Genomic DNA, 144179 nt, shown 5'->3' on the forward strand with positions numbered 1-144179 from the left:
CGCGCGGCTAGGTGACCACGGGGTCACTGATCGTGGCTGAACTCAGTTCGTATTGTCCTCCCCGCCCCCACCCCTCTCGACTTGTTCAGTGGAACCTCAGTCGTCGCGGGTGGTGGCGCCGGGTCTCCGCTCCTTCCCGCGCACTGTGTTTGCAGGAGGCCCAAAGCGAGAGGCAGCCCATCTTCTAATTGCACTTGAACAGCTGTTAACGACTGTTGGGAGTGACCTAGAGGGTGCCGCGAGGCGAGAGGCGACTCCTGGGCCGGATTTTTTTTTTTTTTTTTTTTTTTAATTTCTCCTAATCCGCCCTCCCTGGTCACACCACTAGGCCAGTATTTAACTAGTGAGGCAGAATGATTCGATAATGCAGTTTCTAAGCAGAGCGGATGAATTCCATTTCTGCCAGCCCGTCTGATTTCAGGAAGCTCAGCGGGTTAGTGGAGGGCCCTCCGCTGTTGACTTTATCACAGGGTTTGCTGGTACCTTCGATTTGAAAATGGACGTGGCTTTCGCGGGAGAGGCTAATTTGGTGTTTGTTTTGTTATCTGACTCTCATGCTCACGTCCTAATTGAGGTTCCCCTCCCCCCAGCTGTTCATAATAGCTTGCCTTTCAGGCACTAACAATTATTACAGATGTCTTTTTAAATAGATATATCAAGACCTCGATTTACAAAATCAAGTGAGATGCGGAAAACAGATGCTAATCCACCATGACATATCTTGAATTAGTGTCCTTGTGCTAAATTACCAGGAGAAAGAGGAAGGCGAGAGCACTACTGAATAGTCTCCTGTCTCCTAATTGTAATCAGTCTAGCTGGTGCCAGGAAAAAAAAAAATAACAGAAAAGGAATAAATCTGTCTGCTTTCTCAAATCTACGTAAACAGCTTTCAACTTCCTCTTTTGGCTTCCTAGCAAAGGCTTTTTTCCCAGCTAATTGTTACAAACGGGCTTCTACCTTCCTCCCCCCTGCCTGGGACTTTGCCTGGAGTCGTGCCATTTAATTTTAGTTTTTTATTTTTTTTTTTGGCTGTTCTCAGCGTGTCTGTTTATGCCAAGAGTTCCGTAGGTTGATAGGTCTTTCAGAATCCCACAAAATCAACTCTGAAGAACTATGATTTGCCTTTCTGTTTTTTACAAGGCTGTTCACTTTTCATTACTGATCAAATTTGGAGGATTGGCAGTTTCCCTATGGAAGAGGAAATTTGGCAAGCTAACGTTTAAAGAAGAGGTAATAGTACAGCTTTGCCAGTGGATTTCAAACCAGTGACCTCTCTACTAATTCACAAGATCTCAAAGAGTGTTTTTCCCAAGTCTCCATCTTATTGTATAGTTACTTGCCTGTTAACCTTTCCTTTCCTTTTAATCTACCCTATTAAGATGAACAAAAGTGCCATGTTATAATCTTACATGCATCCCCCCACACACCCCCTTTATTGATGAATATCAGTAGACTATTAAGAATAAACAGGTGGAAGCACCTAGAAACAGCTGACTGCATAAATAATTTTATGGTTTATTAGATTATTTGAGTTTTTTTTCGGGGTCAAAAAATGTCCCTTCTATCATAATGCCTCATAGATAACCTCTTCACCCTGTTAGGAATTTTGCTGTAGCGTCAATTTAGATATTTAGCATGTGTAGATCCTTTACTTATGTGAAGCATCAGAATGGTTTCTCAGGAAATCTTGGCTCCCTTGGCATTTTCATAAAGGAGATGAACTTTGGAGTCAGAATGCTTGAGTCCACATCCTGCCACTGTTGATTACTCACTGTGTGACCTTGGGCAAGCTATTTAACCTTTCTGTGTCTTATTTTCCTCACTTACAAATAAGGATAATAATAACACCTATCTCACAGAGAGGACTGGGTGATAATTATGTAAGTTATGTGTGTGAAATGCTCAACAAAGTTTAGATAATATTTTTATCATCGTACACACCGGAATTCCTTAGAGAGGAAATCATCCACTGCTTGTCATTTGATCTCGCTTTTCCTCATTTATTTAACACTTGTTTATTTAACAGCAAAAATGGCTGATGCGGTGGGGCATGCAAAAATAAAGGAGACCTTATTCCTGTCTTCAGGAGGCTTATATATCAGCAGATATTGCTGTAGAAGACATTTCTAAACTCAACTCTGAAGATTTTCCCCATATTGGATAACACACATAATTCAGAGAATCACTGAGCTGTGGGTACCTTAAGAGTCACTGAAAATGACTCTTCATTGGAAGAAAACTATAATGTAAATGCAAGATGATGATATTCCTACTCTTACTGATTCTGGAAGGAAACATTAAAAAAAATTTTTTTTAATGTTTTATTTATTTCTGAGAGAGAAAGAGACAGTGTGAGCAGGGGAGGGGCAGAGAGAGAGGGAGACACAGAATCCGAAGTAGGCGCCAGGCTCTGGGCTGTCAGCACAGAGAACCTGATGCGGGGCTTGAACCCACGGACTGTGAGATCATGACCTGAGCCAAAGTGGGACTCCTAAGGGACTGAGCCACCAAGGTGCCCCTGGAGGGAAACATTTTAAACATTCAAAGAAAGGCTCTTTGTTCCATGGAATGAATCTAGGGATGAAGAGCCCTCTGGTCTCCTCTTGTAGCTTGTTTCCATATTTAATTGTCCTTAGAACACAAGTAGTAACATTTAACCTAAATGTGCTCTTACTTTTCCTTATGTGCCACCATATTTGAACTCAAGATAAGAGAAATGGCCTTTGTTCTCTTCTTTATAGTAACCCCTTATGCTTGTTTTAGTGCTATTTATATTAATGTTTATAAAGATTGTTCACATTTGTTTCTCAGAATAATCTTCTATGCTAAGCATAATTTGAGACTTGGAGCACTATCTTGCCCAAGATCACAAAGATAGTTGGTTGATCCAAAAGGAGTTCTTTTAAAGGTCTAATGCATGATCAGGTCTAGTGCATTTTCCACAATGTGGTCAAATATGATTGCTGTTAAAGTTAAGACCACTTTGTACTGCTGTTAATCAGACCCTGAAAGTTCTTTGTCTTTGACCTCTGGAATTTTTTTTTTTTTTTTTTAAGCTTTTGAATACCTCTTTTGTTCTCTTCTGATCCTTGCTAGTTTCTCCCAATCCCTTTAAAAGTGCATAGCTCCAGGGCCCCTGAGTGGCTCAGTCGGTTAAGCATCCGGCTTTGGCTCAGGTCACAATCTCATGGTTCATGGGTTCAAGCCCCGCATCAGGCTCTGTGCTGATAGCTCAGAGCCCAGAGCCTGCTTCGGATTCTGTGTCTCCCCCTTTCTCTGCCCCTCCCCTGCTCATGCTCTGTCTCTGTCTCAAAAAGAAATAAACATTAAAAAAAAATTTTTTTTAAATGAATAGATCCAAATCCCACCCAGGATCTGTAATGCGGGCCTAGCCAGTGCCGAGTTGTGTGGAAACTTGCCTGATTGGCAGGTCACACTCTAGTAACTAGTGATAATATCAGGTGTGACAAATGAAACTCCCAAATTGTAATGATTGTTTACATAAAGATTGTTAATAGTTCCGATTCCCAAGTCTTTTTTCATTTGTGGAAAAACAGCTAATGGGAATATTAATTTTATGAATGTAGATTCTAATCCTTAATTTATCTGTGTAAAGGAAATGTATCTTCTATCATATCTGAAAAACTACTGAGTTTCTAAAATGAAATATTATACTTAATAGTCAAGCTATTGGAAGACTGTATATTTAAAACCAAACCAGTGTTGCTGTATTTATCTACATTAGAAAATGTAATTACATTATTTACTTTTAACTGATCATTTACAAAGGCGAGTGCTTTTAGAGACATTTGTTATCAAGGGCCATCTGGGTGGCTCAGTTGGTTAAGCGTCCCACCTTTGATTTCGGTCCTGTACATGATCTCATGGTTTTTAAGTTCGAGCCCCATGTCAGGCTCCATGTGGCAGGGTGGGGCCTGCTTGGGATTCTCTGTCTCCCTCTCTCTCTGCCCCTGCCCAGCTCATGCTATTTCTGTCTCTCTCAAAATAAATGAATACACTTTAAAGGAAAACAAAACAAAAACATTTGTTATCAAGGGTGCCTGGGTGGCTCAGTTGGTTGAGTGTCCAACATCAGCTCAGGTCATGATCTCAAGGTTTGTAAATTTGAGCCCTGTATTGGGCTCACTGCTGTCAGCATGGAGGCTACTTCAGATCCTCTGCCCCCTTCTGTCTCTGCTCACACACACATTCTCAAAAATGAATAAATATTTATTAAAAAAATTGTTATCAGCTGTTAGATTTATCATTGATGTAACAGATTCAAAAGGACTCTTTCCTTGTAAGCTTCCCATCTGAGCACTTTAAATATACAAAATATACATGCCAGTTTTCAGGCAATGAAAGGCGAATTTGCAACTTGAGCTACATGTGACAAGAGTCTTTCCTTGCTTACGCATTGCAAGTAGCATCAAAGATAAAACTTACCTTACAGGAATTGTCTCACAGCCAGGGCAGGAAATGTTTGAGTGATTTATTTGATCAGAATATGTCAGCTGCACACATACATTTAATCATGGGTGAGAAGCCAGAATTACTTGGTTTCAATGGATGTTCTAGGTATTCATCCTGTGATTAGTAAGTGTTACATTGGAATCTGTATTCTTCTCAGGGTATTTATTTTCTCATTCTTCTTTTTCTTTGATAGACACGAATGAACTAAAGACAATCCTTCAAGAGCTAAAGTATAGAATCAGCGTACAATCCGCGAAGTTACTTCGGCAGCTGAAGCAAAAAGATAGGCTTCTGCATAAAGTACAGAGAAACTGTGATATTGTGACTGCGTGCCTTCAGGCCGTGTCCCAGAAGCGGAGTAAGTGCTAGAGTGGGGGTTATGCCTTGGGCTCCATGCGTCTGGAACGTTAGTGGAGCTGAGCCAGTAGTCGTTGTGTTTTTGAGTACATTGCAAAGTTTTAAATGGAAGCTTAGACCATCAGAACTTAGAACTATGAACCTCTCAGTTTCCTGGGGGTTTTTTTGTTTGTTTTGTGTTTTGGGTAAAAATGTGTAGTCCATGTCTGACGTTACAAATTTTGTTTTATTATTCTAGATTTGAAATAGTGCTTCATTTTGACAATGGTTATTTTTACCTGATGCTAAATAATGACTAAAATATTTTTAGAACTGCATCCAATAGACACAGCCTACAAGGCCTTTGTTCTCTTCTCTGTGTTGCTGTAATAAGTGAATTAAACATTGACTTTCAAAAAGGACACTTATAGCAGGAACTTACACTTGCTTTGGAATTTAAAAAGGACGAAGTATTTTAACAAATTAAATCTGTCTCATAGGTCATCCATCCATAGCTAAGAGCTGTGTGGTTTGTTAACTGAGTTAATGTTCAATCACTGATCCATGTTAGATATGGGAGGTAAAACCTTGTCAATTAGTCTTTTAGTTTTCCATGCAATAGTTTTATGTTTTATTCTGCTAACATTTCCCTGTTTTTGTTTTGTATTCTTTATTAACATGCAGCACGGCAGAACAGTATTCAGGTATGGCAAATTTAGGCACCAGTGATGTTTTGATCAAATGCCTGTGACAGGTTTTTGGGTGCATGTGAACGTTGCTTTATTTTGTTCCTTTATCCCATCACATTTTATATATGAAGTGATACCTTTTAGTGTTTTTTTTTTTTTTTTTTTTGTTTAATTCCAAATTAAGATGTGTTTGTTTTCATAAGATAATTTTCAGGGCTTGATTAGTTTCAGATAATAAAATTAATGGCTTAAATTTCATTCTTATGTTTATCGTGAAAAGTAAATACCATGTTTTCCTCCTCCTGTTTTATTATATCACCGTATGTTTCCCCCGTGTTATCACTTTGCTGTTTACTAAAGAAGGTTTCAACCAAATGTAAATTAAACAGAATGTTGCTTCATTGTCATACTCATAGGATGGTCTATCCAAGGAGCAGGATGTAAGGGAATTACCTGGTTTTGAATAGGGTTTTCTCCAGAGCTGGGCACTCATCTGAAATAGCTAGAGAGAGAGGATACAGATATAGATACACATACACATACATGTATATTTTATATGTGTATCTATCTACAAAGAGTTGGCCTGTGTTATAAGTTATTTGATATTTTTCCATGGATTCTGATTGATTCACATGTGTGTCTAGTAAAAATTCTATTACTTTCCCTTTATTTTGAAATACCTCGAGTTTTCTCTTTTCAACTGTGTTTTCATCTCCCATTATTATGGTTCGGTACCAGAAGTGAAAAGCACAGAGTGGTAAATGCAGGGAGTCTGGATGTGTGGGAAAAAGTACAAGGGGGGAGGGCACTAGTGTTAGGAGACAGGGAGAATGTCTGGCTGACACAGGATTACGGGGTGGTAATTCCCAGGGACTGATAATCACTTAGAGTTTGAATTTACTTAACTGATAAAGGGAAGGGCATTTGTGTTTTTTAGAAAAATGTGTCCACAAGCACATTTGTGCTCACAGTTGTGAATTTGTGAACGCAGCCTTCCTATGTATTTTATAGTTTGTCTCTTCAAGACTTTTGTATTTCTTTTTCCTTTTTTTTTTTTTTTTAATGTTTTACTTATTTTCTTGAGAGAGAGAGAGATACAGCGTGAGCAGGGAAGGGTCAGAGAGAGAGATACAGAATCTGAAACAGTCTCCAGGCTCTGAGCTAGCCGTCAGCACAGAGCCCGACGCGGGGTTTGAACCCACAAACCATGAGATCATGACCTGAGCTGAAGTCGGATGCTTAACCGACTGAGCCACCCAGGTGCCCCCACCGTTTTGTATTTCATAGAGTACGGCATTAATGCCTCTTAACCTTGGGAGTTAAATTATCATCTTTGTAATAAGATTCTACTAACTGGAACAGAATGTTTTTTGTTGAATTAAGAAATGACAATGGATCAGGGGCGCCTACGTGTTGCAGTCGGTTAAGTGACTGGCTCTTAATTTCAGATCAGGTCATAGTCTTGAGTTTCGTGAGTTCAAGCCCTGTGCCAGGCTCTACGCTAAGAATGCAGAGCCTGCTTGTGATTCTCTCTCTGCCCCTCCCCTACTCACTCACTCTCTCTCTCTCACACACACACACACACACACATACACACACACACGCACACACACACGCACACACACACACTCTAAATAAACTTTTAAAAAATCCTTAAGAAATGACAGCAGATCGGAATTATTGTTCTCATCATATATTGTATTATGGTGTACATATTGTTCAAAATATCTACTGGTTATTTCTTCAGAGGTTAGATGTTTTGTGACTAGATGTCTGATTCCTGTAGTTGCACATTTTGCCTCTTTCCTCAAAGTCAACTAATAAGTACATTTGATTAGAGTTCTAAAGAATTCGGACTTTACTGTTTTGTAATGAATAACTGAGCTTTCATTTCAGCAGTGATTGGCAGTGATGCATTCAAATACAACACGTATGTTGACTTCTTTGTATTTAATATATGGAAGCCCAGATAACCCTCATTTTCCCTCTATATATGGATTCAGTGCTTTTAATTCTTTCCATAAGTGATGTTTCCCCTTCCATAACATGTTATAATATAAAACAATATAAAACTTTTAATCTTTTGTTAAATTGGGTTGTTTCCTATTGATACACTAAAGGGGATATGATTTTATAAGCAAGTATGGATTATGAACCAAAATGACTAGATTGTTTTTATTTCAAACACATATAACTGCTTGGATTTTATGGTTTCTTACACCAAGCCTTATGGTAGAATCCCTTTATTATTTACTTAGTTTGTTTCAAGTTTTTATTTAAATTCCAGTTAACTTATAGTATAATATTAGTTTCAGAAATAGAATTTAGCAATTCATCACTTATATATAACACCCAGTACTCTTCATAACAAGTGCCCTCCTTAGTGCCCATCACCCATTTAGCCCATCCCCCCGCCCACCTCCCTTCCAGCAACCCTCAGTTTAGTCTCTGTGGTTAAGAGTCTGGGTGATCGCCTGCCTTTCTCTTTTTTATCCCCCTAAGTTTATTTGTTTTGTTTCTTAAATTCCACATATGAGTGAAATCATATGGTCTTTGTCTTTCTCTGATTTATTTCCCTTAGCATAGTACACTCTAATTCCATCCACACTGATGCAAATGTCAAGATTTCATTCTTTTTGATGGCTGAGTTATATTCCATTGTATATTTTTACAATGTCTTTATTCATCAGTCGATGGACATTTGGGCTCTTTACATAGTTAGGCTGTTGTTGATAATGTTGCTATAAACATTGGGGACCATGTGTCCCTTCAACTCAGTATTTTTATATCCTTTGGATAAATACCTAGTAGTGCAGTTGCTAGATCGTAGGGCAGCTCTGTTTTTAACCTTTTGAGGAACCTCCATACTGTTTTATAGAGTGACTGCATGAGTCTGCATTCCCACCAACATTGTGAGAGGGTTCCCATTTCTCCACATCCTTGCCAACTTCTGTTGTTTTTTTGTGTTGTTAATTTTAGCCATTCTGACTGGTGTGAGGTGGTATTTCATTGTGGTTTTGATTTGTATTTCTCTGATGATAAATGATGTTGAGCATCTTTTCAGGTGTCTGTTAGCCATCTGGATGTCTTACTGTTGTTGACTATTTCTTGCTGTGCAGAAACTTTTTATCCTGATGAAGTCCCAGTAGTTCATTTCTTGCTTTTGGTTCTCTTTTCTCTGGAGACATATTTAGTAAGAGGTTACTATGGCTGATGTCAAAGAGATTGCTTTGTTTTATATTTTTTAATTTTTATTAAAAAATTTTAATGTTTATTTTTTAAAATTTGTTTTAACATATGTTTATTTTTGAGAGACAGCATTAGCAGGGGAGGGGCAGGGAGAGAGAGGGAGATAGAGTATCTGAAACAGGCTCCAGGCTCTGAGCTGTTTGTCAGCACAGACCTGACATGGGGCTCGAACTTACAAACCATGAGATCATGGCCTGAGCTGAAGTTGGACACTCAACCAACTGAGCCACCCAGGCAGCCCAATGTTTATTTTTGAGAGAAAGAAACAGAGCAGGAATGGGAAAGGCGCAGAGAGAGCCGGAGACCCAGAATGGGCCCCAGGCTCTGAGCAGTCAGCACAGAGCCCAATGTGGGGCTCAAACTCACAAACAGTGAGATCATGACCTGAACCGGAGTTGAACACTCACTGACTGAGCCACCCAGGCGCCCTGAGGTTGCTTTACTTAAAAAAAAATTTAATGTTTATTTATTTTTGAGAGACAGAGAGACAGAGAGAGACAGAGTGCAAGCGGGGAATGGGCAGAGAGAGAGGGAGACACAGAATCCAAAGCAGGCTCCAGGCTCCGAGCTGTCGTTACAGAGTCCGACACTGGGCTTGAACCCACGAGCTGTGAGAGCATGACCTGAGCCAAAATCAGAGACTTAACTGACTGAGCCGCTCAGGTGCCTGAGGTTGCTTTATTTTAAAATAGGATGGGATTATGAAGAGCAGGATCAATAGTTGCCTTGTAGAAGATCATGTGCCCCCCATATTTAGCCATTTATCTAAGGATAAGCATGGTGTAACCACTTTAATATTAATAGTAAAATTAATAATAAGAATGGTAGTACTTTTACTAGTCATTATGTGCACACAGGTGTGCAGGAAAATTGACTTCAAGGTTTCAAGACAATGGGAAAATTAGATGAATATTTGGCCAGGAGTTTTTTGTTTTTCTTTCTGATGTTAAGGTTTTTAAGTGGTTTGCTTATTATGTGACTTAATTATTTTTCCTGAAGGCAGAAGGGAGGCCATCTTAATTATCAGCATTTTCTAATTTTATAATTTTCTGCATTGGTAGTATATATATTTAAGTTATGCTAGCTGAGTTTGTGAAATCGTAGTATAAGTAATAAAATCGAGCTGTCATTGGAAAACTGGTAAGAAAGAAGGGTGGAAAAAATGTGAACATTCATGAAAGTATTGTCTTTATATTTTAGCCTTGTCAATAAGTACAGGAATTTTAAACAGCTTACTGCCTCATTGGATTAATGTGTCTACCCTGGCATCTTGATAACACTGTGATTAAATCTTGCTGTCTATCATAAACACCTGGCAAACACTGACACCTGTCAAATAATGAGTGGTCCTTATTCTTCTTTCCCTATGGCTGTCTTCTCTAAAATAGTCTTCTCTGTGGCAGGAGAAGGAGTCTGTCTGGCTCCAGGTTGGTGGCACTGACAGTCAACATTTCCTGCTAAGAAACAATTCTTTTGTGTTTTCAGAACAAATTATAAAAGTAAACGCACTCAACCAGCCATTCCACTCCTAGGTGTTTCCCTGAGAGAATTGTAGACATAGGTCCCTGCAAACACTTGGATGTTAATGTCGGTAGCAGCACTATTCTTGATTGCCAAAGAGTGGAAACAACTCAAATGTCTATTAGTGGGTGAATGGATTAACAGAAGTGGTATATCCACACTATAGAATAGTATTCAGCCATAAACAGGAATGAGGCACTGATTCATGTTACAACTGGGATGGCCCTTGAAAACATTATGTGGAGAGAAAGAAGCAAGACACCAAATTCCATATACTGTATGCTTCTATTTGAAATGTCTGGAAGAGGTAAATCCATAGAAATGGAAAGTCAATTCGTGGTTGCCAGGGGCCAGGGTAGGGAGAATGAAGAATGACTGCTCATGGTATGGGTTTCTTATTCGGGTGATGAAAACGTTCTGCAATTAGATAGTGGTGATGGTTACACAGTTTTGTAAATTTACTAAGAATTACTAAATTGTAGAGTTTAAAAGCGTGAATTTTATGGTGTGTGAATTATATCTCAATACGGTTAAACCTTGGTTTGTGAGCATAATTCATTCTAGAAACATGCTTGTAATCCAAAAGCACTTTTATGTCAAAGTGAATTTCCCCATAAGAAATAATGGAAACTCAGATAATTTGTTCCATGACCCCAAAATATTCATATAAAATAATTACTGTAATATGATACAAAATAATAAAATACAAAATACAGCGGCTCCTGGGTGGCTCAGTCAGTTAAGCATATGACTTTGGCTCAGGTCATGATCTCATGGCTCATGGGTTCGAGCCCTGCGTTGGGCTCTATGCAGCTCTGGGCTTGCTCTGAGAGCTCAGAGCCTGGAACCTGCTTCAGATAATTGTCTCTGTCTCTATCTCTGTCTCTCTCTAAGATGAATAAACACTAAAAAACTTTAAAAAAAAAAAAGACAAAAACACCAAGAAAAATAAACAAATTAACCTGCACTGGCCTTTGAAAACCTTCATGGCTGATAAGAAGGAAACAAGAGAGGAGGGTTATTGTGTAGGATGACTTTCACTATCACTAACGGAATCACTGCTGTCTGTTGGTTCAATGGAATCTTTTTTTGTGTGTGTGGAACTTTAACAAGGAACCTATCCAATGACCCTTCCTTTTGCCTCCTTTTGAGGATTTTGCAGAAATGTGCCATTGCATTGACAATCACCCACAATCCTGCAGAAAGAGAGAGAGAGCCATTGGTTCAGTTGTGATCATGTGACATTAGGTGTCACAAACTACATGTATTGAAAGACCTGGCTCGTTTATCAAGTAAAAATTTATTAGAAATGTTTGTTCATCTTGCAGAACACTCGCAGAACAAGTTACTCACAATCCAATGTTTTATGGTATAATGTGTTATTGATATAATAAATACAATAAAATATGTTAAAAATATAGCCTATTCCTTATGGAAACTTTGGAAAATACAAAAGTGTGAAAAGGAGAGGAAAAAGCACTTTCTAAAGACATTTTTTTCATAGTTTTGAATATTTATTCAAGTGTTTTATGTTTTTTTGAAAAGGTGTTTCCAAAGTCAATGTACCACATAACACTTTTGTTTCCTGCCTTTTTCATATAACATCATAAGTTGGCATAAATTATCCATAAATATAATTTTGAATGTTTAATGCACTGTTTTTCAGTTCATCATTTTGTTTTGTTACGACACTGTAATAGTGAAAAACCTCCTTCCAGTCATGAGTACGGAAACACAACTTAAGCTGATTTAAGTGAAAAGGGAAATTGATTGGCTTACATAATTAAAATTCCAAGGATGTGGCTTCAGCTGTAACTAAATCAGATACAGTGGCCCATATACAGTATCTTTGAGAATATGATTTCATCTCTTAGCAGTGCTTTTCTCCGCAGCAGAAAACACCAAAATGGCCACGGTAGCATCTCCGATTATTCAACCTTACCTGAAAGAATAGACCTCTGTCCACAGTTCCAGAAAGTTCCATAATTCTCTTTCCTTGACCTAGCTGGGTCATCTGCTCACTAAGAATCAATAAATACTTATTTATGTATGCAAGAAGGTGATAAAGTGATAAGTACTATGGGAAATAAAAAAGCAGGTTAGGGCAGATTTGAAGTGGCCAACAATTGGTAGTTGAGGTTTCTTGATGCTATTTTAAATTGGTATCTTTTTAAAAAATTCATTTTCTATTTGTTTCTAGTACATAGAAATATGGTTGTTTTCTCCATATTGACTTTATATCTAGTAATCTTAACTTTTTTTGTTGTTGCTTCTAATTATCTGTACATTATTCTTAAATTTTTTATTTATATATTTTTAAAGATTTTATTTATTTTTTTAAGTAATCTTTGCACCCAATGTGGGGCTTGAACTTATATCCCTAAGATCAAGAGTTGCAAGCTCTACTGAGTGAGCTAGCCAGGCACTCTGGTAAATTCTTTTGTATTAAAAATTTTTTTTTGTAATGTTTGTTTATTTTTGATAGAGAGAGACAGATCCAGAGCTCAAGTGGAGGAGGGGCAGAGAGAGAGGGAGACACAGAATCCGAAGCAGGCTCCAGGCTTCAAGCTGTCAGCATAGAGCCCGACACGGGGCTGGAACGAACTGTGAGATCATGACCTGAGCCAAAGTCAGACGCTTAACTGACTGAGCCACCCAGCCGCCCCTCTTTTGTATTTTTTTAAGGAACATAATCTTTCTCATCTGTGAATATGGTCAGTTTTATGTCAATTTTCTTTATTCTTTCATTTCTTACACTTGTCTTGTGCACTGGTTAGTACTTCCATGATAATGTCCAATAGAAGTAGTGATAATGGGTGAAATTTTTATCTCAGGTACAATTTCAGAGGGAAAGTCCCCCCCCCCCCCCATCATTTTCCCATTAAGTACAATGCTTGCTGAACGTTTCCTGTAGAAATCCTTTATCAAATTAAGGAAATTCTCTTGTCCAATTTGCTAAGATGTTGAACTTTATCCTATGACTTTATTGCTGTATTGAGATAATATGTTGAATGTTAAAACAGCTTTGCATTCTTGGAAATATCCTAACTAGGTCATGAGATGTATGTTATATACATATATATATATAACATACATATAACATATATATATTGCTGGATTTGTTTTTCATAAAATTTTGTTGATGATTTTTATGGCTATGTTCATGACTGCAAGCCTATAATTTTCCTTTCTTATAATGCTCTTGTCAGGTTTTGGGAGCCTCATAAAATAAGCTACAGAGTGTGCTCATTTCTCCATTGTTTGGAAGAGATTGTGTGAGACTGCAATTATTTCTTTCATGTTTTATAGAATCCACTGGTAAAATATTTGGGCCTGAAGCTTTCTTAGTAGGAAGGTTTTTTTTTTTTTTAATTTCTTAAAATTTATTTTAGAGAGAGACAGCATGAGCAGGGGAGGGTCAGAGAGAGAGGGAGACATAGACTCTGAAACAGGCTCCAGTCTCTGAGCTGGCCGTCAGCACAGAGCCTGATGCGGGGCTCGAACCCATGAACGGTCAGATCATGACCTGAGCTGAAGTCGGATGCTTAACCAACTGAGCCACTCAGGCATCCCTAGGAAGGTTTTAAATTATGGGTTCACCTTAAAAATGATAGGATTATTTCTATTTTTTTTTTAATATTTTTATTTATTTCTAGGAGAGAGAGAGAGCGACAGCGTGAGCAGGGGAGGGTCAGAGAGAGAGGGAATCACAGACTGAAACAGGCTCCAGGCTCCGAGCTGGCAGTCAGCACAGAGCCCGACGCGGGGCTCGAACCCATGAACGGCGAGATCATGACCTGAGGGAAAGTCAGACGCTTAACCGACTAAGCTACCCAGGCGCCCCGGATTATTTCTATTTTCTATTTCTTCTTGTATCAGCTTTGGTAAAGTAGATAGGATTTGCCCATTTCCCATAACTTTTCACATTTATAGACAAAAATTTTAGACTATTTTTAGGGTTCTTTTGATGTTTCAAGGTATTAAAACAATTTCAGTGATTTAAAGAGGAATTCACAGGGCGCCTGGGTGGCTTAGTCGGTTAAGCGTCCGACTTTCGCTTAGATCATGATCTCGCGGTTCGTGGGTTCGAGCCCCGCGTCGGGCTCTGTGCTGACTGCCAGCTCAGAGCCTGGAGCCTGTTTCAGTCTGTGACTCCCTCTCTTTCTGACCCTCCCCTGCTCATGCTGTCTCTCTCTCTCTCTCCTAGAAATAAATAAAACATTTAAAAAAAGAGGAATTCACTTACCACTTAAAATGTTTTATTATAGAATGTATCATTATAAAGAACAGTATTTTAACACACACATGTATGTTAGAAATATATTTAAAAAATAAAGTTCTACGTATGTGGATATCTACTAACCAAAATTGACTAACAGTTACTAGAACATTAGAAACCCCTGAGTGCCCCTCTCTGGTTGAAATTTCCTCTCTTCCTCACATTCTTCTACTTTTCTTAATAGTTTTTCCACCTGCTGTATAAATTCCTAAATAATGTATAGTTTTGTGAAACTAAGAAGCAAGCCCAAGCCTAGTTACACAGAAAGGGTAATTAATGTTGCTTCTGTTAGATAAAAGCTCCCAAAAGATAAACCAGTCTCTGGGGCACAGTCTGGTGTTGGGTTCCCCTGAGAATGCACACATCCCCCTCTTCAGAGGGAGTCAGGGAGCAAGGTTATAAATGGGTCTTGTGGCATCTGCCAGGGCTGAGGTTTAGGCTATTTGCTGCGTGATCACCTAAGTTGGGGGAGTGGCCTGCTTTTTATTTTTGATTCAAAGCTTTCCATGACTTGCTCTTGCTCTCAGAAGTGGGTCAAAACAAAGCACTTTTGTGGACATGGAGGGGAGGAGTGGGTGAGCACTTCCTTAGCACAATGTGAGATAAAGAAGTCCAGATAAGAATGTGGACCTGCCCTCCTCGGCATTCTGTCCTTGAATTAGAAAGATGGTCCAGTAGCAGGAAGCATCATGCGTTGACTGCCATCAATACAACTGTCCCTTGAGCCACACTGCTACAATCTGGACTGACTGTGCTCAATCTGGCGCACAGCTGTCCCCTTGGGATTTCCCTTCCCTCTCTTTGCCTCCCCCCGCCCCACCCCGTGTTGGATCTTTTGTTCCCTATATCCCATGTTTTCTTCTTTCCCAATTATTCTTTATATTATTGCCCGTATCCCCTTGAGCAAGGGTGCGTGAGGTAGAATTTTGGAAATTGTGCAGGAATGAAAATGTCTTTATTAGATCCTTCCTTTGACAATTCTATACATGCTCCGTTGACTTCTGCTTCCATTCTTGCTCTTCAGTCTGAAGCCTTTCTGATTCCTCCTCCGTTGTACTAGATGTTCCCCGCGCCCCCACCTCTCTGAAAGCTTGTGGAATTTTCTCTTTGTTCTTGGTGTTCTGAACTTATCACGTTCCTTCTTATTTTGCTTGGTGTGGGTCTGTTTTCAGCCATTGTGCCAGGCCTCTATAGACTCTTTCAGTCACACAACTTATACCCTTCAGTTCTGGAATGTTTATGTAAATTATTCCTTTGATGCTTTTCCTTCCTCCTCTTCTTTTTCCTCATTCTGGAATCCTATCTTTTGGCTTTTGGAACTTCTGGGTTAGTTCTCTAATATTCTTTGTTTTCTTATTTTCCATCTCTTTTATTTTTTGGTGTCTTTTTGTTTTTTATTTTTTTTTGCATTACTTTCTTGGAGACTATCACAACTTTATTTTCCAATCCTGTTCCTGAGACCTCTTTTTCTGGGATTGTTATTTGACTGTTTGTTTTATATATAGTATCCTAGTCTTCTTTTACAGATTCATGTATTTTCTTATTGCTTCAGGGATATTAATAATAGAGACTAAACGGACAAACAGAAAACAATTTGGAGGAAAGATTATACAAGGAGGAAAGAAACTTTCAAAACTGTTATTATATTTAGAGTCTTTTCTCAGATATCTAGTAGTCCTTGGCTGTCTGCTTATAACTAAGTGTGGGGGTCTAAAACAGCGACTTGAACTCCTGAGCTGTCCAGTAAGGCTTCTTGATGTTGAGCTCTGCTAAAGAGTCACCCGGATGGGCCCCCAGGTAAGTATCTTCAGGTCTTTCCTTTGGGGCTGCTCAGATTCCTCAGGGAAGAGCCTGCTGACCTCCTGCTTGGATTGTGAGGGTCTATGGGGGTAAGGGCTGGGGTCTCTGCCTTCAGCAGTCAGCATGTAGGTGGTCACTGAGTCCGTTTGTGTTAAGGAAGGTCCTAACTGTCAGCTGGCTACTCAGCAACTTTTTGTTTTAACCCTCTTCAGAAATGAAACCTCCAAACTTTGTAGGGATGAGAGAGGAGTAATTGCCCAGCCTCATGAAGTAGAGGGGGCGGATCTACCGATGCAACCGTTTCTCAGCAGCGTCCTCCAAGTTCTCCTTATTAAGCCTCCTCAAGGAGGAGGCTCAGTCCATTAAGCGACCAACTTCAGCTCAGGTCATGATCTTGCAGTCTGTGAGCTTTGAGCCCCGCGTTGGGCTCTGTGCTGACAGCTCAGAGCCTGGAGCCTGCTTAGGATTCTGTGTCTCCCTCTTTCTCTGCCCTTCCCCTTCTCATGCTCTGTCTCTCTCTCTCCTTCAAGAAAAAAAAAAAAAAAAGCCTCCTCAAGAGCAGGCTGCCCGCCTCTGAGTGTTTTGTGGGATATGTGATGTAATGAAGCTTTGCCCTGTCAACCTGGGATCTGGCTTTGTAGGCTCTGCTGCGTCAGTTTTTACTTGTCTGTATGCCTTTTGAGCTTCAACATTTTGTTGTTGTCTCTGCTTCTTTTTTTCCTGGTCCTTAGAGGTTATGATAAGAATTCCTGTACTCTAATTTTAGTGTGGTTTTTGTGGGGACCAAACTTACATGCAATTTTTTCTTTTTCTTTTAAAAAATTATATATATATATTTTTAAATTTATTTCTGAGAGAGAGAGACAGCATGAGCAGGGGAGTGTCAGAGAGAGAGGGAGACACAGATCCAAAACAGGCTCCAGGCTCTCAGCTAGCTGTCAGCACAGAGCCTGACGTGGGGCTCGAACCCATGAACCATGAGATCATGACCTGAGCCAAAGCTGGATGCTTAACTGACTGAGCCACCCAGGCGCCCCTACATGCAATTTCTTCATTCATATGTGCATATTCCTTTTCCATAAGCTCACAAGGTAAAAAGAATTTAGGTTTTTTTTTCTGGTTTTACTGAGATTCATTTGACATATAAGGAAGTTAGCATTTAAATTCAGGTAGATTTGGTGGCTCCTGACTGGCTCAATTGGCAGAGGGAGAGACTCTTGGTCTCAGGATTGTAAATTTGAGCCCCAGATTGGGTATAGACATTACTTAAAAATAAAATCTTAAAAAAAAAATTAAGGCCGATTTGACTTGAATTTGGAACTTGGTGGCAGAACTGTGAGTTTTGACACAATTCTGTCAATATGGCTAACAGATTTAGGTGTATTTTAATATATAATTAGCAGTTTGATCTGCCCTGAAGTAACTAAGAACAGGACTAGATGAAAGCAACAGGATTGTAATTGCTTACAATATTTTTAGCCACCGTTTCCTCTCATTAAAAAAAAAAAAAACCTCTTTAGTGTCTTGCAGCTTAGGGTTTTTTTTTTTTTCTGTTTTGTCCTAATTTGCTCATTCCTATGCATACTGCAAATTTGTGGAATATTTGAAACAGTAACAGCTTTTGAACCTCCAACTTCCGAGAGACTGTTGGGCCTTTGAAAAAAGCAGAAGATGTTTCTTGTGGCTTTTAGAAAAAAAATGTGGGGCGCCTGGGTGGTTCAGTTGGTTAAGTGTCAACTTCAGCTCAGGTTACTATCTCACGGTTTGTGAGTTTGAGCCCCGTGTCAGGCTCTGTGCAGGCAACTCAGAGCCTGGAGCCTGCTTCAGATTCTGTGTTTCCTACTCTCTCTGCCTCTCCTGCTCGTGCTCTGTCTCAGTCTCTGTCTTTCTCTCAATAATAAATAAACATTAAAAAATTTATTAAAAAAAGAAAAAAGCAAATCTGAATTTCAAAGTTACCATCATTTAGAGCCAGAAAAGAACTTAAATCTGATTTCTACTTACTCCCAACCTAATGGTAGAGCAAAGCAAAGGGCAGGAAAGTTGAGATTTTTGCTAATACTCGCTCAGCTCTTTGGTGACTCAGGACTTCCTTGGTTGGTGTCCTTGCTATCAGTTATGATAAGAGAAAAATATATACACAGTCAGTAAGGGGAGTTCTCATTCTCTTTTAAGCTTTCTTAAACAGTATTAAATTTATGTTCTCTGTATAGTAGTCTTCCCTTAACTACGAGAGCTAGGTTCCACCTCCAGTGGATGCCTGAAACCATGAATGGTAATGAACCCTGTATATACTATGTATTTTTTCCTATACATGCACAACTGTGATGAAGTTCAATTTACAAATTAGACACTGTAAGAGATTAATGAGTAATAATAAAATAGACTATAATAACTGTAACCGTATACTGTAATAAGGGTTATGTGAATGTGATCTCTCTCTCTTTCACATTATCTCACTGTACTGTACTTCCCCTTCTTGTGAGAACGTGAGAAGATATAATGCCTATATTGATGAGATAAGGTCAGGATATCATACATTAGGGGCATCATTTGCTTCTGAACTGCAGTTGACTGTGGGTGACTGAAACCACAGAAAGTGAAACCACAGACCCGTGGCGGGGGGACTTCTGTGTTGTCTGGACTTGAATCCCAGTTCTGCCACTCACCAGGTGTGTAATCTCGTGCAAGTTCATTAACACTCCCATGCTTCAGTTTTCTCATCAGTAAACAGGGGATGATGATAATCCCTACTTCTCGTTATGAGAATTAAGTGAGTTAAAGTATGTGACATGGTTAGAATAGTGTTGGCTCTATCATTTACTCTTACTGCCTTTATTCCTCCAGTGGGAAGGGTTAGAGGCTGCCTTTTCCATTAGCATTTGGATACTTGCCTTTTTAAGGCAACTGTGAAAGTTGTTGAGGCTCCTCATGTTTTAAAAAAATTGATGGGTGGGGTTGTTGGAGGAAGAGATACTGAATAATCGTAAGTAGGTATTTTTACATTTTTAGCTTTTTGGGAAAGCTAGCTTACTCTTCTCCAGAGCATGCAAGGAGATCGCTCATCTTGTATATGTCTCAGTTGGGAAGAGGATATGTATACATGTTTTGGGGACACACCTTATATCTGAAAGTAGGCACCTGCCTGTCTGCTCAAAAGGAGATAGGAGCAAAGATGAGAATCCCCTTTGATTCTCCTTGAGTCATCTCAGGGAACTGGGATAGAGGAATGATAGACAGGTGTCATGTGGGTGAGGCTGGGAGGGCTGGGGAGACATTTCAGGCAGAGATAATGGTGCAGAGGCTGTGAGAGCATCAGATACTCATGATACTTTCACTAATCTCGTGTTACCAAATTATATAACATGGAGGCTGGAGGGAAGGAGCAGAGCTTGAGGTGGGAGTTTACACTGTGTCCTATAGCACCACTTGCTGAGCACTGGAGTGATGTGCTTGGATTTTTGTGTTTCAAGGGTCACTTTGGCACCATGGGGAGGACAGGCTGCAGAGGGAGGGTGGACGTGGGGAGTATCTGGAGGAAGCCGATGCTATAAATCAGTTGAATTGATGGGCTCTGGGAGAAGGAGCCCTGGGAATGGAGAAGAGGCAGTGAGACATTTAGGAAGGAGGGTAGGGCTGGGAGGGTGGCGTGGGAGGAGGAGGAATCTGGGGGCTCTGGGGTTTGGGCAAGGTTTGGGAGGCATTGGTAAGTTCTTGCAGCTGGGAGCCCATAGGGGCACCTTGTGGGGCTGTTAGGGAGGAAGCTGTTGGAGGACAGATGTCTCAAAGAGATGCAGTTTTAGCTTCTGTAGAACAGTTCTCAGGAACCTTTGTAAAGTTCATGTGACTGTACATATAATTACTATAGAGGAGTCAAATAGGAAAATGAAAAGTGTATCGGAGTTTTGCCTTTTTATAAAGTCTATTTATTTATTTTGAGAGAGCTAGAGAGTGGGAGAGGGGCACAGAGAGAGCCCGAGGCAGGCTCTGCACTGTCAGCACAGAGCCCGATCGATGCGGGCCTTGAACTCATGAACCGTGAGATCATGACCTGAGCTGAAGTTCAGACACTTAACCGACTGAGCCACCCAGGCACCCTGGTATTTTTGCCTTTTTGAAATGATGGGGGTACCTGGGTGGCTTAGTCAGTTGAGTGTCCTACTGTTGATTTTGGCGGAGATCATGATATCATGGTTCATGAGACTGAGCCCCATGTCCAGCTCCAAGTTGAGCTTGGAGCCTGCTTAGGATTCTCTCTCTTCCTCTCTCTCTCCTCTTCCCTTGCTCGTGTGCTCCCTCCCCCTCTCTCTCTCTCTTAAATAAATAGTAAAAAAATAAAGTGATGGAGGGGAGTTTCTATTTCAGTAGGATGCTGGGGACAGACATCACATTATTGCTTTACAGCAAGGGTGTTATACTCTTTCCAAAGTCTTTTGGTGACGCAATGAAATGGGTTGAGAACTACGCTTGTCCCAACTTCCTTGTATAGAGCCTTTTCTGTGTCCCCATTTGTTATTATTGATTAACCATTTCCTCCTCTTAATCCTGTCCTTCCTTATCCTTAGTTCTTTTAAAGCACCAATAACATTTTATTGTATATATAATATATATATATATATAATGGTGGTAATTTGTTTCTTTATACATCTGTTTATTTCCTCCCCCCCAACCCCACCATTTGACATAGATCTCCTGAGGGAGAGGCTATATCATTCACCTTTTTGTCCTCAGCATCTGTTACGACAATGCTTGGCATTGCAACGGAGCTCATGGAAGATCTGTTGGATGGATAGCTGGGTGGGTGGGTTGGTGGATAAATCAAGAGGTTGGATCAAAGTCACCGTGCATGTGTGAGGCAGGTGACTTGATGATGGAGGTGAGGGGGACAGACAGACAGTAGGCGTGGAGCTTGTGAACAACAGTGCAGGTTTGGATTCATCACTGACATACAGGAAAGGGACAGATTAGGAGGGAGCAGTAAGTATCAGGGTGGTCGAGACTGGAACTTTATCATTAGTAAATGTGCAGGAATTTTGTGAAATCATAACATGTTAGAACTTTGGAACTAGAGGGTACCTAAGAATTAATCTAGAATAACTGTTAACAGAACACAGCACACTAGTATATATGACTGCCTTTCTAGCTAGATTGAAAGCTACTTGAGAGTTTGGCCATTTGGCAAGGACATACTTATTACTTGATGATATTAATACACTCTTATCTCTATGTGAGGATGGAGTGAGTAGGGGAAAATTAGGTTCTAGCATTCTAATTAGAAAGAAAGTCTGAAAAATTGTTTGAAAATTTATTTATCAGGTCACAGGACAATAGCAAATACAGACAATTCAGCTGTATTGTCTTTATGTCCTCAACAGTATTGTAAAAGTTTACTTACCCAATTCTAAATATGTATCTGACCCTGCCTCCCTCCTCAGGATGTCGGAAGTTTTTTCCTACCTGCTGCTTGGTGTTTTTGTCATGATATTTACTTCTGGTGGTTTATATATCACTGAACAGTAATGTAACATCATTTTTTTTTCTGGTAAAAGGATGAACAGGTAGGTGTTAGTAACAGACTCGAGAGAAATAATATTTTGACGGGCACCAGGTGGCTCAGTTAAGCGACCAATTCTTGGTATCCCTGAGATTGAGCCTCATGTTGGGCACTAAGCTGGGGGTGGAGCCTACCTAAGATTCTCTTGCTCTTCCTCTACCCCTCCCTGGTGTGTGCTCTCTCTCTGTCTTAAAAAAAAAATCTACCTACCTACCCACCTAATGTTGGGAAAGAATAGCTTCTAATGAATGCAGATCACAGCATGCCTAACCTTTTAGATAGGGCTCTTTTTTGGTCTTATGCAGCAGTTCCTTCCGAACACAGTTTGCAAAAAGGGGTTCCACTAAGGCAATGTCAGAGTTTACCATTTGGCCTGTGATCTTTCCCATAAGGTTTCTGATATGCATGAAACTTGTAGATGGTGCCTTGGGTTTTTGCGAGTCTGGATCCTCCAGGTAAAGGTGCAGACAGAAAGGGTCTCATTCTCGGGGCGCCTGGGTGGCTCAGTCCCATAAGTACGTTGGATTCTTGTTCTTGGCTTAGGCCTTCGTCTCAGGGTTGTGAGTTCAAGCCCTGCCCCCCTTTGAAGCCTGCTTTAAAAAAAAAAGGTCTTGTTGCCACTACTCAGGATGTCCACCAGAGGGCAGGCTTGCTCCTTTTCCTTATCTGGGGCTTGGACCCCTTCCTACTCAGTCTTTCTCATATCCAGCAGTTTTCTGCTTTGTCAGATCACACAGTTTCCAGAATCAGTATGTAATATAATTAAAAATGAATGGAAAAGAAGGCACAAAAGTCATTTCCTTGTTTTCACCATACATTGTGACTCTTTTGGGGGCAGATCTCTTTCAGCCCTTGTTGGTAGCCTTCTCTGAGATTTTTCTGCCTTAATTCTCCCAAGATCAACCACAGAAAGTATGAAATACACCATCTTTAACCCTTGTGGTTTTCAAGTGTTGGATGATGACTCTTAATAGAACGTTCAAGAGGCTTCTCATGTTTGGTTCCCACACCAGGCTCTTCAGTACTCCTACAAAAAGACCTGAATGCTGTTGGAGCTAAATAGTATATATACATCCATCTTAATAGATTTTTAATTTTTGTTGCTGTTCTTGGAAAGATGTAATAATAATAATCCTCCCTGTTACAGGAGGAGCTCCATTTGTAAAGCGTATTGGGCTGTGAGTTCAGGAGTCCTGGGCTCTGTTTTTGTTTTTTCTGTTTTTTCTGCAGACCATCCTGCTTGTCTCTGTTTACCTGTTTGAAAGCACAGGATTCTTCCCCAGGGACTTACTGATGACTCTTCTTCGTGCTGGCCCGTTGAGAAAATATGTTTCCTCGTTTGAAGTTTTATTTGCTGTATTTGGGAAGGCTATAACCCCACACCAGGAAGCATAACAGATTTCTTGGGATAATGACCTCTTCTGTTGGCCGTCTCAGCCTGGCCATTTTTTAATTTAGTTGCAATTCAATCCCTTTATGTAAGTGAATGTTGAACAATGAGTTAGAAGGTATCTTTAGTATAGTCACTGTGAACAATCCCCCACACCTGCATGTGGGGGTGAACTGTGAAGTGTGCTCCAGGGATTGGGGTGAGGGAGGAGGAGGGAGTTATTGTTTAATGGCTACAGGGTTTTAGTTTGGGGAAAAGAGTTCTGGAGATGGTTGTACAGCAGTGTGAATATGTGGACCGTTCAACTTCAGTATCCAGTGGCATCCTTGGCGTCCTCATGGATGGCTGGGACCAGGCTGTCTTAAATTTTCCCATTAAGTTGATGATCCTTGAATTTGAATTTCAGTGTGTGTCAGTGCTGTGAATATAGTTAGGGATTGTGAGTCTCAGAGTGATTAAATGATCTCACCAAATTTTCCCAGGAAAACAACCTAATTCTCCCCTCACTTCATAGAATGAAATTTGAGATCTTTGGGAATCGTTTAATCCAATGTGCTCATTTTACAGATAATGAAATTGAAGGCTCAAGCAAGATGTTGATAACCACCTTCCACCTATTAGGAAGGCTCCTATAAAAAAAGAAAAACCTAGAAAATAATAGATGTTCATAAGAATGTGCAAAACATTGAAGCCCTTGTACATTGATGGTGGAAAGTAAAATAGTGTTGCTGCTGTGGAAAACAGTATGATAGTTCCTTAAAAAATTAAAAATAGAACTATCATATTATCCAGCAATTATATTCCTGGGTATATGCCCAAAAGAATTGAAAGTAGGGTCTTGAAGAGATATTTGTATACCCATGTTCATAGCAAAATTATTTATCATAGCCAAAAGGTGGAAGCAAGTCAAGTATCCATCAATGGAAGAACAGATAAACAAAATGTGGTATATACATACATTAAAACATAATTCAGCCTTAAAAAGGAAGGAAATTCTGTTTTAAAATGTATTTATTTTTGAGAGAGAGAGAGAGAGAGAGACAGACATACAAGACATGAGTGGGGAAGGGGCAGAGAGAGAGAGGGGCACAGAATCCAAAGCAGGCTCCAAGCTCTGAGCTGTCAGCACAGAGCCTGATGTGGGGCTCCAGCTTCCAGACTGTGAGATCATGACCTGAGCCAAAGTCAGACACTCAACCGACTGAGCCACTCAGACACCCCAAAAGGAAGGAAATCCTGACATATGGTACAAGATGGATGAACCTTGAGGACACTATGCTAAATGAGATAATGCAATTACAAACAGCCAAATGCTGTATGATTCCATTTACCTGAGGCACTAGAGTATCCAGAATTGTAGAGATATAAAGTAGAATTGTGATTGCCAGGGACTGGGGAGAGGGAGGAGGAGGGAGTTATCGTATAGAGTTTAGTTTGGGAAAAAGAGTTCTGGAGATGGTTGTACAACAGTGTGAATGTACTTAACACTACTGAACTGTAGACTTAAAATGACTAACATGGTAAATTTATGTTATGTGTATTTTAATGAGTGCACATACACACGCACGCGCACACACACACACACACACAGATGCTTATGGCCACATGGATAATTGGTGCTGCATCTCTCTCAGCTCCTATTCTGGTTTTGTCCTATATGCCCTTCATGGCATTCCCCTTCCCCCCACAAAATTACTCATGGATCAAAAGCTCAAGCACCCTTCCATCAGCTGGTTTATCACGGTCCAGAAAAATCATTTTCATTGTTGATGTGTGAGCGCCGTTTGACTATCTATCTTCCTCTCCTTCAAATCACTTTCTGTTCTGTGCTCCAGGCAGGATGAGTTACATGTGGTGCTTTTTTTTTTTAATTTTTAATATTTTATTTATATCTGAGAGAGAGACAGCATGAGCAGGGGAGGGTCAGAGAGAGAGGGAGACACAGAATCTGAAACAGGCTCCAGCCTCTGAGCTAGCTGTCAGCACAGAACCCGACACAGGGCTTGAACTCACGAGCTGCAAGATCATGACCTGAGCCAAAGTTGGATGCTTAACCGACTGAGCCACCCAGGCACCCCTAAAATTTTTTTTAATGTTTATTATTTATTTATTAATGTTTTATTTATTTCTAGGAGACAGAGAGAGAGAGAGTGTGAGCAGGGGAGGGTCAGAGAGAGAGGGAGTCACAGACTCTGAAACAGGCTCCAGGCTCTGAGCTGTCAGCACAGAGTCCAACGCAGGGCTCAAACGTGTGAACTTCAAGATCTTGACCTGAGCTGATGTCGGACTCTTAGTCAATTGGGCCACCCAGGCACCCCTCATTTTTTTTTATTGTGGTAAAATACATACAACATAAACTTTACCATCTTAATAATTTTAAGGGTATATTTCAGTGGTATTAAGTACCTTCATATTGTTGTATAATCATCACCACTACCTATCTCCAGATCTCTTTTCATCTTGCGAAACCATACCCACTAAACAATAACTTCCCATTTCTCCCTCTCCTCAGCCCCTGTAAACCACCATTCATTATATGTCTTAAAATTTTTTTTAATGTTTATTTACCTTTGAGAGAGAGAGAGAGAGAGAGAGTGGGAGTGAGCAGGGAGGGGCAGAGAGAAAGGGAGACAGAGAATCTGAAACAGGCGCCAGGCTCCACACTGTCAGCACAGAGCCTGATGGAGGGCTTGAGCTCATGAATCACAAGATCACGACCTGAGCTGAAGTTGGACCCTTAACTGACTGAGCCACCCAGGTGTCCCTGTCTTTTTTCATTTATTGAAAAAAATTTTTTTCAAGTTTATTTATTTTGAGAGAGAGAGAGAAAGTGAAAGCAGGACAGGGGCAGAGAGAGGGAGAGAGAATCTTAAGCAGGCTCCTCGCTGTCCATGTAGAACCCAATGTGGGGTTTGATCTCACGATCTCTGGTTGTGAGATCATGACCTGAGCCAAATACAAGAGGAGGATGCTTAATTGACTGAGCCACTCAGGTGCCCCAGGAGTTCCTTCCTTTGAAAGGCGGAATAATGTTCCTCTGTATGTATAGGCCGCATTTTGTTTATTCATTCATCTGTGGATGGACACTTGGATTGCTCTTGCCCCTTGACTATTGCGAATAGTGCTGCTGCAACTATCAAGTAGCTCTGACTTTTTTTTTTTTAATTTTTTTTAATGTTTTATTTATTTCTAGGAGAGAAAGAGAGAGACAGCGTGAGCAAGGGAGGGTCAGAGAGAGAGGGAGTGACAGACTCTGAAACAGGCTCCAGGCCCTGAGCTGGCAGTCAGCACAGAGCCCGACGCGGGGCTTGAACCCATGAACCGCGAGATCATGACCTGAGCGAAAGTCGGGCGCTTAACCGACTAAGCCACCCAGGCACCCCAAGTAGCTCTGACTTCTTAAACACGGCAAGTCTTGGGGCCTCTGGGCGGCTCAGTCAGTTGAAGGTCCGACTCTTGATTTTGGCTCAGGCCATGATCTCACAATCATGAGATCGAGCCGCGTCTTGGATTCTGAGCTGACAGCATGGAGCCTGCTTGGGACTCTGTCCCCCCCCCCCCCCGCCCCCCCGCCGTCCCTCTCCTATTCCCTAGCTCTCAAAAACAAATATATAAACTGTGAACAGTGCAGGCCTGTCCTTGTCCTATTCATACAGCACTACATCAAAAATACACCTTTAATGCCCTGAATTCTTTATAGTCTTCATCCTGAACCATTTTTCTCTCTCCATCTGCTTCATGTCCTGTTCCAGTCTCCCCAGCTTTGATCTTGTGCCTTGTTTTTCCTCACTTAGAACTGCTTCTGTGGCTTCCCTCTGCCTCTGTGATTCATGCCCACTCACTTGTTTGTGGTTTCCAGTCTGAAGGCTTGCTACTGTACCTCATGGAGTATGGGACCTCCTGATGGCATGTTGTTCCCTCTGTCTCCCTCCTGTACTTTCTCCTTCCCTCCAGGTCTTTATTCTCCACGTTCTCAGCTGTTCTGGTCAGAGAAACGAAGATTCTCTGGCTGTAGCCCTCCTACGCTCTGTTTAGCGTGAAGCGCCCGTCTTTACTGCTCATTCCTGCTGCTCTCCTCCGCACACCTCCCGTGGACAAATGAAAAGTGACCCCTGGTACTAGAGTCATCTAATAGCAAAATGTAGCCCCTGCCCCCAACAGCCCTTGTTGGTGGCTCTGCGTGGGGGCAGCGGCGTGTTTCACATCTATTCCGATTCAGCCGTCTGACTTCTCCATTGCTATGTGCTCTGCGCCCGCACGGTGCATCTTTCCTCCTCGCTCCTCCCCTCCACTCTCCACCTGTCCTCCTTTGCCATTCCCCAAAGTACCACTGGCATGTGCTACTGGTTGTCAGGGACACACTCACCTGAAGGTTTCAGGGTGACGAAGAAAGCTACAGCAGGGAAGGACACAAGAAATGGCTGGCTATTGAATTAAGTCTTAGAAAACATTGTTCTCAAATGTTCTTTGGACTTCTACCCTTGCAAATTTCTCTCTGACAGTCATTTCTGTTAGACCCTGGTAGTCTGTTTTAGAGCCAAATGACCTTCCTAGTAGGAAGCCATAAAGCTTAAGAGGCGGAAGGTAAACTCACATGACCGGCCTAATCTTGATGAATTGGCTGCCCATAGCATCCCTCTGTGTGGTTCCAACCACCCTAGATGAGGATGGCTGGGTTGGTGGAGCGTCCTAACATTCCTCTTTAACCAAAGTTCATTTCATCAAATTGTACATGAGATTTTGTAACACAAATGTTGGACATACGGCAAGGGAGCATCTGAAGGGTTGACTCACTGCATCAAAGCTTCAACATCAGTAAGTGGTTAATGAGATTTTGCTACAGTGTGTGATATTGTGCAAGAGTTTTCAAACACGTTTTTCAAAGTCTGGGCAATTTGGTTTGAATCATCTCAACTGTTATCCTGACTCTGAGATGTAGTAATTACAACAGCTGCTCCTTGCACATGAGGGAATGGAACAATGGCATGAACATCACTGAAGACTGATTATACCCCGAGTCTGCATCATTTACCATTTTCTCTCTATGGAGAGGGTCTTTGGTTTGTTGCTTTCTCAGCTAATTAACCAGCTTCCTGTTTCCTGTTTCATATTTGGCCAATTATTTTTAGAGATAAATCGTAATGCAGTTTCTCGGGGAACTTTAAGGTGGCCCAGATTTTCCCTGGGTGAGTTATGGGGTGAGCTGATGCAGAAGGGCATGCCTCATGGTGTCTCCACCAAGCCCGTCTCTCTGTGGGCACTAATTAACTCCTGCATGCCCCATCGTGTGTCCTAAAAGATACAGCTGGTTTTCTGTAAGCCGAGCCTAAGAACTTCATTCGCTTACTCTGGCATCGTGGGATTTTTTTTTTTATTCACGGCTGTTCTGAACTAACCTTGATGAGGCAGTTTCTTTATTACCTCTACCAGTACTTTGTTTTAGTAGATTAACAGAAGAGGGGGAGTTTGAGGAAATGATGGGCATTTTATTCACTTTTTGGTAACATAAGCAGGGCTGTAAACAAGTCTTTCAGAACCTCCAAAAGGTTTTTGACCCTGCTTAGATAAAAGTATCTGGTTATATTTTATTGGCTTAGTGGATAGAATGTGGTTTTAGAGTGAGACAGACCTGGCTTCAAAGCCCAGATGCACCACCTATTATTTGTATGACCTTTGGAAAGTTATTTCACCTTTTGGTTTGTTTGCTTGTTCATTCCTTCTTTGCTTCCTTCCTTGGTTCCTTCTTTAGGGAATAAAAGTCAGAAAAGTACAGGGAAAAATCTCCTATCTTCTCACCACCCAGAATTAATTGTACTTTTTTTTAAGTTTATTTTTTTATTTTGGGAGAGAGAAAGAGTTGGGGGGGAGGAGAGAGAGAGAGAGAGAGAGAGAGAGAGAGAGAGAGAGGAAGAGAGGATGCCAAGCAGGCTCTGCACTTTTAGCACAGAGCCTGAGGCAGGGCTCAAACCCACAGACTGTGAGATTGTGACCTGAGCTGAAACCAAGAGTTGGACACTTAACCGACTGAGCTACTCAGGCACCCCTGATTGCATTTTCTTTTAGTCATTTGTTTCTTACGCTTTGTAAAAACTTACCCTGATAATATATGTATACACTCTTCTTTTGCTCCCCATTTCTTGGAAGATAATCTACTGTTTTCATAGAATGAGATAATTAGAGCACCTAGTTTAGTGTTGATTCATAGTAGACAATTGGTACATGGTAGTTGTTATAAGTTGTCCTTTTATTCTTTCTTTGTGCATTTGCTTTAGAAAATATGGTCCTGGTAAATTGACAGGCTTATAAAAATGATTCTTGGGGGGCAAGTTATTTCTTCTTCTTGGATGTTTTTGTCACCCCTAACTCGAGGAATTAGTGTTAATACAAGTAAGAATGTGAAGCACACCACAAAACTTACTTAAATTGCAAATCAAAATTTATTGAAAGACCAGAACTTTCTAATAAATGATGGGCTACATTTGGGAAACTCTTTAAAATAAAACAATTGAGCCAAATTTTAGAAACTTGCATGCATTATTTAAAAAGTTATAATATTGGAGGAATGGAAAGATTAAGAAGAAAATTGCTTACTTAAACTGTGCTGTGAAAGATTGATTTCCTGCTTGTGGTGATCTTGCAGAGCAAGTGGCTGTTGGGTAATTAATGCTGGGGCTTTATTAATTTGTGAAGAGCAAGGAAGGATTAACTTGTCTGCACTGAAGAGAATTCTCCTCAAGTAACATGCTAAAAAAATCAAGATGATGAAAAATGTGAGCAATTTGCCAATTTAAATTAATGTTCCCTTTCATGGGCTTTCTAGACTAGTTTTACACTAAAATCCATTCCAAAATGGGTGGTAGCATAATTAAAGAGCAAAGAAGCTAGAGTGAGCTGGTGGCATCATTTGTAATCTCTAGCAATATTGATGTATTAGTTTAAAATGTCGTTCTTTTAGGAAGGGGAAAAATAGTTTCAAAGAGACAAGGAGGCAAACCCATAAGAGACTCTTAAAAACAGAGAACAAACTGAGGATTAATGGGGGAATCAGAGGGAGGGGAAAATGGGGGAGGGGCATTGAGGAGGGCACTTGCTGGGATGAGCACGGAGTGTTGTATGTAAGTGATGAACCATGGGAATCTACCCCCAGAAACCAAGAGCACGCTGTATATACACTGTATATTGGCTAACTTGACAATAAATCATATTAAAAAATAAAATAAATAAAAGGCTTTTTTTGCTAATAAAATGAAGTCTTTAAGAGAGAGTTTTGTACCGTATATTAATGATATAGTAGGTCATATTTATATAGAGCTTACTGTGGCCAGTAAGATAGTATAGTAAGTACTTTACCTGTATCATTGGATTGTTGGGAGAGCTCCTATGAGGTAGGTACTTTAATTGTCCCATTTTATGGATGAGGAAACTGAGACAATTAACTTGCCCAAGTTTCATTTCTACTGTGCGGTAGAGCCAGGTTTCAAGTCCAGGCAGGTGCTTCTAGAGTATGTGCTTTTTGGCTACACACCTATGCTGACTGCCATGAGAGCTAGTGTTTTAAGAGCTTCGTCCACCTGATAAGCATTACATATTTTGGAAACTTTTCAGGGAGACTAAGAATAGTGTTTTTGGATTTTTTTTTTTTTGGTGCATTGTACAAATGTCGGTCAAAATAACTGTTTATAAACACATCTGCTTGTTTCTCTTGTAGTTGAATAAAAAGCTCTTTTTCAATGAGTGGGAAGGTATGGCCCTCTTCTTGACGTGATGGATTTATGATGTCATTTATTTTTAACATTCATGTACCGAGTACCAAATGTGTACAGAGTCCCATGGCTAGCTGCAGGCAGGGATGGGGACACACAACAATGAATCAGACTTAGGCCTGTGCTCAAAGGAGTTTATGATCCATTGAGAGGAAAAGACCTGCCTATAAATAATTCAAAGACATAGATGAATCAGCTGTGGGGGTGGGGGAAGTGTGACATATGGAATACAGGTGTCAAGGCAGGTACCATTTGTAAAAAATTATTTTTAGAGAAATAATTGACATACAGCATTGTACTAGTTTTAGGTATATGACCTAATAATTTGACATATGTATATATTGTGAAGTGATTACCACAATGTGCAGGCACCATTTTTAGTTTTTATTTTATTGTTTAAAAATGTTTTTTATTGGGGCACCTGGGTGGCTTAGTTGGTTAAGTGTCCGACTTTGGCTTAGGTCATGATCTCACGGTTTGTGGGTTTGAGCCCCGCGTCGGGCTCTGTGCTGACTGCCAGCTCAGAGCCTGGAGCCTATTTCAGAGTCTGTGTCTCCCTCTCTCTCTGACCCTCCCCTGCTCACGCTGTCTCTCTCTCTCTCCTAGAAATAAATAAAAATATTTAAAAAAATGTTTTTTATTTGAGTATAGTTGGCACACAATGGTACAGTTTCAGGTGTACAACATAGTGATTCCACTTCTCTATATGACATGCTGCACTCACCACAAGTATAGCTACCGTCTGTCATCAGACAATGCTATTACAGTATCATTGACTATATGCCCTATGCTGTGCCTTTCATTCCCAGAACTTACTCGTTCCATTACTGGAAGCCTGCATCTTTCACTCTCCTTTATCCATTCTGCCCATGTCCCCACCCCTTTCCCTTTGGTAACCCTCAGTTCTCCATAGTTTTGCTTTTGCTTTTTGTTTGTTTATTCATTTATTTTGTTTTTAAGATATCACATATGAGTGAAATCATACAGTATTTGTCTTTCTCTGTCTGACTTATTTCATTTAGTATAATACCCTCTAGGTGCATCCATGTTGTCACAAAATGGCCTTTCTATGGCTGTGTAATATTCCATTGTATATTTATAATACACCAATCTTATTTATTTGTCAGTGGGTACTTACGTTGCTTCTATGTCTTGGCTGTTGTAAATAATGGTTCAATAAACGTAGGGGTGCCTATCTTTAAAAAAATTTTTTTTTAACTTTATTTATTTTTGAGAGGCAGAGAGAGTGTGAGCGGAGGAGGGGCAGAGAGAAAGGGAGACACAGAACCTGAAGCAGGCTCCAGGCTTTGAGCTGTTACCAGAGAGCCCGATGTGAGGCTCAAAGTCACCAACCACGAGATCATGACCTGAGCCGAAGTTGACTACTAACCTGACTGAGCCACTCAGGCACCCCTGCCTAAATCTTTTTGAATTCATGTTTTGTTTTCTTTAGGTAAATACCCAGTAGTGGAATTATTGGATTGTATGATATTTCTATTTTTGATTAAAAAAATTTTTTTTTTTTTTATTTCTAGGAAAGAGAGAGAGACAGCGTGAGCAGGGGAGGGTCAGAGAGAGAGAGGGAGTCACAGACTGAAACAGGCTCCAGGCTCTGAGCCGGCAGTCAGCACAGAGCCCGACGCGGGGCTCGAACCCACAACCACGAGATCATGACCTAAGCGAAAGTCGGACGCTTAACCGACTGAGCCACCCAGGCACCCCTGCCTAAATCTTTTTGAATTCGTGTTTTTGTTTTCTTTAGGTAAATACCCAGTAGTGGAATTATTGGATTGTATGATATTTCTATTTTTGATTAAAAAATTTTTTAAGTGTTTGTTTATTTTTGAGAAACAGAGACAGAGTGCTAGTGGGGGAGGAGCAGAGAGAGAGGGAGACACAGAATCTGAAATAGGCTCCAGGCTACTAGCTGTCAGCACAGAGAGCCCAACATGGGGCTCAAACTCATGAACTGTGAGATCATGACCTGAGCTGAAGTCAGATGGTCAACTGACCGAGCCACCCAGGCGCCCCTATTTTTGATTTTTAAAGGAACCTCCATATTGTTTTCTACAGTGGCTGTACCAATTTACATTCCTATCAACAGTGCATGAGGGCTCCTTTTTCTTCACATCTCCACTAACGTTTGTTACTTCTTGTCTTTTTGAGTTTAGCCATTCAGATAGGTGTAATGTGATATCTCATTGTGGTTTTGATTTGCATTTCCCTAATGAGTGGTGATGTTGAACATCTTTTCATGTGTTTGTGGACCATGTATATGCCTTTGGAAAATTTTTCCTTGGAAAAATTTCTGTTCAGTTCCTCACGCAGGTACCATTTCTAAATGTTCAATTCAGGATTGCAATCTGATATCTTTTGTGTGTCATAGAGACAATTTAAAAAAATCAAACATTTACTGAGTGCCTAGGGTATGTCAGGCCCTATGCTAGAAAATCATTTAGAATTTTTCCAAAATACTTTGTGGTACTTTGTTTTCAAGTATCAGGAAGGTTTAAAATTTAGAGAAACCAGAGGTTTTTTTTTTTTTTTTTTTTTAAAGACATAATGTATTCCCTCCCTAGGAGCTGGCATATCTGATTGATTCTGGCCTTAGGCCAGACAGACATACTGCCAAGTGACACTCTGTGATAAGCTAGGACTAAAGACAATGATAATTAAAGGTGTCAGCACTGCTCTATGAAGCACATGAGTATAATAGGTCATATTTGTATTGCTTCTAGAAGAGAAGGAACACATAGAAAATGTACTTATTAAGCTGTCTGCTTCTTTAAGAGTTTTTCTCTATTACCAAAACTTTAGGTTGACATTAAAACACTAGAAAACATGCATAACCATTTCCAGGAATATACTGGTGTATTCCTTTAAAAAATGTTATTTATATTAGAGAGAAAGAGAGAAAGAGCGACAGTGTGCAAGTGGGGGAGGGGCAGAGAGAGAGAGGGAGACAGAATCCGAAACAGTCTCCAGGCTCTGAGCTGTTAGCACAGAGCCTGACAAGGGGCTCGAACTCACAAGCTGTGAGATCATGACCTGAGCTAAAGTCAGATGCTTAACCAACTGAGCCACCCAGGCGGCCCACACTGGTGCATTCCTAAATCTTTATGAAGGTAAAGGTAAAAGTGAATGTAAATCACCAGACATGCTACCCTTTAAAACACTGAGGACTGTGTTGATTGATATACCATAAACCTCCTCTTACACCCAAGTATCTTTCATCCACATAATTCAGGAGATATGCATTTTCCTTTTAGAGTGGTTCCTAAAATGATTTGGAATTCCTTTCCAGTAGCGTCCTGGTTTCTCATATAATAAGAATAATAATCTAAAGATAATGTAATATTTTTAATAAATACATAAAAATTCAGCTTGTTCAGAAGAGTCTTTTTAAGTTCAAGAAAGTATAATAATACATTTAAAAAGTATTCTTAATGAGGACTGAAGCCAAAAGGACTTTTTTTGCTTAAATTTCAGTTTGCTTGAAAATATAACAACTCTAACTGTATTCTCTGTGCATTAACAGTTGGTAAACATTTATTTGCGTTGGATTGAGAGATTCTTACAGAGTAATAGAATTTGAATATCAGTTAAATTGAAGCTATTTCAGTGTTACTGGTTGTTGAACATACCTCATTTTACATGTCCTTTGAGGGTGTTCCTGTCTGCTGGGTGTGCCGAGAACTCCAAAAGACAGGGTCTTTAAGCCCTCCTGAGGCTCCGTGTTTTATTATAGGTAGAACATTCTTAAATTTTGCTGATATCTGCCTCTCTGTAACTCCCATTTAGCAGTTCTGATTCAGTCCTTTGGAGGAAACATGAAGCTAATCTTAATACTCTTTTTTTATGTTTGTTTATTTTTTTGAGAAAGAGAGAGCGAGCAAGAAGGGGAGGAGCAGAGAGAAAGGAGGAGAGAGAATCCCAAGCAGGCTCTGTACTGTCAGCACAGAACCCGATGCGGGGCTTGATCTCAGGAACTGTGATATCCTGACCTGTGAGATCAAAATCAAGAGTTGGATGCTTAAATGACTGAGGCACACAGGTGCTCTGCTTATCTTAACACTCTTATCAAGTGCGTGAAGGCAGAGGAGGAATGTCTGGTGAGGACCTTGGGGAGGCATTCTAGCTAGTCAGTCTCTCTGTGGGTCTGATCCTGGATTCTCTGCTGGGCAGACATTTGGGTAGACTGCCCACTGGGCCATTTTAACCTTATCCTGTACTGTAACAACATCTACTAAGGAAAAAAGCATGCCCAGATGTAAATGCTTTGAGTGCCTGCTTTGTACCACTACATGCTAGACTCTAGACTTTTGCTATTATTTTGCTGTTTAATTCTATACAGGAATTCAAGTAAATATCATTGATTTTAAAAATGAGGAAACCTAGGAATTCAGTAACTTGTCCACACTGAGCTAGTGAGTAGAATTCTAACCTTGGTCTGCCTGCCTTTAGAGACAGCACTCTCATGACACATCACATTGCCCCCTGGAGAGCCGTACTAGGCGGGGTGATGGCTCTCACACGCTTCCTCATTAGCCTGCATATTCTGCATCTTCTCCCTGAGTGATCTGAGGCTCCCAGGCCAGCCAAGTCAACATTAATGTCTACTCTGATCTCTCTTTCCGATACTTCTTTCTTCTCACCATCAAAATTAAGCACATTCTTCTTAAAGACATGACCCTTCTTTTCTCTATGAACATGTATTTCCAAGCCATGGTAATTTACATCAATAGGTATCAGAAGCCCTCTCTTTTCATATCCCTTGACTGGGTCAAAGGAATCTTAGAATGGTTTGGTGTAAAAGGTTGGGAAGGCTAAGCTAAGTAGTTCATCATGACTAGGGTGAACAATGATATCATCTTCTAAAGTAATGGTCTGAGTCTTCCAGCTCTACCCCTGATATGGAAGCAAAGAGCCAAATCACCCTAATTGTAATAGCAGAGATCAGCTTTATCCTTGGCTTGTTTTCAGTCGAAATTTAATAGTTTAATGAAATATAGCCCTGGGAAAACATTGGAATATACATTCCTTAGAGGGAGGTAAAGATACTGCTATCCCTCCAAGTACTCACATAATATTTTAAATACATAGTATTTTAAGCCTTTCACACTGTCCTGTCACCACCCATTTTATCCCTCCCTCAGTAAGCTGTAAATTCCTTGAGGGTAGGAGAATATACTTGAATTCATACTTATATTTCCCACAGACCATAGCATAAAGCCTTTCCAACTGTGGTTAATGAATAAATGTTTATTTCATGAATGTATAAATGAATGAAAGAAATATACAGATGTCTTTCTCTAGTCAACATAAACCTACCTCACGCAGTATTAAATCACTTATTTTGGGGCAAGAAAATACTTCATAGAAAATAGGAGGCCAAGAGGAATAATATGACGACTTCCAAAATTTTGGGTTAACTGTGTATCTGAGGTTATGTGGACCTAGCCACAGGGTTTTAAGTACATTTCCATATGGTACCCAGAAATGAGACTTCCATCCCCCATGTGAATGAAATTCTTATATCAGTTTTTAACTTAAAAATTTCTGATCTGTAGATAAAACTGATGATTATTAAAATACTTCCTCCAAAATATTTGAATGTGTGTGTGGGGAGCTGTTAGGAGTGGTTTTGTTCCTGAACATATCTGATGAAGGGGAATAGTCCTGAGAAGGCATCAACAGTGACCCTCAGGAAGTAGAGGGCGTGCCGAGTGGATTTGGTATTGGAATTTAAAAGCTTCTCTGTTCCATGCTTGATAGAATCCTTTCTCTCAAGTAAACAAGATACAAAGCCACACCTGAGTGTCTTCAAGGATGCCTGTATTTAAATAGAGAAATCAATTTTCATGACTGAGGGGAGAAAATCACACAAAAGGAAAATAAAATGTCCCGTGTACATAATGTGATGTGTCAGATAATTGTAAGATGCTTCTTCCCCCTCAGTTTCTTCCTGCTGCCGTGCCTCTGTGTCTCTTTCATGAAGGGAGAATGGTGATGGTGCTCATCACCATGAGCTCATAGTGCGTGGGTTTTGTCTTAGATAATGGGTTGAGGGAACTACCTATTAAGGCCTTACTTTCAGGTTGGTCTGAGGAGAGTGTTAGCCTCTGACGGTACTGGTCATAGTTGCTCTCCCTGTAGGGGAGATGTTATTTTTACTGTTCAGGAGTTGCTCACAGACCTTCTCAAGTTGTGGGGAGAGCTGAGAGGAGACTAGTGGCTTTATGCCACCAGACCCCCAGTCTTTGAATTAGCAGGGGTGCAACGATGTACCCATGTTCTGCCCAGTGGGAGACCCATAGACTTGCCATCTGGTGAGATCTCATCTGACGCTCAGAGACTTGCATACTCACGAATGACTGCCAGAAAACTCTGCAGCTGTCAGGATGAGTTCCTGGGCTGTTTTTCCCAAGCAAAGACCACTCCTTGTGTGCTTTGGTTTTTTCCTCTCTCTCCTCAAAGCAGGCTTCCATGGCTTTTTCTCTTGGTAATTGTCACTACTAGTTCTGTTCAGTCCCTGAAGATAAGCACGTAGGCCCTTTTTATTTTAAGATTTTACTGTTAAACAAAAATAGTAGTATTAGGAAATCATGAAAAGTCCCAGACCTGATTTCCGTCTGGAAGCCCCTTGGGACAGAACTTTTATTCCTTAAGTTGGGCTCTCTGTGCTTCCTATTAAAGGAATAGTTTGCTCTCAAGGGAGCCTCACTCCCAGCTCAAAGGCCTGAAGGTGCAGAGGTAGCCGAAAGATCCCTGCTTCTTGTAGCAGCCTGGGAAAGTCCATCTCTGGGGGTGTCCCATGGGGATTGGACTCTGTGAGCCATTCAGGATGCTTCCTCAAAACATGCCTTTTCTTCAGCAATCCAAGTAATTTTCAAATCCAAATCAGTTTTTCACTGAGCCTTCTTTTTGCCAACTTCAGCTTAAATTGTAATTGTTCTAGGCTATGCCAAGATATGATTTGCCCAAATGTGAATTCACTGATGTTATTTGACTAGGAAAGATCACTCAGTTAGTAAAGAGGGATGTTAAGTTGGCCTTGGCTGGAAATCTTGCCACCTGAGATCTTCAAGCAGAGTCCATGCTGGTGTTATTTCCTCTGCAAGTTGACTTCAGGTGACCTCTGTTGCTTCTAGAAAACAATATTGCAGACATGAATAAGAAACCACGAGTCATACAATAAGTATAATGCTAGGCTTGCGCCACGGCTGTTTTTAGACCATTATATTTTACTGCTTGTTTAATTATCTGTTTGCTATAAAAGTTAGCAATCCTGGCTTTGCTCTTCAATGTAAACAAATAATAATATTTAATTCCCTTGCTACTTATTGCTATAATAGTAGAAACTCTTATTAAAAATTCTTTTTGCCATTTTCAGTTTCTATATAGTTTAGAATGGGAAGTTTTCAAGGAAACTTTTTTAAAGAGTTTTTCCTTGTAATACATCAGAGATGAAACAGAATTTTTATCTTGAAAGTAAACAAACCCCTGTTACTACTGGCAAAAAAAAAAAAAAAAGTATTGTCTGGAGAACAGTTTTGGAAAGAGGGCTTTTTGTCAGCCATGACACATCGAGGTGGCTTGGCAATCTAGGGTCTAGATTCTCCTTTGGCAGTCAGTCCAGAAATTTGATTTCCTCAGCTCACTGGGAGTTGAGCAAATTCAGCGGTATTGACGGCTATTAACTGGCCCGCGCATTTTCTTCTTTGCAGCAAAATCAATGGGAAGTCAGATGACACCCAGCATTTGCTTGGTGAGCATGGAGTCTGACCCAAGGGAAGGGGGTTGGTCTGAGTGGCACATGTCAGCCAGCTGTGGGAGCTGGATGTCCCTTCCACTCCAGAGACAAAGTTGTAGAGCAGAGCCCATTGCTCCTCTTCTTGGGTGCTGAGGCTGTGTTTCCTGCTGGCCCAGTGTTGGCAACTGAGTGTGAGTAGCCTCTCTTGTTAAAAGAGAACACAGAACCCTCTAAGGTTTGAGCAGATGAGAGCTCTCTGGAAGATGAGACTGTGCATGCAGATACTGGCTTGTTTTCTTGGATTTTCCCTCTCCTTCCAGTTTTCTTCCTTTGATTCTGGCCATTCATCACCATCTTCACACCCAGAGGCCTGTGGTGCCCTCTAAAAAATTGGCTAAGGCCAAACATCAGTTCTCTTTCTATTATTCTCAGCACAGCTGAGATAGGCTGGAGCAGTCAGTGGACATCTTTTTAAAATTAATAGAAAGCTAAAGGAAAATGAACATGAGCTGAGACTATGAACACGTCAGGCTGATGAAGGATAGATTTTGAGCTTGGTATAAGATGTTGGGAAATGTAAGCCAAACAGTTAACTATGACCAGGTTAAACAATGAATTCATCTTCTCAAGTGGTGAGGAAGAGTACTGACTTTTTCAAAGCATTTTTCCCCCAGTGGGGCAGGCATAGCTGAGTAGCTTATCTATCCCAAATGAGGCAGGTTTTACTTTTGCACATTAGGAATCTCATTTTAACAGATTCTTATATATGAAATGTATATTTCATGATTAGAGTTGTGTCATTTCTGACATTGTCCTCAGATTCTGGGGGTATTTCATAAAGCCCAGAATGTACTGATTCCCAAATAAGTGTGCCAGAGACCTAAGAATGACTTCTTTTCCAGCTCTTTCAGAATATCATTAGGACTGCACTTAAAAAAATATTCAATACTTTTCAATCAATAGCAGCCATTGTTTTTGATGCTCGAAATTTTCCATTTTTGGCCAGTAGTAACCTATTCATGTGACTCTTAGGTCCTTTCGACATGGCCTTATTAGTCTTGGAGCACTTCCTTGCTTCCTTAGCTCATCAAAATGGTTCAGGCTCATCCTGTACTTTTTTTCTGTCTCAGACTTAGAATCAGTCACACTTCAAAGGAGCCCTGGTTCTTTTCAGTGGGGAATGGTTTTTAGATACCACAACCTGAGTGCTGCAGGTGTTCATTGCTGCTGGGTTGTCTTTAGTTCTAAACCTACTCAGTGCGTATACAGTTGACCTTTGAACAGCATAGATTTGAACTGCACAGGTCCATTTATAAGTGGATTTTTTTTTTGGGGGGTATATATAGTACTGTAGATGTATTTTCTTTCCTGTATGATTTTTTTTTTTTAAATTTTTTAATGTTTTATTTATTTCTAGGAGAGAGACAGAGAGAGAGACAGCGCAAGCAGGGGAGGGTCAGAGAGAGAGGGAGTCACAGACTGAAACAGGCTCCAGGCTCTGAGCTGGCAGTCAGCACAGAGCCCGACGCGGGGCTCGAACCCACGAACTGTGAGATCATGACCTAAGCGAAAGTCGGACGCTTAACCGACTAAGCCACCCAGGCGCCCCTCCTGTATGATTTTCTTAAGATTTTATTTTCTCTAGCTTACTTTATTGTAAGAATACATATATAATACATATAAGATACCAAATATGCAGTTTTTAAAGTTTATTTTTATTATTTATTTATTTTTGAGAGAGAGAGAGAGAGAGAGCACGAGCAAGTGGGAGGAGGGGCAGAGAGAGAGAGAGACAGAATCCAAAGCAGACTCCAGGCTCCAAGCTGTTAGCACAGAGCCTGACACGGGGCTCGAACTCACAAACCGTGAGGTCATGACCTGAGCCGATGTCAGACACTTAACTGACTGAGTCACCCAGGAGCCCCTATTTTTATTTTTATTTTTAAGTAATCTCTACACCCAATGTGTGGCTCAAACAACCCTGAGACCAAGAGTCTTATGCTCTACTGACAGAGCCAGCCAGGTGCCCTGAAAGTTTGCATAGGAATTAGTTTTTTTCTTTTTTTAATTTAGAGAGCACAAGTGGGGGAAAGAGGCAGAGGGAGAAAGAGAGAGAGAATCCCAAGTGGACTCCACGCTTAGTGTAGAGCCCAATGCAGGGCTCGATTCCATGACGCTGGGATCATGATCTGAGCTGAAATCAAGAGTCAGATGCTCAACCTACTGAGCCAGCCAGGTGCCCCAGGAATTAATTTTTTTTTATAAATATTTTTTTATTTATTTCTAGGAGAGAGAGAGACAGCATGAGCAGGGAGGGTCAGAGAGAGAGGGAGATACAGACTCTGAAGCAGGCTCCAGGCTCCGAGCTGGCAGTCAGCAAAGAGCCTGACGCGGGGCTCGAACCCACGAACCATGAGATCATGACCTAAGCGAAAGTCGGACGCTTAACCGACTAAGCCACCCAGGCGCCCCAGGAATTAATTTTTTTAAGGTAAGCTCTATACCCAATGTGGAACGCAGCACCCCAAGGCCAAGAGTCACATGCTCTACTAACTGGGTCAGCAAGGCACCCCATTCAAATATGTGTTGATTGACTGTTTATGTTATTGGTGCCGGTTCTGGTAAGTAGTAGGCTATTGGTAAGGTTTTTGGAAGGTCAAAATTTATATGCAAATTTTCCACCTTTTGGGGGTGGGTGGGAAGGTTTGCAACCCTAACTCCTCTGTTATTCCTTGTTCAAGGATCAACTGTATGTATTTTTGGAAGAAAAAAAAGACAAATTCACACTAGTATTTCCAATTTCAAAAACCTTAATTTCTTTGTACACTTGAGTTTTTGGTTACACTGAGAACATCTTGGTTCCTTTTGACATTAACATTATTCGCTTTATCCCATAGTGTACATAAGGACTAAAAAAACAACATCCATATAATAATAATGCTACTTACTGACATTTAAGGTTTCTTTGTAGCTCTTTTTGCCCTTGGAATATACCACCAATATAATACAGTACAACCACTGATTTACATTCATAATACTGTATTCTAAAGCAACTTAGTAATTTTTTTCTGTATTCTTGTGCCATCAACAGGATATTCAGTTAGGTTCATTTATTTTCATTTTTTTCTTTTATTAATATAACATGTTATTCCAGGTCAAAACTGTATAAGTCACATCCAGAGAAGTCTCTGTTTTCCACTCTTTTCTTCCACACTGTTCCTCCCACATAAATATATATTTTTATCCATGTAGTATTCCTTTTCTGAATATTAGCAAATACAAATGTCTATTTCCTCCTACCTCCTTTCCTTCTCTATTCCTCACTCATTTTTATGATTAATATTCCACTGGTGATTGTCATAGTTTAAGAATGACTTTCTTCTTTTTAAAATAGTAATGATAGTTAATAGTTCTAAACTACGCAGGTCTACGGCCGGACAGAAGGGGGCACTTAAAAAAAACCCCTGCTTTTGAGGCGCCTGGGTGGCTTAGTCGGTTAAGCGTCCGACTTTCGCTTAGGTCATGATCTCGCTCGTGGGTTCGAGCCCCGCGTCGGGCTCTGTGCTGACTGCCAGCTTGGAGCCTGGAGCCTGCTTCAGATCCTGTGTCTCCCTCTCTCTTTGACCCTCCCCTGCTCACGCTGTCTCTCTCCTAGGAAAAAAAAAACCAAACAACCTGCTTTTAAATGCGAATACTTCTTTTTTCTTGAAGCCTATTCTTCCAAGAGAAATAACCATTATTAATTACGTTTTACGTGATTTCCATGCCTCTCTAAGCTGCCAGGAATCTGTTTAACACAATTGGGGATGAAGCTAGTGTTTCATCACCGGCCAGCTTCTGTGCCACGCTGCCAGATTCGTCCTGTGGTCGGCTGACTGTCTCTCCTGACACTGCTCGGATAGGTGGGCACTTGAACCTCTTTGGTATTCTGCACCTGAGACTTGCTGTCCAGGTGTCCATCCCCTCCCAGGTCATGGGATAAGCGCGAAAATCTCCCGCTGCTTCTGGTCCCGGGGCGCATTTCGTTTCCCTGGCCGCTCTCCAGTTCCCGGGCTCCCGGGCTCCGGGGTTTCCAGGCCCCGCAGCCCTGCGGCTCCTGGAAGCAGGTGCCGGGAGCCCGCCGCCGGGCGCTCCGGGGCTGAGGCCGCCCCGCCTGCGCACGGTGATGCCGGGATTGGGGGCGGGAGCGCCGCCTCCAAGTCCCGCGCGCCCGCTCGCTCCCGCCCCCTTCCCCGCCCCGAGCCCTCTCCCGCCTCAGCCGTGCGGGCTCCGCACTGCAGATGCCTGCCGGCCGCGCCGCGCTCGGTGGCCCCGGCGGTGCTCCGCAGGTCCCCTCGACCCCCGAGCGCCCGCCGCGCTCTCGCTGCTCCCCAGGGCCCCTCGACGCAGGAGACTCGCTAAGTGCGGCGCGCGGAGCCGCTACGCCGGCCGGGCGGCGGGGATCCAGGCTGACGGTGGCCGCGCCGGAGCCCCGGGCGCTCTCGAATGCGGCAGGACAAGCTGACCGGCTCCCTGAGGCGCGGAGGGAGATGCCTGAAGCGGCAGGGCGGCGGCGGCGGCGGCGGCGTGGGCACCATTCTGAGCAATGTGCTCAAAAAGCGCAGCTGCATTTCCCGGACCGCGCCCCGGCTGCTCTGCACCCTGGAGCCGGGTGAGGACCCGCGGCTGCAGAGGGGGGCGCTGGAAAGTAGCGTGGCGCGCCGGCGCTGGCGCCTCTGCCTCAGCGCGACTCCGCCTAGACCCGGGAGCGCTCGCGGGCCGCCCGGTGCGGGGTACCGCGGCTCGGCGCACGCGGGGCTGGGTCGGTCTGGGAGGGAAGAGCGCGGACGAAGGCCTGGGCGCGGGCAGCGGCCTCCCCAGGCTGGGAGGACCGGCTGCTCCCGCTGGCTGCCCGGGGGTCCCGACCCCGCGGCCTGGGCGCGTTCTAGCCTTGTTTGTACCCGGAGCTTCAGGCGAGCGGTGCGCTCGGCCTTGTCCGCGTGGTGGGCGAGTGCGGGCGGCTGCCCAGGCGGGCAGAGGCCGCGCAGCCAATTGTGCTCCAGGCTCACTGGAAGCCGCGTCCCGAAAGAGGCGTGTGAGGCGGAGAGAGGCGAGTGTTTGCTACTTGGGGTCGAAGGGGAAGGCAGCGGCTGCGAAGGAAAAATCAGGTTCATCTTCCTGAGGGTCCCTGCGGCGTGAGTGCCAGGGTCAGTTTGCCTGGAGCCTCCAATTTGTGTGTCCGTTTGGGGAGCGGGCAGGAAACACTCCTGCAAGTAGAGATCCTTTCTTACAGCTGAAGTCCGGGAGCGCGCCTCGTGTGCCAGGCTAGGCCCTTTATGGTGGTAGCCTGTTGTTTACACATCCCTGCTTGTCTAGGCTGCATAACTCCGCGTCGGCTCCGCCACTCGGCATGCCTCCCCGGGGTTTTATGGGCCTGGCGCGGGTGCCCGGGCACAGGGCTTTCTGGCGAGCGGTGGCCGCAGAGGGAGCCGCTGCACTCTCGCCGGCGCTCAGCGCTCACTTGTCCCCAGTGTGGCACCAGCGGGGTCCCAGGCGAGCTCGCCCTCCCCAGCCCTGCTGTCCCGAGGCTGCTGACGAGGCGCGGAGCCCCAAAGGGTGGAACGCGTGACTGCCTTTACGAACCTTGTGGTTTCTTTGTTTTTCTTCCTGTGGAAGTGTCTAATTGCAGAGACTGTAGTATTTATTCACCATCTTCCTTTGCCCTTAAAAAAAAATCTCCTTCCCACGTTAAAAGTATTTTGTATTTCTGAATCCGGAACAGCCGTGACTATCAGATGAAACATAAACCACCTCCCTTTCCTTAAATGAGAAAAGGAGACAATGACCTGATTTCAGCTATCGCATGCACGTGGTGAATGATCAATTCCAGTTAAATCCTGTGACTCATTTAGATCATGAGAAAATAGTTGTGGTTTAGATTGACCCCAGCAGGTTTTCAGCACCTGATGCCCAGCAGGTGCTCTGAAAAAGCAAAGGGAGCATATTCGGTCATACATACAGGCAATCCAGAGCTGTCAGGTCGGTTGAAGTAAGTCAGCGCTGGACAGAATTTCCTTGTCTTTGTTACAGTAAAGCAAAAGTCATGACACTACACACACACACACACACACACTCCCTCTCCCTCCCTCCCTCCCTCTCCCTCTCCCTCTCTCTCTCTCATCAGCACCCCTCGTCTGGACAGCAACCTCACAAGAAGTATGTTTCATTGTGCCTTAAATCATTCGCTCCAGCTGGAGGCGCTCTTGTGGCCATTGTATCATTGCTCTGCACTGAAGCAGGACTTCATTTAAACCATCTCAGAGGGATGAGAATGTGGGGGTACTTGATCGATCTTTGGAGAAGGAAATCTTATCTACTTAGGCACAATATGCTTGTGGTCCTGAAGCTTTGAAAAGAAGTATGGGGGCATTGATTGGATGCCTGGGATTTAAAAAAAAATTTTATGTCTTTATTTTATTTTGAGAGAGACAGAGGGTGAGCAGGGGAGGAGCAGAGAGAGAGAGAGACACACACACAGAACCTGAAGCAGGCTCAGAGCTGTCAGCACAGAGCCTGACACGGGGCTCGGGAACCCACAGAATATGAGATCATGATCTGAGCCAAAGTCGGATGCTTAACCGACTGAGCCACCCAGGTACCCCTGGATGCCTGGGGTTCTTTATCACAACTTGACTTCAGAAATCTAGGACCCATATCATGTATTCACAGACTCTTTCAGGACTCCTAAGAAGGACATCTGCATACTGTCATGGCCTTGGGCAAATCATGCACATTTCTAGCTTCTTGACTCCATATATATGTTAAAAATTTTTTAAATGTTTATTTTATTTTTGAGAGAGACAGAGTGAGCAGGGAAGGGACAGAGAGAGAGAGAGAGAGAGAGAGAGAAGACACAGACATGGAAGCAGGCTCCCGGCTCTGAGCTTTCAGTACAGAGCCCGATGTAGGACTCAAACCCATGAACCATGAGATCATGACCTGAGCCAAAGTCAGATGCTTAACTGACTGAGCCACCCAGGTGCCCCTCCATATATATGTTTTTGAAAAGACAAGCCTTATTATTGTAATTTTAAATTCCGAAGATTGTTTCTATTTACATATAATTCCTAAGTAGTGGAAGTTGTGGGGAGGTTTTCAGTATAACTAATCTGCAATATGAGAAGCAAAAATATTGTCATAATGACATCAAAAATTGTAAAACTGAATGCTATTAATAATGTTTGGTATATATTGATCCTTGAACTTTTTGGTAACAAGTTTTTAAAAAAGTGACTTGAAATAGTATTTAATTGTAGAAAAATAATACGTAGCATTTTCAGTTGATTATTTTTAATAAAATTTACATGAGAGGGGGTGCCTGGGTGGCTCAGTCGGTTGAGCGTCCGACTCTTGGTTTCCTCTCAGCTTAGGTCATGATCTCATGGTTCATGGGTTCCATCCCCACCCCCACCAAAATAAATAAAGTTAAAAAAATAAAGCTTACTAAAAAAATAATAAAATTTATGTGGGAGTAAAAATTGTTATGTAATTTCAAGAACAATGGCACATACTTGTCACATGGAATTCTGAATAAAAGCCCAGTATGAATATAGCATAAAGTCTTCATGTATTATACATTGTCTTGATGTATTCTCCTATTTATTCTCTTCCATAGATTTGGAATTTGAATCAAAGAAGATGTAGATAACTTTAATTAGTAGTTATATTAGCTGTAGTTATATTTTAGTCTATAATTAAACATACAAACTGTTTTTATCTTCAATGAATAAGTGTATCATGACAGAATATTAAGATACATGAAAATATCCAAATACGATTATTAAAATGGATTACTCCATGAGTGAGAGAGCAATGACATTATTCTGATAACTTTTGATATTTCACCAAGGTTTCCTTCATAGACTTAGTTCACATAAATTTTTTAGAAAACAAATTCTGTAAGTAGAGAATTCTCTTCATAAGTTTCATAAATATTAATTATACTGTGCTGGGTGATTTATAGTTAATCATCATCATAATCTACTGAGTAGATATTATTTCCTTATTTTAAAGTATTGAGACTGATAACAGGTTAAGTAGTTTGTTCGACACTAGGAACCAAAGCTGAGAGGTGATCTGAATAACTCCAAGCTTGTGGTGTCATGCTTTTGTTTTTGTTTGTACACGGCTCCAAACAACAGTGGATGCCACCATTCTATGTGATAAACTCCGTTCTAGTAGCCATGGGATATTGTTTATTTTAAAAATTAATACTATTACCTTTTATTTCAACAAAATTGACTAAAATTTAGTAAAAAACATGTTTTAAAAATTTTATGATGATTTGGTAGAATCAGGTTAATTTTTACTTTTATTTTTTATCTAACATGTTATTACCTTCCAAAATAACAATTATATATTTTTGTTTTAGGAGTTGACACAAAGTTGAAGTTCACTCTTGAGCCTTCTTTAGGTCAAAATGGTTTTCAGCAGGTAACTTTATTTTTTTAGTTTTGAAAATACTCTTATTTTGGGGTATCCATAGGGCACCCTGAGATATACTCTCAAAGTGGGAAAATTAGCCTATACTTTGACATGCATGAGTCAGTTGTTAAAGTTATAGATAAACTAACTTATGAGGTTACACGTGGCCTGAGTTTATACTTGCAGTGAAAAATTTTGTACTTTCTCTTAATGGTGTAAATTGGGAAAAAATTTTAAAAAGCCAAGAGCTATTATTTTGAATCCATAATACACGTATTTGTTTCTGAACTAGAGCCTCCCAACCATTGTGTACTGCATGGAGGTCACACGAGTTAAGAGTACTTGGGGTAAGGGGTGGGGGAGGGGCTTGGAGTAGTTAATTCTGGCTGAAAGAAACTCTATCTCCGTGTGCTATATGAATTTTATCATCCTCTATGATGTCAAAATAGGAAAAAAGTTGAAAAATGGTTATCCAGATCAATATTATCACTTTGCCAATATTTCTTCTGTGTTCTAGTGGTATGATGCTCTCAAGGCAGTGTGCAGACTATCAACAGGAATACCAAAGGAATGGAGGAGAAAGGTAAGGAGGGTGCATAGGGCTCAGAGCAAAGGGATCAGCTCTCTGCTCCTCTTTAAAATGTCTGAAATGTCCAAAAGAATATTCTAGATTAGTAATTTGAAAGCTGTCTTTCTTCATTATTTATTCATTTAATAAGTATTTATTGATTATCTCTTCTGTGCCAGGTACTATTCTAGGTACTTAGGATACAGGAGTGGGGGGAAAAACCAACAGACCAAAATTTTTGTCCTCATGGAGCTCACAAGGAATACAGTATAAAGTGTGTCAGATGGTGATGTGTCGTGCATAAAAATATAAAAATAAAGCAGAGAAAGAAATGAGAGATGAGGGGAGAGGAATGGAAGTAAGGAGGTGGAATTTTAAATAGCAAGGTGACATTTAAAAAAATTTTTTTTGATGTTTTATTTATTTCTGAGGGGGGGGCAATGTGAGCAGGGGAGGGTCAGAGAGAGAGAGAGACACAGAATCAGAAGCAGGCTTCAGGCTCTGAGCGAGCTGTCAGCACAGAGCGCAACGCGGGGCTCAAACCCACAAACTGTGAGATCATGACCTGAGCCGAAGTTGGATGCTTAACCGACTGAGCCACCCAGGCGCCCTGCAAGGTGACATTTGAATAGTTGGTGAGGGAGCTACCTGGGGAAGAGAACTCCAAAGAGAGGAAACACCCTTAGCCAAGAGCACCTCGGGAATATGCACGCAAAAGTGACCAGGATGGCTGAAGCCCAGTGAACAAAGAGGAATGCAATTGGAGAGAGCGTCATAGAGATAAATGTGATGGGGTTAGGGGGATGGCAGATCATGTAGGAGCTTATATGCCATAGTAGGACTTTTGCCCAGTCTGAGATGGGAAGCACTGGGAAATTTTGAGATGGGGAGTAACAGGATACAACTTATATTTTAAACAGACCTCTCTGTTTTGATAATATGAAGGACAAGGGCAGAAACAGAGAGATCAATGGAAAACTTGTGATAATTCAGGCAACACATAGATCAGGGTTGCAGTAGTGGAGATGGAGAAAAGGGATCAAATTCTAGATATATTTTGAAGGTTGAGTTGACATGAATTCCTGTTAGATTGAATATAAGGTATAAGAAGGACATCAACAATGACTTCATTCAAGATTTTGACCTGAGCTTCTGGAAAGGTAGCGCTACTGTTTACTCAGATGGAAGGAGAAGATGTGTGTGCTCGTATGTATGCATGTATCAGTTGACACAGTGGTAGATTAGATGATTGGTTTTGGATCTGTTAAGGTTGAAATGTCTATTAGACATCTAAATCGAGGGTGTCAATTGAGCATTTGGATGTATGATTCCGATGGGTACGAGAAAAGTCTGGCTGGAGATATTGTTGAGTGTTACTCCTACTAAATTATGTTCAAATGCCAAAACTCAGAATGCTTTCCTAGTATATTTATTTTTCTTAGTATATTAATTTATAAACCTAGTCTTAATACCCCTAGAATTTGAGTGTTGGGGATTCTTCATCTTCAAAATATACTTTAAAAATCTTTTACAAACAGCTTTTCAGGAGAAAGTAATCAAAGGAGTAAAAATATCCAGTGACTCTTTTAAAAAGTTTCTCCTTATGAGATCCTGTCTGTCAGTTGTGTGTGTTTGTGAGAGATAGAGGGATGACTTAAAGGCAGAGGCCCCGCCATGGTGAAAAAAGACCCATTCTCCATGAATGACCAGGCAGCTTGTGTCCATATACAGAAAGCAATTCAGAGCCAAGTCTAACAAGTATGTATATAAGATAATATAGCTAATCCAGTGAGCTGAAATAAAAATGGAAAATTTTTTTGTTCTCTTAATAGTATCCTTAATGATTGGATCATTGCTTGGTGCATAGCAGAAGCTCAACAAATAATAATGGAAACAATAAATGAAAGGCTCTGATTGGTGCAATTCAGTATGGCAAACATTTCAATGAAAAGTTGATTTCTACATGTGGGCTATATATGATCTAGGATCAGTTCCCATTTTTTTATTAGATGCAATAACTATTTTTTTAAGTTTATTTTGCGAGAGAGTGCACATATGTACAAGTGTATATGAACAGGGGAGGGGCAGAGAGAGGAGGAAGAAACCCAAACAGGTTCCCCACTGTCAGCACAGAGCCTGATGCAGGGCCTGATCTCATGAACCGTGAGATAGTGACCTGAGCTGAAACCAGGAGTTGGTTGCTTAACTGACTGAACCACCCAGGCACCCCCGTGATAACAATTTTTTAATTTAAAAAAAATTTTTTTTTTTAAATTTATTTCTGAGAGAGACATTGTGAACAGGGGAGGGTCAGAGAGAGAGGGAGATATAGAATCTGAAACAGTCTCCAGGCTCTGAGCTAGCTGTCAGCACAAAGCCCGACACGGGACTCGAACCCACGAACCGTGAGATCATGACCTGAGCCGAAGTCAGACGCTTAACCGACTGAGCCACCCAGGCGCCCCCGTGATAACAATTTTTTAATAAAGAAGCGTGAAATTGTATATTTTAGTTTAGCATTCTCCTTTATCTCAATATTTTAGGTTTGGTTGACCTTGGCAGATCATTATTTGCACAGTATAGCTATTGACTGGGACAAAACCATGCGCTTCACTTTCAATGAAAGGAGTAATCCTGATGATGACTCAATGGGAATTCAGATAGTCAAGGTAAGTCCCCTGAGTTTGGCCTACTGTCCTGACTTCAAAGGAGGATTCTCAGAGCCAGATGTTTCCTGGATAGAGGATCAAACCTTATGGTTTGAATGTCTGTATATTTTCTGCTTTCTTATTTCATTAGGTAACAGCCTTTTTATGGGAACTTTGACAGTATCTTGTCTTCATAAATTTGTTATGTTGGCAGTAATAAGAAAATGTTTCTATTCATATTCTATTTGCTTATCTTGTTCACTGATAGGAGATTGAAATTTCTTTTACTTTCTTTAGCATGGGTCAGTGCTGTTAACTGGATTTTTACATAGAAGTCACAGATTGAGAAATTTAAAGTTAAGTATATTTCCTATTAAAGTAATTGGGCTCCTATTAGGACCTTTGACAATTCCTTAACTGTTAATTAATTTTTAAATTTAATTTATTTTTAAAATTTACATCCAAGTTAGTTAGCATATAGTGCAATAATGATTTCATGAGTAGACTCCTTAATGCCCCTTACCCATTTAGCCCATTCCCCCTCCCAAAACCCCTCCAATAACCTGTATTTAAGAGTCTCTTATGTTTTGTTCCCATCCCTGTTTTTATATTATTTTTGCTTCCTTTCCCATATGTTCATCTGTTTTGTATCTTAAAACAGATACAAAGTATCTGTAAAAAAACAGTAAAAAGTACTCATATGAGTGAAGTCCTATGATATTTGTTTTTCTCTGACTGACTAATTTCGCTTAGCATAATACCCTCCAGTTCCATACACGTAGTTGCAAATGGCAAGTTTTCATCCTTTTTGATTGCCAAGTAATACTCCATTGTGTGTGTGTATACATATATATATATATACACACATATACATATATACACACACACACACACCACATCTTTATGCATTCATCCATCAATGGACATTTGGGATCTTTCCATAACTGGCTATTGTTGATAGTGCTGCTATAAACATTGGGGCGCATGTGTCCCTTTGAAATGGCACACCTGTATCCCTGGGATAAACACCTAGTAGTGCAATTGCTGGGTCATAGGGTAGCTCTAGTTTTAATTTTTTCAGGAACCTCCATACTGTTTTCCAGAGTGGCTGCACTAGTTTGCATTTCCACCAGCAGCAGTGCAAAAGAGGTCCTCTGTCTCCTCATCCTCGCCAACATCTGTTGTTAATGTTAGTCATTCTGACAGGTGTGAGGTAGTATCTCATTGTGGTTTTGATTTGTATTTCCCTGATGATGAGTGATGTTGAGCATTTTTTCATGTGTTGGTTGGCCATCTGGATGTCTTCTTTGGAGAAGGGTCTATTCATGTCTCTTGCCCATTTCTTCACTGGATTGTTTTTTAGGTGTTGAATTTGGTAAGTTCTTTATAGGTTTTGGATACTAACCCTTTATCTTATACGTCATTTGCAAATATCTTCTCCCATTCTGTTGGTTGCCTTTTAGTTTTGCTGATTGTTTCTTTCCCTGTGCGGAAGCTTTTTATTTTGTGAGGTCCCAATAGTTCATTTTTGCTTTTGTTTCCCTTACCTCCAGAGACGTGTTGATAAGAAGTTGCTGCAGCCAAGGTCTAAGAGATTTTTGCCTGCTTTTCTCTAGGACTTTGATGGCTTCCTGTCTTACGATTAGGTTTTTGATCCATTTTGAGCTTACTTTTGTGTATGGTGTAAGAAAGTGGTCCAGGTTCATTTTTCTGCCTGTTGCTGTCCAGTTTTCCCAGCACCACTTGCTGAAGAGATCGTCTTTATTCCATTGGATATTCTTTCCTGCTTTGTCAAAGATTAGTTGGCCATAGTTTTGTGGGTCCATTTCTGGGTTCTCCATTCTGTCCCATTGATCTGAGTGTCTGTTTTTGTGCCACCTTAACTGTTAATTTATGAAGATAGTTAGATTGACTGATGGGTCTACTTTAAACCAGATGATCAAGGGTTCCAACCAGCTGTGGAGGCAGCAGTGGTTTGCCTCCTGGGATTATTACAGTTGGTTAGGGCCTGTTGCCAAAAGCCAAGGATGCTGATTCAATTTGATCCCACTATTGTTCTCTTACATAAGCCTCTAGCACATGGCTTTTGATTTTATATGAGTTCATTACAGTGTAATGCTAAGTTGGGTTATTTAAAAAAATTTTTTAATGTTTTTATTTGTGAGAGAGAGAGAGAGACAGACAGACAGACAGCATGAGCAGGGGAGGGTCAGAGAGAGAGGGAGACACAGAATCTGAAGCAGGCTCCAGGCTCTGAGCTAGCTGTCAGCACAGAGCCTGATGTGGGGCTCGAACCCATGAACCGTGAGATCATGACCTGAGCTGAAGTCGGGGCTTAACCGACTGACCACCCAGGCACCCAGAAGTTGGGTTATTTTTAATGTTTATTCATTTATTTTGAGAGAGAGAGAGAGAGAGAGAGGACAAGCACATGTACATGACTGCTTGTGTGAGTGGTGTAGAGATAGAGAGAGAGGGAGAGAATACCAAGCAAGCTCTGTGCTGTCAGCATGGGGCTCAAACTCATGAACCGTGACATCATGACCTGAGCCAAAATCATGAGTCAGAGGCTTAACTGACTGAGCCACCCATGCACCCCTGATCTGGGGTTTTAAAAGGAAAGTTGTCTCATAAATTTTGGCCACCAGAAGATGGGTAAGGTTTTGGCAGATTTGAAGATACTTTTTTCATGAGGAAGAACTAACTGAAAGGAGCTTTCTATGTGATCTAACTTGGTCTGTTTCAGACAAATGTCAAAAACAATTATAAAATTTTATTTTGTATGTTTTAAAAGTCTCTGCACTATCCCTATTGCAGCTCTTTATTTGGAATTTCAGAATGTTTCTCAGAGATGAAGTGCTCCATATATTTTTAACAAATGTTTTCCTTTATTTTTGAGAGAACATGAGCAAGCGAGTGGGGGAGAGTCAGAGAGAGAGGGGACAGAGGGTCAGAAGCAGGCTCCATGCTGACAGCAGAGAGCCTGATGCGGGACTTGAAGCCTGAACTGTGAGATCATGACTGAGCCACCCAGTTGCCTCAAAGTACTCCATATTTGAAATATTTTCTTTCTGTTTAAATTGTGAATTAAGGCAATGTACATTTGTAACAATCATGTTATTAAGAGAATGTTTCATTTTTCTCATTGAAGTGAATGCACTGTCAGTAAAATGACATTAGCTCCTGAAAATCATAGTCTCAGCTTAGTTATTAAATTATATGTATTGCTCTCATTAAATATTAAAGTACAACAAATGTTTCCTTTTTATACAAATTTATAAAACAATTTAGATAGAAAGATTTCTCTATCTTGGACAGAATGGTTTTTCTCTCTACAATGCAGATTGCATTTTTTGCTATTTTGATTTTTCTCCTCATATTAGAGTTTTGGTTTTTTTTTAATTTTTTTTAATGTTTTATTTATTTCTAGGAGAGAGAGAGACAGCGTGAGCAGGGGAGGGTCAGAGAGAGAAGGAGTCACAGACTGAAACAGGCTCCAGGCTCTGAGCTGGTAGTCAGCACAGAGCCCGATGCGGGGCTCAAACCCATGAACCGCAAGATCATGACCTAAGCGAAAGTCGGAAGCTTAACCGACTAAGCCACCCAGGTGCCCCTAGAGTTTTAATAGGTAAATATTATATCATGTTTTAGAGAAAGGAATAATGTTAGCATCTGTCATATGTGTACTGAAGCGACCATTGTTTTATCTGAGACATAGTATTAAAAGAAACTGTCAATTTATGTAGAATTATCATGTAATTTTTGTTAATTCTGAATCGCATTTGTATTAATTCTGAAAACAATTTAAATTTGATAGAAAATTAGAAAGAAAGTTAGAAAATTTGACTGAAATTCCCCTTGAAAATGTTCTTAGTCAACTATATGTCAATAAAACTGGAAAAAAAAATGTATCTTAGAATATTAAAAAAATTAGGAAAAAGAAAATTTAAAAAATTGCTTTGGCTCATGTGTCTAGGGTACACTATAGTTTTAAGAACTAAAATACACATTGGGGCCCCTCGGTGGCTCAGCCGGTTAAGCATCCAACTCTTGGTTTCAGCTCAGGTCATGATCTCAAGGTTTGTGAGTTCGAGCCCCATGTTGGGTTCTGTGCTGACAGCACAGAGCCTGCTTGGGATTCTTTCCCTCTCTCTCTGCCCTTCTCCACCCTCTCAGAATAAATAAACTTAGAAAAATAATAAAAAACTAAAATGCATGTTTATGATATGATTCTGTTTAATGCTGAAACAGAGTTACAACTAAGGCTTTTTTTTTTTTTTTTAGAGACTGTAAGGAGCCTTTAAAAAAAATACTGTTTCTCTTCTTTAGGATCTTCACCGCACAGGCTGCAGTTCTTACTGTGGCCAGGAGGCTGAGCAGGACAGAGTTGTGTTAAAACGGGTTCTTTTGGCCTATGCCCGATGGAACAAGAATGTTGGGTACTGCCAAGGCTTTAACATCCTGGCTGCTCTAATTCTGGAAGTGGTGGAAGGCAATGAAGGGGATGCACTGAAAGTGAGTATCAGGCTCTGAAGGGGCCAACTGAAGTTCTCTGAGAGTCACATATTGGAACTGTAATGTCTCTTCCCTGATGTCCCACTGTCTTCCAACGAGTTTGCTGCACATTTGTTATTACCCATAATAACATTTCCCCCATGTTAAAGCCAGATCAAGTGACAAACTCATGTAGCTTCCAAATGTGAGTAGAATCATTATGTTTTTAGTCTTGCTTATGAAACCTCGTATTTTAAAAAAAAATTTCTAATGTTTAGTTTTGAGAGAGAGAGAGAGAGAGAGAGACAGAACATGAGTGAGAGAGGGGCAGAGAGAGAGATAGAGACACAGAATCCAAAGCAGGCTCCAGGCTCTCAGCTGTCAGCACAGAACCTGACACAGGGCTTGAAGTCATGAACTGTGAGATCATGATCTGAGCCAAAGTCCGATGTTCAACTGACTGAGCCACCCAGGCACCCATGAAACATCATATTTTTAAAGCAGGTTGAATACTAACTGTATTAATTATTTGTTGTTGCAGAACAAATTAGCTAGTTAAAATAGCAAACATGATTTACCTCATAGGTTCCTTGAGTCAGGAATCTGAGTGCAGCTTAGCTGGCTCAAAGTTGTGTCGTTGTGACATTGAAACTGTTGGTTGAGTCTGCAGTCTCATCTGAAAGCTCACTTGGGGACAGCATTCACTTCCAAGTTGGTTCATGTGGTTGTTGGCAAGATTTGATTTCTCACAGGTTGTTGGACTGAGGGCCCAAGTTCCTGGCTGTCTGTCGGCCTGAGGCCTTTTTTACTTCTTTGCCATGTCTCTATCTCACAACAAGGCAGCTGGCATCCCTCAGAGTAAGAGAATAAAAGAGAATGAGCAAGGTAGGAGAGATTAAGTTGCAGATTTGTAGCCTAATATCAAGTTACATTTTTATCATTTTTGTTATATTCTGCTCATTAGAAGCCAGTCACTAGGGCTAGCTCTTACTCAAGGGGAAGGGCTTACACAAGGGTGTGACTACCAAGAGGTGGGGACATGAAAGGTCATGTTAGACACTGCCTACTTCTCCACAAGTTATGCTTAATTCTGGTTGGGTCTTGTTATTGAGTTGCTTTACTCTTTCACATATGGGGTGAGGTATGGAGGAGGTAGGCTGAGAGTGAGTGTCTGTTATGGAAGGTATTTGTGGAGAAAAGTTATGGAAGTGAATTCTATTTTACTATCTTTTAATCTTGGATGCTAGGAACCTTCATTTAAAAAAAAAAATCCAGAAACACTTTGAGATGGGTCACAAGCAATTTAAGCTTATAAATTGGAATGTGAGTCAGTGAATCACCAGAAATAATCTTTATGAGAAATGAAGCATTTCACATGTGCAGGATGACTACTCCCTTATTAGCTTGGGGCATTACGGGGTTGCTAATTCATGTTTGAACTCTCAATCTACTATTGATTGCAGTACTTTGGGATGGATGGAATAGATACTTTAGTCTTTGTATTCAGGAGCCTCCCCCAACCCTGGTCTTGTGTTTGACTGTGGTAAATAATCTTAGTGATATTCCCAATCACTGACTAAGGTCATATGGAAAAACAAACAAATGTCCCTTCTGGTTTTAATCCCATCATGGTGGAATTAATTAGAAAGCCAGCCTGACATAGTCTAAATCTGTATTCACCCTTTCACTTTTTCCATTGGCATATTTAAGGAAACAGCTCTGAAGCTACATGTTCGTCAAATAAGTGGGGGAGGGAGGAGCCAGTGACAAATCAAATATATGAATTTAAAATGTTTTTTTTTTTTATCAAGAAGCAGTTTTGTTTATTCAGTATATCAGCTTTAGTCAGTTTTGTCTTTTCAGATGTGATTTCTATGCCTATAAGATGAGAACTGTTCTGTTGAGAAGTTGGAATAAGCAATTCAGGTTAGAAGGTGAGGTAGAGCGGTTTGGGGGAGGGGTTATACATGCCAGTCAAATCATGGAAAGGCTCAGTGATACTTGGGAAACTAAAAATTCACATAAAAAAGATGGATTAGGTAAAGCTGAGGAGCTGCATATTTATATTTCTGTCTCTAAGAAAACTCTGTGAACTGAAATGGCATCATCATTATTTAGGAATCTTGTGGTTAGACATTGAATATGCAGAGGAAGATTAGATTCATGAAGAATCATTTCAGATGCAAAGGAAGATGTTGGTATCAGTGTTTGTTAGCAGCTATTTTGGCCTCTGCAAGTTTTTTTTTTTTTTGGTGCAAGTTTTAATTATTAGGCAAATATATAGTTTAATTTAGAAGGAGGTAAACCATTTCCTTGCTTTTCAGCACTTACTGTTTTTCGTAGTAACTTTTTAACTACTTGTTAAAACTTTGAAGCTCCTTCATTATTTATTTTTCACAAATTACAGAACGTTTTGAGAGTAGTTTCAGGTTCACAGAAAAACTGAAAGGAAGATACAGAGATTTCCATATGCCACCCGCTCCAACACATGCACAGCCTCCCCTGTTATCCATGTCACGCTCAAAGGTACTTTTGTTACAATCCATGAACTTGTATCAACATGTCATAATCAACTAAAGTCCGTAGTTTCCATTAGGACTCACTCTTGGTGTTGTACGTTCTGTGGGTTTGGACAAATGTTTAACAACATGTATTCATCATTATAGTATTTATACAGAGGGTGTTCACTGCGCCAACAATGCTCTGTGCTCTATCTACACATCCCCGCTGCCCTTACTCCTGGCAACCAGAGATCTTTTTACTGTCTTCACAGCCTTGCCCTTTCCAGAAAGTCGTATAGCTAGAATCATAGAGTATGGAGCCTTTTCAGATTGGCTTCCTTCACTTAGTAACATGCATTTAAGGTTCCTTCATGTCTTTTCGTGACTTGACAGCTCATTTATTTATAGTGCTGAATAATATTCCGTTGTCTGGCTATATGTAGTTTTTTTTATCTATCCACCTACTGAAGGACATCTCTGTTGCTTCCAAGTTTTGGCAGATAATAAAGCTTCCGTAAACATCCATGTATGGGTTTTTTTTATAGATCTGGGTTTTCACTTCCTTTCGGTAACTACCAAGGAGTGTGATTGCTGGATCATATGGTAAAAGTATAGTTAATTTTGTAAGAAACTGCCAAACTATCTTCTCAAGTGACTGTACGAGTTTGCATTCCCACCAGTGACAAATGAGATTTCCTGTTGCTCCACATTCTCATCAGCATTTGATGGTGTCAGCATTCCAGATTTTGGCCATTCTAATCAGTGTATCTCATTTTAATTTGAATTTCTCTGATGATGTATGATGTGAAGCATCTTTTCATATGCTTATTTGCCATTTGAACACATCTTTGATGAAGTATCTGTTAAAGTCTTTGGTCCATTTGATCCAACAGATTACTTTATTTTGAGCTTTTAGAGTTCTTTGTGTGTTTTAGATAACAGTCTTTTATCAGATGTGCCTTCTGCAAATATTTGCTCCTGGTCTGTGGCTTGTCTTCTCTATCTCTCAGCATTGTCTTTTACAAAGCAGAAGTTTCTATTTAAAGAAATCTAGCTTCCCAGTGATTTCGTTCTTAGATTGTATCCTTGCTGTTGTATCTAAAAAGTCATCAGCATACCCCAAGGTCATCTAGGCTATGTTGTCTTCTAGGAGTTTTATGGTTTTGCATTTTATGTTTAGATCTGTGATCTATTTTGAGTCAATTTTGTGAAAGGTGTGAGTTTTGTGTCTAGATTAATTTTTTGGCAGATAGATGTCTACTTTGTTCCAGCAACATTTGTTGAAGAGACTGTTCTGCTCTATTGCCACTATTTTTCCTTTTTTTTTTTTTTTTTTAAATGTGTGATCTTCGTAATACAGTCATGGGTGGAGTAACATACCTTACAACACACAGCTATTTCTTATGTCCTGTGTCAGACTTTGAGTCCTTTGGACAGATACTTTCATTGTGTCATAAGAATTACTATTATAATTGGAAATTTGTTTTTCTTGTTTTGTGTAATTTTGAGAGATCATAATTTCTTTTTTTTAAATTGCTAACTGCTATCTTTTTTTTAAGGTTTATTTATTTTGAGAAAGAGAGCAAGCGACCAGGGGAGGGGCAGAGAGGGGGAGAGAGAGAATCCTAAGCAGCCTCTGCAAGCCAGTGCAGAGCTCTATGTAGGGCTTAAACTCACTGACCAGTTGCTAGATCGTGACCTGAGCTGAAACTGAGAGTCAAAGGCTCAACCAACTGAGCCACCCAGACACTCCCATAATTTCTTTTTAAAGCTTAAGTATCTCTCTCCGTTTTATATCCTTAGAAAGAAAGTGCAATAATAGATAGACTGTTACCTTTAAATTTTACCTTTGTGATCCTGTAAATTCCTCTTCTTCTTGCTCGTAGAGTGCAAGGTCCCCACCAGGGCACTCCATTCTTTTGGACCTCTGCACGCCTCCTCACCTGGCCCCAGTCTCTTCAGGACCTCCTTTCTCCACACAGATTGAATATGCTGTACTCCTTTTATTGCTAAGCTCTACCTGTCCAATCTTGTAATAAAGGTCTCAGAGGGACCTTCTCAAGAGTATGGCTCAACCTTATTAGTCAAACTATGACCCTAAAAAGTAGAACTTACAAGCCAAGGATGAGGGACAAATTAGCCCTGGTCAGGTCTGGGAGATAATTTTCGGAAAATAGAGTTTTGTGAAATGTGACACAGTTACTTCGCTACCAATATACAGGGTTAGCTATGATTTTATTCTTAATCTTGTTTTTCCTGGGCTCTGGGGACTGAGGGGTCTTCTGGGCGAAGAGGGCAGAGCAGAATATACAGGCTGACAGCGAAGGAACCGGAGGTTGACATATAGAACTCCTCTGTGTTCTGCTGAGTCAATCTAGTGATTCGTGACATCCTAGAAAAGGTAACACAAATAGAAAAGTCAGAATGAAAATGGTAATTTGAAGAACTTGTGAGATAATCTTAGGAAGGAAATCCAGGTTTTAAAAGCACCATGTATTCAAACAAAACCTTGATGCTAAGTGGATCTTGAGACTCGCTTTAGTTGGGGTGTTTTATGACATTTCCGCTCTTGGTTTTCATATTAAGGTTGAACAACTGTGCTGACCTCAGGGAGCCAGCACTGAAATTCCTGCTGCCTGCTGATTAAGCATGTGCTCCATCACTTCTGCGTGAGGCCGGAGGTTGTATAAACACAGCCACTTCGGGGGTGAACTTTAGGTCTAGTGGCCCATCTAGAAACTTTGGATGACACATTTAAAGAATGGTGTGTTCCGGCTAACTGCGTTTTTGAGTGTGTTCCTTCTATTTAGGACACATTAGGGATCCCAGGTTTTAGGAAGTAATCTTACTCTTTATATTTTTCTTCAGATTATGATTTACCTCATTGATAAGGTACTTCCTGAAAGCTATTTTGTCAATAATCTCCGGGCATTGTCTGTGGATATGGCTGTCTTCAGAGATCTCTTGAGACTGAAGCTCCCTGAATTATCTCAGCACCTGGATATCCTTCAGAGAACTGCAAACAAGGAAAGTGGAGGTAGTGGTGATTCAGTGCTGTTATACCTGTGAAGATATTTATTTTACTTTGATTCCACTGTACATCTGAGCCTAAACCTTGAATGGAAGTACTTTTTTTCAGGTATTTTTGTTAGAGTACAGTGCAATGAAATAGATTGCTAGAGAACAAAAACAGAACGGAAAAATTGATAGGGTCATGTGTTGTATCTAGGAAGTCAGTCAAGAAGCTAATACTTTCCCAGTACGAGATCAACAACTGAAATGATATATTGCCCTCTAGGTGAAGAATGGTGTCCATGTCTTACCGTCTAGTTACCCTGCTCTAAGCTGGCACCAATCCTGTAGGAATTCTTTAAAACTGAGCTATAGGTACAATTCCAAACAGAGTGTGGCTTTGCCTGAACGGTTGAGACAGAAAGAAGAATATGTGTTTTCTTTAAGTTTTAGGAGAAACATCAATAGTCTTTTGGACTGAAATGTTTCATTGCTCTATTCATGGTAACAGTATTTAGATTTAACTAAAGATGAATGGGTCAGCTCTTTCTGGAGAAGGACTCCCCAGGACTGACAGAATCTGAACCCTGAAGGAGGGCTCCAGGTTGAGACAGGGATGGAGATTCTGTTCTGTGAGCAGCTCCAAGTTGCTGCTGTCTGGTGGGCATCACCCAGCTTTCTGAAGCACCCCAGCTAGCAGCTATGAATGAACATACCAACTGTCTGCACTTTCCTGGCTATGCCCAGGATACCAAGAAAAACAGTGAGAAGTTTGCTGTGTTTCCTGTAAATGGTGGCCAGCACCCCACCCACACATTCAAATCTGAGAAAGTTTGAAAGGATCTGAGGACCTAATCTGTGATTATAATACACTGGAAATTTTAGTGACACCTGGGAGTTTCTCAGCATTTCCTTTTTTTTTTTTTTTTTTTTAAATGTTTTATTTATTTCTAGGAGAGAGAGAGAGACAGTGCGAGCAGGGGAGGGTCAGAGAGAGAGGGAGTCACAGACTTTGAAACAGGCTCCAGGCTCTGAGCCGGCAGTCAGCACAGAGCCCGACGCGGGGCTCGAACCCACGAACCGCGAGATCATGACCTAAGCGAAAGTCGGACGCTTAACCGACTAAGCCACCCAGGCGCCCCTCTCAGCATTTCCTTCTAAACCATTTAAACCATCTCATTTAGTTTGGCTGTGCAGTGTAATTGTGCACCCGTATGGATTTCATAATTCTTCCAGATAGACCACCTTGCCTGTCCCATGTCAGGCATGCTTTCCTCAGCTCCACACTTGCCTGTAAGTGCTGCCCTTAGATTTAAGTCTCTGAACAAAGATGTTCCTTTAAGAAGAGAGAGAATGAGATGAGAGCCCTTTTTGCTTATCCTTGGATAAATGCACAGTCTGACTAACTTGGAGGAAGGATCAGTTTAAATATCTACACTTTTTAATTTCATAAAATACATACTAATGCCATCCTAGGAAGTAGGAGGGAGCTCTGTGTTTTGGGTGAATTCAGAAACTTCATTGTGAGCTGTGTGTATAGTTTAGTTCAAAATATTTTAAAATTGCATGTTGTTTAATCTACACATACTTTGGGACTTTCCAGCTTTTTTTCTGTTATTTATTTGTAGTTTAATTCCACTGTGGTCTGAGAGCTGTGCATAATTTAAGAAGTAGACAAGTAAGGAGTCTTATTTTTATCAGCAGCATTTGAAGAAAAGAGGGCTTTATGAGATTTTCAACATTGGATTCTGATTTTGATAGACTAAAAATCCTTTCTTTTTATCCCATTTTTGGTGAGGAAAACCTTCTCCTTAATTTTAGCACCATACGGTAGGTAGAGCCAAATATAGTTTTAGGTTAAGATTTCTGAAATATTATAAAGAATTCATGAAGGTCATATTATTCAGATTTTTACCAAACACACCTATGTACTTCCAAAAAAAAAAAGGAAGGAAAAAAGGAGGAAAGAACCAGAAGCAGACATCTAAAGAGATCAGTCAGGAAATGTAACATACTTAGTGGGCATGGAAGATTAAATTAGGGTATTTTTATATCTTGCAAAACATCAATTCTGAAGAAACGTAGAGTGTCTGACTCATTGCAGGTGGATACGAGCCCCCGCTGACGAATGTCTTCACCATGCAGTGGTTTCTGACTCTCTTTGCTACGTGCCTCCCTAACCATACAGTCTTAAAGATTTGGGATTCAGTCTTCTTTGAAGGTTCGGAAATCATCCTGAGGGTGTCGCTGGCCATCTGGGCAAAATTGGGAGAGTAAGTGATTTCCTCCTTGTGTTCTGGGGTGTGCAGGGCCTTAAGAGGTTCTGCGCTCTAATGTGGAAAGCATCTATATTTAAGTGCGAGCAAAAGAGGAAGTTGGGAACTTTGTTGAATTGCTTTAGCCTTCTGAAATCTCAGTTGGCTGATTCTTGATTGTTGGGGGGGGGTGGCAAATATAATCTATGTTGGGAAAGGGGGCAGGGTTTTTCAGGCCTGCAGATCTTATCCTGTTCTTCTTCAGTGCTAGTATCCTGGCTGGTTTACTCTTGACAGTCTCTCCCTGGACTCTTGTTGGGAAGAGGGGGAGGGAGTGGAACTTAGAAGAGGAAGATCTGGAGAGGAGTAGGTAGGTTTGTTAGTTAACATTCACGATTTGGATTATTTTTGGAATTTTTAGTATTTAGTTCTGCCCTTCAGGGTCATGATAAAATTAAATGAGATAATATGTATAAGGTATCTCTGTGGTGCTTAGTACATAGTCAGCAGTAGAATAGAGGGGGCGCCTGCCGGCTCAATAGGTAAAGCATGTGACTCTTGATCTCAGGGTCCTGAGTTCTCACCCACTTTGAATGTGGAGCCTATTTAAAAAAAGGCAGAACACATGGAACTTCTTTCCTTTATCAAGAATTAATTCTATGCTGAAACCTATTACTAGTGAACATATTGCCACATAGATGTTACTTACATTTGTTACCAGTAGCAGGGCTGTAAAGAGGAAGGTATTTTCATCCATCTCTAATATATTATGACTATTACATTCAAATTTTATCTTCTGGGTAATGGAGAGGACATTAAGATGAAATTGTTACAGTTAAGATTCAGAGAAGTTGTAATGTTTCTTTCCTAGAGCTGTAAATGACTTGAGTGGGTACTTATAGATAGCATGTCAGAAAACTAATAAATCACTGCCAGTTTTGTTTCAAAAACCTTTTAACTAGACTTTATTTATGGTAAGTTGTTTCCTGAGAGACTTGTAGCATTTCATACTTTTTTTAAGACCCACCAACTATCAATTCAGGATGTAGAAAGATCATTATTGTGTGTATTTTTAAACATCACATACCTGTCTCTTTTGCCTTTGTTTTATCACGCACTGCTTTTCAGCTCAGCAAATAGATGAGTTTGCTGTGGATTTGGTGTGTTGTTGACTTAGCTTTTCACCCCCCCCCCCCCGCCAGTATCTATATTCTGCAGTCATGTATTTCCAACCTACTGTATGCCTGAAACTCTTTGCACTTTGATAGTTTCTGTGGGTCTGGGAGTCCAGTTGCTGGGTAACTATGTGCTGAGTCAGTTCTAGTAGCCTTTGTTTTAGTTCTTAGTTATGGGGCAGGAAGGAAAGAAGCAATTCTGGTTTTACTCCCATCTATCCATTATCTGGAGGATTAGAATTTATCCCTATGGTCCTCCCAGGGAAGTCACACTGTTGAAATAATAATGGCTACACTTAATATCCAATATTCACAGAGTACTTGGAATGGACAAGCATTGTTCTAAACACACTAGATGTGAAACTAACTCGTTTTGTCCTTACTATCATTTCATAAGGTAAGGACTGTTATCACCCCCATTTTACAGATATGGGAACTGAGCCACAGAGAAGTTAAGTAGATTGCCCAAAGTCACTCAGTAAGTGGAACAGCCTGATTTTGAACCCAGGTATCCTGACTTTAAAATCTGTACTTTTTTTTTCTTTTTTAAGTAGTCTCTACATCTAACGCAGAGCTTGAACCCACAACCCTGAGATCAAGAGTTGCACAATCCACTGACTGAGCTAGCCAGGAACCCCTAGAATCTGCACTTTTAATTATGTGCATCTACTGATAATAAATAGCTATCGTTTATGAAATTCAGGGGATATATAAATCAGACTGGTAGGACTTTAAATGTTTCAGAGTTTTTGCTCACTTTCCTACATTTTTTGAACATGCAACTTGTTCAGCAAAAGGGAGAGCAACCAGTATACATCACCAAGTGCCTGCAGTGCTGTCATTATGTCAGGCAGCTTAAACACATTTTCTCATTCGGCTCTTTGCATAACCCTGTGAAGTAGGTAGGATTATTCTCCCTGCCTTTTCAAATGAGAAAGCTACCCCCAGAGGGTTAATTAGCTACTTCATGGTCACACAGCCCGTGAGGAGCAGAGCTGGGACTTAATCCTGGATCTTTCTGACTCCAGGGCCTATATTCTTACCCACAAACTTTCCACTGGAAAAATCATGAGCAACAGCTCATTGGGACCTCGCCATTCCCGTAGTCCAGCAACTTGGCATTTCTTCCTCTCACACCAGCGGTGCTTTTGGAATCTGTAGGCTATGGACTGTCAGCTCACCTTCACTGGCATCTCTCTTAACGTAGCCTTTCTTCTCTGACCCTATGCTTTGGCCTCATGTCAGGCCTCACGTCATGATTCCTTCCTCGTCTCCCCATCACACCCTACACTTCCCGTGCCACCTCTAGCCAACCTTGCCAAGGGCACTTCTGTTCTCATGCTCCCTATTAAGTGCCTTTCAGTGACTCTCACCCTGAGGAAGCTCAGCCGGTGTCTGAGGCCTTTGCCGTCTGCTGTGTGCATCTCAGCTCAGGGCTGTACCCTGAGCCCTTGCTGTCATCCTCTGGCCATGTAGGCTTCCTGGCCAACTTTGGTTGCATGGAGCTCCTTGCAGGGCCTGGAGAGGGCCTGCTGTCTCCTGCATCCACGTCTTTGGAAAGCTTTTTCTTCCTTGACAACCCAGAGGATATATTTCAGAACTAATCTGAAGCATTATTTCTCTTCCTCACCCTCTAGGGCAAATGTAACCACCTTTTCAATCATGCCCACATGCTACTCTGTATTTTTGTAATAGCTCTTCAGTAGTATATTTCATTTAGTGGCAGTGGGATTGAAGAACACTCCAGAGCCTCAAGTTTTTCCATCATTATATATTTTTTGAATGGCTCTGTGGAAATTCCCCAACATTAGTGTATGTCAAAGTGTATGTCTATGGTCGATGGGCAAATAAAATTATCCTACTATCCAAAAAATGTTGTAATATATAAAACAAATACAGTGCTCTTTGTGTTAGACTATTAAATATTTTTCCCTCCTAGAAGAAGGATGAAAGTTTAACCTACCTTTTAGGTCGCCAGGTGACAGATCCTTTTTTTTTCCCTCAATATTTATTTATTTTTGAGAGTGAGCACGAGCTGGGGAGGGGCCGAGAGAGAGGGGATAGAGGATCCGAAGCAAGCTCTGAGCTGACAGCAGTGAGTCTGATGTGGGGCTCAAACTCATGAACGGTGAGATCATGACCTGAGCTGAAGTCAGACTGCCGCTGACTGAGCCACCCAGGCACCCCAACAGATTCTTATTTACGTGTAGAACCAAATGCAGGAAGCAGGATGTAATCTCCAATTAGCAACAGTGCCCTGAGAAGAACTGAGAAATTGCCTGTGAAAACATCCTGTGGATGATGAAATATACAGAGAAGGTTCTTGTATTTTTCACTTTTACTTCTAATGTGGCTTAGTTTCAATTTATCAGTGATGTCACCATTTGCAGATTAACAGCCTCAGATTCCCTACAGGGGATAATTGTTCTTTAGTACCCAATTTTGTGGTTATTAGTTCTGATCAGTGGTAGGCGTTCTGCTAAGTAGATGATGTCAAATAAAAATAATAAAGATGCCACAGGTGGGACTGTGAGGTTGGGAGCTCATCCAGTAATAAGTACCTCTACGTTGCCTTTGCTATTTTTTATCTTTTCTCTGCATTCAGCAAAAATGAGTTTAGTTGGGAATACCAGACAAATTACAACCTAGGACATGCAAGCTATGACAAAGCCATAGGGAAGTCCCCAGGAGTGTGATTTTTGTTGATTGCTAACAATTAATTTGATGGCAAGAGGCACTACGTCCTGTTGCAACTGCAGTATATGCCTGATAAACAGCACGGGTGTCCTAAATAATTCCTTTTTCTGTTCTTTCTTTATCTAGGCAGATAGAATGCTGTGAAACAGCTGATGAATTCTACAGCACCATGGGGCGCCTTACCCAGGAGATGCTAGAGAATGACCTTCTGGAAAGCCATGAACTCATGCAAGTGAGTGGGCAGCATGGCCCCACCTTGGCTCAGGGAATGCTGGGTGCTGTGGGAACAGGTGGTGCCATGGCAGCCATCTTGGGAAATATGTCTGGCCAGCCATCACATTGAGTTTTTCACTTGACCATGAGCCTATATATAATTTGATAAGAATCTAACTATGTCACAAGAGGAAGGAAGAAATGAATTATGGATATTTGTTATGCTTCCATTCAAGCTGCGTTGCTTAAAACTCATAAAGTGCAATCCAACCTCAAAAAAAACTCCCCAAATTACCAAGTATTTCTTCTAAAGCTGATTCTTAACCTTCAGAAAGGGAGACTTGTAGGGCAACATATTATTTTGGGGGAGAAATTATTGAGGGCTGAAAAGAAAATTCTTTAAAAAACTTTTTAAATTATTTATTTATAGAACAAGTGGGGGAGGGGTGGAGACAGAGGGACAGAGATAATTTCAAGAAGGCTCTATGCTCAGCGTGGAGCCTGAGCATGGCTCAATCCCACCACTGTGAGATCATGACCTGAGCTGAAATCAAGAGTCAGATTCTTAACCGACTGAGCCAACCAGGTGCCCACACACCAAAGGAGATTATTCTAATCAGTATTTTGGTTTATTTGTTTTACCCATATTTTCTACTCATGTTATTATATATTAATCATAATATAGAAAGTCTTGAAGGGTTTTGTTATTATCTAGCATGTTATTATATCTCACTATCATATTCACCAAGGCATTAAAATCAATAGTGAATATAGAAAAAGATGACGGATTTGTTAACGTTGTCTCTTGCATTAGGTTCTATAACATATTTTATCCTTATTCTCCTCTGATTACTGCTGCTTTTCCTGGTTGTTCCCCTTGCCCACTGACCAACGCTGGGTCTTGTCCAAGGTTGCCCTTTGGCCTTAGTTTCTTCTTTCTCTGTGATTTGTCTTTCCTTTTTTTTGTTTCAGCTTTTACCTTTATCTTGGGTTCTGTGTATGAGGTCATGTTTGGGTGCTGGGCCAAGTCAACAGATTGGAAAACGAAGACTCAGGCCCTGACTTAGGGCTTGAGAAGGGAGGAGTTTCCATTCCTTTGCTCATTTCCTGGCACTTCCAGCTTCTCAGAATCCCTTATTTTTAGAAAATGTTGGCCACCTGATAGAACTGCCCTGAACATTCATATATTTTATTTCAACTTTGCATTCTCGTCTCTTCTTCCTTCTTTCCTGTCTGTCTCAGAGGAAGAAGGGTTCTGTGTGGTGCTGACGTTGGTGCTGTGATCCTGATTCTTCTCACACATCCTGGGGCCACTGCTTCATCACTCATTCTCTCTCAGAGGGAAAAGTACCTCTTGTTGAACATGGTTCTGTGTACAAAGTCCATGCTTGGCATTTTCCACATATGAGATCCTTTACGTCCCAGAGAGCTGCCGGATTCATCTGCCCAAGGCAGGACTCTAGGATATTGTCCTTTCTCCCTCGCTCATGAACTTCAATGGCTACTCACTGCCTACAAAACGAAGCATGGGTTTCTCAGTTTATCTAGGGCTCTCAACTGTCCTATCTCCTCCCTTTCATACCCTTGACTGATTCTGGTCAAGTCAGGCTGTCCTCCATGCTCTCAGGAATCCCTGGGAATATGCCCCTTCTGTACCTGTGCCTTCTGTTCAGTCTTTCTCTTCTACTTTCACATGACTAAGCCCTGCCTCCTCATGAAAAGGGCTGGTTCAGATGCCATCTCCTTTGTGAGGCAGCCTCTGATAGTCTCAACGAAAATCATCTCCCATTTGTCTGAATCGCTGTGGCATTTTCTTTGTATCTCTCTTGTGAACATTCATCACATTCATTCTACCTTGATTTAAGACTGTATCTTATTTCCTCAGTGATACTAAATTTTTTTAAATGTTTATTTTTGAGAGACAGAGTGCAAGCAGGGCAGGGCAGAGAGAGAGGGAGACACAGAATCAAATCAGGCTCTAGGCTTTGAGCTGTCAGCACAGAGCCCAATGCGGGGCTTGAACTCACGGACCTCAAGATGATGACCTGAGCTGAAGTTGAATGCTTAACTGACTGAGCCACCCAGGTGCCCCTCAGTGATATTTTTAAGCTCCTTGAGAACAGGGCCTGTGGTTTGCTCATAACCACTTAGCACTTTGCCTTTTACTAGAGCTGCTCAATAAATGTATTACCTCATTAAGCAAACATCATTGGAGAGTTTGCGATTAATTTCCTGCCTTCTCTTTTTCAATAAATATTTGCTGAATTAAACAACACTCATATGGTGGCCCTACTTCCAGATTCTCTCCGCTCTAATACAATACAATCGGCATTTTGCTGCCAGAGCGATTGTCCACACTTCTTTGGTCATTTCATTGTTCTTCATAATGCCTTCACCGCTTCCTTGTTATTAACTGCAGTAAATAAAAATGTGTCAGCCTAGTTTTCTAGGCCTTATATTAACTTCTCCAGACATTTTTGAGCATCTCTATCTGTCAAAAGACTTCCTTGAGGAAATGACTGTCTGGGTTTACCTTTAAAGATGGAGTTCGTCAGGCTCTGTGTATGTATGTGAATACATGTGGGTGCGTGCACATGCACGTGTGAGATTGGGTGTGTGTATGTTGGAGGCAATGATGCAGAGCAGGAAGGGAAGTCATGGTTGAGAAAGGGGCACAAGGGAAGACATAGCAGTGGAAAACTTTATGGTGTGTGAAGTATTTGGTATTTGGTGTGGGTATGGAGGACCACGACACGTGGTAAGGATTGGACTTGACCCCCTAGGTCAGAGGTTGTGAAATGGTGCTTGTTGGAATTCTAGGGATTCTGTGGAGCCTTTGGAAAGGGAAAAAGAAGACCTGAAACATTTTAAGGAGAGAAGGAAAACGGTCTGAGTTGTGGCCTCTGTCAGATGCAGGGGCAGCTCTGTGAAGGGTGGACTTGAAGGGGTCAAGTCTGATAGCAGGAGCGTGTGAGAGGCGGTGAAGGGTATAAACAAGGATGGAACAGAGACAGTACTTGGGAGGTGAAATTGATGGAACTTGGCCTTGGAAAATGGACATGGAGTGAGGGAGAAAGAAATGGGGAGACAACGGCAACCTACAGGTTTCTGGCTTAGGACAAAGAGCGTAAGTTTATGGGGGGCGGAAGATGGGTTTGTTTGGAGACAGGTTGCATTGAAGGTATCTTCTTGCTGCCCTGATCCTTACCTGTCGAAGGTCTTCCCACTACTTCACAGTGGAACCCACTGCACTGGGCACAGGTCTGTGGCTACCCGGCCTTCTGTCCATGCTCGTTCCTGTGATGGGGCTTGTGGTTCCCTCTGCCACTCTCTGTGCAAAGCAATCTGCCCACCTGGGTCCTACTGAGCCTCTTCTCTCCCCTGCCCCACATAGCCTCTCTTATCTCAGCCCTTATTGACGAGTCTTCCTCCATATTCTTTCAGTACTTAAGATTTTCGACAACTGATTTAATGCCAGTTACAGATTAACTTCTGTTGTTTGGTGTTTTTTCAAATGTGTTCATCTTATTTCTCTAATGAAGTAGTAAGTTCCTTAATGATAAGGGCCTCCTTTTACTATGTATCCTCGTAACACCTAGAGTAGTGGTTGTTGTTTTTTTTTTAATGTCTTATTTATTTTTGAGAGAGAAAGAGAGTGAGTGTGTGCAACAGGGGAGGGGCAGAGAGAGGGACAAAGGGTCCGAAACAGGTTCTGCATTGACAGCAGCAAGCCCAATTACGAGCTCAAACTTGTGAACCGTGAGATCATGACCTGAGCTGAAGTCAGACACTCAATTAACTGAGCCACCCAGATGCCCTTAGATTACTGTTAAGAATATACCCGGTTATGGGATGCCTAGTGGCTCAGTTGGTTAAGTGTCTGACTCTTGATTTTGTCTCAGGTCATGATCTGACCTGAGTTGTGGGTCAGGTTGTGGGATCAAGCTCCGAGCCGGGCTCTGTGCTAGTCATGGAGCCAGCTTAAGATTCTCTCTCTCCATTTCCTAATGCCCCTCTCCTGCTTACACTCTCTCCTTTTCTAAAAAATAAAAACAGAGAATACACCCAGTTGTCTGAATACACAGACCCCTAGAACATTAGAACTCGAGGCAGTGGTTTTCACTCTTGACTGTGTATGAGAAATTTCTCCCAGAGTATGTTAGAATGTGGACATTTAACTCATCGGTGGTTCTGATGCAGCTGTGGTTTTGTTTTTTTAATTCTCAAGTTAGTTAACATACAGTGTAGTCTTGGCTTCAGGAGTTGAAACTAGTGATTCATCTCTTACATATGACACCGAGCACTCATCCTAACAAGTGTCCTTAATACCTGGCACCCGTTTAACTCATTCCTTCACTCACTTTTCCCTCTCAGTTTCAACCCTCAGTCTTTTTCTCTGTGTTTAAGAACCTCTTATGGTTTGCCTCCCTCTCTGTTTTGATCTTATTTTTCCTACCCTTCTCCTGTGATCATCTGTTGACTTTCTCAAATTCCACATAGGAGTGATATCATATCATATCTGTCTCTCTCTGACCTGATGTAGCTGGTTTTTAAACAACACTTAGGGAAGCACTGGTTTAAAAGAAGCTTAAAGATCAACTAACCTTATTCTGTCACTTAATAGAGAGTGAGCTTGTGGCCAGTTTCTTAGGTTGTCTAGTGGCAGGACTGGGAGCCAAGTCCTTCTCTCCTGGCCGACTTTTTCCTTACCATCCAACACACCACTTCCACCTTATTCAAAATGTGTCTTTCCCAAAGCTGAAATCCCCTTTAGAAAAATAAGGCAGCATTTTATTTCACTTAAACATTGCCAGAACGAATGAGAGGTATGTCGACATACCATACCATCTTTGTCCTATAGAAATTTCCAGTCTTAGGTATTAGGAGAAAAGAGGACCACCTCTTTACCTTGCTATAAGAGAATCATAGAGGGAAAAATCAGGCTGTGGCTTGTTTGATTGGATGCCATTTTAGCGGCTTTTCTTCTGCGGAGGAAAACATCTGGATGGAGATGAACTGAGCCTAATTTTGTACAAGTTATGTTTTCATGTTTTTTGTAAAGCATGTCAGTAATGAAAAAAGAAATACGATTTTTTTTTCTTGGCAGTAGCTAAATATAAATGTCTATTTACGTGTATGTTGGTAGTTTGAATAATAAGTTGACTTACTGTTTTTCCTTGGCAGAATAGAGTGTTACGGAGAGAAATGGTGGATGTCATTTCAAGGCACTCTCTTTTCTTTATTCAATCCTTTAAAAAAAATTAAGTCAGTGGCTGGGATCCAATTATGGTGGGCCATAAATCTGTCAGCAAACCTGAAATGGCTCCAGATGAAAAATGTGGACTACGCATAAGGTCTTTATTTTTGAGCTGAAAGAGAAGGATTCTCCTTGGTGGTCTTCCCAGTTTCTTTCCATTCTAAGTGCCACACACAAAACCTGATGGGGTTTTTTTTCCTTCTGTAAATCCTATCACTTTTTTTTTTTTTTAAATTAACAGTGACTGTTTTTAAAAAGTTGATGGTGTCTGAAAAAGACATTGGGAGAATGCCAATGAAATGGTGGATCTGGATTTCAGTGAGACTTTTGACAAAGTCTCTCATGACTTCCTTGCGGGCAATGGAGAGAAAAATCAGGTGCTGTTAGAAGGGTTTGTAGGTGCTTGGGAAAACCTACCTCAAAGTGCGAATCAGGAATTATTGTTCCCTTGGGGGGAGCTCTCATGTGCTGTGAGGCACGATCAGCCCTCCAGCTGTTCACTGTTTCTATCAGTGATGGTGTGGAAATTACAAGGATGTGGATGCTTGTCCAGTAGATGGATCCTGTTAGATTAATTAGTGCTGTGAAAAACTGAAACTGTCTGCCCTGCAAAATTGTGTGTGCCCATCACTGGAAGGGGTTCAGTGCTGCCTTTGTGACCATTGGTTGGAGAGGCTCTAGAGGGAACTTCTGCTTGGGAAGGAGGTTGAACTAAATTATGTTTCCATCCCATTCTAACCCTAAGATTCTATCAGTGTACCATACTTGACACTAAGGTGATTAGTGAAATTTTTTTTTCTTGGAATCCATTGTAAATCTCTGATTTACAGCATTGGAAACCTAGAGCTTCTCAGGTACCCTGAGAACTGTGGTGATGTGTGGTGTATATTCATGGCATAAACTCATCTTCAGATGTGAGATCTTCAACTAAGTGAGTGAATATATGTGAAGAAGTGCTATAAACACATTTTAAAAAAATCCAGGAGCACTGATTTCTTCTTTGAAGGATGAAAATAAAGGATAAAGGAAGATAGACCAAAAAAAAAAGAAAATGAAAGCACCAGTGCGTCCAGTTTTTTGGGTTTTTTGGTTTTTTGGGTTTTTTTTTTTGTCAGATGTCTGAAGCAGAGTGGCTCTTGAAGGAGTTTGCTAGGAGCACAGGCCAATTACTCTGGGTCAGGACGTATTTCCCATACCGTTCTTATCAGCTTCCTTCATGAGGCTGGACAAGGGAATATTTTGATAATTTTTTATAAAGCTGGCAAAAATAAAGCATAAGTGAATCTTCAGCTGGTCATCCTACTAATTGTCTTCAAGGAGACATCTTCATTCATAAGGAATTTTGAAATTACTAGCATTAATACTTCCATCTTTAAAAAAAAGTCTTTTTAATGATACTTATTTTTGAGAGAGAAAGAGCGTGCGAGCAGGGGGGAGACAGAGAACAGAGCGAGAGACAGAATCTGAAGCAGGCTCTAGGCTCTGAACTGTCAGCACAGAGTCCGACATGGAGCTCAAACCCATGGGCCACAAGATCATGACCTGAGCCAAAGTTGGACACTTAACCAACTAAGCCACCTAAGCATCCTAATAATTTTATGTTTTAAATTTGAATCTCAATGGTATGGGTTTCTCTTTTTAAATTATTGAGGTATAATTGATATATTATGTTAGTTTTAAACTATAATATCCTTATATATTTAATATGTAATTTTGAAATTCTGGAGGAAGCACAGGTGCTTTTCCCATTTTGATTTATAGATTTTTAACAGCCTATGTTTTACACCCTGTCACTTTTTTCTTTTTTTTTCCTTTAAAAATAACAGCTAACAATTTTCACCTCGATCTCATTCACAGACATTTGAAAAGGTGGTATCTCTGGAGAAAGCTCACAGCTGATCACACGATCATCTACTAGACTTAATGTTGTCCAGATGACATTAAATGTCTATAAAAGTCATCAAACAAAGCTTTGAAAAACAAGCCTTACATATGAGCATCACTGATGAGTTATTGTTAAAGAAATAATCGGGAGCTGTGAATTTCTGAGTTAACCCACTTGTCGGTTCAGCCCAGAGGAAGTCAGACTACCCCCATCTGCCTCTCACATTCACCACTTGGAATACCCAATCCTGGGTGGATTGATTTGAGAAATGAGCATTGTGTTCCTCAGTATTCTTTTGTCTTTCTCTTTTAAAAAAACGACCTTGAGGGTGTTATGCTGAGTGAAGTAAGTCAGGCAGAGAAGGACAAATATCATATGTTTGCACATATAGGAGGATTAGGAGGAACTTAACGGAGGACCATGGGGGAGAATAAGGGGAGAAATAGTGGGGGAGAGGGAGAGGGACAAACTGACTCTTGAATGCTGAGAACAAACTGAGGACTCATGGGTGTGGGGGGGGGGTTGGGCATGGAGGAGGGCACTTGTGGGGATGATCACTGGGTGTTATATGGAAACCAACTTGACATTAACTATTTGTAAAAAAAAATAAAATAAAAAAATAAGCAGTAAAAATTTGTTTAAAAAGAAAATTAAAATACAAAGAAAAAAAATTTTTTTAATGTTTATTTTTGAGAGATCATGTGTGGGGGAGGGGCAGAGAGAGAGGAAGACACAGAATCCGAAGCAGACTCCAGGCTCCGTGCTGTCAGCACAGAGCCCGATGCGGGGCTCAAACTCATGAGACATGAGATCTGACCTGAGCTGAAGTCTAATGCTGAACAGACTGAGCCACCCAGCTGCGCCCCTCTTTTGTCTTTCTCTAAAGGGGATGTTGAAGTAGAATCTCTCCACCTGCTGTGTGAGGAGCAGAATCTCTTCACACCCAAATCCTAGAACTTTAATGTCTTTCCAGGATTGAAAAGAGTTTAAGGCCATCATTTCAGATGTGGCATTTTTGCTTGTGTTTTTCAGACTGTTTATTCTATGGCTCCATTCCCTTTTCCACAACTGGCAGAGCTGAGGGAAAAATACACCTACAACATTACACCATTCCCAGCCACAGTTAAACCCACCTCGATTTCTGGGTAAGGCTTTTCTTTTCCCCTTGTTTCCATGATAGAAGACTTAGTACCTTAATGTGTTGGTGTAACTTCATATTTGTTAAATCCCAGATATATCTATTCAAAGTAGTTTGGTACCTAAAATCTGAATGTCTCTTTCCCAAAGGTTTTGATTTAAATGAACCTAAGCTGAAGGAATATTTAGGAATATTTTTAATACTTGAAATTATTAAAAAATGTTAACCATTAAAAATTTTAATAATTAAAATAGTGTAAAACAGGTGCATGAAGAAGCAGATGGGCTAATTTAAAATGTACAGACCAGAAATTGGCAAATACTATTCCTGTATAGGAATTTAGTGTTTGAAAGCTTAGCATATCAAATCAATAGTGAAAAGTGTATTTAAATGGAAAAAATGAAATAATAAAACTAGCAGAGGAAAGTGTGGAAGAATATCTTTAGTTCTTTGTAATTGGAAAGGCCTTAATAATAGACTCAAAAACACAAGGGAAAAAATAAGTAGTTTAAAACTAATTTTCTGCATGATTAAAAAACAGAGCAAAACAAAACCTTCATGAGCAGGCTCAAAAATATCTGTGAATAAATAGTTGTGATTGCCGTCTCTCGTGTAAAGTTCCTAGAAATCAATAAGAAAATGGCCATCCCACTGAAACGTGACGAAAGGATGGGGCTTGGTAGTTTATAGAAAAGGTAACATCAGTTGTATGAAGAGAAATGCAGCTAGAACTAGATTCTGACTGTATTTTTATCTGTCACATTGACCAAAATTCAGAAGGTTGATGTGCATTCTGTTGATGGTGCTTTAGGGAAACGCTCTTGCACACTGCAGGTGTAGTACACAAGATTTGTGGCAGGCAATTTGGCAGTATTTTCCCAGATTACTAGTGTGTGTATCCTTTGACCCAGCAATTCCACCTTTATGACTTATCCCACAAATATATTTGTACACCTGCAAAACATAGCGTGTATAAGGTTATTTATTGCAGCATTGCTTATAATATAGGATTGGAAACCACTCAGGCGTGCATTGTTGGTGGCCCGGTTCCATTACATGGGCTACATGCGTACAATACAGCGCAGCTGTAAAATAAGGATGAGGAAGCTCTGTGTGTGAATATGGAGAGAGTCTTAGGTAAATAAGCAAGGTGCAGAAGAGTGTATATAGCATGCTAATGCTTATGCAAAAAGAAGAGAACAGTCAGACGATATAGTTATATTTGCTTATCTGTGCATAAAGAAACTGAAGAATGTATTAGAAATTAGTAACAATGGTCATCTTTGGGAATTAGGTAGGGCACAGGCAGAAGTTGGAAAGGGATGGGAGAGAGACTTGTCATATATGTTATATTCGCAGTTATATATAAAATTTAAACCATAAGACTATCACTTATTTTTTTTAAATGCCACAATTTTCTTTGATATTTCTTTTTTTTTTTTTTTTTAACATTTTCCAAGACGACATGGTAAGGTCAGAGACAGTGATGAAGAGAATGACCCTGACGATGAGGACGCTATCGCTAATGCAGTGGGGTGCCTTGGACCCTTCAGCGGGCTTCTGGCCCCTGAACTGCAGAAGTACCAGAAGCAAATTAAAGGTAAAGAGGTGGCTTTCTGTTTAGATGATCTCAATGTGTTGTTGGTTCACTTAGCAAAGGTATTATTGTGTCCGATAAGTGACTCTTGTTTCCTGACCTAATCACCTTGCTGAAGGTGCCTAAAGGCCTTTACTGAAAGTGCTTACTGTGCTACTCTATCATGTAGTAGCATCTCTCTGTTGTGGGTTGCTCACATCATACCTGTATCTTTTCCTTATGTGTTTTGCCTCCAGTTTATCTGATTCCACATTGTATACTCAGTTCCTTAGCCTGAAACCTGGCAAGTAATAGATGCTTACCACATTCTGTTTTGAGTTTAATTGATAGAGACTGGCTTCTTTTCCTCTATAGAAATAACCCTCTAAATCTAAAGCATTATGGTAGCCTCTCCTTGAATTTGAGCGATTAGAAACTCATTATCTCATAAGACATTCTGCTGGATCCCTCTGCCTAGCCCATGGTTTCTAGTTGTGAGAAGATAATCTCCACCTACCAGTTCTTTTAATAGTTCTTTTGAACAAGAGAGAGCCAGTCTACTCCCTCTTCTATTGGAGGTCTCTTCAAATCTTTGAGGACATCCATCATGTCCCCCAAATCCTTGTCTAAGATCCAAGATCAAAACTTTTCAGAAGGTATGACTTCCAGAACTTTTAATATTCTGTATATTCACCTTTTCATGGCCTGCAGTTTGGTGGTGTCCCTCTTAAAAGGTGGTGCTCTGAATTGGATGCTATGCTACACTTGGTTTTTTTTCTTTCTTTTTTTTTTTTTTTTTTTTTTTTACAAATAGTTTATTGTCAAATTAGTTTCCACATAACACTCAGTGCTCATCCCCACAAGTGTCCTCCTGCATGCCCATCCCTCCTCCCCCCCATACACTTGGTTTTTTTTCTTGTGGAGAATGGACTGCCTGGGGTCTGGACGCCATCGATGTAACGAATTTTTTTTTTTATAGTTTTTTTTTTTTTNTTTTTTTGAGAGAGAGAGACAGACAGACAGCATGAGTGGGGGAGGGGCAGGAAGAGAGGAAGACCCAGAATCCCAGGTAAGCTCCAGACTTCAAGCTGTCAGAACTGAGCCTGACACGGGGCTTGACCCATGAACCATGAGATCATAATCTGAGCCGAAGTCAGACACTTACCCCACTGAGCCACTGCCCCTTAATTTTCTTTTCCTTAAAAATGTGTTTTCAGTAAAAAAGGAAGTAAATTTGTCTGATGTTTAGGCTTTATCTGAATAACAGTTTGAGCAGATGCTATGGTAGTTGAAATTACCTGCTAATTATTTTTTTAGAAGTGGGTCCCAGGCTGTTTTACATACTGTGCTAGAAAAGCCTATGTACTGTGTGTGTACTCTCACACAGTGCTTATTTCTACTTCTTAGATGTAATCTCAATTTTGTTTAAGGGACACATCTGATAGTTGTGGTGTCACAGGAGCAGAAACCACATCAGAGGCAGGAAATGTTTGTTAAATGAAAAAAATAGCCATTCATTTCTAGTGATGCTGTGATTCGAAGTCTTGATTTTTTATTAATGTTTATTCATTTTTGAGCGAGAGAGAGAGCGAGCAAGCACAAGCAGGGGAGGGTTAGAGAGAGACACACACACAGAATCCAAAGCAGGTTCTAGGCTCTGAGCTGTCAGCACAGAGCCCGATGGTGGGGCTCAAACTCACAAACTATGAGATCATGACCTGAGCCAAAGTCAGATGCCTAACTGACTGAGTCACCCAGGTGCCCCAAAGTCTTGATAATAATATAGAATGTGTTGCTATTTGTAACTTAGGAAAAACTCACTTTTAATGACAGACTAAACTCTACAAACAATAAATTCCTTATAAATCCTCATGCAGTTATATGCAAATCTGTAAACTGACTTTAGACACCTGGAGGTATATTTGCCTAAGAGAATTTTAGAAGATGGCAGTGATGTTTATGTGGAAACAGTTGTTCTTATGTCTATAGAATGAACAAAATGGCAATAAAATCCACACAGCTCTTTTCAGACCCACAGTGAGGCTGATCAGAAAATACAGAGCTGTTTTCAGGACCAAATGAAAACCAGTATGACAAACTATAGCGTGTGTGTGCATGCGTGTGCGTGTGAGTGTGTGTGTGTGTGGTTAGAATTCCCTGGAGTTTAAGACACTACACCGGGGCATACTGTAATCTTTCTCCCCATGTCCATGTCTCTCTCCTCTGGAGTGCAGAACCGAATGAAGAGCAGAGTCTGCGGTCTAATAACATTGCGGAGCTGAGTCCAGGAGCCATCAACTCCTGTCGAAGTGAGTACCACGCAGCTTTCAACAGTATGATGATGGAGCGCATGACGACAGATATCAACGCGCTGAAGCGGCAGTATTCCCGGATTAAGAAGAAGCAGCAGCAGCAGGTTCATCAGGTGTATATCCGGGCAGGTAATGTGATTCTTGGTTTGTTTGAATCAATTTCCCCTCTGTGTCCGCTTGTGAAGCAAAGAACCACATTCCTAGGATCCCCTCGGTGTTGCAACTGTGGAGCTCACACCTGCAGACACTGCCTGCATGAGGCAATGGCCTATTTAGCATCTCCTTTCTTATTTCATCAGGCTCTGCGGAAGAAAGAGGCCATGGGTCCCTTTTAGGTACCAAGAACCAGGCACTTGATGGTATTAAGCTCGTCTTTGCTATGTGTGCTTGTGGAGAGGGGTTGACAAATGATGAAAATGTTGCAAAAGCCATGCAGTCCTTGGACTTGAGACATTTTGGAGCTCTTGCCTCCTAAATTTTAGCCATTTGAAAATGGAATCTATTCATCTGTGCACTTGTAAACTAAGCTATCCACTAGTCATTTCAGTAGTAATATAACAGAGGTTGTGATCAGACAAAAAGGAATAAACCATTCCTGTGCCTCCCTGATGGCTTAGTGGGGTCTTGGGGATCTGCTGAGAAGAGCAAAATTGGATTGAGGTTGGAAATGCTCTTTCCCAAGGACTGTCCAGCTTCTTTTTTTTTTTTTTTTAATTTTCTTTTTAAATTCCAAAAATCCCAGTGAACGGTCTGCTTTATTTAATACATGCTGATTTGGGAAGTGGTTTGTCTTGTTCTATGTGAAATCCTAATGATAATGATGCCTGTCCAGTGTTAATCAAAACATGAAGCTGACTTGTGAGCACGTGACTGATCTTGCACAAAAACTGTACTTACCTTCCACCTTTGGAGGAGAAGTGGGTAACTTCCAGAAGATTTTTACTTTAACTTGAATTAAGAGGGCGATCACAAAAGAAACAACTGAAGCATTTTAATTTTAAAAATATTGGCTCAAACATATCCTCGTTTTTGTTGTTAAAACAAATAAATGAAGCAAGTAAGGATGGATATGCTTCTGTCATTTTTAAAAGATGAGGAAATGTTGACTCAGGAAGGTTTAGCAGGGCTATATAGCAATGGCGGGTGGTCAGGCCAACGGCTATACCTTTGTGTTCTGATTCTTTACATAGTCCCTTTTCCATCTGAACCCTACACATCTGTGGGTGCGATGGTGAACAGTTGTTAGGGGGTATTATTAAATCAGCCTGGTGTCTTGTACTGTAGCTAGGGGTCAGTAAACTGTATTCCACAGGCCACATCCTGCTAGCTGCCTGTTTTTATAAATAAAGGTTTATTGGGGGGTGCCTGGGTGGCTTAGTCGGTTAAGCGTCCGACTTTCGCTTAGGTCATGATCTCACGGTTCGTGGGTTCGAGCCCCGCGTCGGGCTCTGTGCTGACTGCCAGCTCAGAGCCTGGAGCCTGTTTCAGAGTCTGTGTCTCCCTCTCTCTCTGACCCTCCCCTGTTCACGCTGTCTCTCTCTATCCTAGACATAAAAAAAATAAAAAATAAAAAAAAATAAAGGTTTATTGGAACACAGGCATGCCCGCTTATTTACATATTGTCTGTGGCTGCTTTTGCACTACAAAGTCTAAAATATTTACAGTCAGGTCCTTTACAGGAAAAGTTTGCTGACTCTTATCTGGATCATGGTTTGTGTGGTTCCTTTTAGGCAGAGATTGTTACTCAAAGGCAAAGTTCTAGAGCATTGCTTCTGAAGCTTCTGTGTGCATATAAATCACTTGGGGATCTGTTAAAATGCATAATCTGTTTTAGCAGCTTTGGGGTGGGGCTGAGATTATGCATTTCCAACAAGCTCCTGGGTGATGCCAGTGCTGCTGGGTAGGGATCACACTTTGAGTAGCTTTTAGAAGAGATGCTCTAAGATAGGATTAGCAGTGTAGTGGAGAGGGTGCACTTGACCTCAGCTTCTGAGATGTAAAGTAAGGTGGTGAGGATGGCGGTTGAGGTACCAGCTTCCCAGGTTAGGGAGGACGGGAAGTTAGGGCCTTTTGGACCTGGTGGCTTCTGTTTTTGTGGAGAAATTGGAGGAAATGTTTGCTTGGGAATATGCTGGGGGAATAAGGCAGGAGCATATAGAAAGTAATGAAGATTTGGGTAGGTCATTGAACAGAACAGAAGGAAGAGGGAAAGAAAAGGAGGGTTCAGTGGCTTTGAGGACCCAACAAAATAGGAAGTTATGAATCTGAAGGGCCCTCAGTCCACATGTCTGTGTGATTTTTTTCCATCCTTTTTGGAAAAGATAAAAATCCTGGGTTGGGGTTTTGCCAGGCATAAAGATAGGGATGTCAAGAATGTGTGGTTATCGGTGAGGCAGCATCCCGCTGATCAGCCACACATCTAGCCAGGTGAGTGGTGTAAGTGACTCACAGATAGACGAGGGGTTATGGGAGGTTGGGAAGATCAAAGAATCCAAGTCTCTGGTTCAGTGCCGTATTTAGTTATATTGAGAGCCTGAGAGCTAGAAGAGCCGAAGAGAAGAATCAGAGACTTAAAATATTTTTCAGGTAAGGTAGATCTGGGTGATGAGGTTTCGGATAGAACTGGGGAGGCTGAGGAAGTATGAGGATGGGTCAGTGAGAGAAACAGTCAGGTCACTGAGGGAGGTACTAGGATATAGGGTGGAGACGGGACCATAGTCAACGTTTTCAGTAAACCCTGGAGTGTGACCCGAGGTAGATGACAGCAGTCGAGAAGCCTAGAAGTGAGCTCAGGCGTGTCAGGAGGAAGGGATGCTCACACAGAGATGGTAGAGCCTTCTCCCTGCTGCTGCTGCCTGCCATCGTCATGCCTGGGGCTGTGTGTGTTTGAGCGTCATCTGAAATAGACGCTTGGTCATAGCCACCGGAAAGGAATACTATCAACAGTGCCCTCCAAGAGAGCACGGCTTGGGTGCTTTCCAGTTTTCAGTTTGCTTCCAAAGTCCATTGAGGACACAGGAATGGGACCAGGCGTCAGGAGCAGCGATCTCCCTGCATTTCCACCACCTTCTTATCACCTCTGTCATTCTGCCGTCTCTCACCTTTATAATATGCAGTGTGTTCTTTTCCTACCCCTTAGAAGCTAACAGCTGATCGTCCATATGGTCGTAGTGTTTGACTTATTTTTAGAACAGTCTTCTAAGGTTTTCTAGATACAGGACCTCTGAGGTGGTTTCTCAGAGACAAAAACTCTCAGTAGGAAACAGCAGGGTATCTGCACTTTAGTAATGAGGCGCTTCTTTTTGTATCCTCAGCCTCTTGTCTCCTTCTTTTGGAAAAGGAAGGAACAGGTACCCCAGGCTCTAGGGTTGAATTCAGTTTCTGTTACCTTCAGTCACATGACTCCGCAAAACCTGGCAGATCCGTGGTTGGGGTGGAGATGTGGGGACAGCCTCTGTGTGATTCCTGTTCTGTGATGGATGGTTTTTCTGTGGTCCGTTTCACACAACCTTTCAACATTTCTTTCAGATAAAGGGCCAGTGACCAGCATTCTCCCATCTCAGGTAAACAACTCTCCGGTCATAAACCACCTTCTTTTAGGAAAGAAGATGAAGATGTCAAACAGACCTGCCAAGAATGCGGTCATCCACATTCCCGGTCACACAGGAGGCAGAACGTCTCCTGTCCCCTATGAAGACCTCAAGGCGAAGCTCAATTCTCCGTGGCGAACTCACATCCGAGTCCACAAGAAGAACATGACGAGGACCAAGAGTCAGCCGGGCTGCGGTGACACTGTTGGGCTGATAGACGCGCAGAACGAGGGCTGCAAGACTAAGAGCCCGGGGGCCACCGAGCTCTCCTCCAGCCGAGCAGCGGCAGCGGGGGGAGACGGCGGCAGCTCTGAAGGCGGCGCGGGGAGGACAATCGAAGGGCAGTCGCCAGAGCCCGTGTTTGGGGATGCCGACGCCGATGTGTCTGCGGTCCAGGTGAAGCTAGAAGCCTTGGAACTGAACCAGAGGGAGGCACCTGCCGACCCTGAGCCCACAGTGCACGCGCCCTGCCAGCGGCACTTCCCGGAGCTGCCTGAGACCCCCGGGGGAAACAGAGCCACCAGCAAACCTCCCCAGGGCGGCCACCTGAAAGCGCCCATCTTTAGCCCTTTCCCCAGCGTCAAACCACTACGCAAGTCAGCCACTGCCAGGAATTTGGGATTATATGGCCCTACAGAGAGAACCCCAACCGTGCACTTTCCTCACATGAGCAGGGGCTTCAGCAAACCCAGCGGTGGAAACAGTGGCACTAAGAAACGATGATGGCCCTCAGGAGCTTTGAACATAGCTGCGCCTTCCTGTGGTGTGGTCTAAGGGTTTCCAGCTGAGTGGCTCCAAAAGAGTGTTAATTGTCCAGTGAAAATGAATAGAGAGGTTCAGAGATGAGCACCAGTCTGTGAACATGGGCAAGGAAATTTTCTGGTGGGAGCCGGGATGCGGATGTTTTCCCTGCCCACCGCTAACCGGTCCAGTGAATTCTTGTGGCAGAATAAATATTGTAGCTTTGTAGTGTGAAGTTTCCCCTATTTTTCATTGTGAGTTGTTTAGAAATGACTGTGTATCTAGACCGTTAACCTCTCTCCCTTCTTCCTGTTCTGAGGGCCACCAGGGTCCTGTGACAACAACACCCCCCCCCCGCCCCCCGCCCCCAACCTTCTGGTTTTCCGGGCGTTAGCGATACTCAAGCATGCACACACTAGCTTGCTAGAAGAGAAACTGTACAAAGGAAGTAAGTTTCTTCGTTGCAAAAAACTTCCTGATTCCCTCTTCCTGCCCCTCTGGGGGACTGTGTGTGTGTGTGTGTGTGTGTGTGTGTGTGTGTGTCTCCAGTGGTTTCTCTCAGCCAGTCTCAAGATTGTTTTCTCATTCTAGTGCTAAAGTGCAGGAGAAAAATGTAGATAGCCTTAGTTTCCATTTCTGCCTGCAAAATGAAGAAAACTCTTTATCTGCTGAAATTTAGGTTAATCCACCAATTTGAAGATCTTATCCAGAGAACACACATGCATTAAGCAATCACTCTGAACGGCCTGCTGATTCCGCTAAGCTTTCCCCACGGTTCATTTTTCTCCTCTTAAGAAGAGTTATGGTCCTCAGTGTTGGGATGACTTGATGGCCTCTCCATGGAGCATGTCCTGTATCCTCCGCCGGGCAGCTCACTTACTTACCAGCTCTTCATGGCAGATGCAGCGAGGCTCGATCATGGCTCGAGCCATGTTCACGGCTGCTGCTCGGAAGCCAGAACACAGCACCTGCAATTCTGTTACTTGAATTTTGTGCTTTTTTGATTAGAGTACTTTGTTGAGTACTTTTGTTACTTGAACACTGCCTTTCTTTGGAGAAGGCATTAGTACTTTGTAGCTCTCTCTTACCCACTTCTGTCCTGGTCCCAGCGGGTCAGAGACAGACCTGTTACTTCCACTATGCAGATGGGAACTCTGAGCCACACAGAGGTGAAGTAGCATTGCAGATACCCAAGGTAAATACTCTCGGTATTCCATGTGACTTGGTCACCTCTCCTCCAGTGCAATAGGCAGGTTTAAATGCTCTTTGTACACAGATGCATTGGCTATATCGGTTCTAAAAACCAAGACTCGAAGCCATTCACTGGACTCCCTCCCGACTCAGAGGACCTTTCTCCAGATGTTACAGAGTCTTGTGATGGCGTTTCACAAAACCAGCTCTATTCTTACCCAAAAAGGTAGTTCATTTAAAAATGCTTCATGCAGCTGTCGTTTTTTCAGAACAAAGGCTCACTCCTCAATTCCTTTCTCTTACTGTCATCCGAAGAATAGACTCAGCGTCTTTATCCTTGTCTCAAAAGACCTTGGCCATGCCTGCAGGCACATTGTTGATGCAGTCAATGTTCATTTGAGCTAACTGGATTGCCAATTCTGAAACCAAAGCTATAATTTTAGAGAGGGCTTTTAATATGATAGGTATTAATTTTTATAATAGAAAATGTGGTGGCATGGGCTTTTTTGAACAGAAGACACAAGAATGACATACAGTGAGAAAAGCCATGTTATCCCTTCTGTGGGATTTTTACCCCCAAAGGCACTGAAGATGGAAGATACGACCTACTGAGTTATTGCGGTTTTGGTCTTGAATTCTGCCGTCTGAAGTTAGAGTGCAGCTGCTTAAAAAGCAGCCCCGCCCACAGCCTTTTTCTTGGGAAGGGAGGAGGTGGCATGTTGGGCTTACCTTGCATCCCTCCCCCAGGGGATGAGACCCACTGTATTTCCCAAAGTTAAGCAAATGACACGATTTTCTTACTTTACAAATAAGAATGATTCCACCTTATATTTTCTCCTCCCCCACTCCAAGTGAGAACAGACTCATCCCTTTGAGGGATGTCTGACTGGAACAGGAGAATTAGTGTTTCTTCTCTTGAGTCAGCTCAGCGCTCCCTGAGGATCTGGCTTCAGGGAGGTGGGTGCTGGGGTGGAGGCCACTTACCACAATCTTTAGGATGGCGCTGTTGCTGTTCACTAAGTGTCTTAGTGTTAGCGGCACGGGCCCCACCGTTTCCCTGTGTTGGTCTTTCTGCGAGAGGGATGAGATGGGCGCATGCTTTGGAAGAATTTTATCCCAAATGGAAGAATGAATAATTGAAAGGATCATAGTCCTTGGAGGTAAAAATGACCTTGTCAGGATTTTAGAAACTGAAGGATTTCTTTTGAAGCACTTTCTGTACCAATAACATGCATGCATTGTACCATGTAATCGCAATGTGACTCGGTCAATTTTGGAGCCTTGCCTACTTTAGGAAATAGAGAAATCTGCAGTAGCCTCCACCACACAGCATGTACAAAGACCAGTATGGACTCATTCTCTCCCCTACGTATTGGACACTGGATGCCACACCAGAAGTACTTACCAAGTAGCCGTTTATTTATTTTTAGATCTGTCTGTCCCCTGTCAGCACTTGTGCGGGGAGTCGCCTCCTTCCAATGCTTCGCACCTCAGTACTCTTACAAAAGCCTCCAGATGATTTAAACCTACTTTGTAATCTTTGACCTATAGGCTGTCACTGTTTGAAACATTGTATTCTCCTTTTTTTTTTGTCTCTTGTTCTGAAGAATTGTACTGATTACAAAGACGTGTATAAAGATTCTCATTGTTGTAGCTCTTGTGCCATTTTCTGAGTGCATGCATAGAATACCGTGGTGGCCCTGACGTTCCCCTTCCCCTTCAAGTTTTTCTCATCCTTGGTCCTGGGAACCAGGGACACAGCCCAATAAGCTCCATCTCCCCCAATCTAATCACTGGGCTGCAGGGTGACCCATGACTGTTTGAGAACTTGGCCAAAGGAGTGGGTTCCTAGGTATGAGTGAGTGTTTACTTGAGAATGTGGGTGTGAATGTAGACGTGTGTATAAAATTAGCCTTTAGATTTGTCATTTTCCTTTGTTTTAATAAAATAGAACAATAAGAATACAATTCAGCTTCCTGGTCTATGGATTCAAGATGAATGGAGAGCTGTGATCACATATACAGGCTGCAGCCTGCTCCCCTCCTCAAGTCTCCTTTTACTCTTTCTGAGCCACTTTCTATGCTGCCTACAGCAATCATCTGAAGCAGCGTTTGAAATACATTATGTTTCTGGGGCTCCTGGGTGGCTCAGTCGGTTGAGCGATTTCAGCTCAGGTCATGATCTCAAAGTTTGTGAGTTCAAGCTCTGCTTTGGGCTGGCACCTCAGAGCCTGGAAACATTTTAAAAAATTAAAAAGTATTATTTTTCCTAATTAAAGAAATAGCATTTATTTTAAGAAAATTTGCAAAACAGCATAAGGAATCCTCGGTGTTCTGGTGTGGGCTTCTCCAGTATGTTCTTGTATGCGTGTGTGCATGTATACACACATCTGAGCATCTACTGGAAAGACAGCTTAATGTACCTTTTTGTGTGTGTATACATGCACGCACGTATACAAGAACATACTGGAGAAGCCCATACCAGAACACCGAGGATTCCTTATGCTGTTTTGCAAATTTTCTTAAAATACATGCTGTTTCTTTAATAGGTACATTAAGCTGTCTTTCCAGTAGATGCTCATATATAGCATCATTTTCAGTGACTTTCCTTCACGTGTCCGTGCCAGAATTCAGTACCTTGTCAAACATGTGGTTCCTGATTGTTGGTAGTATTTGAGAGCATCTTAATACTTAACATATTTGTGTATATCCTTAAGTATTTTCTCAGGGTACATTCATCGAGGGGGTGTTGCTGGATCAGAAAGTATGAACGTTTTGGGGGCATCCGGGTGGCTCAGTTGATTGAGCCTCTGACCCTTGATCTCAGCTTAGGTCATGGTCTCACGGTTTGTGAGATAGAGCCCTGTGTCAGGCTCTGTGCTGACAGTGCTAACAAGCCTGGTTGGGTCTCTCTCTCTCTTTCTCTCTCTCTCTGCCCCTCCCCTGTGTTCTCTCCCTCAAAGTAAAAAATATGAACATGTCTAAGTCCTGTATATTGTCAAATTGCCACCCTTGAAGGTTGAACTTAGTGCACACTGTGGCTAAGAATGCCTGTTTCTCTATGCCTTTGGATGAGGCAGCAGTTGTTTTTTTTTTTTTTTTCTCTTTTTTTTTCCCTAGGCTCTCCATTTTTGATAGAAGCAGTGATATCTCATTCCTGACTTTTAAAGGAACCATTAAGATGTTTGCTGAGATTTCTGGTAGGTATATTTTATCAGGTTAAGGAAATTACCTTTTATTCTCTATTCTTTGTTTACCTTTTTTTTTTTTTTAATCATCAACGGGTACAGTGGACCCTCTAACAACAGGATTTTGAACTGTGGAGGTCCACTTCTATGTGGACTTACTTGATAAATACAGTACAGTACTATAAATACATTTTTTCTTAGAATTTTCTTAACATTTTCTTTTCCCTAGCTTACTCTATTATAAGAATACAGTATAGTACATACAAAATATGTGTTAATTGGGGGTTAATGTTCTTGGTAAGCTTCTGGCCAGCAGTGGGCTACTTACTAGTAGTCAAGTTTTGCGGGAGTCAAAAGTTATATGTTGATTTTTGACTGTGCCCCTAACCCTCGTGTTGCTCAATGGTTGATTGTATTGAACTTTGTCAAATGATCTCTAATTGCATCCTTTGAGAAGAAAGTAGTGTTTAAGATTTGAACTTGAACTGGAGGAAATAACCACTACTAGGTTTTATCGAAGAGTATTAGATATTTTAGAGTTGGAAGTGATAGTAGTAAAAATTTTATGTGCAAATTGTCATTGCAATAAATTTACTAGTAGAAATTGGGAAAGAATGTAAACATCTGAGAATAGAGGAAATGGTTGGGTGAATTATGGTTCATCCATAAGATGGAAATGCAATGGCCCATGAGTGTTTCCCCCATTGGAACGGCTGTTATCTATTCCATAAGGCAGTTCAGGTGAAGGCCAGCAACGTGTGAAGTCGTGGAGACGCTGGGATACAGCTGTGATTGGGAGGCCCTTACCAGACTGTGCTCAATCAAATGGGGACTGAATGGGGATCAGGAGACTGTCAGGGTTGGGTCAGCTCCCAAGAGGTTCCCTGTTGGCCAGGTCCTGAACCTGAGTCTACATCTCTCCTAGAGCTCAGCTCTGGTCAGACCTACTGATGACTTGAAAAGTCTTGCTCTATCCCATCTTCACCTCGTCCAGCACCCCCAATCCTTTTCTGATTACCCCACTCTGCACCCCAGAGGCCTCAAGAGTCTTGGAGTTGACCGTTCCTTAATATTTGTATTCCTGCTAAAATTCTAGTTTTCCTTTGGCAACGCTGATCCTTGGGAAGGAGGTGGATCAGTTCCCTTAAGGAACCAACAGGGCTGGGTGGGAACTAGCTGAAAACTCAACCCAGATGTCTCCCCACCTCTGAGGAGCCCAGAAATTTGTATTCAAACAAACAAGCAAACAAAAGTCCCATTAATTCTGACACAGAGCTAGATTTGGCAACCACTGATCATTCTAACTATTTTAGCGGTATCTTAACTAGTCTCCCACCGCCTCCCTGCTGCTGTAATTACACATTGCTGCCAGAGTGTTCCTTCTAAAACAAAAAACTAATCAGGCCATCCCTCTGGTCAAAATTCTATCATACCCCATTTTCTGGAGGATAAAATCGGAAATCCTTAGTTTAGCATGATCTGGCCCATGGTTATTTTTTGAGCTTATTTCCCCACCATCTTTCCCATTCATCACCTACATCCTGTCAGCAGCACGATAGTATCTACCATTTGTTGAGTTTCTACGTACTAGGCATTGTTCTAGCTCCTCCATATATGTTATCTGGCTTATTCCTTCCAATAACCCCGTGAAGCATATCTCTGTATTAAGATGGTGAATATGAGGTGAGCGGTTATGTCCTTGTCCACAGTCACCTCGCTGACCCACTGATAACAGACTGAGCTCTTTTCTTTGCTGCACTGGCAGCTTTGCAAACAGCTTGACATTTCCTGAGAGGTCTTTGTCCCCCAGCATCCTTGTAATGGTGTATTCACAAACCTCTGCCTAGAGCATCCTGCTTGCTCCGGTCTGTCTGGGAAACACCCGTTCGTCCGTTTAGTCTCATCCCTGACGTTATTGAGGTCAAAATCAGTCCGTGCCGCATTCCAGTTCTATGATTTTGTGCAAATTACTTATTACCTGGGAACTTTGATTTCATCTGTACAGTGACAATGGTAATGTCAACCTTGTAAGGTTTCTTGTGGACTCTGCTATTTTTGCTGCCTACAATGAACTATATCCCTTTGGCAACAGTGCTCTGATTTTGCTTGGGGGGTTGGCCTTCCTCCTTCTGTGGGAGTAATTCCAGGGAAGTTGATGCCCCTGGAGCAGGGGGCCTGAGCTAAGCCACTCAGCATTATCCCTCCTCCGGCCCTGGTGTCTGGCCTATGGAAAAGCACATGGGCAAAGAAACTCAGTTCCTGGGCTCTTGTATTGAAGTCTTGGGGGAGCTGACTTGCTCATTTCTACTGGATTTGCACCTGGATGGAAAAGCCCCTAAGCTGCTGCTGGGAGCGGTCTTGTAACCACGAGAGCAGAACGTGCTGGAGAAGAGAGTAAACATGGAGCAAGTCGGAGCTGAGTAGCCACACCCTTTTCATAATAAGTGATCCTTGGATCAGGTCATGCCTGCAACTAAATACATCTCTCTCCAGCACTTTATTAGGTAAGCAGACGTTGGAATGTTAGCCCAGTTTGCTCCGGTTTTTCTATCGTTTGAATTAAACGCCTCTTACTTGGAACAGGGATGTTAGATTATAGCTTATAAAGGCAAAGCAGTGGATGTATCATCAATGAAAAATAGTTAATATTTTTTACTTTATAGTGATTCAAGCCTCTCCTGAGCTGCTCTCTCTGTTATTTTTGGCTTTGTCCTCCCTATTGTGATAATAGTATAAAGAGGTGACGGAGTCAGGGAGCATAGTTCTTGTTTTATGAAGAGGGCTCTTTCCTCAAGCTCTGGAGTCTTCTTTGGTCTTGTATCTCCTTGTCACAGAAGGAGAGGTGACTTTGAATATGAAACTGTCTTTGGTTAATTTTGCCCACTATTCTAGCACCATCTGCATTCATGGCCAAGTCCTGTGGAGAGCAGAGTGACTTGAAAGCAAAACACTAAAGAGATATTTTAACCAAATGCCACAACATTTGGGAGCCCAAGCAGCATACTTGTGGAACTCCTCCCCCCCCTCTTCCCCCCACCCCGGGGTGTGATAGAAACAGAAGGTACATTCTGTCTCCCTTCCTCATGTAGCCATGCCACCTGCTCGCGGAGAAGACTCTAGCATGTCTCAGGGGGTATCTGCTGGGAGGCTGCAGGCTGGATGTGGTCACGGGCCTCGTGGGGACCTGTAGTGTTTGGCACAACCATGGAAGATGCCCTGGGACCACACCTATTTGTGAACACATAAGAGGCATCCCTGGAGTATTTCAAGAAAAACTTAGTGTTAAGGGGATGAGAAGATTTTACAGTTTCAAAATATATCTGTGATGGGGCACCTGGGTGCCTCAGTCCTTTGTGCACCCAACTCTTGATTTCAGCTCAGGTCATGATCCCAGGGTCATGGGATCGAGCCCCACGTCGGGCTCTGCATTTAGCGTAGAGTCTGCTTAAGATTCTCTCTCTCTCTCTCTCTCTCTCTCTCTCTCTCTCTCTCCCCCCCTCCCTCCCTCCCTCCCTCTCTCCACCCCAACCCCCTCCTTCTCTGCCCCTCTCCCCCACTTGTGCAAGCTCTCAAATAAAAAAAAAACACACAAAACCCCCATAGTATATCTGTGAGAATAGTGATTTGAATCACTGTGGTTACAGGGACCCAATTTGGACCAGAAAGGTGCTGAGGTCTGGAAAAAATTGGGTTACATAAAGCTCTTACATGATAAATTCCACAAGTGTAGATCATACACAGCAGAACTTAACAGTGAATAGCTTAAAGATTTTCATTGCATGTGGAGCTGTGGGCCAGAATTTCGGGTGCGTTTTTCAAGTGTGAGACATGACAGAGTCATGGAATTCTTTAATAAAAGTGTATTGGAATTGTGAAACCATTAAATGCTAGATTGAGAGATCCTGTAGCTCAGTAGTTTTCAGTGTTTTTTAAGGTAGTGTGTTTGCACATGGTAAAAATCCATAATGTACAAAAGGCACCTGGAGAAAACTAGGTCTCTCTCTCTACGCCTCGTTCCTTAGCCATCGGTTTCCCTACCTACAGGAAACCACTATCAGCACTTCCTTGCAGATCCTTCCGGAAGTATTTTGTGCATATTCAAACATGTTCACACACATATAGTTTCATAAGCAGTAACATGGTAATAACCTTCTGAATCTTTCTTCTTTCACTTATGTATCAGGGAGATGATTTCATAGCCATGCAGACACAACGATCTCATTCTTTTTACTGGGGGGTCATTTCCCATTCGGGGTCCGTGCACAACGAATAGATCCTCTTGTCCGTTGTCAGGTCATGTTTTGGCTTCTGATTCCATACCTATGGAATATGCATGTCCTTGTATTTATGTTGTTATATTACAAATAAGCAGCTTTAGCTACCAGATAAATTCTTAGCTATGGGATTACTTGTCAACAATGTTCATTTTATGTTTTACAAATGTTGCTAAATCAGTCTCCACAAATGTTTTATAAATTCCTCCTCACATTACTCAATATCTTATCAAACTTTTTTTTTAATGTTTATTTTTGGGAGAACGAGAGCACGAGCAGGGAAGGGGCAGAGAGAAGGAGACAGAATTCAAAGCAGGCTCCACACTCAGTGCAAAGCAGAACACAGGGCTCAAGCCCACACACCATGAGGTCATGACCTGAGCCGAAGTTGGATGCTCAACCAATTGAGCCACCAGGTGCCCCCAAACTTTTTTGATCTTTTCTGGTTGGATAGGTGGTAACATACATTTAAAAAATAGGCATAAGGTTAGTATATATTTAAAAATCACTTATAGGTCCTTTGTTCACAGGCTTTGCTCACTTTTGGTCTTTTATTATTGATGCAAGTTCTCTATGCATTAAGAAAAATGTCTTTGTAATATTGCAGTATTCTCATTTTTCTGGTTATCTTCTGACTTTATACTGATTTGTTAACATATATGTAGACTTAAAAACATTTTTATTCAAACTCATCAGTCTTTTTTAAAAAAATTTTTAATTTATTATTGACAGAGACAGAGATGAGCAGGGGAGGGGCAGAGAGAGAGGGAGACACAGAATTCAAAGCAGGCTCCAGGCTCTGAGCTGTCAGCACAGAGCCCGATGTGGGGCTTAAACTCACAAACTGTGAGATCATGACCTGAGCTGAAGTCGGACACCCAACAGACTAAGTCACCCAGACACCCCAAATTCATCAATCTTTTCTAGCTTCTAGGTCCTGTGTGATATTTATTTATTTACTAAAAATATTTTTAATGTTTATTTTTGAGGGAGGGAGGGGGAGAGAGAGAGAGCAAGCGAGTGCAGGGGAGGGGCAGAGAGAATGGGAGACACAGAATCCAAAGCAGGTTCCAGGCTCTGAGTTGTCATGAACCATGAGATCATGACCTGAGCCGAAGTTGGACACCCAACCAACTAAGCCACCTAGGTGTCCCAATTCTTGTCAGTTTTAAGTAAGTTCAGATTAGCAGGCCCCCTTTTAATTTTCTTCTCCTTTTTTTTTTTTTTTTAAATATTTTTATTTATTTCTAGGAGAGAGAGAGAGAGACAGCGTGAGCAGGGGAGGGTCAGAGAGAGAGGGAGTCACAGACTGAAACAGGCTCCAGGCTCTGAGCTGGCAGTCAGCACAGAGCCCGACGCGGGGCTCGAACCCACGAACCGCGAGATCATGACCTAAGCGAAAGTCGGACGCTTAACCGACTAAGCCACCCAGGCGCCCCTCCTTTTTTTTTTTTTTAATGTTTATTTTTTGAGAGAGAGAGAAGGAGAGGGAGAGGGAGGGAGGGAGGAAGTGCGAACATGGGAGGGGCAGAATGAGAAGGAGACACAGCATCTGAAGCAGGCTCCAGGCACAGAGCCTGGCATGCGGCTCAAAATCCCAGACCATGAGATCATGACCTGAGCCAAAGTTGGACTCGGATGCTTAACTGACTGAGCCACCCAGGCACCCCAGGTCTTGTGAGATATTTAGAAAGGCCTTCCCCAAATCTTGGGATATGTTTGAAAATTATCTTTTTTTTCTTCTTCTCTTGGTTTCATTTTCCATGGCTTAAATCTTTGATCTGCCTGGAATGTACTTTTGTTAAGATGTGCACGATGGCTCCATGTTAACATTTTTCCAAATGGTTGCCCAGGTACCCGAACACCACTTATTAAATAATCCATCTTCTCTTTATTATTTTTTTTAAAATGTTTTATTTATTTCTAGGAGAGAGAGAGAGAGAGAGCGTGAGCAGGGGGGGGTCAGAGAGAGAGGGAGTCACAGACTGAAACAGGCTCCAGGCTCTGAGCTGGCAGTCAGCACAGAGCCCGACGCGGGGCTCGAACCCACGAACCGCGAGATCATGACCTAAGTGAAAGTTGGACGCTTAACTGACTAAGCCACCCAGGCGCCCCCATCTTCTCTTTATTGATGTGAAATGTTACCTGTATCCCATACTCAATACCTTTGTGTTTTAGGGGTTCTTTCTGGACTTTCAGATCCACAGTTTGTATTCAAACCAGTATCAGAGCTGCTCTGGTTGAGGCTGGGGTGGAAGAGCCGAAGCTCTCTCCACTCTGTTCCCTTCCTGTTGCCTGAGTTCACCCCCAAACTGCTCTGTGCAGGTCTTGGGGTTCTGGGGAGCAGAGTTTCCAAACTATAGTTTAATCTGGCCCACTGTCTCTCACTGATGACAACTGTAGTTTGGAGTAATTAGTGATGTTAAAGGATGTTCTGGTAGTGTGTGTGTGTGTGTGTGTGTGTGTGTGTATGTGTCCCTTTTCTCCTTCTGTGCATGGAGTGTATCATCGCTATAGGAGCTGCAAGGTGTGTGTGATGGGGGCAGTGGGGGGGGTATGTGTTCACAGGAAACTGGCCAGAGAACAGAGTCAGGGACCACTAGTATGTCATAGGTCCTCATGTCCGTGTTTGGGGAGACATGTTCAGGCAGAGGGAAGAGCAAGCACAAAGTTACTGGGATACACGTGTATATAGGATGGAGACGTGGACATAGGGTAGGGCAGGACAGGTGCAATAAAGCAGAGAGCCAGAGGTGGAGGTCCATCTAGAGATTAGACTAGACTTCACCTAAGAGTAGGAAAACTTTCACTTAGCATCCTGTTTATATTAATAAGAATAGGTTTCGATGTTGTAATATTTCATAGCTCATGACCTACACATTATATAGCTTATGTTTTCATGGCATTCCTGAATTAAGTGGAATCATTGCAAGGTGTTTCCAATAAACAAGCATTTCTTCCCCAAATCCTGCTCCACACTACCGTGGTTTCGATTTGGGTTTTGGTGCCAGCAGCTCAGCATTTTGACTGATACAGTAACTTTTCAAGTTTCTAGAACTGGCGGTGAGAGAGAGAGAACCTAAGTTGTAGAGCCTTGTGGAGAGAAAGGTATAAACTCTGCACCCAAAGCAGCCACCTCCAGAGAGCCTGGGTCCTCCCCTCCTTTTGAGAACTGTCTTGGAGATCATAGCTGGAGCCTCCTTCAAGAGGAAACGTCTCCACTGGGTGCAGACAATGAACCACTGCTTTGACTTTGCCTTGTATGTGGTTTTGAGCATGACGCAGGGACCTAGTGACTATGATGTCACTTCATGGATTATACTTAAGTAGCTTGAAAGGTGCATAAAGAATAAATAAAACACTATTAACAGGGTCTCACTCAGCAACAATATTTTTGAGAAAGCTTGCCAAAACCACCACCACCAATCCAGCCTACAACCATTATAGGTTATAATGGTTACAACCCTAATTCTGTAAAATTAACAAGCAATGATTAAGTCATGCACAGCCATTGGATTTCCAGATTTTTAAAAAGATTATTTCTGAAAAAGGAATCACATCAAATGAATGTTTTAATTCCCTTGAATTAGCTCTCTTCCAAAACAAATTAAAAAAAAAAATCAGGAAAAAGGATAACAGAAGACGATCGTATCCTATCAAACAGAAAAATGGATGGATTTTAGGCAGGGTATTATTAGTTATGACCCAGCTTCATCCGTGCAGTAGAGAAGCAGGGCTCTGGACTTCCATATGGTCCGAGTCTGAGTTTCTGAGCCACAGGGTATCTGCTAGGCTCGGGGTGAAGGGTTTTCCTGCCCCTTTCACCAGCTGCTGTGTGTTTATGCCCAGTCCCATCGGCCCTTCTAGTCTGTGCCAATCCTCCCAGTTCTCATGGTGAGCTGACTTGGGGCCTGCCCCTCTGCTGTGCTGATACTGACCCCAGCAAACCTGGACAGGTGCTTTGGGCCACAGCTACAAACTGCACACGCACCTTGATGCATCCTTGGGCTCCTCTTTCGGTCCAAGTGGCCAAAACTCTTTTCTTTTTTTAAATTAATTTAAAAAAATGTAAATCCAAGTTAGTTAACACATAGTACAGTAATTTGGGGAATAGAAATTAGTGATTCATTACCCATTTAGCCCATTCTACCCCTCACCCAGTACCTGCCAGCAACTCTCGGTTTGTTCTCTGTATTTAACTTATGGTTTGCCTCCCTCTCTGTTTTTATCTTATTTTTGCTTCCCTTCCCGTATGTTTATCTGTTTTGTTTCTTAAATTCCACATCATATGAGTGAAATCGTAGGGTATTTTTGTTTCTTTGACTTATCTCGCTTAGCGTAACATACTCTAGTTCCATCCATGTTGTTACAAATGGCAAGGTTTCATTCTTTTTGATTGCTGAGTAAAACTGTTTTCAAAATAACACTAAGACATTATGTGCCTATTCTCATGAGTGCACAGGGAGTTTTTCAGAGGCTGCGGGATGTCTGACATTAGAACAGATTGGATACAGGAGCAGAGAGGAGAAACCAGCTATCTTCTTAATAGCCTGACACGAAAGAGATTTGCAAAAGTGTAAAGCAATGACACTCTTAGCAAATAGTCTCCTTATGGAGAATGTAGTTATTTTTCCTAAAATGTTATTAATGTTAGTGGATTTATTATTGTCCTCTTAAAAAGAATTCGAATGTTTTGATTTGATTTCTAAAACAGTGAATGTCAAACGGTGTAACCTATAAACTTAAGCTCTTAGGCCCCTTTTAATTTTGGAGAGTTTTTGTAAAGGGATCCTAAAACCAAAAAGTTTGAGAACTGAGGGCCTATGGGATAGCAGAAGAAGATAAACACAAAATACCGGTAATTAATTATTGATTGAATGCTTCCCACTGTAAGGCCAATGGACCAAGGGCCTTACGTGAATTACCTCACTTAATTCTCATAATCACCTGAGGAGTAGGAGCTAGTTTCTTATGTTCCAGATAAGGAGCCTGGGCTTAGGAGAGGGTAAGCAACTTTCTCAAGATTATAGAGGGTAGAGCTGAAGCCAGGGAATGTGGCTCCAGCTCTCATACCCTAAACCACCTGGTTACAGCTGCCACTTGGGGTTGGACTGGCTGCTGGCCTCTCATGATATGGTGGACACCACACGGGGAACTAGATCCCCAAATGCTGAGGCCCACACTGGTGTCATTCCCCTTTTAAGTTAGACTTGGAACTGAAGGGCTGTGATTATTAAAAAGCAGTAAAAACATGATGATAAGAAAAGGAAACCCTATAAAAACCAGTGTAGGAAATCTTATCTCACAAGTGTCTTAAGGTTCTCCCCATTCAAATAAACACAAGCTGGCTATTTTAGAAGACGTATAATGTTTGATTTATGCAACATATACTAGCACCAATTCAGTTCGTCTCCATTTAGGAAAGAAATTTTAGCTGGATGTCAATGGTCCAATGAAAGCATAGTAAGTGTTTAGTAAGCTCTGCATGCACGTTTTAATGATTCCCTGTTTTGCTGACTTGTACTGTTTCCCAGCCAACTTCTCATTGGGTCTGGGTGGATAAGAGGAACAAGGGTGGTTGGGGAGAAGGATTAAGTTTTTATCAGTCTTTTTCTCATGAATGGACCAACCATGTGGTTAATGCATGTCACCACTAGATGCCACTGTTGCTTCATACAAACATCACCAGACAACCCAGTTCTAGCAATGTGGTGGCAGTTTTACTCTGGTGTGTTCAGGATATTTGTGTGAGGAAGGGAACAAGAAGGCTTTCCACTGCTGCATACCTCCCCCAGTACTCTCATCTCATCAAGTTTTAAAACTATGTAGAATTGGCTGTTGGAGAAGGAGCACTTAGGTACAGAGTTCCCAGCCAATGATCTTTTCTTTCTTGAATAATGACTTAGAAACCTGCTTCTTTTCCAAACAGGTAGAGTGGGAGGCATAGTAAGGGCAAGCTAGTGCAATGGCTAAACCAGCCATTGGGCATAAGGCCATATGCAACAAGATGCCCCACAGAGCAGCTGTCCGTGGTTGTGCAAATGGTAACGTTGCAGCCTGGAGCCCAACAGCATTCTCCTTTGAAGAATAGCACCCATGGCAGGGACTCCCTGGGAAGGTGAGTAGAACTAGCTGGACTGTCTTCTAAGCTAGCTGTGGACATACCCTCCATCGGTCCTGGCATCATCCATCCAGGTTGCTCAGACTGAAAGAGCTTTTGGAGGCCATCCATTTCAGTTTCCTGCTCAGGATAAGCGATTCTTTGGTAACAACTCTGATAGATGAACATTCACCTGATGGAATACTAAGATTCCTACTTCATTGTGTATCTCATTTCATTGTGGGACAGTTCTGCTAGAATATGCATTCAGTGTTAAGCTAAAATCCACCTCCTGTCAGCTTCCCTTAATCACTTCTGTTATGATTTCCAGAGTCTTCCTCATCGGTTCAGGGTAATTCGGTTCTTATTTATTGAATAAGGTCCAAGGCCCTGCGCTAAGCAATCTGGGGACATCCTCCGGAGAAAATTTGGATTGCTAATGCCCTTCTTATATCTTTCTTGGAACAAAACATAACATTCCAGGTGAAGTCTAATTCAGGCCAAATATAGGGACAATTACTGCACTTGATCTGGAAGCTTGCATCTAATAGGATTGTATTAACTTTTTAATTATAACAATGTGATCCATTTGAGTTTGAATTGAATTTCAATTCCCAGGGCTCTTTCTCAGGATCTATGTCAAGGCAGTTTTAATTTTATTTTATTTTTTCAATTCTGACCTTTTTAAACAAAAATTTTCACTATAAACCCAAGTCTTTATCTTTATTCATCCATTCATTCAATTAGTGGGTTTTGAGCACCTCACAGTCCTAACTGTCACTTAGGTAAGGGATACAACAATTATTCTACCTTTTCTTTCATCTAGTGAAACAGACTCTCCCAGGGCTATATCCGTCACAGATTTGAAACGTATGCCTGTTCTGACTTCATCCTACTTGCTGAAACATGACTGCATGTGCTTATTTGTTCTACAGGAACTTTAAAAGGATCTGACTAATTTTTACAGAATCTGATTCCACAAGGAACATGAACAAAACTTTGCTTGGGTTTGGGACTCTATCATGGTGTTATAAAAACAGTGTTTTAAAAATTTTCAAAATGGTACTTAATTCCATGTTTTTAATAAAATTTAGTACATACAGATAACACGATTATGTTCAAGGAATTCACAGAACAATAGTGTATCTGAGGGAAATTATATGAAAGCATATGCCCTCTTCCACGTGTAAAGCATTGCTGATACTTAGTTTCTGCAGCTCAGTTATTGTTTGGAGGAAATGTGCCCTTGAAGGCCTTTTTTTTTTTTTTTTTTTTTTAAGTACAAATGTTGTGAACTTCTGATTTATTTTAAAAATTTTTTAAATTATTTTTTAACGTTTGCTTATTTTTGAGAGGAAGAGAGAGAGAGAGAGAAAGAGAGAGAGAGAATGTGAGCAGGGAAAGGGTAGAGAGAGAGGGAGACACATAATCCAAAATAGGCTGCAAGCCCTGAGCTGTCAATGCAGGTCTTGAACTCATAGACTGGTAAGATCATGACCTGAGCTGAAGTCAGGTGCTTAACTGACTAAGTCACCTAGGTGCCCCATCCTGGCTTCTGATTTAGAAGGATGATCAGGAGCAAAGATGAGGGAGCCTCAGCTTACTGGGGGAGTAAATGCTTCTATGAAGCCATCTAGAAATACACTATGCATCTTTTTTCTTACAAAGACACTGATCCAAGTTCCAATTCTGGTTTTGTTTGTGCCTTGCTTGCTATGGTAGACCATGGACATCATATTTACTGAATCTATACTCCTCTGTGTCACTGGAAGAAATAATCAAGTTAAGTGGTTCCAAATACTAAGTAACTGGCTAAACCCTTGAAATCAACTAATTAATATATTGTCTGAATAATATCAGGCTGATTATTAAATATTATTAGCCATTTTATGTTTAGAGGGTTTTGTTATGATGAAGTTCAGAGTTAAGAACAACTCTTTTCTGAGTTTTGGTTCTTAGGTACTCATTTTGGTAAATGACAAGATTAATAATTAGATAATGTCACAATTACCACATTTCAGATATTAGCCATATGTGTTGATTTGGTATTTCTACCTCCATATGCCCTATTCATACAAAACCTAAGCTTTTGGTTTATTTAATTAAACTGTGATAGCATCATATATAGGAAAACAGATGGAAGTTAAATGGAGACTGGACCCTGAACTGCAGGCGCTATATCTAATAAATTAATGAGTAATTAAGCACAGTGATGAAAGAAATATTTACATTGCATTCTGCATTTTGCTATATAAGTGGACTGTACATTTCCTAGAGAAGTGCCTATGATGGATCTAGGTTTAGAGAGAAACCTTTAATTCACAGATTTAGTTTGTTTCACCCCAACTCTGCTTTTTAATCTCCTTTGCTGCTTTTCAATCTCCCTTGCTGGTTCTTCTTTTTCTTTGAACTTACTTAATATTGGGGTACTCCAAGGCTTAGTCCTTGGTCTTTATCTTTACTCCCTTGATAACCCTCTCCAGGCTTATGTTTTTAAATACTATCTTTATATTTACACAACTCCCAACATTATACCAACAACTCCCCAATCCCAAGTCCAAAATCCCTCTGAGTTCCACACTTAGATTCAACTGCTATACACCATCTCCACTGGATATATAAGAATATCCAAACATGAGCTCCTGGTTGTCCCTTCCAAAACTACTACCCTCATTTTTCTCATCTCAGATGATGAACACTTTGTAAGGTCAGAGAGGTAACAAGGGATTAGGTCACTTAGGACTAGTAAGGATTTTGACTTTGCTCTAAGTAAGATGAGAAGACATTGAAGGGGTTTCAGCAAGGAATGAAATGATCAGACTTAGATTTTAACAAATTTTAAAATAGTTTTTATTTATTTTTGAGACAGAGAGACAGAACATGAGCGGGGGAGGGGCAGAGAGAGAGGGAGACACAGAATTCGAAACAGGCTCCAGGCTCTGAGCTGCCAGCACAGAACCCTATGTGGGGCTCGAATCCACGAACCACAAGATCATGACCTGAGCTGAAGTCGGATGCTTAACTGACTGAGCCACCCAGGCACCCCCAGACTTAGATTTTAAAAGGCTTATTGGACTCTGCTTTGCTGAGAATAGATAGTAGATGTAGAAGGATATAACCAGGGAGGTCAGTTAGGAGGCTATTGCAATAACTAGGTGTGAGATCATAGTGACTTGGGTCGGGTGGTAGTAGTGGAGATGGTGAGAAGTGCTTAGATTCTGGATGTATTCTGAAGGTAGAGTTAATAGGATTTCTTTGCAGGATGTAAAAAAGAGAAGTCAAGGATGCAAAGCTTTTTAGTCTGAACAACTGGAATGATGGAGTTAATATCCACTGAGATGGGGAAGGCTGCATCTTGAGTTTGAGATATCTGTTAGATATTGAAGTGAAATATTTGAATGGGAAATTGACTATTCTAGTTTAGAGTTCATGAGTGAGGTCTAGACTGTATATAAATTTTGGAGTCATTGGCATCTAGATAATATTTAAAGCCTAAAGACCAGGAGAGATCAGTAAAGTCTGAAATATTTAAAGGAGAGTTTCCTATAGAACTAGAACAGTGGTTCCCAACTGTGGTCTAGAACAGGGGATTCCTCATTCCACCCAGGGGATATTTGGCAATGTCTGGCAACATTTTTTAAAGTTTATTTATTTATTTGGAAAGAGTGTGCATGAGTGAGGGAAGGGCAGAGAGAGAATGAGAAAGAGAATCCCAAGTGGGCTCTGCACTGTCAGGGCAGACCCCGATGCAGGACTTGAACTCATGAACAGGGAGATCGTGACCTGAGCTAAAATCAAGAGTTGGATGCTTTCTCCCAGAAAACAAGAGTCCAGGGCTGGATGGCTTTCCAGGGGGGATTCTACCAAACACTTAAAGAAGAGTTAACACCTATTCTTTTGAAGCTCTTCCAAAAAATGAAATGGAAGGAAAACGTCCAAACTCATTCTATGAAGCCAGCATTACCTTGATTCCAAAACCAGACAAAGACCCCACTAAACAGGAGAATGACAGACCAATTTCCCTGATGAACATGGATGCAAAAATCCTCAACAAGATACTAGCCAACCAGATCCAACAATACATTAAAAGAATTATTCACCATGACCAAGTGGGATTTATGCCCAGGATGCAGGGCTGGTTCAATATCCACAAAACAATCAATGTGATAGATACATCACATCAATAAATGAAAGGACAAGAGCCACATGATCCTATCACTAGATGCAGAGAAAGCATTTGAGAAAATACACATACTTTCTTGATAAAAACCTTCAAGAAAGAAGGGATAGAAGGATCATACCTCAAGATCATAAAAACAATGTATAAAAGACCCACCACAAATATCATCCTCAGTGAGGAAAAACTGAGAGCTTCCCTCCTAGGGTTAGGAACACAACAGGGATATCCACTCTCGCCACTGTTATTCAACATAGTATTGGAAATCTTAGCTTCAGCAATCAGACAACACAAAAGAATAAAAGGCATCCAAATTGGCAAGGAGGAGGTCAAACTTTTACTCTTCGCAGATGACACGATACTCTATATGGACAACTCAAAAGATTTCACCAAAAAAACTGCTAGAACTGATCCATGAATTCAGCAAAGTCTCAGGACATAAAATTGATGCATAGAAATCAGTTTCATTCCTATCCACCAATAATGAAGCAACAGAAAGAGAAATCAAGGAATCGATCCCATTTTTGATTGCACCAAAAACTATAAAATACCTAGGAATAAATCTAACCAAAGAGGTGAAAAATTTATACATTGAAAACTTATGAATTTCTTTCATAAGCTTTCTATGAAAGAAATTGAAGAAGAAACAGAAAAAAGGAAAAATATTCCATGCTCCTGGATTGGAAGAACCAGTATTGTTATATAGTCAATGTCAATTGAATGTCAATAAAATGTCAATACTATCCAAAGCAACCTACATATTCAATGCAACCCCTATCAAAATAATATCAGCATTCTTCACAGAGGTACAACAAACAATCCTAAAATTTGTATGGAACCAGAAAGACCTCAAATAGCCAAAGCAATCTTGAAAAAGAAAACCAAAGCTGGAGGCATCACAATCCCAGACTTCAAGCTGTATAACAAAACTGTAATCATCAAGAAGACAGTATGATACTGACACAAAAACACTCAGATCAATGGAACAGAATAGAGAGCCCAGAAATGGATCCACAAACATATGGCCAACTAATCTTTGACACAGCAGGAAAGAATATCCAATGGAATAAGGACAGTCTTTTCAGCAAGTGGTGCTGGGAAAACTGGACAGCGACATGAAGAAAAATGAACCTGGACCACTTTCTCACACTATACACAAAAATAAACTCAAAATGGATGAAAGACCTAAATGTAAGACAAGAAGCCATCAAAATCCTAGAGGAGAAAGCAGGAAAAAACCCTCTGACCTCAGCTGCAGCAACTTCTCACTCAACACGTCTCTAGAGGCAAGGGAAACAAAAGCAAAAATGAACTATTGGGACTTCATCAAAATAAAAAGCTGCATGGCAAAGGAGACAATCAGCAAAACTAAAAGACAACCAACAGAATGGGAGAAGATATTTGCAAATGACATATCAGATAAAGGGTTAGTATCCAAAATCTATAAAGAACTTATCAAACTTAACACCCAAAAACAAATAATCCAGTGAAGAAATGGGCAAAAGACATGAATAGACACTTGTCCAAAGAAGACATCCAAATGGCTAACAGACACATGAAAAAATGCTCAACATCACTCATCATCAGGGAAATAAAAATCAAAACTACAATGAGATACCACCTGACACCTGTCAGAATGGCTAACATTAACAACTCAGGCAACAACAAATGTTGGTAAGGATGCAGAGAAAGAGGATCTCTTCTGCACTATTGGTAGGAATGCAAACTGGTGTAGCCACTCTGGAAAACAGTATGGAGGTTCTTCAAAGAATTAAAAATAGAGCTACTCTATGACCCAGCAATTGCATTACTAGGTATTTATCCAAGGGATACAGGTATGCTGTTTCAAAGGGGCACATGCAACCCAATGTTTATAGCAATGCTATTGACAATAGCCAAAGTATGGAAAGAGCCCAAACGTCCATCGATGGATGAATGGTAAAGACGATGTAGTATATATACAATGAAGTATTACCTGGCAATCAAAAAGAATGAAATCTTGCCATTTGCAAATATATTGATGGAACTAGAGGGTATTAAGCTAAGTGAAATTAGTCAGAGAAAGACAAGTATCATAGGACTTCACTCATATGAGGAATTTAAGATACAAAACATGAACATAAGGGAAGGGAAGCAAAAATAATATAAGAACAGGGAAGGGGACAAAACATTAAATACTCTTAACTATAGAGAACAAATTGAGGGTTTCTGGAGGGGTGGTGGGTGGGGGGATGGGCTAAATGGGTATAGGGCATTAAGAAAGACACTTGGGATGAGCACTGGGTATTATACATAGGGGATGGATCACTGCATTCTACTCCTGAAATCGTTGTCACACTATATGGTAACTAACATGGATATAAATTAAAAAATAATTATAAAAAAAAGAGTTGGATGCTTAACCGACTGAGCCAACCGGGGGCCCCATGGACATTTTTGATTGTCATCACTGGGGAGAAGGATTGCTATTAGCATCTAGTGGGTAGATGCCAGGGATGCTGCTGTATATATTCTACAATGTGTAGGACAGCCCCCTACAGCAAAGAATTGTTTGGCCCCAAACTAGTGCCAAAGTTGCAAAACCATTGATGAGAGAAGGTCAAGGACCTAGACTGGGATACCCAGCAATATGTAAGAGGTGAGGTTGAAGAGGAGGAACTGGCAAAGGAGACAGAAAATGGACAATCAGGCAAGTAGGGCAAAATCAAAAGTTTTGGATCCTGGAAGCCAAGTGGAGAAAGTTTATCAAGAAGGAGATGTGTCAGATGGCTCTGATTAGTCACATAAGGTGAGAACTGAAAATTAATCCTTGTATTTCGCATCAGGCATATCTCTGGTCATCTTGACAAAAACAGTTTCAGTATATGTGGTGGATGAGTTTGGAGACAACTAGTGTGAAAAGTTTTTGGAAAGGTTTTGCTGCAAAGGCAACAAAGAAATGGGGCAGTGGCTGGCCAGAGGTAAGTGTCAAAAAGTGGGTAGAAGATTTGGGTGCTGATTATAAGGCAATAACCAGCAAATGAGGCAAGGGCCCCAGAACCAAGAACAAGGCAGATCCGGATTGTAATGATTTGGGACACAGGTCAAGAATGAGATGAAGGTCTAGGGATCAGTAATTTTGGATGTTGGCTTTATGGGTTAGAGGTAGGCCTGATGACTCACACAAAGCTGGACTAATCTAAGACATTGTATTCTTTTTTTTTTTAAATTGTATTTTAAAGTGGTTTCTACGCCCAACATGGAACTCAAACTTAGAACCCCAAGACCAAGAGTCACATGCTCTACCAATTGAGCCAACCAGGCGCCCCAGACATTCTATTCTATTCTTTTTATTTTATTTTATTTTTATTTTAATTTAATTTTATTATTTATTTGAGAGGGAGCAAGTAGGGAAAGGTCAGAGAAAGAAAGAGGGAAAGGGAGAGAGGGAGGTAGAGAATCTTAAGCAGGCTCCAAGCTCCATGCGGAGCCTGATGCTGGGTTTGAACTCACAGGCCTGAGATCAGTCACAACCTGAGCCAAAATCAAGAGTCAGATACTTAACTAACTGAGGCACGCAGGCACCCCTATATCTGTCCTTTAAAATAAAGGCCTGAAGTTGACTGTATGACTTGTTCACAGTTGCTGTCCACAAGATTTCCTGTTATCTTTAACTTCTAGGGGCAGACTTATCTTGTGTTGCTTTGAACACAAAGCAGGCAAATTTTGGGGCGGTGAATGTCTGCACTATTGCACTAGCCATTTATCTGATTGCAGCTTGTTTCCCTTCACTGTCTTTTCTACTTCCAGGGAGATCTTTCTAAACACTAATCTGACTATATTGTTCCCCTGCCTGAAAACTTTATAGCTTCCCGTCATAGTCAAGATAAGAATTTAGGTTCCCTCGTGCAGCATACAGTATTATCCTGGACATAGTTCCTACCTATGCGTATCCTGCTTTTTTTCCCTGCTTTTCAGTGTGAACTGGACTTCTTGATATCTGCAAAATACACACACACAAATTTAGTTTCACACCTCCTATACCTGTGCACAGGCTGTTTATCTTTCTATACATCCTATCTAAATTGTCCAAGACTTTTTTGTTTTAGGAAGCTGAATAAATTAGAATTAATTTGGCAAGGGACTAAAAATAACAGTGGCTTTGCCACTCTTCTGGAGTGGGAACATGAGGAAGATAGGGCTATTTAGAGGTCCATGGAGAGGAATATCTGATGCTCCCACAATCTGTTCTCAGAATAACTATCACCTAACTGGGACTAGCTAGTCCTAGCCTGCTCTTTCTTAGATTTTGAGACTATGATATTGTTGCTCTCTGTTATCTGCCTTCAGTTTTAGGGGGCCGAAGAATCAAGTTTGTCCTGAGCTTTGTTTTAGATGGATTCATTAGTTCATTCATTCATCAATGACTGAATCACATGCAAGTTCACTGTAACTTACATATGAAAAGCCTGTTTCTTCTGGCTTAATCATCAGGGTTGTGGAGGTGTAAAATAGTAGAGCACTTATCCCTCTGTGAACTCTCACATTCTTGAGATGAATTACCCATATCCTTGATTCTTCTTTGCTCACTCACTGATTATTTGTTAAAAAGTAATTATTGAGCACCTGTACAGTGCTTGGTGCTCAAGCTACAGCATGAAAGAGATTCCTTGTGCTGACAGAGCTGCGGTCTAGCATCAGGGTGGGCAAGGAAAAGGACAGAGTAGGGTATAGGAAGTGTTTATACCAAAGCATGGCTGAAATGTTACAAGAGTCCAGAAGAGGGGCATTTGATCAAGAGTAGGATGTCTGAGCAGAATCTTGAGAAAGTGATGCTTGTACTTAATGATGAGAGACACCTAGGAGTTAGCAGGAAGCTCAAGGGGGAATCAATCAGAAAAAATGAAAGTGGGAGGTAAACTAGGGGTACCTTGATAAGAATAGAACTCCCCATAATTTCTATCAGTCCTAACCCACACCACCCCATGAATAAACAATCAAATGCTTTTATTACAACTCTCCTCATCTCCATTACCCCATTTCAGGTTATCCCAAACTAAAATACAAGACAACTTCTGCAATTTCAGGTAGATTCCTACCTGAATCCCCTCCTAAAGATTCTTATGAAGATGTTACTGCCCCACATCCCTCACCACAACAACCCCTCAAACTCATTCTCATTCCTGATACTGACAGATCATCCTGGGGCTCAACCAAGGAGAAGGAAGAGGGATGGGTGGAGTTGAAGGACAAGGTAAGACTGGTGACATGAAGCTTTGGGATGAGTAAGGACCAGGAATGGGGTGGGGTATTATGTGATATGTATCCTCTGTTTTATACTCCTGAAGAACTTCCTCTCTGGTGCTGGTGTGGAGGAGAAAGTGGAGAGGGTCTTATTCATTGTTGGGAGTTAATGAAATAGTCTATGTGATACCTGAATAAGGGAGTCTTGCTCAAGGCTATGGTGAAGAAGGAACATATTTAGAAAGTGTTTTACATATATATCTACGTCATATTTACATATATATTATGTATATATTACATATATACATATTATATATTACACATATATATATTTTTACAGCATCCTTCTGTTTATAAAAGAAATACTCAGTTTTATAAAATTTGGAAAATATTTGGAAATTATTTAAAAAATTACCAGAATTTTTGACATTTAGTGCTAAGACCCATTCATATTGTAGAATGTTTTTCCAGTGTATTTTCTATGTATATTCAGACAAATTACCTGCTGGAGTCTGGCTCTAACAGGTCCAGCGGTCCCTGAAGGATGGACGGTATCAGTGAGAGAGGGATGAGAGAGCCACTAGATTCTTTCTGGTCACCAGGCAGGCATCTCCACTCTGTCTGATACTCATCTTTATTTTTGTGATTGAATGTTTGGGGGACAGACCATAAGTGGCATTCTGATGATAAATTCTTTGATCAGTAAAAATTCTCCAGGACATTGATATGCATAACCTTATTATTATGATTTAGATAAGGGTACTCCTGCTCATCACACGAGGAAGGAAGGTATCTTTAGCATTCAAATACAAACAGGATAATGTTTTTAGCATAGTAAAGGCAAAAGTTAGTTCTTTGTGAGCAAATGTCAATAGCCTGTTTATCGCTTAATGGGAAGTATTAAGAAAAACAGTTTTTTCAGGAAACGCAATGTTTGCTCCCATAACCACAAAAGAAAACATCTAAATACTAGCCACAGGGCTTATAGTTCCTATAATGTCATCCATGCCCAGGAATAGTACATCAATATGTACCAAAGTTATTATTTTATTAATGTAAACCTGAAGGCAATTGCTGACCTTTTTGTGTCATCGATTTCTCAGTCCTGATCACTATTTCCAGATTACTAAGCATCAACTTTTTTCCAAGCTACAATTTCCTTCACAAGGTGCAGTCATCATACCAGGGTCAGAATAAGTCACTCCCAGATGCCAGTCAACAAGGTGCTTTGGGGGTGGGTGCTCAAGCAGAAACAATAGAGTGGGGGTGGATATCAGTCCTCATCTGACAGCAAGAGACCATGCAAACTTGCTTTAACCTCAGAAGGAGTATTCTCAACTAGTGAGTTCAGAATGACTCCCAACAATTACCTATATTAACTATTCTATATAGTCAGGATCTAATTTTATGGACAGTTTTTCCTGGTACTACTTTAAAAAATAATCTGTGGTGGAATAAACATAAATTTTACAATTTTAGCCATTTAGAAATATATAGTTCTGTAACATTAAGCACATTGTTGTGCTGTCCTGATACTTCTTGAGCTCTTTCTACCTATAGACATTGGTCCTCCTTTAATTCAAGAAAAAATTATTTTCTAGCATACGTTGATTATTTCTTTAGTTCCTTTTGGTGTGTGTGTGAGCGCATGCATGGGCATGCACGCGCATTTTCACCAACTTTGAATGGACATTTGGAGGAAGGTATAACAATCTGGTTTCTAGTGGTTTCTGCATTTTTACTCTCTTGGGCTGCTACAGAATTTAGGTCTTTGATAAGGGTGAAGACCTTTATTTTGGGAACAGGTCAGCAAAATGCTCTGCATGTAAACCAAAGCCTTAGTATGCAAAGGTCTTTTGGAAACATGCCTGAAGTATCAGACCCATATGGTGTGACTGAATGCCCACAAGCAAGAATATCCTTGGCTTCCCAGGTCACCTTCAGGGGGAAAGATATCGTCTCCCAACAGGAAATGATTCCTCTGTTTGATGATGCGTGCATCTTGGCATCTGGAATTCAATGGACTGTTCTCTGTATTAGAGCCAAGAATCTGGAAAGTGAGTAGGAACATCAGATGTGATTCAGTCTTTCACAATGGCACTGAAGAGAACTTATCAACACTCAGTTAACAGGCAGCAGCTTAATGAGGGTGATGATGCAGGCTGGACACATGTGAGGATGTGAGTGAGGAAGAGGGTGGGAATTTTAGGAAGGGATTTGAGTGCCTAGCTCAGGACTGGGCCCATGCTTGTTGCTTAACTCTAGGTTGGACATTTCCTTACTGAGAGTCCTTTTGAACCCAAGCTTAAATTAACTGTGTGTCTTCGTTTTTAAATTGTTTTAGTTTTAATAGTTGTTAGCAATCAATTGAATGCTGGCCAGATACATCGACTAACCACTTCATTGATCATAGAAGCACAAACATTAAATACTTGTGTGTTCCAGAGATCGTTATTGTTAGGATGTTTACACTAAAGGGATAGTTAAAAAATTTTTTTTAATGTTTATTTCTGAGAGAGAGTGAAGTGGGAGAGGGGCGGAGAGAGAGGGAGACACAGAATCTGAAACAGGATGCAGGTTCTGAGCTGTCAGAACAGAGCCCGGCACGGGGCTCGAACCCACAACCCGTGAGAGCATGACCTGAGCCAAAGTCAGTCTCAGATGCTTAACAGACTGAGCCACCCAGGCGCCCCACTAAAGGGATACTTTAAGGCCAACAAAATGTTGAGAAGAAAGTATTTGTTTTAACTGAAGAGTAAATTTGATACTCTGGAGGCAGCATGTTGTGAGGAGACAGATAAAGTTCTGGATTTAGACATTTTGAAACTATAAATGTGGGTTGAATGAGGCTAACTTGAAAGCGTTCTTCTTTGTCTAAAATTCTGGAAACCTTCCTCTTATTTTTCTTGTGTGAATCAATGGCATCACCATCTGTCTAGGTCCTAACTACAAAGTGTGGATCTGTCTTTGAGTTGTCTCCCTTCCTCACTTTTGAGGAGTCTGAGCAGGTAGAGAGGAGAGAACCAGGTTTGGACTCGAGGCAGTCTGGGGGAGGTCCTGTAGATGTGGAAGGCTCTGTGACCTTGATCATATCACATACATCTCCAAGTCTCTTACGTCATCTGCTAGAGAAAACAGGGTTAAAACCACCTGCCACCGAGGGTAGAAAGAACACATGTAAAGCATGGAGCTCAGCACCACATACAGTATAGGTCCCTTAATGTATGTTAGCTATTATTAAATAAGGGCTAAAGCTTAATAAGACCTAGTTTCTTCTTAGTTAGGTACTAGGCACCGTTTATAACACTGCACATGTATTTAGTAGTTTAATTTTCATATCAATTCTTTTTTTTAGAATAAAATATTTTATTCATAATGCTATCAAGCATCACTGTTAAGATTGTTTCTTTACTTTTTTAAAAAGAATAGTTTATTGTCAAGTTGGTTTCCATATAACACCCAGTGCTCATCCCCACAAGTGCCCTCCTCCATGCCCATCACCCCCCTTCCTCTACCTCCCACCCCTGTAAGCCCTCAGTTTGTTCTTGGCATTCAAGAGTCTCTCATGGTTTGCTTCTCTCCCTCTCCCCCACTATTTTTCCCCTTCTTCTCCCCCATGGTCCTCCATTAAGTTCCTCCTAATCCTCCTATACATGCAAACATATGGTAGCTGTCCACATCTATATGTTTGAACAGACATCAATTCTTTTTTTAAAAGTTTATTCATTTTGAGAGAGAGACAGAGAGAGAGACAGAGAGAGTCAGTCAGCAGGGGAGAGGCAGAGAGAGGGACAGAGAGAAACCCCAAGTATGCTCCGCACTGTCAGTGCAGAGCCAGATGTGGGGCTCAAGCTCATAAAACTCAAAATCATGACCTGAACTGAGACCAAGGGCCTGACTGAGCCATCAAGATACCCCTCAAGACTATCTTTTTAGGTGGATACTATTAATACCTATCTATCTTTTTTAGATGAGGAAACTAAAGTAGAGAGGGGTTAAGTAACTTGCCCAAGATTGTATGGTCAGTAAGTGGTTGGCCCAGGATTTGAACTTTAGTCAGGCTTCAAAGTCTGTGTTCAGCTACCAAGTTGATTCTGGTTTTGAAAAATATCTTTAAAAAAATGTTTATTTATTTTTAGAGTGTGCTGGGGGAGGGGCGGCGAAAGGGAGAGAGAGAGAATCCTAAGCAGGCTCTACACTATCATTGTGTGGAGTCCGACATGGCGCTCGAACCCACGAACCAAAAGATTGTGACCTGAGCTGAAGTTGGATGCTCAACCAACTGAGCCACCCAGGAACCCCTGAAAAACTATCTTTTATAAGTAACCAGACTCATTGGGATGGAATCTGACAATAAAGTCAAAAGTGAGATCATACTAAAGCCCACCAGCAGAGACCACCACTATGAATATTTTAGGATATTTATCTCCAGACCTTTTCCTATGTATATGTGAAAAGAGAGGTAGAGATTTTGTTCTAAATAAAAATGAGACCATGGGATGAGTTCTTTGTAAGATGCTCTATTGACTCAGTGTTTCATAGGGATCTTTCCAGGTGAACAAATACGGAATTGAACCATTACTTGTTTAACCAATCACCCTACATGGCATTTTTAGGTTATTTCTAATTTTCCCCACTACTATAAATAATACTGAGCCAAATATCTGTATCTATACACCTTTGTGCACCTTTTCAGCTGTATTTGCCCAATCTCTCTTTAAAAAAATATTTTTAGGTTATTTCCAATATTTTCCTATGACTATAATACTTGAACATATGTCTCTGTACACACTTCTTTGTCCCTTTTCCAATTAGTTTTTCAGGATAGCTTCCCCAAAATAACCTCATTGGGTACTCATTGGTCAAAGTCCATGTACTTTGTAAAGATTTGGATACATATTGCCAGATTACTCCACAGAAAGTTTGTGCCTATTTGTACAGCTCATACTGGTGAGTGAAGGTTCCCCTGGCATCCCTCTCTTTCCTGTACTGGGGCTTATGAATATTTGAAAGCTTGATTAGGTATATTTTGTGGACTGGTATCAGGCTTTAACCACAAACATCACAGTTTCTCTAGGGAAGTATATCTTACCTAAATGGCCAATTTAGAAATCGCCTTCCTCCTGGGGTGCCTGGGTGGCTTAGTCGGTTAAGCGTCCAACTTTCGCTTAGGTCATGATCTCGTGGTACGTGGGTTCGAGCCCCGCATCGGGCTCTGTGCTGACTGCCAGCTCAGAGCCTGGAGCCAATTTCAGAGTCTGTATCTCCCTCTGTCTCTGACCCTCCCCTGCTCACGCTGTCTCTCTCTCTCTCTCCTGGAAATAAATAAAAAATATTAAAAAAAAAAAAAAAAAGAAATCGCCTTCCTCCTGAAGTGGGAGGTGGTCTGTGAAAAATACCCTGAAGCTTTTCTTTGACACCATCCATCAGAAAGCATACCAGGATGTGGGGCATCCAGGTAGCTCAGTCCATGAAGTGACTGGCTCTTGATTTTGTCTCAGAGCAAGATCTCACAGTTCATGAAATCGAGCCCTGCCTTGGGCTCTGCACTGATAGTGTGTGGAGTCTGCTTGGGATTCCGTCTCTTCTTCTCTCTCTGCCTCTCCCCTGCATATGCACACTCTCTCACACAAAATAAATAAACATTAAAAGAAAAATGTTCCAGGGTGTGAGCTGGGTCCCTCTGTGATGGCTTAGTTGCTCTAACAAAAGACCCCCAAGAAAAATAGCCTCCCCTTTAAGAAAGTCTTGTGACATGCAGCCACACGACACTATCATGTTGTTCTAGGGGATATTTATTATGCATTAATGGGATAATAGGGCCAGTGGTATTTAGAACTATACCCAAGACCCCTTGAAAGTATGCAGGACAGGAGATTAATTGGTGAGGTCCCTCCAAATACGACTTTTAGTCCAGCAAAGTCAGCCAATTATACAGACACCCGGCACTAGAAATATGTAGACAAATTGGAGAGGGTTCAGAGGAAAGCAGTAAAAATGATGAAGGGAATGGAGGGACTGATTTATGAGGAGAGATTAAAGAAACCAAAAAGGCAGAGCTGGGACCCAGAGGTGACTTCAGGGAACACGATAACAGACAGCGAATCTTTGAACGATGTAAACCACCAGAACGAGGCTGTATTGAGCCTGGTACCAAAAACATAAGCAATGGCAGTGAGGGGAAATGAAAGAGAAGACGACTCACTGATTTATTCGGGATTGTCTCTAGAGAGAGGTTAGAATTTCTCTTGACTGGAAACGTTTAGTACCAGACAGCACTCAGCCCCCCAAGGAGAGGATTCTAGACCGGAAAGCAAGAAAATAGACTCACAGGTTAGATCATGCCAAACTTTGGAGCCTTGCCATGTTGTTACCTCATGGTGACCATATAAACACACTATCTGGGGTCCCGAAGGTAAAGTAATACGGCTCATCTCTTTTTCATTTCCTGCCTTTCATGCCTCCTTAAGTTAGCAAGTTGAATCATATCTGAACACATGCTTCTTCAATCAAGTCTCTCCACATGCGGCTCATTGGTAGGTGGGTTGCTGATGCTATTGTTCTGGGGGACAATGGACAGCTTCTCCCCGCCCCCTGGCAGTGCCTGTTTGAGATGAAGGGGGACAGAGGAAAGAGCCAGTCAGGCACAGAGCCCACCCACCCCTCACCACAGAGGATGTCTCTCTCCAGTCAGGCTTCATAATTTTTGTCCCAAAGCTCACCCCCATCGCAGACATGTAGCAGCTTGGTGTCCTCAAGAGTTCCCACAGAGCAGCAGCAGGTCCTAGGGGAGTTGGAGAGAGCATGTGAGGGCCTATGTAGGGGATATGGTCCTGATTTTGGTCTCCTTGTTCTGCCGTCAATAATAGAAAGGTAATTTGCTTGGATGTGCTCCAGGCAGTACTCGATTATCATAAAATGGGGAACAGAACAATAAAGATCTCGTTGAAATGAACCGTGGCGCCCGAGCGCGCACACACACCGTTTAAAGCGTTTTGCTCCTCCGTGACAAGCCAAGTATTTCATAAGCGGTGAGCATATGCCAGACGCTGGCATCGGAGCTGTGAGGGGTGCTGGGACAGGTTTTTTGTGTAATGTCCAGAATCAGTGCAGAGGCAAGGAGAGGTGACAGCAGGCGGTGGGAAGGACAGGGGCTGTCCCTCATTAGGTGTGTGTACGGACGCGTGAGAGCGAGGAGAGCCAGCTTCTCCTCCTAGACCACAGCTTCTGTGCTTGCTGCAGTGTGACTGTGGTCAAGTGATTTCACCTGAGCCTCCGTTGCTCCCTCAGCAAAAGAGAGAACAGTACTGAGCTCACAAGGGTTTGGGGAGGGGTGAAATGAATAAAACGGACAATACTCTCAACTGGTCTTGTGCAAAGTGAGAACTCGATGTTACAGTATCCCCTCTCTCTTTCCTGCACATACACAACTCTTTTTTTTTTTTTTTAAGCTTATTTATATAGAGGGAGAGAGTGAGCAAGCGAGCAGGCGAGGGGCAGAGAGAGAGAATAGCAAACAAGCTCTGATCTGTCTGAGCAGAGCCCCATGTCAGACTGGAACTCAGAAATTGTGAGATCATGACCTGAGCCAAAACCAAGAGTCGGTGCTTAACCGATGGAACCACCCAGGCACCCCTACACACAACAACACTTAATTCAATGTCTGTGGGGAATCTACTTGTGCCCTCCTTTGAGAAGGGGAAAGTGATTATCACCTTTAAAGATATATTTTTTAAAGATTTTATTTTTAAGTAATCTCTACAACCCAGCCTGGGGCTTGACCTTACAACCTGAAGATCAAGAGTCACATGCTCTACCTACTAAGCCAGTCAGACACCCCTCTAAAAATAATATTTTTTAATGTTTATCTTTGAAAGAGAGAGAGAAAGAGAGCAAGTGGAGGAGGAGCAGAAAGAGAGAGAGGGAGACACAGAATCAGAAGCAGGCTCCAGGCTCTGAGCTGTCAGCACAGAGTTCTGACGCAGGGCTGGAACCCATGAGCCATGAGATCATGACCTGAGCTGAAGTTGGACGCTTAACAGACTGGGCCACCCAGGTGCCTCTAAAAATATTTCTTAACCTGCTAGCTATGAATTCGAAGAAGTTCCATGATTTCAGCATGAAGTTTAAATTTTTATTTCTATTTTTTTAAAATGTTTTATTTATTTCTAGGAGACAGAGAGACAGCATGAGCAGGGGAGGGTCAGAGAGAGAGGGGGTCACAGACTGAAACAGGCTCCAGGCTCTGAGCTGGCAGTCAGCACAGAGCCCAACGCGGGGCTCGAACCCACGAACTGTGAGATCATGACCTAAGCGAAAGTTGGACGCTTAACCAACTAAGCCACCCAGGCGCCCCTATTTATTTTTAAAGTTTTATTTAAGTAATCTGTGTACCCCAACATGGGGCTTGAACTCATGACCCTGAGATCAAGAGTCACGTGCTCTTCCAACTGAGCCAGCCAGGTGCCCCTACATTTTAATTTTTTTATGTTGATATTTTAATATTGAATACATTTAATGTTTCACTATTTAAAAAATTTAATTTGACTTTCGATCACATGATCACCTTAGAATCAAACACTATCATTTTCTTTTCTTCTCTTTTTAAAAATTTTTTAATGTTTCTTTATTTTTGAGAGAGACTGAGTGCAAGTGGGGGAGGGGCAGATAGAGGGGGAGACATAGAATCCGAAGCAGACTCCAGGCTCTAAAGGTCAGCCCAGAGCCTGACATGGGGCTTGAATCCACAAACCGTGAGGTCATGACCTGAGCTGAAGTCGGACACTTAACCGACTGAGCCACCCAGGTGCCCCTGTCATTTCGTTTTAGTACCCACATTTTCATCTGGGTTCATAGCTAGGGGGTCACAAAAGAGACAACTTTAAACTTTCTCTGTGTTCTTCTCCCCCATTTTTTTCTGTATGCTTCTCCAGTCTGAGAAGGATGGAGCTACAGCGAACACCGTGCAGGTAGGGGCGGGAGGGTGAGGCAGCCTATGTGGGGGAGTCACAGGAATACCTGAAGAAAGGAGAAACGAGGCAGCATGAGGGCAGAGTTAAGTGTGAGGTGTGAATGAGGCCAGTTAGGGTTCAAAGGCGAGCTGCCTGTGACCTTGGAGCCTGGAGTCCATCACAGTAATGTGGGACTTAGAATCATTTCTGTGAAATCCCTTGTTCTGCCTACCTGTTGACGTGCACTTATCTCAAACACCAATACCCCTCACTCGTAGAGCACAACATGTGTGCAAAAGGGGTGGGTTTCCAGTCCCTCTGGGAGGTTCTAGGCAGTGGCTGAATTGGAGCAGTGGACGTGCTCCCGAGGTTACATGACCGTGGTCACAAAGATGTCACCCCCACACTGCCACCACAAAGGAGATACTGTGGAGAGGACTTCTGTATAATGAATACAGAATCACCTGGGAATGGCCATGGCAGAGGCCATTTCCCCTTTCCCAGAGAAGGGGACAGGATGGGGCTCCATGTGAGACTGTCATAGGGAGGGGTGACATCAGTTGTATAGAACACCTAATATTGGGATTGCAGCTGGAGCTTTGTGGAATTGGGATACCTTATAATATTCCCGCCGTGACTGGCTGTCCTGGTGTATTGTGATGTGAGTCTTGATCTCACAAGCTTCGTTACCTCTCCTCTAACCTCGGGGCCAGAAAACACTCGGATGCACTAGGCTCAGCTTCACAGACCTACTGGCGTGCAGGTCCTAGGAGCTTCTCCTCCCCTCTTGGAGAGACCACACAGTTGCGCACATTCCCAGGGAGCATGCCACAGGGAGGGGGGTAGCATCAGCAGATTTTGGCGGGGAGGCCAATGTATTAATCCAGTTGAGTCTCCGTTTTCTCATCAGAAGAATATGCATAATTGAGAGGCTGTAGGAAAACTACCCAGTCCAGGTGCTGCTACCCAACAAATTACAGCTATCATCATAATTTAAATTCAGCAGTGGCTAGAACTGAGCAGTGGTTAGAATGAAAGCCCCGCTTTCAGCCCAGAGAACAGAACAAGAAAAAAACACAGATGCTCTGCCATTGGGGCCTTTTTACCTCCACTGCTGCCCTGCGGGTCTCTAGCTTCTCTATTTAGCTAATTGTCTGTGTACTTAGATGACTATCTACTTATATAATGGCCTCTTAAATCAGTCACATATGCTATGATAATTTTGCTTGCAGGCATGACAGTGTTGGGGAGAAAGGGTCACATACTCAGTTTCTTGGGACTGACCATGCCATCTTCTCTCCACCTTAATTCTGGGGCTTTGAACAGGAACCTATCTGTCTGCTTGAAGGGTCCCTTTTCATTTTTAGTCTGCAGCTGATTAAGGTGAACTTAAACTCTGTAGATAGTAGATTTTAAATATGTGCCCAGGGATCAATATCTGTTGATAATGAATATGGCTCATCGGCTTGGGAAGAGTCAAGGCATTTAGGGTGTAGCTCATTCTGACTAGATGACACAGGCTTTGCCCCTTCACTGTTTGGAGCCTTCCATTCTTCATCGACACATTCCTCAGGAGATTGAATTAAATGCCATCTAAAGGGCCCTTCAGCATTTTCAGTTGATCTATGAATGCATTACTGGCGTGCCTGGGTAGTGTCTGATTTTCTTTTTCTTTTTTTTTTTAATGTTTTTAATTTATTTCTAGGAGAGAGAGAGGGAGGCAGCATGATCAGGGAAGGGTCAGAGAGAGAGGGAGTCACAGACTGAAACAGGCTCCAGGCTCTGAGCTGGCAGTCAGCACAGAGCCCAACGTGGGGCTCGAACCCACGAACCGCGAGATCATGACCTAAGCGAAAGTCAGACGCTCAACTGACTAGGTGTCTAATTTTCTTAAAGGACTTGGAGCTGACCACCGTATTCTTAGGAAGGTACATTTGGGAGAGTGTCTTCTGTGAACCCTCACTTATAAGGAATAAGTATTAATTTGAGGATCAGGGCACGTGCGCGGCTCATTTGGTTGAACCTCCGATGCTTGGTTTCAGCTCAGGTCATGATTTCACAGTTCCATGGGTTCAAGCCCCACATAGGGCTCTGTGCCCACAGTGTGGTGCCTGCTTGGGATTCTCTATTTCTCCCTCTCTCTCTCTCTCTGGCCCTCCCCTGCTCATGCTGTCTCTGTCTTTCTGAAATAAACTTAAAAAATAAATAGAGGATCATCTCAGCCTTTAAATTCACCTTTTTCTCTTCTACTCTCTACCTTCGGGTCTGCTCTACATTGGTATCTTCATGATACAGTGGGAATAAGAGAAAGTGAGCACCCAGTTTGTAGTGGTGAGGAAAATCTTTGCTGCCTTTGGGTAAATTACAGTTAGGGTGAATGGTGAGTTTGCTGGAATTTAAGCCCACCTAGGAATGTTCAGAGAAGGGACTCCAGTGACCTGAAGAAGCGGTAAGAGCATAGAGAACATGGGACTAAGGAATTTCTCTGTACAAAGCTGCCTCCCCAGGCCAAGTTTCAAGAGCCTTGCAGTGATCTAATGTGCCTGGAGAAAAATGGAAACACCTTCACAGGGGAGCGCTGCTGTGACTGTTGCTATGATCACCAGCTCTGAGCACCAGAGCCTCCAGTTCTTTTCAATCTCACTAATCAGACACAAGAGACGGCAGAAGTGGTTTATGATGAAATCAAGAGTCCTGGGGTACCTGGGTGGCTCAGTTGCTTAAGCGTCCAACTTTGACTCAGGTCATGATCTCCCTGTTTGTGAGTTCGAGCCCTGCATGGGGCTCTCTGCTGTCAGCACAGAGCTCTACTATCAACACAGGGCACGCTTCGCTCTTCTAATCCTTTGTCCCCCTCTCTGCCCCTCCCCCACTTACACATGTACTTTCTCCTCTTTCTCAAAAATAAACATTAAAAAAAAAAAAAGAGTCCCAAGAGGGATACTGAAGTGTACTCCCATAATAATGCCACCTTATGTCCAAGAAACAAGGATGGAATTTTATTTGGACACAGCTGGTTCTAAAGTCTCAGGCAGAGAGGTAGGAGCTAGATTTTCTGAAGCCTGAGTACTTCTAACTTGTAAGGGTTTTTGTACAGTTTGAGGGATCAGAAAAGCATGAAGTTAATGCACAGTGCTCTTACCAGCTCCTTATCAGCAGGTAGGCACATTTCTAGGAAGGATCAACAGCAGAGGGACAGGGAGGGGAGTGAGTGTGTGGGAACTCTGTACTTTCTGATCAATTTATTTGTAAACCTGAAACTGCCCTAAAAAATCTTTCAGTTAAAGAAAATGAAAAACTACAGTTGGTACTGATTAGTTCAGTTTAACAACTACCAATCACTTATCTGTATTTGCTCCCTTTTTCATTGTTACAGTGTCAAAAATCACCTCATAATATTAGTAATAGAAAACTAACTTGTATGAAAAAGAAGAGTAGAAGTATGGGTCATTGATGGCATGGGTTCTCCTGGGGTCATCGGGGCATAGAGGAGCTTGGAATGTGACACATAATAGATACTCAATTTGTAGTTAATTAGTTATTAAATGGGTGCATGGATAATTGAAAAGATGAGCCTGCTAGCTTTGGTTGGAAACTTGGGTCGTTCTAACAGCATGCCCTGGGGCAACAGTTAGGCGCAGCCTTCCTCTGGGGACAGACTTGTCCACTCTCCGAGGCACAGAAGCTTCCAGCACCCACTCTATTCCTAGACTCCTTAAAACACCTCTTTCCTCTTCCTCATCATCCTTGAAGGCAAATGATCGGACTTTTAAAAAATGGTTATTAATTATATATATATTTTTAATTTTTTAAAAATTTTATTTGAGAGAGACAGAGACAGTGTGAGTGGGGGAGGGGCAGAGAGAGGGACAGAGAATCCCAAGCAGGCCCCAAGCCACCAGTGCAGAGCCCCATGTGGGGCTTCAACTCACAAAATGGGTGAGCTCATGACATGAACCAAAACCAAGAGATGGGCATTTAACTGACTGAGCCACCCACATGTCCCTATTTATTTATTTATTTATTTATTTGTAGAGACAGAGTGGAAGAGGAGCAGAGAGAGAGGGAGACAGTGAATCCCGAGCAGGGTTTCTGCTGGCAGCACAGAGCCTGACACAGGGCTTGATCTCATGAACCGTGATATCATGACCTGAGTCATAATCAAGAATCAGATGCTTAACTGACTGAGCAGGCATTCCCAGATTTCTTTATGACTTAAGAGTTTTACTGTCAATTGCAGGGGAATAAAAACAAATGAGAATTCTTTCTGTAAGTTGTTAGAAAATTACAAAATTCTTAGTGCCCTGGGTCCTGGCATATAGCTCTTACCTTGCATCTGCAGTGGTAACTGGATGAACCTTTGATTTCCAGCGAATGGCTTTTATTTACTGTCACAACACCCTTCTTACTACCTAACATTATTTTTCTTCTTGATTATTATCTGCCTCATTTTCTCTGGATGTAAATTCCTTGAGAGAAGGATGCTGCCTGTCTTATTCACCTCTCTATCTCCAGGACTTAGAAGAGGGCCTTGGCCAGAGTGGGTGCTCTGGTTGGAGAATGAATAAATGGAACCCAAGAGTCAAAGCCAGTTTGGAGAAGAAATTTTAATCTGACCTGAGCAGAGCTCAGACACTTTTGGTAGCCAATTGGAAATGTGGATATTCAACTTATTCATTCATTAAAAAAATATGGCCTGAGCACCTACTATGTGCCAGCTACCATGTGGGGGCTTTAAATATGGGTTTGGCTTTTAGCCTTAGATGTCCAAACCCAGAAATATAACCTCTAGACCAAGGTCTCACTTCTACTGCCAATTTGCTGTGTGGTTAGACTCACTTAACTTCTCTGTTTCCCAAATAGGCTAACTGATATTCTGTCACCTTGCAGGGCAGTTGCAAGGATTAGCTGCCATTTACAGCATGCTTTGAGATCCAAGATGAAAGGACTATTGCTTGTGCCAAATCACATGATTGCAATGACGTGTTAAGGATGAATGCTTTAGAGCTTGTGACAGACTTTGAAGGTGAAGAGAGATTAAGTCTTATGATTTCTTTTAGCTCCTAGTCAGTAGTGACCTGGAGGTTTATGAGTCTCTGAGCCTTCCCGGCACTGCTGGGATTCTGTCTCCTTTTTTGTCCCAAGAAGTTACATTGGTGCTCAACATTTTTATTTTGCATGGTTGGCAACAGAAGAATCAAAGGTAGCGTGCTGTATTATAGAAGGTCAACTTCACGAGCCTAGAGCTAGGGGAGGAGGAGGAGGGCACAGAATGAATTGTTCTCTGACATTTTCATCCCTGGATTCATAGCCAGTTGTCTGCTGAGTTCAGGCACCAGTGAATTCTACTGGAGACTCTCAACAAAATAAAGCAACCAACCCAAAGGATGGCTTGAAGCATCAATTTTGTTTAATGTTTGACTCAAATATATTCTAAATCTAAATCAAAAACAATTCTCTGAGAACAGATTTAAACTGCTTCGCGTGAAAGACAAACTACCTATGTTCTGTGCCTTTCTGGAGTTTCTCTCCCTCTTGAGGACCCACAAGACCCATTCCTCGAGGTGCAGAGTTTCCTCCTGGTACTGCGGGACCTCCCACGACATCCTTCTTGGTTCCCAGCACTTTGGGGGAGGCCACCACTGGAAGGCAGACTGAAGCAGGGTCATACCTTGGAAAGGATTCTAGGCCCGAGGGAACAAAACTGGTGGGGTCCAACCTAGATAGTCTTACTTGAAAGGAGTCTGCTCTGTCCAAGTTCTTTAAAGCCCACTTGGGACTGAAAATTTGAAATAACCATTATTGGTGTCCCGAAGAGGATATGGTACAGTACCTGAGGGCTTCCTGCCACCCATACCTTTTTTTTTTTTTTTTAATTTATTTCTAGGAGAGAGAGAGACAGCGTGAGCAGGGGAGGGTCAGAGAGAGAGGGAGATACAGACTCTGAAACAGGCTCCAGGCTCTGAGCTGGCAGTCAGCACAGAGCCCAATGTGGGGCTCGAACCCACGAACCGCGAGATCATGACCTAAGTGAAAGTCGGATGCCCAACCGACTAAGCCACCCAGGCGCCCCGCCACCCATACCTTAAATGTGGGGCCCAGACTCACTGTCCAACTTGTCCTAACTGCGGGACAGCCGACACAGGAGGATGTAGGGTTCAGGTGGTGGGTGCCTCCTGACTTCCCCCTGCCTGGGTGGTTGTGCTGCAATATTTACATGCTGTGCCTGATAGAGAAGAATGGGATCTTGGAGGCAGGACACACCCAGATGGGAGCCGAAGAGTGGCTGGCTAAAGGCATAATAACTTCGTTCAAAAGAAACGTACAAGACCAGACAGAGTTTTCAACTTCTTAATTCCAGAAGGGAGGTGAAAATTGTCTTTATCACCTCTTTTCAGAACCTCACTGGAGGACAGAGATAGTTGTCTAGTCTTGGTCCTTTCCGGCATCCCGTATCTTCTACCACCTCATTTGCTCAGTCTGAAGGTCTCTTTTTATCATATTGTTTTAAAATATATATATTTAAAACAATTTTAATGTTTTATTTATTTCTGAGAGAGAGAGAGTGTGTGTGAGCAGGGGAGGGTCAGAGAGAGAGAGAAACACAGAATCTGAAACAGGCTCCAGGCTCTGAGCTAGCTGTCAGCACAGAGCCCGACGCAGGGCTCAAACCCACAAACTGTGAGATCATGACCTGAGCTGAAGTCGGATGCTTAACTGACTGAGCCACCCAGGTGCCCCTTAAATATATTTTTTAATGTTTATTTATTTTTGAGAAAGAGAGAGAGTGAACAGGGGACGGTCAGAGAGAAAGGGAGACACAGATTCTGAAGCAGGCTCCAGGCTCTGAGCTGTCAGCACAGAGCCTGACACGGGGCTCGAACTCACGGTCCATGAGATCATCACCTGAGCTGAAGTCAGAAGCTTAACCGACTGAGCCACCCAGGCACCCCTCTTTTTATCATATTCTTTCAGAATGTACACTAGTTAGTACCAGCCAGGAGGTCAGGCATTATTTCAGTTATATGTCACTCCACTTCTAGTATATATACAGGTGAATGAGGGTTTTGAAAAACTCAAAGTGTGTGCAATTTAAGTCAACAACTACAAAAATAAGTCTCGCCGAGACCTATTTCGGGAACTTCTTTAATGTTTATTTATTTAAAGAGGGCATGAGCGGGAGAGGGGCAGAAAGAGGGGCAGTACAGAGGATCAGAAGCAGGCTCTCTGCTGACAGTAGAAAGCCCAATATGGGGCTTGAACTCAGGCTCGAACTGAACCCGTGAGATCATGACCTGAGCCAAGGTCGAACGCCTAACCAACTGAGCCACCCCGGCACCTCAGGAGTTCTTATCACTGTACAGAAATCACTGTCGCTAAGCTTAAAGCAAAAGCTGTAATTGTTTGCCTTGCCAAGGTGCACAGACATTCCTGGGCAGCACAATTTGCATCTGAAGGACATGTATCTGAATACCAAGTGGGGAGAGCACCACATCTGACTGCGAGTGGGTCCAGGAGGAAGTGTTCATCTAATCTTTCAAAGCCTTGCAGTAATTCACGAACAGGCAGACCATTCAGCAGCATAATTGAGTCTGCCATTTCTAAACAGTGATATTACAAATACCATAGTAGTGCGATCCAAAACTCTGTCCCAGAATGTCCCATTTCTTGGCAGTGATTTTCAGTGGCACAACAGAGTTTTACTGGGGAGTATTTCCCATTCTCTAGCCCAGGGCTTTCTGAGGTTGTATGATTACTTGATGAAAGGTGCTTTGTGAAAAACTGCCTTGTTTTAAGAAAATAGTATTCAACTTTTATGCTACATCCTTTCCCAGGTTTTACATTAATATTGCCATAGGTGTATGTAGAAGTGCATGGTTTTTAAGCAGTTTCTATATACATTTATTATTATATTTCATTGTCTCTGAAAATTGCCCCCAGTCGTCGTCTATATTGTTTTTGTTATGTCTGATTCTAAATTTATCCAGAGACGACTGTGGTTTGATGAGTTTAAATCACAGGAAGGACAAGTGCCAAATTAAAGGCTTGTTGGTAATTTTTTTTCTTGATGCCGGGTATTTTTAACCCTCCCCTCTTGCCGAGGGGAAATAGATTTTTATAAGATCGTATATTTATATATTTTTGATGCATGACTTCTGAAGCTGGAGAGTGCTGCAATGCAAGAGTGAGCTGGGGAAACATTTGCAAGAGAAACATAACAATGAGAGATTAATACGTGGAGGCACTAGCTTCAAGGAGTTTGTTCTCCAAAAAATAAAAGCCGCCACATTTCATTTCCTTAAGCCCATTGTCTAACATAGTTGATATGTCTGTCTTATTTAATTATAGCCCTAAGGAGTCACTGGAGAGAGAGGGCATTTGGTCTTACAGTTGCTTTTATTTGTTGGCTGTGGTCAGGTTGGAGACCTCTGGGAAACAGGAAGTTTCCAAGAATAGCAGATTTTAGATGATAGTTGCTCTAGTCAAAGGATCGGTATTTATCCAGAGTGGAGTTTGGAAGCTGACTGATTGTTTACAAGTGTAGGACACCGAATGTCATTATCCCTTAAGAGGAATATCTAGGTGTTCATGGAAAAATCTCCCAAGATGGAGTTGGGGTAGGAAGTGTGGTTTGTTTAGCCAGCTGGACTTGACATCATTAGAGTTAGAATCTTAATTTTGAGAAGAATTATGAGGTACAAGGGTCCTGTACCTATTGAACTTATAAGCAATACTTGATGTGGCTGTGCATTTTTCTGGAGAAAGAGGGAATAGGTTTTATGAGGTTCCCCCAAAGAGCCACAACCCTGAAAAGCTGAGGACTCTTTCCTGATGGCTTGCTCAGTCTCTTGCTCTGTGAACTGCCCCTACAGCCGCCCACATGCCCCTACAACCTTGCCACCGGGGAATGTTAGCCCCTATGCGGACTGCTCTGATTTATTGAGGGCTGGGTAGGAAGGAGCACAGAAGCCAAACTCGGATCTCTCAAGGCCCTGTGGATGGCAGAAGTGGGTAAAACAGGACTGGGGGTATGGTGGTGACCAGAGAGGCTACACTCCCTTTTGAGAGAGGGTCGTTTTAGCGTCTCCAGCATGAGATTTGTTGAACAACCATGAAGCTCAGTGCTGCTGGATGTTTATATATAAACCTCGGGCTTGAACTTGGGGCTTGAATTTATGATCTTGAGATTAAGAATTGTGTGCTCTACCAACTGAGCCAGCCAAATGCCTCTGGATGTTTATATATTGAAACGTCAGCAGCTCATTCAGAATTTTGAAGAATATTGGAGGAAACCCCACAAAAATGCTTGCAAGGGCAGAGACGACCACATCCTTTTGTTTGTCACCTTTCTGGCAGAGCACTGCTTGCCATTAAGAACAAGCTCAAGGCTCCATCTTCATAACATATATCTATATACAGTAAAACCTTGGATTGCGAGTAACTTGTTCTGCAAGTGTTCTGCAAGACGAGCAAACATTTCTAATAAATGTTAACTTGATAAATGAACGATGTCTTGCAATATGAGTAGTATGTGATGCTGAGGGCCTCATGATCACACCCGAGCCAGTGTTTCTTCTCTCTTTTTCTCTGGCTCTTTCTCTCTAGGGATTGTGGTTGATTGTTCCTCATGCTTGGATGCTCAGTCTCAGGCCATGGTGTTTGGCAGATTCGTGATTTTTCAGAATGTTGGAAGGTGCCCACTGGCACTAGTGTATTTTTTGTCACTTCAAAGCACCTATGGACAGTCCTTTGCTTTTCCATACAAGAGAAAGCTTAGGAATGCTTTGCTTCATTCTAGATCATTGGATAGGTTCCTTGTTAAGGTAGCATAAGAAGGAAAAGATTCTATTGATTCTTTTAGGCAGTGATTCCATTAATGACAGTGAAAGTCATCCCACACAATAACCATTCTCTCTCTTGTCTCCCTCACACCATTCACAAAGGTTTTCAAAGATATGTGCAGGTTAATTAATTTTTAAATATTTTGTATTTTCTTTATTATTTTGTATTATATTACAGTATTGCAATCATTTTTGAGGGGGGCACAAATGAGGGAGGGGCATAGAGAGAGGGAGAGAGAAGCAGGACAGGGCTTGAACTTATGAATCATGAGATCATGAGCCAAAGTCAGGTGCTTAACGAACTGAGTCACCAAGGCACCCTTGTATTCATTTTTATATGAATATTTTTGGATTGTGGAATGAATTATCTTAGTTTCCATTATTTCTTATGGGGAAATTTGTTGCTTTGGTATACAAGTGCTTTGGATTACAAGCATGTTTCCAGAATGAATTATGCTCGCAAACCAAAGTTTTGTTTATTTATTTTAATGTTTTATTTATTTATTTTTGTGAGGGGGAGAGTGGAGGCAGGGAAGAGGGATACAAAGAATCCAAGCAGGCTCTACGCTATCAGCACAGAGCCCAATGCGAGGCTTGAACTCATGAACGGTGAAATCATGACCTGAGCCAAAATCAAGAGTTGGCTTAACCGACTAAGCCACCCAGGTGCTACCATAACATATATTTGACATCCACTTCTTTTCTATTAAAAAATGAATTCCACAGATGATATAACCAACAAGCATGATTTTTTAAAAAAATGAATATTTTGCCTTAACTGTAATACATAGAGAGAGATAACAGGAAAGAAACATAATGAAAATGTGTATTTTAGCATGTAAATGCTCAGCTGTGACTATATTAGAAATGGAAAAAGCCGCGATACATTTCCCAAATGTTCCCTGAGGGGAAAGATTGACACCATTGAAAGTCACATTGCCAGAGGCTTCTGATTCATACGAATCAAATTGTACCTTGTTTCCTCCAACTTTCCACTCACTGGTCTTAGGTCGGCCCTCTTACGTCACACTTGAGGTTCAGTGTTGCCTTCATGGGACAACTTTTAAATGACAGGAAGAGTTTGTTTCTCTGCCCTCATGCTGTCCACCCCTCTCCTGTGCAGGCTTCTCTGGCCAAGTGTTTCCAGTTCTTTCAACCATTCCTGACATAGCTGCCTTGCTGACCTCCTCCTTCAAGAGCCCTCCTTCTGTCCTTCTCGTTTTCCTATGTCTGGACCCCACCCTAGTCCTGCAGCTGCCCTGCATAGTAGGATGTGTCTGAACCTCTGTGTCTTTCCTCTCCTCACCCCCACCCAGGGGCAGCCACCCATGTAGATGGGACTTGGACTGTTGTGTTCTGTGTGGCAGCCACGGCCATCTCGTGTCACAGTGACTTAGGAAATGAAGAGCTGGTTATGAATGCTGGGCCACCCCCTGGCCATTAAAGCACACCGAAGCATCTGAATGGCCAGATTTGGCTGTATTTGACCTATAAAATAAGCTATAAACCTACTCGTTTTACTAGTGCTGTCAAGTGCAGCCACATCTCCGTTGTTGGTTTGTTTTAGCTGACCCCACTTGCTTCTATCACCTTCTAAGTGTTGACGTTGTCAGTGCTGCAAGTCAGCACTTCATTCCCTGCTCTGCTTTGCAGATGAGGCCTTTACAGGAAGCGTGGGAGCTGACGAAATCACTATTTTTTGCTCTTTTGTCCTAATGGGCTGTTTCCATCTCACTCCACATTAACTCCAATGTGAAACTCAGCCTCGTATTTAAATCTACAGAATGTTAAAACCACTTAGATTAAGAATGCATCAGTTTTTAAAGTTTAGAGGGTCAACAGGAATTACCACACTGCACAGTATGGAGACTTTCATCATGTCACTGACTTTGTCTCTTGTCTACTCCTCACTCCCTCCTCCTGCATTGTCTGTGAAACTTCAATGTTCAGAAACTTCATCCTTCTCAGATACAGAATAGTTTAATTTTCATTTCAGAAGCTTTGGTCCTAGCCAACGTAAAGGGCCTAAACAGGTATCTTGAGCTGTTATAACAAAATATCATAGACTGGATGGCTTATATGCAACAAACACTTATTCCTCACAGTTCTGGAGGCTGGGAAGTTCAAGATGAAGTGTCACCAGATTCACCAGTGTCTGAGAGCCCAATTTCTGGTTCATAGAGAGCTGTGTTTTGGCCATAACCTCACATGGCAGAAAGGTTGAGAGACCTCTCTTGGGTCTTTTTTATAAGGACTCTAATCCTCATCATGATGGCTCCGCCCTCGGAACCTACTGTCCCACCTCCAAATACCATCACATTGAGGGGATGGGTTTCAACATATGAACTTGGGAGGGGGGATTAACATTCAGTCCATTGTACTAAGGGAGAGGGGTGAAAGAGGGTGAGAGGAGAGGGTCTCACTGTGCACTCCAATCTTTGTTAAAATTATTTTTCAGACCAAATTATTTCCCTTTCTAAGAGATTCTCATGCCAGCTGTGGACATTTAGCATTATAATATCATTTTCTCTGTTCTAATGCATTTGTAAGCTTTATTCCATCCTATGTAGAAGGAGTACCCATTTGTCATGTATTTGGGTATTGAGGGCCTGCCCTGTGCTAGGGATGGACTAAGCACTGGAACACACAGGACTAACCTCAAGGAACTGGCTTTTTGTGGTGACAGGAAGAAAAGTGAACAGACATGTCAACCTCATGTGCTTTGATATGGTGTCTTTGGATATTACAGATACATAAAAGAGTACTATGTAATCTGCTCTTTGGAGATAGGACAGGCCCAGCTAGACTGAATGATGAACAAATCTTGAATGACCAGCAGAAGTTAGCCAGATACAGGAGGGGGTGAAGGGAGTTCCAAGTAGATTGAGGAGTGTGTGGGGATGGATAGAGTGAGACCTGAAGCATATTTCAAAGAAAATCAGTCCTAGCCACGTGAGAGTGGCCTGCCAGGGGGGTTGTAGCAAGGGCTCTCCTGTGAGTGCTGAGTGCCTCTCGTTGGACTTTTATCCTAAAAGCAAAAGCCCATGTAATTTGCTTGTTGCATTGGTTCAGCAAAGCCTTTAACCCTGGTATCAAGAGCTTTATTTTTCTCATTTTCCCATTGAATCACTCTTCTTTCCCTTCTTGCTATCTTGGCAGCACATAAGGAAATGGAGATATGTGAATAGCTCTTCTCAGATCTGTTCTCAACGTTAATAAAAATCAGAACTCTGGATTGTGGGTTTACTCAAGGGAGAGCTCCTCTTTATCATTCTCTTTTCTGATGATTTGAAGTTGGAGAGAGCCCGGTCCATATTCCAGTTCCACCATTTCCAGCTGCCTGACATTGGGCAGGCTACAGAACCCCTTTGAGTCTCAGCTTCTTTATCTATAAAATGGGAATAGAAGAATACATGCATCATAGAGTTGTGGAAATGTGAGGTATTCTCTGGGGTAGCAAAAGCTTCCAACAAATGGTTGCCTTTGTCTTAATTCGCATTAAAAACTTAAAACCCCACTCACTGCGTGGGAAGATAGTGGCCATTGAACTTTGTGCCTGTATGGAAAACATGGTTGAGAACTGAGTAAACATGAGAAGGGATAAATGAAATCCCCTAAGAAAGGCTGGTCTTGCTGTTGCTCTTTGTCACCAAAATAAGAAAAGAAGCTGTTACAAGGAAGTTGCCCGAACTTGGTGTCCCCCTCTGCAAAATAAGGGTTGGTTGAGATGCTGCTTTGAGTTCCTTTCAAATCATAACACTTCATTCATCTTGGCTTCCAGAATAATTGCATAAGTATAAAGCTTTGAACAACTGCTGACGTCCAGGTCCTACGTGGATATATAAAATCAGAATCCCTACCAGGGTGGGGATGCCTGGGGCAGGACTGAGGTCACAGTAAGAGTCAAGTCTATAATTTCTAGCTTATAGCATCCTTTATAGTCAATCACCTACATAGGAGAATTAGATGTCAAAAGTCAATACCACAAATTGACTTTGTTGTTGTTTAAGTTTTTTGTTCTTCTCCTCAAAGTGAATAATTAGGCTTCTTAGAGATGTATGTAATTGCTAGTCCTTGAGTTTCCTTTACCAAAATATTCGTAGCATAAAGACGTATGTTACCAATTATGTTTTTAATTAGAATGGAAATGTGTGTAAAGCTCTTTCATAGAAATGCATACTAAATCTGTTTTAGAGAAACTTACTTGTAAGACTTTTTTTTTCCCTTCTCTTTTCACTCGGTTCCAATTCAGGCTTTGGCCTTCATTCAAGAGAAGCCACTACAATGAAATATTTTCTGACACTGTATGTGGAAATAGCTGTCCTTGATGTGTGTGTCTTTATTTATGTCAGGGTTCCTAATGAATCCCACAAATAAAACCTGCTTTTTCAATGAGAAACATTTCAAAATGGAAGAAGGATGTATGTCATGTTGACCCAAAATAGCATAAGCATAATGAACCCAACATGGAAGAGGCTTTAAAGGCTCACATTTTCATGGGAAATACTTGTGAATTTTACCTCACTATAATTGGAGGAAAAAATATAATGGCCTTTGAGCGTGATAAATTTTTTTTAAATATTTTTTATTTTATTTCTAGGAGAGAGAGAGAGAGAGAGAGAGAGACAGCGTGAGCAGGGGAGGGTCAGAGAGAGAGGGAGATACAGACTCTGAAATAGGCTCCAGGCTCTGAGCTGGCAGTCAGCACAGAACCCGACGCGGGGCTCGAACCCACGAACCGCGAGGTCATGACCTAAGCGAAAGTCAGGCGCTTAACTGACTAAGCCACCCAGGTGCCCCGAGCATGATAATTTCTTAATGCATACTTATTGAACTTCAGTATGTGTGGTCTATTAAAAAGAATTTCATAGAAAAAAATTTTATAAATCATATATATGTGTGTGTGTGTGTGTGTGTGTATGTGTGAGTGTGTGTAGTTTGTGGGGAGATAACAACTATATATTTGCCTTTTGTGACTTGCTTTTATAGCTTGATGTACGTAGATGTTCTTCCCTGTCAAAACCTTTGATCTCCATTATTTTAATGACTGCATGGTATTCCTAATTATCAACATATCAGAATTTATTTAACCCATCTCACTGTTGCGTGTTAGGTTGTTTCCCGTTTTTCCAATGAATAAAAATATGAACAAGAGCATCCTTATTCATAAGGATGTCTTTGTACAGCTACATTCATAACTCTTTTTGTACAGTTCTTTCCTTAGTGTCAGTTCATAGAAATGGAGCTATTAGGTCAAATAGGGCTCATAGTTGAAAGGAAGTTGACACACATTGCCAGACTGTACTGAAGCCTATACTAATTTGTCCTCCTACTGACCCGTTTGTTCAGCAAATGCTTTTCAGCATTAGAGTAATTTGAAGTCCAAAGTGAAACTCTCCCTGACTATCTTAGCAAATAACTTCCACACTCCCCAGACTCATTCTGCAAGGGCAAAATACTGAAGACAGCTGCATACTTATTGAAAGCAACAACAGCGGAGGCCAGGGGACTGCAAAGAAGAAAGAGGTTGTCAACAGCGCACTTAGAAGAAATGAATACCTTTTCACTTGCCAGGGTCTGACCTGACCTCTGGGACAATGTGCTTGCTCCCAAAGAAGAGTTGAGGTTAGAAAGAAAGAAAAACTAGAAATTCCATCTGAAATTCCACTGGGTCTCGTATTTGAGATTGGCAGCAGTGAGGCATTCCAGATGGCTTTGTCTATTCTTTTGAACCTACCTTTTGATCTCATTTAAATTTCCTCCTCATTTCACCTGTTCTGGGTTTATTGCCTAGAAAGCAGGCAGGTGAACATATTAGGTCCTCCTCAAGGCACCCTGAGACCACAGGAAACTCACATTCAGGTCAGGAATCGTATAACATGACTCCATGCTCCACATTTATGGGCAAGTTAAACAACAGGGAATTTTATGCTGGGATTTATGACACAAACGTGTAGCAGGCACACTATGAGGTGGGAGGGAAATTTAAACAAGGAAAATCTCTGCCCATAATATTGATTCAAGTTTTCCAATTGATGGAAAAAACATGTAAGAATTTTATTCTGGAAATTGCCTGTGAGTTAGACAAGGGGCAGGAAAACATAAATATTATAAACACACCACTCCTCCTTCCCTGAAATATTGGTTCTCCTCTTCCAGATGAGGTCATTGCTAGTTTTCTAGTCAGTCTGTGTACAGGCCAGAATGATCTGAAAGTGTGAGATTAGCTGCTTTAGCAAATTTTATCCCTATTAATTCCAGTAGGGAGGGGGGAAGAAAAGAGGAGCATGTGTCGGGTTGAGGGGGCACGACTTCTACCTTCTCTAAAAAACTGACCTATACCTTATGTATCCGTCCTTATGGCCCATAAAAGCCAGCACAAAGGAGAGCACCAGCTGGAATCATTCAGGGAAGGCAATGGCTTTCAAAGACGTGGCTAGCAGCAGGTGGAATATGCATTAGAGGTCCTTTTTCTCTTCAAATAGTACCTATTTTCAGTGGGAAACAATATGGTTCTTATATAGTCAATAAAGAGCAAATTCAGGGTGGCTGCCGTTTAGCCAGAGTGCCTGATGATTTGTTATGACTCCAGCATCACGCTATCACCCATGAAGCTCAGAAAACAATGGACTAAAATCCTGAAAGACATGGGTCCTGGGTTGGCAGACCTGATTTTCAGACCCACGCTGAGGTCCAGAACATGATCTTATTGGCCAGAATAAAAAGCCTTGGGCTGCTGGTACAAGGGTTGCTTGGGAAACTGTTTCATTGAACCTGAGTGGCTTTTCTTGGGTCTTTGTTCATTTGTTTAGCTACACTCCCTTACGTGTGGTCCAGGAGGGCTTGAGTAAATTGTCTTGTTTCTCTCAGTAACATCTTTGCTTAGGAGTGACAGTTATTCTCATTCTAAATATAGATGGGTGCTGGTGGTGGAAATATAGTTGGAGGATGAGGTGGGAACCCCTAACTTGTCCATTTGCCTTGGGAGTTCAAGGATTCTATGTAAGGTCAATGATGTCCAATGCTGTGAGAAATCAGATTATATACTCCTTGAGAGGAAGCTCTGCTGGTTTTGTTCTCCACTGTTCTCTCCGTGTCTGGCACACTGTAGGATCTTAATATCATGTTCCCAGGGACCAAGTGGCATAATGGGGAGTGAAACCATCAGTTTTGACAACACCCACAAGAAAAGGATTTGTTTTCTTCAAAGAGAGATGCCCAAGGGACTTAAGAATATGGAAAATGGTTCCCTTCATTAATTTCTACTTTCTTACCTGTAGGCACTATGGGCTGGAAGGGGCAAGAAGTAGCTTGTTAGTTACTTGACTCCTCATTGCTGAGGAGTTGGAGTAAACCCAAATCCAGGGCCCAAGGGTTTTCTTCTATGCTCTTTGTTAAATACAGAATAAGAGAAGAATCTTAACTGAAGAGGAGATGCATGGCTTAGAGCAGGCATTCTTGAACTTGAGAGTGCATCAGAATCACTTGGAAGACTTGTTGAAACACAGTTGGCCAGGTCCTGGAGTTTTCTGACTCAGTATGTTTGGAGAGGGACTGAAAATGTGCATTTCTGACAAGTTCCCGGGTGGTACTGATACCACTCCCCTGAGAACAAACTTTGGGAGCCAATGGCTTAGAGGAAAAAGCACTCACAGTGAAGTCAGATAAAGCTAGACTCCTATCTTGCTTGCTGTGTGACCTTGGTCCAGTGAACTTTGCTTAGCCTCAGTGTCCTTATTTGCAAAATGGTGATAATATCCACTGCATAAGACTGTAGTGAGGATTAAATAAGATTAAGGGACGAAGATGGCTTTTCTGTGACAGTCATTCATACCAACGATCAAGACCTTCTTCTCTAACTCCCCTTATGGGAGTCCTCATACAAAGCAATGTCTTTTTGTGGGTTTATGTGTGTGTGAACTGGGTTTCTGCTGTATTAATTTCATATTACCACCTACTTATATATCCCGAGAAGTTTATTATTACTAAACGTTTGCTACATGAATGGCACAGTGTGACATAATTTTTTCTTTATATATGACATTGAAAATATTTCTCTTTAACAGATGAGGGTGAGTAACTTGCATAGAAACACAGCAAGAAAGTGGCCAGGCTACATTAGAAGAAAGGGTTCCTCAACAACAGCCTCTTGATTTCTGTGTTAGAGTGGTTCCCCTGACTCTCTATGGGCAGAAGATGCCAAGATTAGTAGGTCCTTTTCTCTACTTATTCACTCAGAGTTGTGTCTATCTATATAGGTAATATATGTGAGAGGATTAAGCAATTATCCTGAGAATGTCAGTGAAAGCGGTAGGATTTTTTGTGTATCTTTTAAGACAGTCACTGGTCTTATTCATCCCACCATTATGCATAGAGGAGCTCAACAAATGTTTGTGACATTAACAAATGAAGTAAAGGTTCAGATTGAATGACAATCTCACCTGCCTTAATAAATACTGGATTTCCTCCTTAAATGATCAATATGCCTTGCCTCATTATCATTCATATACAACCAATTTGATACCAATTCCTGAACAATTGAATATTCTCTTAGGTCTTGGATCTGGAACTTTTGATGAAAATGAGAAGCAATTGTTATTAACTTCCCTTGCCTGGATCATTTGCACTCACGGTTTGATTTACCAGAATGATTTGAAAAAGCAAATCAGGGGCCCCTGATTTGGGGCCAATGACAGGACCCAATTTGAATACTCACAAGTGAAGTTTCAGTTCTACTTTGCTAAGATTACCTGAATCCTTAGATATTTGCATCTTATGCCCTAAAGAGGTAGTTCTCAAATTAAAAAAAAAAAATTCAGTCACTCACTTCCTGATCCTTTGCTTTTTCCATAACAATTTCCAGCAAATCAGAATAGAAAAACCGCTGTGAACAATGAAGGCCACAGGGATGGACTGTCCGGGTTATAAGGCTACAAACAGAGAGCTTGGGACAGGGCTCTGGAATGGCAGCCATCCAAAGATACACGGCAAATTGTTGACTCCTGCTAGCTGGCATTCCTGAGGGCAGTGGTGACTTCCCCACGGAGATGTCTGCAAGTAGCAGTTGGGGATGTAGTGGGGACACGTGGGCAGTGATCCAAGAGAGTACTGGTCCTTATGCTATTTTTAATCATATGCACTGTAAGTTGCTGCTTCCTACTTTGGAGCAGACTCCTTCTCACGATTTTGTCAACCCAAGCATTCCAGGGATAAGTTTTAGTTATACCACAGGTATCTGGGAAGATAATGAAAAATTTTTCCTAAAAAATGGCAATTTCCCACATGCAACTTTCAGTCGGTAGGTACCAGTTAATTATTTCAGGTGTCTGTTCTGAATGGTCAGCACCTGTAACTTACCTGTGGTTAAATATTTTGAATATCACATAACTGTAATGGAAACCACAAAAGCAATTTTATTTCTACATTTTGCAAGACCAGTAGGCTGATGGCATGGCATGCTTTCCTAAAATTATGCCAACACTGTATTTTTATTTGATATTGGGCCTATGGCAATGGGTTGCATGGTGATTATACTTCAACTACTGGACTCAGACAATGTCTGATGGTGTGACACAGGCCATAAGAGGCATAAAAGGAAAAACCAGTTTTAGCTCAGACTCCAATCAGAAAACTCTCCTGCCGTGACTTCCCCTATTCTTTTCTTCCACTTCCAGGTCACAGGCAGCAGAGTAAAGAGTAAAGAGCCAGAATACTCACTTTAGAGAGGGACTCTACTCATGCTAACACATAAGATGTGTTAAGTTGTGCTAACACAAAAGGCAGGCAGCTCACCTGCATTTTATGGGGGATATTAGAGAAAAATCATTTCTATAGACATCAGTCGCAAAGACAATTCTTAAACTGAACTTCAGTCAATGGCATGGCATATGAAGAGACTAAGAATTATTTTCAAATGAAAATAATTGAAAGAGACTTGATTCAAGGCTTTTTAGTATAGACTGGCATAGAGTGAATACATTGTATGGCACAGTATCAAATCAACAGAATCAGGGAGAAGAGGAATCCATCCAGTCCAGGCCCACCCACATGCTGACTTGTGTCCATGAACTGTTTTTCTTGACCAAGACTACAAAGCTAGTTCCATGCCTCGTGCACTATGCCAGCCTGGCAGCAGTTACCAGAGACAATTTATTGAACAAGGTATTTACACTACTGAAACAATTAAGATACCTTTCCTCTCCTTAATAGAACTGAATGAAAATGGAAATCAACATCACTGACATGTAAATAAAAAGTAAATACATTCATTTCTCTAAGTATACAAGAGAAGAAAGTAATATTTCCAATGCATACATTTATATCTAAGGTTTGGACTCACATATATAAGGCAATTAATTTATTATAAATTATTTACTTGGAGGGTCTGTCAAATTGTACCATGGCTTTAATTCCTAAGAGATATTTGGAAGCAAAACATGAAATCATAGTATGTCCAAGTAATGTTTTATTAAGAAAAATGAACAGATTAAAAGTTCTCTGCTCTGTCATTCCCCCCCACCCCACCCCCACCCCGCCAATAACCTTTACATGGTGGAATATTTTCAGTTTAATTCCATAGGCATTTATTGGACTGTTACTGTATACTTGGAATCATGTTAGCTGCTAGCATATGAAGATGACTGATAAAAACCCACATACCGGAACTCTTTGCATTACTAAGATTATTAAGGTGTGTGTGTGTACGTGTATACCTCAGTTCTTGTATTAGGTTTGTGTGTGTGAATGCTACAGGTGGGGAAATTTTTTTTTAAGGAAAGTATCATTAAAATTCTCTGATTTTGAAAAGGTTAAGAAAAAAAACTTCTGAGGGGCACCAGGGTGGCTCAGTTAAGCATCTGATTCTTGATTTCAGCTCAGGTCATAGATCTCATAGTTCATGGGCTCAAGCCCCACATCAGGTTCTGCGCTGATCCTGCTTGGGTTTTCTCTCCCTCTCTCTCCACCCCTCCCCTGTGTGTTCTCTCTCTCTCTCTCTCTCTCTCTCTCAATATTTTAAAAAAAGAAAAAACTTCTGAATGACCTTGGTGGAATTTTCTTACAGAATAAATGGAAGTCACAAAGGGCATCCTGAACCCATCTCACTCCTGTGCTGTCCCTTCTCATGTGCCCCAGGACATGACAGTCTCCTTGGGGGGAGTACATGCTTCCCTCTGGCCTAACATAGGTGCTTCCCATACTTGGTGTCACTTAGCCAGTCCTAGTGGGATCCACTCAGCCTCAGGAAGACTGAGGGGGAATATCTTCAGCAAGTTAGTGTTCTCTTTCTCTCTTCCTTCCTCTTCCCCACCAATCAAAGTGAGTCCAAAGCAATTATAAAGGGAAAGAGAATGAAATCTATCACATTCTAGAAAGGAAAGGATTTAAAAAGGTAAAAAAAAAAGAAGGCAACATTGGAAACCATACCTGCCTGAGAAAGTCCAAATGAAACAGAAAATAGATGGGAAAACAGTAAGTAGAAGACTATCAGGTGTTAGTGTGTACAGTTGTTTCCTCAGAGTCCATTCAATCCTGTAGTTATATTACAAAATCTGAGCATTTGGGGATGAACGGAGTCAATAGAAGATATCTTTTCAGTCTGACAGTTGCTTTACAGCCCGGTCCCTGTCTGCCACCTGGGGGCAGCGTGTGACCCGCAAGACCTTAAACTTCAGTATCACCTGGTTTCCTTGTCTCCACAAGGTCTGATAGACCACCGTGTCCTGGGTGTGAGACCTTTCTTCTGTTCCCACAGCTGAATACAAATTCCACAGGGATTATCTGTGTGCATTTGGGTGATCTTCTCATGCATGTTTACCAACAGGCCTCATCTCATCGCTCCTGGTGGGATTGGTGCCTCATGACACAATCTCATTTACAACGTTTAGTGGTCAGATTGTGAAATTATAACTCCTCAAAGGAAGTCTTTGGGGTCAGACTTATGGCATCCATTGAGAATTCCTAAGAACTATTAGGAGATCTGAGTTCTGTTCCTAATTGTTCCAGAGGCCTACCCTACGACCAGACCAAGAGATTTCAGTGTTCCCTGGTGAACATTTTGTTGGCTTGGAGACTTAAAAATTCCTGTGGTATAAAAGAGGGCTGGGGCGCCTGGGTGGCTTAGTTGGTTAAGCGGCCGACTTTCGCTTAGGTCATGATCTCGCGGCTCGTGGGTTTGAGCCCCGCGTCGGGTTCTGTGCTGACTGCCAGCTCAGAGCCTGGAGCCTGTTTCAGATTCTGTGTCTCCCTCTCCCTCTGACCCTCCCCTGCTCGCGCTGTCTCTCTCTCTCCTAAAAATAAATAAAACATTAAAAAAAATTAAAAAAAAAAAAAAAGAGGGCTGCTACACACATATTGCCACTGCTACTGCCACTACCACCACCACCACCACCAAAGGATCCCAAGGCCTCAGGCCTGATGGCAACATCATCCTGATCTAAACGGGATGATCTGGAAACCCAGGTACCCTAATGGTTCCCATTCATTCAACATGCATTATTACAGAAGCTAGTCCTTTTGTGGGCTCCAGGGTGGATGGGAGTAGGTTTTAAAAGTAAAAATGTGTTTCTTGCTTTCCTGTAGGAAAGAACAACATAAATCTTGAAAAGCTTTAGATCTACAGATGTCCTCAGCACATAGAACACGGGTTGGTCCGCAGTGGTGATCAATGATGTTAAATTGAATGACGACCTGACTCTCAGGGTGCACCTAAGCATTGGTGATACCAATTCTTTCTAGCATATATAGATTTTTTTTTTAATCTTGGAATTTTTAGAATTTGTGAAATTCTGGTGAACAAAGAGTAGATTGTGAGGCTGGGGAGATTCTGCTCTGTGGCTCTGTAGACAGTTTATAAAGTGAATGGTTCTGTGGTTGACCAAGCCACAGATGAGTCCCTTAGGGACCAATGTGGAATGCATATCTAAGGCTTGCTAGTGATTAGGCATGTTCCAAAATAAGTCACATGTTAAGCACGGTGCTAAAACCTTGGTATTCTAAAAGTCCATCTTGGGACCTAGGGTTACTCCAGAAAAAAGTCTCTCTTCATATAATGGACTGTAAAATGCTTTGCAGTGAGGAAGTGAACATTCTTAATAAAGAATCCGTGTAAGTAAGGGATGACCTTGGAATAACTCTCAGAGAGGCCAGAAATGACCCCAAGCTCTTTTATTCTTATTGTATCCTCTTAGAGTTCATGTTCCTTTCCTTCAGAGCACAGGCCATGGTGTGTAATATTTATCCATGTGATTGTTTGATTACTGTCTACCATCCTCCCCTAGGCTCCATTAGTACAGGGACTGGGTGTGCTCTTAGTCATTACTGAGTCCCTAGAACTTAGTATCTGGCACAAAGTTAACACTAAACAAACCAGAACTTCTGTGAATGAACTTATACTCTATTTAATGTTACTGGATCAGTAAGCATACCTGCCACTATTAGCTCTGTCAACATGCAGTTCTGCCCACTTCCTAACACTATTGCAAAAAAAAAAAACAGATATATACACATATGTGTGTATATATATATATATATATTACATGCACATGTATACATGCATATACACATATATATGTATATATACATACATACCTATATGTGCATATGTGTTTGTGTCTCTGGCAAAATCATAAAGATAACAGCAAACTGAGACAAATATATGCAGTATCCATGATAATATTAATATCCTTATTGTACAGTGGGAACATCAGTTAAATAAAATTAAAAGAGAGAATCTGGCTATTTCAAAGTTGCCAGGAACCTCTTTGTGTCCAGTATGGCTGCACACAGGGATCATCTCGAGATCTTGAACAAACCCTGAGGCTTGGGTCTCACCTCCAGAGATTCTGACTTAATTGGTTCGGTGTGGCCTGGGCATTAGTTCCAAGAACTACTCAAGTGATGCCAATATGAACCTAAGGTTGTAAAGCACCAGTTGAAATGCAACAGCAAAGTCCTTCTGGAGCAGATTCTGTTACTTTTGTGAGGCAATCACTATAAATCTAAGGCAGGCTGTTACCCCTTGCTCCAGAGGAATAGCTTCAGGGAAGAAGGCCTTTCCTTATGGCCTGATGAAGAGCCATATGGTTTGACAAAGAGGCACTCAGGATCCTTTCAGGAGATAAGCAGTCGAGATTTTGATGCTTAGTTTTTTGAGATTCAACTTTCTAGTGGATCAAGATGGTTTTGATGAAGTTCCACCAGCAGGAAAAGATCCCACAGTATCCCAAGAAGAGCTTTTCATGAGAGAAGGGGGAGTCTGGTAATTGGTGCTCAATATGAGGCCACATTTATAGCAGTGATGATCAAGACAGTGACAGATTGTTTCAGTACTCTTTTACCCAGAGTGCTTTTGTTGACGTGGTTCAGGGTGTTTGACCTAAAGTAGGTGACATACGGCAATTGACAGTCCCATCAGGGTGGCATGGGCTGGGAGAGTGTCAATTTTCTAATGGAAAGATGGACAGTAGGTTGGCAAAAAGCAACAGTGTGCATCCTTTTTCCAACTAGTTTGTGAACTCCATGAGGGTGAAAATTCTGCGGGGCTCCGCAGTTTCAAACTTCCTTCAAGATCTTGAGAGTGTGCTTAGGTATCAGCTTGCTCCACTTTTTTTTTCAGCTGAGGCTTAGCCTCAGGTGCTCAGTTTCCTCACCTCTGAATAATTTTCTTGGACCTGTGAGTGGTACCTTGTTGGACTGAGGAAAAGCCTTACCCCACCAGTTCCTCTTATTTGCAGAATGAGAAAGGTTAGAAGTACCTCAGCCATGGCATTCAGGCTTTGGGACCCTTTGAGCAATGGGGACAGAGGCTCCTGGCACCACTGCTGGAAGACAGAATTCAATTCAAGTCTCAACAATCCTTGGAGTCCTTTGCATGTTCTTAGTGAGTCCGAATGAGTGTCACTTCAGATGTGGTGAGAAGCTGAAATGGAAACTATTACATAAAACATTTCATTTGATGGGGGGGGACTGTTTGGAAAAAATTTTAACTTTTTAAGGAACAAAGAGAAGTTGATGAAAGGATTTGAGGTTATAATGACCAAAGTCTCCACTGCCTCCCTTCCCTCCCCCACCCTTCTTCCAAAATGGAGAGAAGAAATGAAGCCAGGGAAATGTCCTAAATATTGTAAGTCTGGCAGGCCTAGCTTTAGTTAGGATAGCGTGTAGTGGTAATATCTTTTAATTAGAGTTGTATAATTATAAATAGGAAAGAAATTAAAAGATGAAGATGCGGTTTGTAATGAAATTACCATAAATACCATGGCAAGCTTTAAAGTTGTCATGAAAATTCATAACACAAAAACATGAATGTGGAGGTTAACTTCTACCAAGACTAGAATTAAAATTTTGTGGATTCGTGGTCTTCCTTGTTAGCGTGGTATTTCCTCCTAAGTACACATTGGCACCATTAGTCATGCAGACACAAGCAGACCTTTAAAAAGTCAGAGTCTTTGTTGGCAACTCTTATGTTCTCTAAGCTACTTGGACAGACTGACATAGAAATCACTGGGTTCCAAAGATAAATGGGGGAACCATCAAAAGAAATCTCATCTAACTGCTGGACATTTTAAATTACTTTTCCTGTTGGAACAAAGCATGTTTTTGTTTGTGATGCACAAGTTTACCTTGCAATCTTTCTTTAAAGACCCACTTTGCTTCCCGCTGAACTGACACACTTTTGTGATTGAGGGGAGAGGATCATAATTGGAAACTGTTGCAGTGGTCCTCTGGCCAATAACCTAAACTATTAGATCAGAGTCCTTAGACAGGTTACATCATCTTTTGGTGCTTTTACTTTCCTTACAGGTTAGCTCCTGTTTGTTAAATACTGCTGATGAGATTGACATCATAAGGTCAATTTCCATAAGCCTGTTCCATAGCTGCAAACTACTAAGACATCTTGAAAACATGAAACCTTGATCAGAGGAGAGATCAAATGAGTGAGTTTGGCTCACTCTTTTGCAAACCTTTCTTCAACATTGTGAAAATGCTTAACACATGTCTTAGTGTTGGTAGATTGTATCCTCCCTTTGTATCCAACAAGAGGGGTTTTTCTTTTTCTAAAATAAGAACAATTAAGGAAATATAAACTAAGAACAACAAGAACTGCAAACAAACCTAGAACCATTTTCGATAAAAGCATATTTTGGGTCATAATTTTGGTATTTTGATAAGTTTTCATACATATGTAACATATAAACCAAGTAATTATTTAAAGTCATTAAGAACCAAGATTTTTAACCAAAGAGAAAAGAGAAATGAATACAAGATAAAAGAAGTTAGGTAAAATGGTAAAATTATCATATTTGAATCGAAAATATCAGTATGAATCTGTGATGAAATTTCCCTTACAGAAATGTTTTACTCTAACCACTGAAAAGGCCAAAAGCAGGGAACAAATCAGGAACCAAGGGCAAAGGCTCTAGTCATTTACACCAGAGGAACTTGTGCTTGTTCGACATACAACCCAGTTCTGAGGCAGGATGTGGAAAAGATGAACCTGGATGCTGAGAATATTATAACACAAGGAAGCCGCTAAAAATTACTCCATTCTTGTAAAGTAGACTCAGTAACTAACCTGAAGAGGTTTGCACTGGTAATATATAGAAGAGTTTTAATTTCATTAAATTGTTAACAGTAATCGGTTGAAGCACATTAAATGTTATGTTTAATTCAAAAATCATATTAAAGAACACAAATAAAAAAACATCTTTAGACATAAAAAAAATAAAATAAGAACAATTATTTTGCCACTTCTTTACTACCATTAGCTTACAAGCTAGCACAATCAACTAAGAGGCTTATTTTTATGTCTCTGCTGTAGATAAGAAATTATGCTGTGATGGCTAAGTAGGATTAGAGATAGGATAGCAAAGTCAATTTGAAGATGTCAGAGGAAAATACTGAAAAAACAAAGCACATTAGAGGAGGCTTTGTATTCTGGATTTTTTTTAATCCAGTGGTTAGTGGAAAGTGATTGAAGGTCCTTGTGTGTGAAAGTGACATAATGAAAGTGGTATTTTGGGATAAATTGAAAGGGGGATAAAATAGAAAGATGGTCACTGCTTGTCCTAAAGACACTATGAAGCAGGAATAAAGGGACAACTTGGGCAAGCTTTTCCTTAACTTGAAGCTGTGGGAAAGCTAGAGCCCAGCTACTAATACCAACGGTGGGTGGAGGGTTTGGCTCCCAAGAATTCCCTCTTCCTTCTTCCCACTGTCCTCACCCAGTGAGCTAGGTGATTCAAGTGAGGGATGCTGTTCTCTAAGCATTGCAGCACCGCAGATGGAAAGAGAAAGAGGTTCTTAGAGAGCAGGGACACCTGATTGTGAATGTGGGTAGTTCTGTGTGATAGTGGTGGTACAGTTTGGAGTGGCCAAAAAGAAGTGGTCTCAGTCCTCACTATCCCTTTCTAAACTCTTAGGAAAGATCAGTACATATGACCTGGATGACATTGTTTAGCCCCTCCATCTGGAGTCGCATTGCTAGCCAGAGAAAAGGAGAGATTGGAGGAATTTGATTGCTGTAAAAGACATACAACACTCTGTAATAAAGGAAGTTGGAATTAATGGCCCAGAGAGCACAAGAATATAAAATAAATATAATATATATCCTCAAAATAAAAATATCAGAAATAGAAAGCAGAAATGAACAGTGTAAATAAGATCCAACCAGATATACTGGGTAAGAGGAAGGCAATAGATGAACTAAGAATCCCAATGAATGGATTGAACAGCAGAACAGAAACCTTGGATGAACTAGTGAATGATCTGGAAGACCAAGCCCTGAGGTATCAGAAAGAGATAATGAAGAGAATGACTAAATAAAAGAAAAATTTAAAGATAAGAATATAAAAAGAGAAGTGCCAATATAATAGGGATCCTAGAATGAGAAAGTAGGTGAAGA

General features: G+C 41.5%; 1 protein-coding gene across 4 annotated transcripts; it reads left to right on the plus strand.

Annotated features, from left to right (window-relative positions):
* The first annotated feature begins 4673 nt into the window (after window positions 1-4673).
* On the plus strand, window positions 4674-86176 carry TBC1D30 (TBC1 domain family member 30). Of its 4 annotated transcripts, none has more exons than XM_039234297.1 (13): window positions 4674-4831; window positions 47218-47279; window positions 47788-47853; window positions 50382-50507; window positions 54816-55001; window positions 60350-60518; window positions 62598-62766; window positions 66747-66852; window positions 75008-75120; window positions 76574-76713; window positions 78924-79130; window positions 79301-79360; window positions 82530-86176. In XM_039234297.1, exons 4-13 carry the CDS (start codon window positions 50442-50444, stop codon window positions 83312-83314), a joined length of 2001 nt encoding a protein of 666 aa, XP_039090228.1. In that variant the 5' UTR covers window positions 4674-4831; window positions 47218-47279; window positions 47788-47853; window positions 50382-50441; the 3' UTR covers window positions 83315-86176. The 4 variants fall into 4 exon arrangements, with proteins under 4 accessions (XP_039090228.1, XP_039090229.1, XP_039090226.1 ...); XM_039234295.1 differs by lacking the exon at window positions 4674-4831 and adding an exon at window positions 43293-43458; XM_039234298.1 differs by lacking the exon at window positions 79301-79360.
* Window positions 86177-144179: the final 58003 nt, after the last annotated feature.

This window comes from Hyaena hyaena, unplaced genomic scaffold (assembly GCF_003009895.1).
Source record: "Hyaena hyaena isolate Hyena2069 unplaced genomic scaffold, ASM300989v1 scaffold_87, whole genome shotgun sequence".
NCBI classification, from domain to species: Eukaryota; Metazoa; Chordata; class Mammalia; order Carnivora; family Hyaenidae; genus Hyaena; species Hyaena hyaena.

What these genes read in the sequence shown, in the direction of transcription:
- TBC1D30 (XM_039234295.1), top strand. Translation starts at nt 43,293, where the DNA reads ATGCGGCAGGACAAGCTGACCGGCTCCCTGAGGCGCGGAGGGAGATGC. An exon ending in ATGAAGGGGATGCACTGAAA is followed by an intron (nt 55,002 to 60,349) that starts GTGAGTATCAGG and finishes ATTTTTCTTCAG; the next exon opens with ATTATGATTTACCTCATTGA. An exon ending in CAAGAACCAGGCACTTGATG is followed by an intron (nt 79,361 to 82,529) that starts GTATTAAGCTCG and finishes CATTTCTTTCAG; the next exon opens with ATAAAGGGCCAGTGACCAGC.